The sequence below is a fragment of the Petaurus breviceps genome, unplaced genomic scaffold (assembly GCF_028583685.1).
Source record: "Petaurus breviceps papuanus isolate PSGF00001 unplaced genomic scaffold, PetGlider_PUasm1.0 90602, whole genome shotgun sequence".
Classification (NCBI taxonomy): Eukaryota; Metazoa; Chordata; class Mammalia; order Diprotodontia; family Petauridae; genus Petaurus; species Petaurus breviceps.
In genome coordinates, this window is record NW_027187283.1 from 3,571,848 (window position 1) to 3,716,026 (window position 144,179).

The following is a 144,179-nucleotide window of genomic DNA, read 5'->3' on the forward strand; positions in this document are numbered from 1 at the left end:
GCACAGACTACCAGACATGGCAAGGAGTCCTTTGGAGGAATAGAGTGGGAAACAGCAACAGAAATAGTCACTTACTACTGAAGACTTGTGTGTCTCATGACCTTCTTATCACCTACAGTGTCTTTCATTTACCTAAACACAACAAACCTTCAGGGATTCACCCTCACAACATACATTGGTATTTAATAGTCTACGTCAACTTAAGGATGTGATAGTGAAAAAGACAATATGTGGTGCAGAGTGCTGGACTGATCATAGATTTATCCTCTCCAAGCTAAATATTCATATTCTACAAAAACATCAGCTCCAAGACAACAAGACAAGATGACTAACAGAAGATTTAATGTCAACAGATTACATCACTTCTCTAAGAGAGAACAGGTCTTGGAAGGAAAGCTGAGCTAACATGCAGTAACAGTGAAGCAGAAAAGGAGCAGACAGATTTCAGAAATTTGGTGTACAGCCCTACATTTACTCATGTGTGTAAGAACACTCACAAATATCAAGACATGTTTGACAAAAATCATGGAGAAATTCAGAAGCTGCCAAATGAAAAATGAGGATTTACTGGCAGTATAGTTCATCTATCTCTAAGAAGGTAACATTTAGCTCAATCAAAAGTAAAGTACTAGCAAAGCTTAGAGAGATACAGTAAGCTCAGTAAGAATGCAGATAAAATTCAGTTTTACACTGATAGTAACAATCCAAAGCACTTTCATGATACATTGAAGGCTCTTTGTGGGGCAAAGGCATATATATATATGTATATAGTGCATTTCAACTAAGTGCTGATGGATTTACATTGATTAGTGATAAAGATATGATTCTAGAAAGATGGACTAAACCCTTCCATAATGTTGTCAATAGATCATCCTCAATCAGTGCTGAAGCCATTGACCATTTAACTCAGGTTAAAGTCAATCCCTCCCTAATCAAATTTCCAGCAGAAGAGGTTTTGAACGTCATTAGTCTCCTATCCTGTGACAAAGCACCTGATGCTGATTCTATTCCAGCTAAGGTTTACAAGATGAGGGTTCCATCGCTCATACAAAAACTGACAAAATATTTCCAGATTATATGGCAAGAAGAAGTTATCCATTGTCCATGTCTATAAACGTAAAAGAAATAGATTGTTCTGTGACAGTCAAAGGGGTATCTCTCTCAGTCCTTATTGACAATATTCTTGTCAATGACCTCCTTAATAGACTTATCCTTCACCTGGAAGATGGTCATCTACTCAAGAGCCAGTGTGGCTTCAGAAAGGACTGAGGAACAGATGATATGGTGTTTGTTGCCCGGCAATTCTAGGAGAAATTCCAGAAACAGAACAGAAGTCTGTCTACAATGTTCACCAATCTGATCAAGGCCTTTAATAATGTGGCCTAATAGAAAATTATGTCAAAATTTAGTTGCTCAAACAAGTTCATTACTATTGCACATAAATTTCATGATAATATACTTTCCTGGGTTCTCCATAATGGATGATGTTTTTTCACTTTCCCAATCACTAGTGGAGTGAAACAAGACTGTGTGCTTCCTCCTGAGCTTTTGTTAAATTAAATTGAATATTTATTTGCAGTTTGCATCATTCATTTTCACAAGCTTTTTAGTTAAAAATTTTCTCCCCACGTTCCCCAAAACTGTGATGCCACTGTATACTCCCTTCCCCAATCTGCTCTCTCCTATATCCTTCCTCATCCCTCCTCCAACTTTCCAGTAGGGCAAGATGGATCTCTATACCCCAGTGCCTATATATCTTATTTCCCAGTTTGATATAAACAATTATAAATATGTATATATGTATATTAAACATTTGATTTTAAAACTTTGAATTCCAGATTCTTTCCCTTCCTCCCTCATCACCCACTCTTACTGGGAAGATAGGCAGTTCAATATAGGTTGTACATGTGTAGCTAAGCAAAACATTTCATAGAGGATATATTGTGAAAGACTGACTATATTTCCCTCCATCCTATCCTGCCCCCCAGTTGTTCTATTCTCAACTTTGACTCTGTACCTTTTCAATAGTGTGTGCTTCTAAATTCCACCTCTCACCAAATTGCCCTCCCCTCCATCATTTCCCCTTTCATCGCCTTCCCCCCTACTCTCCAGTAGTGTGTATGTTATAATCTCCCTAAGCCAAATTCAGTTGACCCATTTCCTTTTGCCTTCCTGTTCTTCCCCTCCATTGTAACAGTTTTCCCTTACCTCTTCTTCATGAGATAATTTACCCCATTTTGTCTCTCCCCATCTCCTCTCATTATATTCCTCTCTCACCTCTCAATTTCACCTTTTGAGTATCATCCCTTCCTATTCAATTGGTCCTGTGCCCTCTATCTATGTATACTTGTACATATATATATATATATATATATATATATATATATATATATATATGTAATCTTCATTTTTATTCCCTTCAAATATTCTCATACAGAGAAAAGTTTCTTAAGTTCCAATTATCATTTTTCCATGTAGGAATGTAAATAGTTCAACTTTGATAAGTTCCTTATGATTTCTTTTCCCTGTTTACCTTCTCATGCTTCTCTTGTTTCTTGTATCTGAATGTCAAATTTTTTATTCAACTCAGGTTTTTTCATGAAGAATTCTTGAAAGTTTTCTATTCCATTGAATGACCATATTTTCCCCTGAAGCATTATACTCAGTTTTGCTGGGTAAGTGATTCTTGGTTTTAATCCCAGGTCTTTTGACCTCCAGAATATCATATTCCAAGCCCTTTGATTGCCAGGTTCTGTGTTACTCTGATTGTGTTTCCACACTATTCAAATTGTTTCTTCTTGGCTGCTTGTAATATTTTCTCCTTATAGGGGAACTCCAGAACCTAGCTATAATATTACTAGGAGTTTTCTTTCTGGGATCTTTTTGAAGAGGTGATAAGTGGATTCTTTCAATCTCTATTTTGCCCTCTGGTTCTAAAATATCAGTGTAATTTTCCTTGAGAATTTCTTGAAGGATGAATTCTGGGTTCTTTTTTTTGATCATGGCTTTCAAGTATTCCAATAATTTTTAAATTATCTCTTCTGGATCCATTTTTCAGGCCAGTGGTTTTTCACATGATATATTTCACATTTCCTTCTATTTTTTTCATTTATTTGGATCTGTTTCATAGTATCTTGATTTCTCATAAAGTCACTAGCTTCCATTTGCTACAGTCTAATTGTGAAGGAATTATTCTCTTCAATGAGATTTTGAAATTCTTTTTCCATCAGGCAAATTTGGCTTTTTAAGGCACTTTTCTCTTCAGTGGCTTTTTGAGACTCTTTTGCCATTTGAGTTACTCTGTTTTTAAGGTGTTATTTTCTTCAGTCAGGTTGATGACTCTCTTTTCATGATTTTCTCGCATCTTTCTCCTTTCTCTTCCCAATTTTTCCTCCACTTCTCTTATTTGGTTTTCAAAATTCTTCTTAAGCTCCTTTATGGCTTATAACCAGTTCACATTTTTCTTGGAAGCTTTTGGTGCAGGAGTTCTGATTATGTTGTTTTCAAGCCATTCCAAGCTTTGATACTTTTTGTCCCCAAAAAATGAATACAAAGTTGGATTGCTGTGCTTGCTTTGATTCCTTTGCTTGCTCATGTTCCCACTCAATTCCTTGACTTTTGAGCTTTTTGCCACAGTAGAACTCTGCTTCCAAAGAGGAGAACTCTGTCTCAAATCACTAGGGTTTTCTCAGCTGCTGGAGCTATTAGTTGGCTGCCCTTTCTGAAGCCTTCACATGCTCTGGCTCACTCTTCACACACCCCAGGACCTCTACCCTTTACAACAATTCAGATCCAAGCAGGTTAAAGCAAGAGCAATTTTCCCTCAGAATGGCTGCTTCATCCCCCTACAATCTGCAGGCCAGGAGCTCTAAAGAAACCTTGCAGTTGCGGCCACTGTGCCTCAGCTGCTTCTCCCTCTGGGGACAGAGACCAGGCTCAACTCTCATATTCCCTGTTCCCAAAGTCTATACTGACCTGTCACTTTGTCTTTGGCATTTGTGGGTTGATACTTCTGGAAACCACAACAGCTGCTGTTGATTCAGTCCCCTCCTGTGCTTTTTAAAATTATATTTTCAGCTATTTTACCAAATATCTTCAATGAGAATGAACATGAATAGTGTTAAGGTCAGCTACTACACTGATGATACATTATTCCCCTTGAAAAAGCTAAAAAACCAAGACAAAAATTGAAGGAGAGTAGGTGCATCATTTTTTTTGGAGATTATCATGCACTCAATGTAGCTTCTGAAGCTAAGGTGCAACAATGTATGGATCAATTCCCTGCTGCTTGTGTCAATTTTGGCATAACAATTAACACCAAGAAAACATAGGTTCTCCGCCAGATATTCATGCATGGAACCATCTGTTACAGCAAGTGGAGAAGTTTTGAATACTGTGAAGAAGTTCACTTTGGTTGGCAGTATACTTTCCAGGGATGAACATATTGATAATTAGGTTGACACAGAGCTAGCTCAGTATTTGGAAGGTGCTGAAGGAAAGTCTGGGAGAGAAAAGGTATTAAGCTGACTACCAAACTGAAGATCTACAGAGACACTGTGCTGAATTCATTGCTGTATGCCTATGTGCCATGCCAGGAAAATGAATTGCTTCCATTTGAATTATATTGGGAAGATTCTGAAGATCACCTGGCAGAATAAGGTACCAAATACTGAATTCCTTTCTCAAACTAAATTGCTAAGCATTCATACTCTACAGTGGAGATCGAAACTCCAATGGACTGGCCACATTGTTTGAATGCCAAATGTACGCTTGCCTAAAAGACCATAATACGGATTACTCACACAAGGCAAGTACTCACATGGTTTTTAGAAGAAGCAAGACAGGGGGATGGAGTCAAGATGGCAGAGTAAAATCAGGACCTCCTCACTACTCCGGCTTCCACCTTCCCCAATCCATGTAAAAGACCTAAACAAACTTTAGAGCTTCAGAACGCACAAAATTACACAGAGAAGCTAAGCTCCCAATGAGGACAGCCTGGCAGGCCAGCAGGAATTGATCAGCACAGCAGTCTGGGAACCAAGCCCAGCCCCACACTGAGGCTCTAGCCCCAGGGCAGCTCTGACCAGATGCCAGCCTGAGGAACTCCAGATCAACATCAGCTGCAGCCGTTTCCAGATTTATCAACACATAGATTTGAAGGACAAAGTGAGAGGTCAGTGCAGTCTGGATTTTGGGACCCAGTAAGTGGGGGTGCATGGCTTTTGCCCTTGGGGCGAGAAGCCACTGAGATGCCACCAGAGCCAGCCAGCACCATGTGGCAGCTTCAGCTCCTGGCCTGCAGAGAGTAGGGGGACCAAGCATCAGTCTGAGGGATAATCGCTCTTGCTTTAACCTGCTTGGATCTGCATTGCAGTCTACGGTGGAGGTAGGTCCTGGAGTGTGTGACCAGCTTTCCAGAGGATGTGGAGACCTCAGAGAGGGCACCCATTGAATACCTCCAGCAGCTAAGAAAACTCCAGTGTTTGGAACGAAATCTCCCCTGTCTGGTGGCAGAGTCCTACTGTGGCAAAAATCCCAGGGGTCAAGCTACTCAGGGGCAACATGACCAGGAAAGGAAACAAAGCAGACAGAAGATTCCAACATGAGACTCCTATTTTGGGGACAAAAAGGAGGAAAGCATTCAACAGGAGGAAGACAGTGAAGTCAGAACTCCTACACCAAAAGCTTCAAAGGAAAATAAAAAAAGCTGGTTACAGGCCATAGAGGACTTTAAGAAGCAGATAAGAGAAGTGGAGGAAAAATTGGGAAGTGAAATGAGAACAATTCAAGAAAATTATGAAATGAGATTCAACAGCCTGACTGAGGGAAATAACACCTTAAAGAGAAGGCTAACTCAAATGGCAAAAGAGGCTCCAAAAGGCAATGAGGAGAAGAGTGCCTTAAAAAGCCAAATTTGCCAAATGGAAAAAGAATCTCAAAAGCTCACTGAGGAGAATCATTGCTTCAGAATTAGATTGGAGCAAATGGAAGCTAATGACTTTATGAGAAATCAAGATGCTTTTAAACAGATCCAAAAAAATGAAAGAATGGAAGGAAATGTGAAACATCTCATGGGAAAAACCAATGACATGGAAAATAGATCCAGGAGAGGTAATTTAAAAATTATTTCACTACCTGAAAGCCATGATCAAAGTAATAACCTAGAAATCATCCTCCAGGAAGTTCTCAAAGAAAACTGCCCTGATGTTTTAAAACCAGAGGGCAAAATAGAGGTTGAAAGAATCCACCAATCACCTCCTCACAAAGATCCCAAAAAGAAAACTTCTAGGAATATTATAGCCAGGTTCTGGAATTTCCAGATTAAGGAGAGTATATTACAAGCAGCCAGGAAGAAACAATTTGAATATTGTGGAAACACATTTGCTGGCAGCTTCTAAACTGAGGGATCAAAGGGCTTGGAATATGATATTCTGGAGATCAAAGGAGCTGAGAAAACCAAGAGTCACCTACCCAGCAAAACTGAGTATCATGTTTCAGGGGAAAATATGGGTATTCAGTGGAATAGAGGACTATCAAGCACTATTGATTTAAAAAGCAGAGTTGAATGGAAAATTTGACATTAGATACAAGAAGCAAGAGAATCATGAGAAGGTAAACAGGGAAAAGGAATAATAAGGAACTTATCAAAGTTGAACTATTAACATTCCTACATGGAAAAACAATTATTGTAGCTTATGAAAATTTTCTCTGTAGTTGAAGGGAATAGAAATATGTGTGTGTGTCTATATATATGTATATATATATGAGGGTATATGGGCATATGAATTCATATGTGAATGTGTGTATGTATGTTTACAGGTATACATAGATAGAGGCCACAGGACCAATTTAACAGGAAGGGATGATACTTAAAAGGTGAAATTAACAGGTGAGAGAGGAATATAATGAGAGGAGATGGGGAGAGACAGAATGGAGTAAACTATCTCATAAAGAAGAAGCAAGGGAAAATGTTTCCTATGGAGGGGAAGAATAGGAAGGCAAAAGGGAATGTGTAAACCTTACTCCCATTGAATTTGGCTTGAGGAGGGAATGAAATACACACTAAATAAGTTATTTCACCCTCCAGGAGAGTAGGGGGGAAGGAGATAAGAGGGGGGATGATGGAAGGGAGGGCAGGCTGGGGGTGAGAGAAGTTGGAAGCACCCACTTTTGAAAAGGGATGGGATCAAAGTAGAGAATAGAACAAATGGGAGGTGGGATAGGAGGGAGGGAAATATAGTCAGTCTTTGACAATATATCTACTATGCTATTTTATTGCATTAGCCACACATGTACGGCCTATATTGAACTGCTTTTCTTCCCACTAAGAGTGCATGACTGTGATAGTAATGGCAATTAAAGATTCCCCTGTATTGGCTTGGTTTTCAAATTGATTGTGTTAAAACCCAGAGTTTGTTAATCCCACCTGTGGGATGGGCTTGTTGATGTGAAAAGAAAGTCCTGAACTGGGAGGAGCTAGTGATGTAGATTTGGAGAGACACTAGAGAGAGGCGGAAGATCTTTTTGGAAGCAGCACCTCGTGGAGAGAGAGAGACTAAGAGAATTGCTGGTGGCCACTTTGAATTGCCCTGGACTTTTGGGACCTGCCCCTGAGCTGCCAAGGACTGAGGAGACATGGCTGTTTTGCTGGTACTTTGTCTGTCTGTTTTGATGTTATTTTGCCAGATTTGTCCACTGGTGAAAGACTGTCCTGTTGAAGAAGTCCTGGAACCTGGTATTTGGTTAAGAAGCCCTGAGACTGCCCTGCAGACAGAGAGTGAATACTGTCCACTGGTGAGGGACAGTGCTGTTGTTGCAGAGGTCTGGAGACTGTTCTGCAGACAGAATGAATACTGTCCACTGATGAAGGACAGTGCTGTTGTTGCAGGGGTCTGGAGACTGTCCTGCAGACAGAGTGAATACTGTCCACTGGTGAAGGACAGTGCTGTTGTTGCAGGGGTCTGGGAGCCTTTCTGTTGGTTCAGAAGCCCTGAAGAAGGATTTTCTTGTTGTATGTTTACAGAAATCCTGGGAGAGGGCTTTGCTAATGTGTTCAGGGGTTCTAGGACTGTTCTACAGACAGAGGATAAATTCATGAAGGGATTGGCAATGTATCTTATGGCCTTGCTAAGCCTTGTCTCCCCAGGAACTAAGATTGCTGAGAACTTGCCTTGTGTCAAGATGCAGAAAAGACCTCCATTTGGGTATTAAGTGCTGTGTTTAAACTTGATGTAACTCTGGGGTAGATTCAATTGTGATCCAGGGGTGGGGAACTTTTGACCTTATGTTTGGAAACTAATCTCCATTTGAGAAGAGGGGCTTTGTGGTGGACTTAATTAAGATATAGCCTAGGGGTGGAGAAGTATTTAGAACAGAGACTTTGTAATTGATTGAATGATTGGAAGGTCCTGGGGTGGGGTAGTACTTGGAGATTATTTAATCACACTTAGTAAATGCTGTATTTTGAGAAAAAATTAAAGTATATTAAATTTAAAAAGAATAAGAAGCAAGACAAAGACACTATGAAGATCTCTTTAAAGAATTTTGGAATTGATTACATGACATGGGAGACACTGGCACAGGACTGCCTAGTATGGCATGCTCTCATCAAAGAAAGCAGTGCATTGTATGAGCAAAGCAGCATTGAAGCAGCTCAAAATAAATGTGAAACGCACAAATTTAGAGCATCCACCCCAAATGTTCACATGGATTATTTGTGTCTGACCTGTGCTAGAGAATTCCAAACTTATTTTCACCTGATCACCTATATTCAGATACATTATAATTTAACTCTCACATGGTTATGTCATTTTATTGTCTTGGTGAATGAAGGACCAGAACAACCACAATTTCATTTTTTCTATATTTAGATATAGGATTGTGGGGCAGAGAGAGAGAGAGAGAGAGAGAAAGACAGACAGACAGACAGAGACAGAGACAGATAGACAGAGACAGAGAGAGAGAGAGAGAGACAGAGAGACAGAGAGAGAAATAGAGAGAGAGACAGAGAGAGACACAGAGAGAAATAATTTGCTGTAATAGCAAGTGTTGGGAATTATAGGAAATGATTATTGAAATTGAAAGTACATGAAAAAAGACATCTGGAAGATACACACACTTACACTTTAAAGCTCTATTCATTTTAGATATTGATGATTAAATCATAATTTTAAAATTTAGATAAATTGGAAAAGTACTGTTATTATGTAAAAATTCTATTTGTCCACCCACATTACATAGATGACTATGCTTTGCAAAGAGGCAAACACTGAGCTTGGAGGTACAAATGTGTTTTTGCCTCAAGGCTGAGACACTGTATAACCTATGATAAGTCCATTAAACTGTCTGGGACTCAGTTTCAACTAAAAAAGATAACATGATCATAATACTTAATGGTGAGTGGGTTCTTACTGATTACCTAATCCTCCCCAGCCTCTCATTTTAATGACAAGGACTTCAGACAAGAGGCTAAATGTGTTGTACAAACACTTATAGCTTGATAACTCAAAAGGTGAATAAAACTCATATGCTCAAGAGGTAGGATTGGGGCTCAGTTTTTTCTAGTTTCAAATCCAATGATCTTTCCATTACACTAGGCTATGTTACGATGATTTTCCTTGGTGACCTCATATGGTTGTTTTCAGGAAAACATTTTGCAAATTATAAAGTTACAGAAGTGGGAAAAATTCCAGTTTTGGCTTGGAGTTGTTTCCCTATTAGCTGAGATGATTTCTCCCCTAATTTGTGCTGATACAGTTTTCTGGACTTATTTCCCTCATTATGAAGGATATGCATTTGGGAATTAAATTTCTAATACTATATATGCATATAGTCTCTGATCATGTAAAAAAATTAATATAGTCAGCCTCTATGAAAGAGGTCACAAATCTGATCTCATTATAAGTGGCCTTAAACCAATCCAGTTAACCATCTATGTGCAAAGTTCTCACAGGATTAAATGCAATCCACTTGATATGCACCACATTGAATGTGCTGTTCATAAACAAATTCCATTAAAATGTTCATAAAAAAAGAGAAAAAAATAATAAAATGTTCATGAAACCTCAAGCAATATCTAGAGTCAGAAACCAGGGTGTAGGATAATAAGTAAAATATAATAGATTGAAAATGAATAGTACAAACACTGCTCTCACATGTTTCCACATGCCTCTCCCTGGTTTTATTAGAAATGGTGCTGGCCCATTTAAGGACTGTTTGGGTTCTAAGAAGAAAGCAGTGATAAAATCAATGTGGCATTTTACTGAAACACATGTAAGCCAACTCTTTCAAACAGGCAAAATAAGCCTTTGTTATCTTCTCATAGAGTTCTGGCTGACAGATCTTATGCCAGTTGGAATTTATGCAGAATTGTTACAGGCAAATCAGTCAAATTGAAGTTTCAGTGGAGATAACCATTTCAAATTCCATTTGAGGCTCAAAAAGAGTTAAGTAAACAATACTATATAAATGGCTAACTTCATTTTTGGAATAATTTTCAACATACAATTATCCTTTTTTGGCTTTATTTTCAGTTAGAAATGCTCTTTCAGTTTCTTATTTCAATTTGTTTACTCATCAATCCATGAGTTAATAGCCAGTACCTTAGTAACTGTAACAAATGTGCTAATTTATTAATCACATACATATATTTATCTTTATATAGAAAAAAGGATTAGCGTTTTAGTATTAAAATTGCATTGCTCAGAGGTGGAGCCAAGAGGACAGAGTAAAAACAGAGACTTGCTTGAGCTTACCCTCAAACACTCCCAAAAACCTATAAAAAATGACTAAAATTCTAGTTACAAAACCCACAAAATGACAGGATGAAGCTAATCTCCAGCCCAAGACAACCTGGAAGGTCGACAGGAAGTGTATATCATACCTGACTTGTAGCAAAGCACAGTCTAGTGTAGGACACACCAACACAGAAAGGCCAGAGCAGGCTTCAGGGGACTGAATCAGTGGCAGCTGTGGTGGTATCCAGGCTTCTCAACCCACAAACACCAAAGACAGCATAAAATGTCAGTGGGGAATTTCTGTGGGACCTGAGTGAAAAAAGAGAACAGTCCAGCTAGGGTCTGGCCCAGGGGTGGTTGCATCAGCAAAGGCAGTGGCACTGGCAGCAGCAACTGCTTCTGCAGCTCTGGGTACATAGATGGGGGGATCGAATGGCTGATACAACACCCTTGAAGCCTGGCACAGTACACCACCCACCCCCATGCTCACCTGCACTTGAAGCAGAGTCCTACCTTGACATAGAGTTTAGAAAGTCAAGTATTTGGCTGGGAAGATGAGCAAACAGCATAGGAAAAACTCACAGATAATGGAATAGGGATTGAAACTTGGTAGAAAAATTAGAGCTCCACATGTAGATCAAGGAATCATCTGTATAGAGATGATAATTAAACCAGAGGGGACTGAGATCACAGAATGCTATGTAGATTAAGAAAAGAAGAAGGCATAAGAGAAAACAGAACATTCATAAGTAACTTATTTTGTCTTCATTATAAAGTCTCAACATACCATTGTACCATGTATTGATATTTTTTTCATATTAATTGATATTTGGACCGTTTGATCCAGCTACTCTCTAATTGATGAATTATGTGTTAAAAGCCAGTTTCTATGTAAATAGATAGAAAGATAAGTATATTTCAATATTATTGCTTTCATTTTTAATCCTATGTACTTTATTTTATACATTTAAAGATCTTATTTGGAGGTTTTCATAAATGTTGACAGATTGTAAAAGGGGTTTCTGACATACAAAATAAGAAGATCTGCTGTAGATGGTGATTAGGTTTGTATAACACACAGAAATCTTTTAAGATGAATTTAGGTCCACTATTAATTATACCATCTCAATTACTTAACTTAAGTACTTAAGCAGCATCAAACTCTATGAGTAATTGCATCGCACTTGCTACTCATTGGAGGTACATTAGGAAAAAGATCAAAATAAATAATCCTGCAGAGGAGAAAAGACAATATTCTATATTTGTATACCTGCAAAAACTCTAAAAAAAGTCCTCATCTACATCCTTATTTCTATAAAAGATAATAGGGTGGGTGGTGGTAGAGAGTCTCTAAAATACGATAACTTTTTGCCTGTTGAAAGACACAAGCCAATTGTAATGCTAGAACTAGGAGACTGGGCTTCCATTAATATGTTATGGAATATTTTAATGTATCCCATTTTTATTTAGGTATAAAGGAGAAATTGTTTTATCCCAAAGGTAGCAGATGTTCTCCAATACTCCAACAGAATGGTGGCCACAGTGATAGTGATACTACCTTTTCCCATTTATATAATAACCTATTCTTGCCAATTTTTTGTGACTTGTTCATGGCTTCATAAATTGTCCAGAGAGGGTCTGCTAAATGTTTTAGGGTCTCTTTCTCAAATTCTCTTCAAAGCTGAGTGTCTGTCAGTTATTGCTGATGCTCATTACATGACCAATATACATTATTTTTTAGTCATTAATTCCTTTAGCCCAGTGTTTCATGTAATTCTTAGTAGTTTGCAATTTTTCTTTTGGTGGGAGAGAAAAGTTTGTTTCTATCCTTTGGCCATTTTTGTTTTATGAAATGGGCCTTATCATCATATGTTTCCACTTACTTTCCAAAATATCTCAGATTTCAGTTAATAGAGATATTTAATATAAAGGTTTTCTTTTTGTTTTTGCCCCCAATTGAATCTTTCTCATTCTAGCAGTGTCAATTGCATTCATGCCAAAGCATTTTAATTTTAAGTTGTCAAAATAATATGTTTTGAATTGTATAACCTCACTTATACCCTATGTGATTAAGAACTTTATCTGTCTATAGTTATGTGAGGTACTGCTTTCCATTCTTTTAATTTTGTTTAGAATGATGTGACTTTTATATTTAGATTAAATTTCCTTTAGGAATTTTCTGTAGTGCACATTGTCAGACGTTGACCTAAACCTATTTCCTGCCAAACTCTCATGTTTATATTTTTAGCAACATAATTAACTTTTTTTCTCTTGATCAAAACATAGTGAATGCTGGATTAATCGGAGGCCATGTTTCAATATGTTCATTTTAATAGAGCAATATTCCAAACTTTTACAGAGCTCTGTAAAAGGAATCATTTTTGAACTCATTTTTTTTCATTTTTTTCCACCATAACATAAATGGACCCAAGTTATAGGTATTTAGATTGGTTTTCTCCGGAGTTTAAAAACAACAGTTAAAATGCCAAAGGAGGGAACATTACTAACCCTTGACTTTACCTCAGTTTTTAAGTTCCACACATTTCATTTGTGCTGTTTAGATTGCTTTTGAATGATTCAGAATTCACCATTAGACCAAAGATTATATTCATAAGATGCCATATAGTACTATATGGCTTTAAAACACACAATGTACCATTAGGACATTCTAGAATTTTCTGAATTTGGCTCATGTGTATGATTTGCAAAAGAGCAAAAATACACATTAGTACTTTTCTTATTCATAGCTGTGAACTTCTCTTTCCATTTTTATTCTTTTAGAGCAAAGCTTTTTAAATGCACACTTCAGCATTTAGTGTGAAGTATGGTGGGACATGGAGCTTTGTTTACAAGTTCAGCACAAATTAACCTTTATTTTTAGTTTGGCTCAAAATAGATGACTGAGTCCAAGAAGCTGTATAGAAAAACAAAGGAAGGCTGACTGATTGCTGGCTGATTAAAGGCTTTTCTCTCACCACACCATGTGTGAGCCTGTCATTCCTGGGAGATAGCCAGTACTGAAACATTTTTAGGACTAGGCTATATGACAAGATGGTATTTAATAGAACCTGTGAGAAAAATGGAGTTCAGTTAAGAATAACGTTTAATATAACACTATCTATATCTCTTAATATGCCTTTTCCAAGATATCATTGGGAAAGCAGGTAAAGAAAGGCATATTTGTTATTCTTGTTTTGGTTTTTTTTGTTTTTTAAAGCAATTGGGATTATGTAACTTGCTCAAGATTACACAGCCAGGTGTTTCTGGGTGGGTGCTAAGTGTCTGAGCCCGGATGTGATCCCCAGGTCATCCCGACACTGGGGCCAGTGCTCTTACTTGCTGTGCTACCTGGCTGCCCCTATTCTTGTTCTTATAAAGCCATTTAGCCATGATTTATAATATGAAAAACTATAGTTAGCTCTATTTGTTCAAAGAACTAAATCTTAGGGGATATATAGAAAAGAGTAGAAGTCCTCATCATTAGCTAAAGAAAAAAACTTCAGAAAATTACTGATCTCTCAGGTCTCATCAGGCTCTAAATCCTATGAGTGTATGACCTGTTTTAAAATTCTTCAGTGTTTTTCTCAGCACCCTTTGCTCATTTGAGCAGGGATGCATTCCCATAAGTAGTGTAAAGTTAAGTCCACTATAGACAATGATTATGAGTTTTTCTCTAAGATTTTTTGTGGGGGTCATGATTTTTCTATTAATCTTTAATTCATTTGCATCTATCTGCCAGCTACTTACACAGTACCCATCTTCCAGCAGGCTATAAGAATTCACTAACCAAGTAGAAGTTTGGGGGTGAAGATGAAGGAACAAAACATCTCCTTCTTCATGTACAATCAGAGTCCTAAATCACAACTGAATTCTCTGAATCTTTTAGGGTTGTGGAGGTTCTGCCAAGTCAAAGTTTGATTTCACATACCTTGTACATGCCCATCATTCTTGGATCAGTATCCATTTAAAATATTTTCAAGTAAATTTTAAAAGCACCAGAGACTTTAGATATAAATATTTAATCTTAACTACATTTGTATTTTTTGTAGTGGGAAAAAATATTAGCTCTTGGACACATAAGTAATGTATTATTAACTTATAATACAAAAACGAGTCCTTTGAAAACTAATGTCAGCTCTTTCTCTAAGTCTTTACCTCTGTGTAAGAATGTAGTAGCCTGGGGTGGCTAAGAGGTGCAGTCAATAGAGCACCTGACCCTAGAGTCAGGAGGACCTGAGTTTAAATTTGGTATCAGATACTTAATACCAGCCTCTTGACCTTGGGCAAGTCACTTAACCCCAATTGCCCTACTTTTCACACCCCCCCCCCAAAAAAAGAAAAAAAATAGTGTAGCCTACTAATGAGTAATGCATGCAGACTTTTAAGGTGATGTCTAGGAATGGAAGGACTGTAGGCATAGATAGTCTCCCATCAACTTGTTTGAACTATGCCAGAAAATAAATTTGGGCAGCCTTTGTGGAATGTGTGATTTAGGGTGGGGAACCTAAGGAAATGCCTAATTTTACCTGCCATTGACCTTTACTTAAAAGATGGTTCTCTAATGATTATTGCCATCTTAAGCAGGAAAGAATATGTTGATTTTTTTTTCTTGTATAGTTTTTGCCTAGTAATATGATTTAAGGACAAATTTTCCCACCCTGACATTGCATTAGAGCCACTTACATCAATCAGTCCATTTGTAATTCACATTGTTCCCCAATTTTGGTGTAGATTTGTATCTGTATACGTAATTAATTTTATCTGAAATATCTCTCACTAGGCTCTGAAAGCAAGGAACACATGGGTGTTGAAAGGAATTCAAGCATGAAATATATATACTCATGACATTAACACATAAAGACAGAAACATAGTGACAGCTTAGAGTATCTCCCCATTTCTGAAACACCAGGCTATGCAGCCTTCTATTGTGCTAACTAATTTAATAGACATGAACTCAATCTGTATCATGTTACAGTATCTGAGGCCAACAGCCAAAAGAAAAAGTGATCTAGAGGCTTAGGTAGGTGAAGAATAAAATAGATTGTGGTATGTGGATCATGAAAACCAGCAAAGACTAACCCTCCACTGGGAGAGGGACAGTGGACCTTAAGCTAGGAGTACTTGTTTGAGATTTAATTGGTATGAATGATTTCACTGTTGCAAAGTCTAATTCTCACAGTGTATAGAGACTGGAGGTTTTTATTAAACAAAAGATTATACTATTCTAGAGGGAAAAAAAAATAGGAAAAGAGCTTACATTTCAAGTTAAAGGCAACCTTGAGGGCAAAACCCTAAAGGCAAGATAATTACTTGGGGTTTTTTGTTTGTTTTGGTTGGTTTGTTTTTTAAATGCTAGGAAGCAATTGAAAACTTGCCTTTTATATGCTTAACTTTGGCCTAGAAGTTTAAATAATTCACACAAACTGAGTAAGAGTGTCTCTGAGGTTGGGGGGGTCATGGTGAACAAATGAGTGACATCTCCTAATTGATAGGTCTATTCAAGGCATGCCGGGTTAGGTGATATAGTCACTTATCACAAGTGTAAAGTAGTGAGAGAAAACCAGTCCCAAGAAAAAGATTGGGAAAAGACCGTAACTTCACAAACTCCATCTCATTAATAAAGTTTTGTAACATTTCCCAAAAATCTAAATAAGTCAGTGATATTCTTTTACCTTTAAATCTAATGCAAGTTTAGTAGTCTACATGTGTCCTGATACCTTTCTTAGGCTATTTATTAACATAGACTACAGAATAGAGTGCATTTAGCAGATATATGAACATTTTTACTGAATATTTGGTCAAGTTATGTTTGTGTCAGGTGATGCATCGTAAAGTAGAAAGAGCACTGACTTTGGAATCAATAAACTTGCACTCAAATGCTTCTTCTGTGTCTCATGTATTGTGTGACTTGGGTAATGTATTTATTCTCTCTGAGCCTTAACCTCTTAATCTAAAATTAGGACTTCAAACTATTAAAACTCTAAGGTCACTTTCAGATATACCATGATAACCCTATGATGCAAGAAGAGCTAAATTGAGAAAGAAATAAGCAGTAATGAAATTAAAATAAAATTACCTCTCATGTTGATTTTAATGCCAATAAATTTGAGTAGATAATAATTTAGAGTGACCATTTTGCAGAACTACTCTCTTGTCCTGTGTGCTTTTTTTCTCTATATATACTATTTCACTTGGGGTCTCAACACCTTCCATGGTTTCAATTATTATCTGTGTGTTGATGATTCTAAGATCTACTTACTTATCTAGCCCTAAACTCTAGTCTAACTTCCATATTCTTATCTCCAATTGCCTACTAGTCATCTCAAACTAGCTGTCCCATAGGCATCTTAAACTCAACATACCCAAAAAAGAACACCTGCTACTGTCAAGGATGTCACCACCACATTCATAGTCACTCAATTTCACAACCTAGATGTTTTCTCAATTCTCTCTGTCTCTGTGGCTCTCTCTTTTCCCTCTATCCAATCTGTTTCCAAATCTTATTGAGTTTATCTTTTTAACATTCCTTCTATACATTTCCTTCTCTTATCTGACACTTGTGCAGGACCTCATCATCTCATACTTGGATTATTGCAATAGCCTTCTGGTTAGTCTAATTAATCAAGTCTCTCCCCAACCTGACCATTTTCTATTCAGCTAGGAAATAAATATTCCTAAAGATTTTCCTTCCTCACTACTTCCTAAATTTGATCATGTCATTCTTCCCTCACTTCATTCAATAAATTCCAGTTCCCTCTCAATCTCCAGGATTAATTAAAACATTTTTTTTGTTTAAAGTCCCTCAAAATGCGTTCCCCTCTTACCTTTATAGTCTTCTTATAATTACTCCTCCTAATGTACTCTATGATGCAATGATACTGGCCTACTTTTGTTACTGTTCCACATAAAAGTCACTTTATCTCTGGACTGTGGAAATTTTCACTGGCTTTCCACCATGCCTGAAATTCTCTTCCTCTTCATCTCTGCCTCCTGGCTTCATCCATGTCCTAGCTAAAAGTTCATCTTCTACAATAATTTCTTCAATCTTTGTTAAAACTAGTGTTTTCCCTTGACTGATCAGCTCCAATTTATTTTGTATATATTTTGTTTGTCCAGACTTGTTTGTGTGTTGTTTCTCTCATTCAGATAACATCTTTTTCTTTTTTTCTTTTCCTGTTGTCTCCATTACTTAGCACAGTTTTTTTGCAAATAGCTGGCACTACCTAAATGCTTTTTTACTGACCTACCTACTTAATCTCTGTTATAGATAAGATGGTAAAAGTAATTGACCACATTTTCTGAATTCAAAAAGACAATCATATGCTGTTGCTTATAATTCCTTGTTAGTAAAGATATTTCTTCAGTTATCATCACAAATGATGAATTTGTTTTTTTCATTATGACTTCTTAAATTACAATCTTTCAAAATATTACAACACATGGTCAGAATGCCCCATTCATTATTTTTCTGCTCCTCCTGTCATGGTCAGAGTTGTGTGAACTGTCAGTTTTGATAGAATTCAATTAGGCCTTCTCTTTAGTCAAAGGTAGCTTTATTAATGCATGTGGGCCTGAGAATTAGCAAGGAGCTAAACAAAGGCATTGATTTAGGAAAAGTACCAGACTTATATAGACAGAAAGTTACACAGCCTATAGGATGATGATGTAATTTTAGGGTTTCTAAGGGGGTTGGAGATTTAGGGTCTGGATAAGTACAAACAAAGTGAAGAGGGTGGTTGCTTGCCAGATAAGGAAAGATTGTCCTGACACAGGATGGGGAAGATGAATGACATAGGTTGGGGAAGATGAATGACACAGGATGGGGAAATGAATGACACAGGATGGGGAACACAGGATAAGGGGGGACAAAAGCAATTCTTTTGGTACAAGTTGCATGGTATTTTGAGATAAGGGGAAGGGGCAATAAGGAAGCCTCAAGTTACAGGATGGGCTAAGAATAAGCCTCAAACCCCTTCAGGGGTTTGGAAAAGTAACCCTTACTATTAACCCTTAGGACACCTTTGTATCCATACCACTCCCACAGTAAAATCCTTAATTTAACAATTTTTAGACTATAAGGGAAACTTCTCTTATAAAGCCTAGAAATATACCTAAATTTAAAATTGAAATCAAAACCAATGAATTGCCATTCTGGAGACCTTAATTTAGTTGCATGGCAAATTGCTTTATACAGAAACAAGTAAATTTTTTCTTACACAGTTTACACTCGAATAGCATTTGTTTTATCTCAAATAATATTCCAAGCACCTTTACAATTATTTTATTTCCATAAAATCCCTAGGATGTGGATTCCACCACCACCAGCATCCCTTATTGAAACTAAGGTAAATAAAACTTTCTTGGGGTAATAGAGTGAATCAGTTTCTAAATACTAAATATCAATATGTACCTTTTTGATCATATTACTATGCATTTCTAAGTTCTAATACCCTTTGCCCTCTAAAAGGAAATATTATCAAGAAATTTATATATTTTCTTAATATTTTGGTTCCCATTGATATTCACATTTTCCTGGGAAAGTTTAAAAGCAGTTTGAAATCACCTGTTATAATCAGGTCATTTTAAAATATGCTGTGCCAATATTCTAACTGTTTCTTTTGGTTCTGGTAATAATTACAAATCACAGTAATCTATATCTTTACCATAATCAATGGCCATGTTTAAATTCAAATTCAATAAGCATCCAATTTCAGCCTTTCCACTTAAAGCAAAAACTCCCTTCTTGAAGCAAAAATAACCCTTCAAATATGAAAATTCCTTAAGACTAATTTGGTGTGCTTTTCACTTTAAAAAAATTTCACATACATCCAAATTAACATAAATAAACATATCCTTAGATGAAATAGACTTGAAAAATCACAACTCTTATCTATTCTCCAGGATTCTCATCTGTGAAATAACAATCCACCAACACAGCACAGCAACTTTTGTACCAAGTTCATAAGAACTTATAAGTTACTTAACAGCTTCTTAATAACATTTAAATAAACTATTAACTTTCCAAGATTTCAAATGAGTGATATGCTATCATAGTAAACATCAGTAACATTATTGCATTTATACCCAAATGTAATAGTTTCACATATTTTTATATCATTCCTTCAAAAGTAAATTTATATAAAACAAAATTCAATTTGAAAATTGCTTTAACACTAACTCCTAAATTTTACAATAATATTTGTCTATATGTCTCTTTTTTTTAAGTCCAATATTCCTGCTTCCTTAAAAAAAATACCTAAAATCTTGTCTCCTCTACAAAACTCCAATCAAAATGGCCCCAGGCATTAATTTCTCACTCCTATTCTTTTGAGACATTTGCAAAAAGTTTTAATCGGATAGATAAAGTGTTTAGCCCACAGGGAAAAGACCTACCATGATGTAGCCAACTCCCCTTCCAAACAGAAACCTTGGGAGCATAAGAATCAATTGTACTAATATCTTTACATTCAATAAAACTCTGCTATAGATGAAGCCTGAAAAGTGGATAGACATAATCCCTTCTAACTTTAACTCGGTCTGTTGGTTATCAAATTAGGCTATACAATTTCCAGTCTCTGAGCAAGAACACTTTTCAAAATCTTCATAGGATGGGGGAGGGAATGGCTAAAGAGTACATGGGCCTGAGGGTCCCATGGCTTGCTATGAATCCACCCCATCTTTTTCATGCAGACCACCCTCCTTTATACTTCAAATAATCATTCCTCAATTTTGTTCTGCTTTCCTTCACTTTAAAAACTAGAGGGAGCCACATTTCTTCCTTACTTTCACTGCCCCTCCTTTTCTGAGATGCTTACAAAATGTTCCCATCTACAAAGATTTACATTCTATCATTTGCCTGGTGTAAATCTCCATTCAAACAACCCCAGAAATAGATATTCTTTCCTTACCTCTCTCTCCTTATCAATGGTTTTTTGGTGAAATCTACTCATGAAAGATCCTCAGACTCAAACCCCTTAACTCTCTTCCCATGATAGTGGCTATGTGCTGAAAACTTCCAGAATCTGAATTCATTAAAACTCATTTAAATTAGCCTTCATAACAATTTATCCAAAGTCTTTCCTCATTTTTATCCTTAGATTTTGAAAATAACACCTTCAAATTTTAGGTTTCTCATTTATTTAACAAGAGATTACATATAAAACATGCAGAGAAACAACAGAGATCCAAACACAAAACAAGTCCTGCTCCTTGGTGCCTTTCTCTTTATACTTTGGTAATTAGTTCCAATTGCTTAATCTTACCCCTAGTCTGCTATATTCCAGAACATCTGAAAAGGGGCTATGTTGCTGACTACCCACTTTTCACTAGGACTTCCCCATTTTTCACCAGTTCTTGCCTGTTAAGGCTCACCATATCTTGCTAAGTGGTAGAGGCTCACTAGTTCTTGTTCTCTTTCAAGAACTCACCTATCTTGCCCACTTAGGGGAGGGGAGGCTGGCTTCATCTTGTTGATGGCTCACTAGTCCTCGCTTTCTGTAGAAAGCTCATTGATCTTGCCTTCTTGGCTCATTAAATTCAGTCTTGTTTCCCCTCTCCAGTCACCCAGAGACTCACTAGTTCTTGCCCCTGTTATAGGGCCCACCAATCTTGTCTTACCTGGGTCTGTGTGCACAGGATTTACATTACTGACTCAAATTCTTCAGCAGGTGGTTGTTTGTCATGCCCTTTCCAAAATTTTTACTTTCATGTAGCTGTCCTTCTTCAGGTCCATTCCTTAAAAGGGAAAGGAAACTCCCAGACTTTTCCCCAGACCGCTGGCAAATGGGGGGCGGGGTGGGGTGCCTTTCCTAGGACTGACTGGGAGACCATTCCCCAAATAAGGGGGATCCTGGATGAGCCTCCCAAATCTGTGTGGGACAGAGACCACTTCCAAAAAACCAATACAAAGACTTTGATACCTGAAAGCAGAAATGAATTTATTGCATTCTCCTGAGAAAAGGTCCCCCCCTCCTCTCTCTAATGGTGCTGGCCAGGAAAGTACAAATTGATTCCAGAAAGCAAGGTCCTTTTATACACTATTGTGAGCCCCTTCTTCCCCTTATCCCATTGAATGGTCTTCAGGGGCCACAGTCTATTCACTTGAATCTTCCACAGCAGAAAAAAACAAAGGCAGTTACATAAGTTTGCCCAAAGACAAGAAAAGGCAGGAAGTTAGGTTGCGTTGCACAGCGTGGTTTAACAAGGTAAGGGTGTAAACTATGTTACATTAATGAAAAAACTATTAACCCTTTTGAGGAAGCTTCACTTCTGAGAAATCATCTCTCACACAGGTTTTTTTTTCTGAAATCTCCCTATACATCATTCCTTATAGCACAAAATTATTCCATTACATTCATATGCCACTACTTGTTCAGTCATTTCCCAACTGATGGAAATCCTCTCAATTTCCAGTTCTTTGCCAAAACAAAAAGAGCTGCTATGAATATTTTTGTACATGTTTGTCCTTTCCCTTTTTTTATGATCTCTTTGGGATATAGTCCTGGTAGTGATAGTGCTGGGTCACAGCTTTATAGCCTTTTGGGCATAGTTCCAAATGTCTCTCCAGAATGGTTAGATCAGTTCACAAGTCTATCAACAATGCATCAATGTTCCAATTTTCCCACCTTCTCTCCAACATTTATCATTTTCTTTTTTTGTCATATTAGCCAGTTTCATAGGTATGAGGTGGTACCTCAGAGTTGTGTTAATTTGTATTTCTCTAATAATAGTGATTTAGAGAAGTTTTTCATCTGACTTTAAATAGTTTCAATTTCTTCCTCTTAAAATGGTTTGTTCATATCATTTGACCATTTATCAATTGGAGAATGACATCATACTACTTCTTGATACACATCTTCCATGCACACAATTATATAGCACTTATATAAGCAACTTATAGTTACCGCAACTAGACACTTCAACTGTAAACTCTCTGGTTGTGCACTGGCATTCCCTCTGCCCCCAATGCAGAATGATCTGCCCATCAAATGCACCCCTTGATGTGCCTATCTTCTTTCACAAATGTTACTTTACCTTTCTGTAGGAGACTTTTCTTCAGAAACTTTATCTGATAGTGCCTTCTCACAAATTAGCTTCTATCTACTCTCTCTCTCATTGATACATAGTTATTTGCATTTTGTAAACTCCATTAGAATGTGCACTCCTTGAGGGCCATGACTCTTTTTTTTTTTGCTTCTTTGTATCCCCAGAATTTAGAAAGATTGCTTGTATACATCAAGTGCATAAGAAATGCTTGTTAATTCACTGACAGAGTTGAAATTCAATAGAAATTTAGACAATTTTACAATTTAATTTAATGGAAGAGAAGAAAACTTCTTAATCATTTGAAAAATATTCCAACTTTCAACTCTATTCTCACTATTTAAATTTCACAGAATTTTAAAACATTTGGCTGAATCCTCTACCTTGGAAGGCCAGCTTGCCTGTCCAGCCATCCTTTCCTCAAACCGACAGCTGGTCCCTTTCTCCTTTTGTGAATTAGCAAGACTGGGAAAAGCTCTTCTGAGCCTATTGCTTCTACTCAATATTCAACAAAGCATATTCTATGGTGTTTTACAGCCAATACAAGGTATAGTGCCAGTTGAGTTTCAACCATTGAACTTAACTAGCTGTGATGGGGCAAAATTGAGAAAGATAAATGAGAAGTTACTAAGGGTAGCTTTATACATCTGTACTAAATCCAATTGAAAAAATGGAGGATATGTGGTTGATTCAGTGAAAATGATTGGTGTTTCTTTTTATGATGCCAAAAAACTATTTTGACTTGTTCTTTTAGAATTAATGATCATTCAAGTGAGTAAAATTGCTTAAATTTAATTTTACTTAGATACAGACTCCATGTTTCATACTTTGCTTCCTTCTTCCATCTTTGTACAAATTCATTTTCTGAAAAGGGGGGTATTATTTGCCATTTTATTATTTTGTATATATGGAAATTGTCATTTACTTGTCACTTAAGAGAGACTCTAAAATTTAAAATAGGTACAATGAAAATTTGACAGAAAGACTATGTTTTCTGTATCAAGTAGAAAATTATTTCTTAACCATTTTGTGTGTGTGTGTATGTGTGTGTGTCAGGCATCCTTTTAGTAACATATCTGGCAAAGCCAATGGACCCTTTTTAGTATTAATATTTTTAAGTGCTTAGAATACATAGAATTATAGAGAAAATCAAAATTGAAATATAATTATTAAAATATTCATGAGTTACAGGGTGAGCATTTCTATAGAAAAGGAATCTTCTAAGACTATGAAATAACATATAAAATTAAAGAGTAAGAAAGGTAAAAAAAAAAAAAAAGGAATCTTGCATCGTCCCCCATTCCAAATTAAGCAGAAACGTGTCAGTCTATGTGACAGAGAAATTGTGTAATAAATGAAAATAAATAGGTGGTAGTATGGGTGGCTAAGTGTGCTACAAAAGGAAATGTGCTGTAGTCTAAAGAAGTATCAAATCTGGCACTAGACACCCTGAACTTGAGTCTTATCTCCATTCCTACCATGTGCATTGCCACAGACAAAACCAGTGATGACAATGAAACTCCATTTTCTTTCTTTTTTTTTTTTTTTGTATAATGGTAAACCATCTAGATGTTTCCTAGGACTTGCTGTAGGACATGTTCTTTCTAAACCTTGAAGTGTGATATGAATGTTAGTTGATATTAGTGCATTTGTCTGAACGTTAATTTCCTGATCTGTAAAATGGGGATAATGGTATTTAAACTACACACTTAATAATATTTCTGTAAGGCAAACATTGTCAATTGTAAAGTGAATAAAAAAATGATTTTTTTTCAAACTCTTACTCAAGACTGGTAAATTTCTGAACCATTAATTCAGTATTTTCTTCTAATCAATCTCACCAAAAATTATAGTCTAGTTAGACAAAGCCCTATGTTTCCTTTTAGGGAAAAAAATGTAGAAGTTACGCCATTCCCAGGAAAATGAGAAAGATGTTTAAAAATCATTGGTCACATTCACCAACCCTCCTCAACTTTGGAAATTAAAAATAAATGAATTACTAATAAAGACTTCACAATCTTGCCATTAGAGATTAGAGGAAATAAATAGTATAAACATATATAACTTGAGGAACCTTTATTGAGCAAAATAGAATCCCTTGTGAAGTAGTAATATTGTAACTGAACTAAATAGTGCTAAAGGGTCATTGAATAGAGTGAAAGAAGTGTTGGAATTATATTGTAAATGTTAGCAAATTTCTGGGCAGTGTCAATGCTTGAATTTCTGGGGTGAGGAAAAAAGAAACAAAAGATAGTAGCTATGTGACTGCATTTTTGACCTACAAGGACACTTGTACTGAATATGTGTGAAATCTGGAGAGATTGTGTTATTTGTTGTGATACTGTTAACTCTGCCCATCAGCTCAATCTGTTATTTATTCCCCTTCACTGGCCAGTGCTGCAGAGGAAGTAACTAGAAAGAATGTCTTTAGAAACATGAATATGCTTGAACTTAAATTGGAAGATAAAAAAGGGAGTAAACTAAGAGATTTAAACAGGGGCAAACTGGGAGGGATGCTGTAATGAGTGAGTGAAAAAGATAATTTGTTTCTGTAGTCACTTTGAATGAAGTAGAAAGGAAATATAGAGGAAAAGAGCTGCATTAATCAAGATAAGCTATGACCAAGCACAGAATAGCCTTAGCTGTGGGGATAATAAGAGAATGACAAATTGTAAAGTGGTGAAGACTCTGATGTGTAATGTTACAGAGGAAGAAAGCCAAAACATTATATCTGACTTGTTCTGTTGCTGTGTGAATTATGGTGACTAGGAACTTTTTCCTTCATTAAAATAATATTTTTAAAATTATTTTCTTCATTTTCATTGAATTTGATGATGTTGTTCTTGTTTTAAATTATAATTTTGTTACTTGCTTGATTTGGAGTCAGGAATATTTGAATTTAAATCTGGCTTACTAGCTACATACTCCTGGGCAAGGCTGTTAGCCTGGGTTTGTGTCATTTTCCTCATCTGTAAAATGGGAGAAATAACTGTATTTATACCTTACAGTTGTTATAAAGATCACATGAGATAATAATCATAAAGCACTCAATACAATGCCTGGCACATTGTGGGAACTATGTAAATTTCAGCTATTATTATTAATTTTATTATGGCTTGAAGAATTTTAAGTGATTTGTTAGCACAAAGACATAAAATCTATACATCCCTATAAGAAATCAGTAAACAAATATTTATTAAGCACTTACTTTGGACTAGGCACTGTATTAAAATATAAGGATAGAAAGAAAGACTCCTACTTTCTAGGAACTCATTCTAATGAAAACACAACACAGTAATACCCAAACTCTCTTGAAATATACCAGAGAAAAAGAAAGTAATTTCTGAAGCTATTAATAGTGGCAGTGAGGGATGGGAAAATAAATAAGAAGTTTTTTAAAAAGTGGCATTTGATCTGACTTTTGATGGGAATTGAATCACCAAGGCAACATTAATAGCACCTACAGCAACTATGCATAGCTGACATCAGTTCTGAATTACAAAATATAATAGACTCTCCATGTAGAAGCAAAACATTTATTCATAAACACAAAGCTGAATTCCAGCACCAGAAAGTCAAATTCCTACTCCAGAAAACCAGATCCATTATAGCATCCAAGAAGTTAAAATACCTTATCACTGCAGGAAGCAACACCATCCCAAAACCTTCCTACAAACACTCACAATACTAGCTGTCTGCTTGCCTGTGTCCTCTCTCTCCCTCTGCCCTAACTGCCCTGACTCATTTCTTGTTTCATCCCTTTAGCAAACTCCTTCCACCACAGACTCCATGTGATTGCATTCAGTCTATTAAGGGGCAGAGAAGATTTTCAAATCCCCATTACCATTACAAGAACTAAGGGAACCAAGAGGCAGAAGTAAAGAGGAGGAACATTAACGTCAAGTAGGACTGCCAGTAAGAAAGTACTGAGTCCAGAAATGGAGTGTTTTGTGTAAAGTGGAGTAAAAAGGGGAGTGTTTCTAGATCATAGCATGCATAAAAGGGAGGAGAGTATATGAAACCAAAAAGATAGTTTTTTCCAGAAGACATTTTTTTTTATATTTGACATTGAGGTGATAGGAAGTCACTGAAGTTTATTGGGTGGGGAAGGGGAACAATGTCAGACTTGCACTCTGGGAAATCACTTTGTTGCTGAGTGTGGTGAGGCAGGGAGATGAACTATAAGTCTATTGTAACAACACAACTATGAAGTGATAAAAGTGATAGCTATGTGAGTGAACAGAAGTAGCATTTCTGAGGGGTGTAAAGGGAGAAATTACAAGACCCGGCAACTAACTGGCTATAGAGAATTAGCAGTAGAGAGGAGTTGAGGATAATGGCTAGCTAAAAATCATAGGTGAATGGTAAGATGGAGAAACACTTGACAGTGATAGTGAAGTCTGGGAGAGTAGAATATTTGAGAGAAAATATTAGTTCTGGTTTGGAAATGTTTAGTTTGAAATGCCTATAAGAATTCCAGTTTTAGATGTCTAAAAGATAACTCATGATGGGAGACTAGAGCTCACTCAGGAAAGAAATTGGGCTCAGATATATATAGCTGGCAATCATCCTGGTAGGGTTGATAATTAAGCTGGAGACTCATGAGACAATCAAATAAAGTAAAATAGTTGGTAGAAGACAACATGGCTCAGGACAAACCCACTGAGGATAACACAATCAGTGGATATAACCTAGATGGATGAAGATCTCAGAAAGGAGATTGAGAAGGTTTGTCTCAATTGTCAGACAATTGGGGGGGGGCAAGGAGAAAGTTGAGTTACAATAACATATAGAAGAGACTATATCCAGGTGACAAAAGTGATTGACTACGTTAATGTTGGACAAAAAAAGAATAAAGATTGAAAAAAGGCTTTTAGATTTGGCAAGTAAGTGATCATCAGTAACTTCAAAGAGTTTTAGTTTTATGGGGCTCAAAGCAAAATTGCTTTGGGTTTATAAGAGAGTGAGAAGTGTGTTAATGGAAGCACCAAATGAAGAGGCTTTCTCAAGCAGTTTAGTTGAGAAGGGAAAGGAAGATATTGAATAATAGTAAGCAGGGATGGCAGGATTAAGTGAGAGGGTTATTTGTTGTTGCTTTGATTTATTTTTAGGATGGAAGAGACGTGAGTATGTTTTTAGATAAGTGGGCAGAGCAGGGAAGGAGCCAATAGAAAAGGAGAAATTGAAGATTCGAGATTAAGGATGATGGTCAACTGGAGAAAATGGGATTGAATTGGATTGAGAATATACAGAGAGGGATTTTCCTTGGGAAGAGTAAAGGCCACCTCTTTATGTGAAGCAGAAGTGAAAGTTGATGTAATAAGGGAAGATGCCTAAGAAATCTGATAAGCAGCATGGTGGGAAAAAAGAGCTGTTGAAGATCATACAAGTGAGAAGAGGACCTGTATGTACAAAAATATTTATAGTGCTTCCTTTTGTGGTGGCAAAGAATTATATATCAAGGGAATGTCCATCAATTGGGGAATGACTAAACAAGTTGTGGTATATGAATGGAATGGAATTGCTATAAGAAATGATGAGCAGATGAAACTCCTAACAACCTGGAGAGACTTATATAACTTAATTATGAGTCAGGAGAACAGAACCATCAGAACTTTGTACAATTCACACCCATCATAACTAACTTTATCAATTTTAATTTATTTATTTATGTTTACTTTAAAACATTCAGTTCCACAATCTCTTAAGTTTCAAATTTTCTCCCCCTTCCTTTCCTCTCCCCTTTCCCCGATTTCAGCATGTAATCAAATACAGGTTCTACAAATACCTTCATGTTGAAAATTAGTCATGTTGTAAAAGATTATAACCAATGGGCTGAAAAACGAGAAAGAAGGGATAAAACAAAACAAAACACAAAGGCAGAGAGCAAATAGTTTGCTTCAATCTACAGACTCTGTAGTCCTCTCTCTGGATATGGATATCTCTTTCCATCATGAGTCTTTTGGAGTTGTTTTCTAACCTTGTATTGCTGAGAGGAGTCCAGTGTATCAAAGTTAGTTGTCCCACACACACATTATGTATCTGTAATTGTACAAAATTCTCCTGGTTCTACTCTCCTCACTCAACATCAGTTTATATGTCTCTCCAAGTTATTATGAAGTCTGCCTGCTACTCATTTCTTATAGCAGAATAGTATTCCATTATATTCATATAACACAACTTGTTTAGTCATTCCCCAATTGAAGGGCATCCCCTTGATATCCAGTTCTTTGATACCACAAATAGAGCTGCTATAAATATTTTTGAACATATGGTTCCTTTTCCCACTTCTGTGATTTCTTTGGGATACAACCTCAGAAGTGGTATTGCTGGGTCAAAGGGCATACACTTTTATTTTATGGCCCTTTGGACGTAGTTCCAAATCATTTTCCAGAATGGTTGGATTAGTTCACAACTCCACCAACAATGCATTAGTCTTCCAATTTTTCCACATCCTCTCCAGAATGTATCATTTTCCTGTTTTGTGATCTTAGACAATCTGTTCAGTGAGACGTGATAACTCAGAGTTGTTTTGATTTGCATTTCTCCAATCAATAGTGATTTGGAGAATTTTTTCATATGCTTATAAATATCTTTAATTTCTCACTCTACAAACTGTGTGACAACTAACTTTGATAGACTGGGCTGCTCTCAGCAATGCAAGGTTAGAAGACAACTCCAAAAGACTCATGATGGAAATGGATATCCACATCCAGAGAAGGAACTACAGAATCTGAATGAAGATTGAAGCAAACTACTTGCTCTGTCTTTTGTGTTTTGTTTCGTTTCAATCCTTCTTTCTCATTGTTCATTCCATTGGTTATAATTCTTCTGTACAACTTGACTAATGTTTAATGTGAAGGTATTTGTAGAACTGATATATGATTGCATGCCACTGTGGTGGGGAAGGAGGAGAAAGAGGGGAATACAATTTGGAACTCAAGGAATTGTGGAACTGAATGTTGTAAATTAAAAGTAAAGAAGTAAAAAAAAAAGAAAAGGGAGCTCTTGGAAAAGAAGTTCCATGTTTTAATAGACATGTTAATTTCCTCAGTTGATTACATACATTTTCACCTTGTACTCATGTCTTCAAATTGTGAGGCACCAGTAGAAATTAATCTTTGAATATGAGAGGATGAGAGTAGGGTGAATTATCATTGCAGAGGACAGAAAAAGTTTTGTTGTGCCAAGAGAAGGGCCAGTCTATTCCCCCAGAGAATCTAAAAAGGGCCATCCTTTTTCTCTTTCAAGGGACAGTAACCCTAGGAAAAGAAAGCATCATAGAGTGATTGAACCCTAGAAGTGTGTGCTCAGAATGACTGAATTTGGTAGTCTAATGATGAAAAACAGGATGAAGCAGTAAACTAAGTTATTATGGACCCCTTCTCCCCAGAAGTACCAAGGTAGCACAGTGTAAAGAGTCTGGAAGACCTTAATTCAAATCTGATTTCAGACACATTATCTATGTTCCTCTTTCTCTGTTCCTTCCTTCCTTTTTTCCTTCCTTCCTTTCTTCTTTCCTCTCTCCCTCTACTTCTTTCTTAATTTATATTAACATCTGCCTTTTAAAATCACTAGCTCCTTTTTTTCAAATTCAGTTTAAGTACCATATCTTACATGAATGCATTCCTGATCCCAAGAGTTATTAGTCCTTTGCTTTCCTCCCCCAATCTACTTTGCATTTACTTTGTATATGTTTGTTTGTTAACATATTGTTCCCTAGCAGGAGAAGAATATAATGTGATTGAGGTCAACTATTTTGTTTTTGTATCCCATATTCCTAGCACCAAGAACAGTGCCTGCCAAAAGTAGACCCTTGATAAATGCTTACTTAATTGTATTATTGAATTGGTACATCTTAGAGTACATAGAAATTCTTGTGTTCCCTGTGAAGATATCACCTGACCTGACACATTATTCATTGATTTCTCAGCATTAATATATTGATTTCTCTGAATAACTTGAAATGATTAATTTGTGGGTTTTCTTTCATGAAAAAAAACCTACAGAGTACAGGAGATTTTTACTTACATGGCTTGATAAACCACTTATTTGACCTTGAGTAGTCTTAAACTAACAAGGTAAGAAATATTTAAACTTTGTTCTGAAAAGTGATCTGAGACAAATATTGAGAAATGTTATAATCCATATGGCTCTCCAATTTCTCACTACAGAAATCCAAGATACTTAGAAAAGTCATTTTTTATTGGATTTGGAAAATTCACAAAGTATTTGAAGTCTATTTTTCTTCCTTCCTTTCAGAAATCACCCAAACATTCAAAGTTCTCTCATTCACCACATAATTTTTTGCTCTGACTAAAATATCTGACTGAAATCTTATTGACTAATGGGCTATTGAAAGAAAAGGTTAGTCTGATTCATTTTCCAAGAGAAAAGATCAAAATTCATTACATTATTTTAATGACTAATGCCGTATCCTAATGTTACAGAAGTACAGGTACAGAATAAATAATTTGTTTGACAGCATGCCTGTAGGTACTCTCTTAAAGGCTACAGAAAAGCAATGTTTCCAGGTTGACAAAAAGAACACACAGCATGACTCACACATCTATGTCAATGCATTTTTTCCCTTTCTGAAAAACATTTTAAGAAACAACACAAAAACTGGTGCTGAGAATTTTCCTGAAGAATGACCTCATACATTACTTTCCATTGAAAAGGAAGGTAGGAATAGGAAAGTAGGGGATATTAGCATTCCACATATTGTTCAACAATCAAATAGGTGTTAGAAAAGTTTGATTGAAAATATGAGACAGGAGGTCAAGTGGTGCAAGTATAAGACAGCAAGGATGAGCTTACTGCATCTTCTGAATGTACCAACTGTGTTAGTGTTTTAAACAGGATTTGCATTTTTATTATCACAGTGTGCCAAATTTCACAATGAGTTTGGCAAATATACTGATTTTTGATAGATGGCCATTTATTCAAAGAAATAGAAGACACCTGCTCTAATGCTAGTTCTGTGATTCTTTAAATTTGTATTTGCATTTCTGATCAAATTGTTTCCTTTCAAATGTTTACTAATCGTTAAGAGGAAGATTATAGAAGCAAAGTCAAACCTCATCCACTATTCTACAATGCAACCCATTCTATTTGATTTAATGGTGCAAAGAGCTATCAATAATATATTATGTACAGTACACTTAGCTCAGCACTAGACAAGATACAAAATTAAGATAAGATATCATCTCTGACCTCAAAAAGCTTTTAGTCTAATAGATTGTGATAGGTTTTGACACAGAATGTAGTAGGTTTTGATTCACACTCTGATAATTACAAACTGAAATGCAAACTAATGCAAGAAAACTGCCTTTGAAAAGTACAAAACTAAGTGATATGTGGGTTGAGAGTGCAAAAATTTGTGACTGATTAGGGAAGGTGTAAAGATAGAATGGTGATGAGCAAGTATCAGATTGGGGATTGTAACAGAGGTTCAGTGACTCTCTAGAGTTAGGGCTCTTTTCTGGACCTTCCTGCCTCCTTAAAATAAGTATGCATCATCCTTCTTGTGATCAATTTTACTGTACTATGTGGAATCTCTCAAAGCAATGATATATGCAAGAAGTCGAATCTGATCTCCCTAAATATATTTATTAATACCTTTAAAAACTATTCCCACTGAAAGTGGTTCAGTGAAAGCTGGCTCCCAGGCTATTACATTGTAAGTACAAACCTTGTGGTATTGCCTCAGAGTATAGAACTGGGGCCACTGCGTGGATAGAGTGGAAGGCCTAGAGTCAGGAAGACTTGAATGCAAAGCTACTTTCTAGTACTTATTAACTGTGTAACAAAGGGCAAGTCACTTAACTTCTGCCATTCTCAGTTTCTTTATCTGCATTTTGAGGATAATAACAGCAGTTACCTCAGAGTTGTTGGCAGATAAATAGCACTATATAAAATTCAGCTATTGTTATGACTGGAGGCCCTTGATCCATCATTCTCAGTTTATTCTCCATAACATTATGAACCAATATAATTCAATAAGGGTATAATCTCTGCCTATATGAATATGCCAAATGATTTAATATTTTATAAGCTTAAGGAATTTGATGTGCTATTCCTAACTCAGCACAGGATTTAATATAGATGCTTCTTTGTCAAATATTGTACCTTGGCAAGAGGATTCAGAGAGAGCTAGGTGCAGAAATATCATACTTCTATTTTAAAAGCACTTTACCTTATAGTTGCTTCTCAAGAATACATGTTTTCCAGAACCATGATTATTACCAATCAATCAATCAGCAAATCTTTATAGATCAACATCTGTGGGGCAAATCACTGTCATAGTTTAGAGGCATAATGGACTCCAAAGGCAAAGAATAGATATATGTCTAAAGTTGGAGGAAAAACATTGTTTCCAGATATTCTCTGAGTTAATTTAAGAGCATCAGAAATCAGTTCCAGGACTGTTATTTGTTGTTTTGCAATTTCAAAACTATTTAGTAATGGTGAAGAGGCACCATGAGCAGAGTGTGAAGTGCTTAGTAATTCCTGAGTCTTACAAGGGGAAAAAATAAACAGTTCAGAGTTAGAATATTTAGAAAATAGCATGTGAAAAAGAAAAAAAAACATAAGGTAAGCTCTGGACAGTTTCTGAGCTTCTCATCCCTGTCTATCTGAGTGTTATTTCCATCATTATATCCCACTTTATTTAGCCTATATCAACATGTTAAGCAATCAAGAGGGGTTTTAAAGCACAATCTATCTCTTACATATCTGAATCATATTGTCTGAGCTCTTCCATTTCTCTCTCAGCAAGATATTCGCCACCACAGAGAGCAACAAAATGACTGTGGGAACATGGCATTTATGGCCATAAATGAAAACACTAATTCTGAGCAAGGCAAGAAGAAAAAAAAATTAAATGGCTATATAAGAATTAAAACAACAACAACAATATATGACAATAATAAAAGCACATATTCAAAGGAAAGAACAGTGAAAATAAAAGCAATTTGGAGTCAGAATGCCTGGGTTCAAATTGAGGTTCTCTTATGCTTCAGATACTTTGCCTTAGCAAAGACATTCCCTTCTTTCAGGTTGCTCTTACATCCCTATCTGTGCAACAAAGAGGTTATATTAATGATGTCTAAAGATATTTCTAGTTCAAATAGCAATGATGTAGTTGCAAATAAATGGCATAATAAATGTATTGCTCAAAAGAGAGAGAGAGATCATTATGAATAGACTGAAATAGTCTTAGAAACATTGATAATTAAACGGGAAATGAATATAGTAAAATTTTCATGAATGAAGAAAAGACACAAAGGCACTCTAGGTAGATGGAGGCATGAGCAAAGGTAAGAATATAAAAAAAAGTTCATCTCATGTACTAAGGAAAGTTCTTTAGTTGCAGTAGAGGATCTCTGTAAAACAGCAGCAAGAGGTAAGGCTATTAAAATAAGTAGGGGTTACTTTGTGAATGGCCTTGAGTGTCTTAAGCTTAGAAAGGCTTAGAAGTTTGGACATTACTCATAAAAAACCTATATAACATTGGGAGTAAACAAAGGCTATTGAGGAGGGAAAAGCATTATGAAAATGATATTTTAGGAATATTAAGATATATTAGAATATGAACTAGAGAAGGAAGAAATTGGGGGAAGCAAGGTCAGATAGAAGTGAGAGTAGATGAGACTGAACATGAAAATTATTTAAACTATGGTGAAACATTGGAAATCTAAAATAAGTAATAGGCAGGAGATACATTATGAAAATAATTTAGTGATAGCCTAAATTGGTTTAATCAAAATATATTGATGCAAATGAAGTTTTTTATCTTTATCTCCAAACTTGTATTTTCTATTCTCTTTATTTTGCTATTGATCATACTTCATTTGCCATTAGTATTTAGTTGGTTTTGAAGTTTGTTATATCTTTACCTTCACATAGGATTTGTCTTAATATATTTGGTTACAAGATTGTGTATCTAATTGTCCATTAAAACAGCTATATTCATTTAATGTTAATTTTTCCTCAATGAGAATTTCTCTATTGTTTTCAATTATTCTGCTAATAATTCTTTGTTGTTGTTGCAAAAGTGCTTCTTCATTTTTAACTTTAAAATTTAGCTTTTGAATTTACTTAACCTTTTTTTACATATATAGTACTTTGTAATGGGAATGTAAATTTAAAGATCTTCCCTGCCCCTAGGCTAAAGTGCACCTGGAGCCTGGGATGGGAGGCTTGTTTTTCTGTAGATACTTCTTGATTGGTCAATAAGTTTGTTACATTCTCTGAGCCAGGAGAAGGCTATATAAGCCCTGATGTGTAGCTTTGTTTTGGGGCTCACTTTGAGAAGTGTTCTGTGATTTGATCTGGATTCTGGGAAGCCATTGTCCAGAGTGCCCCCCCCCCCCAATTTCATTATAATTTATTTTTGGCCATGCTCTTCATTTCATTTTGTCTTTTCAAGTTTGAATGCTTGGCTCTTATTGCATTTACACCATTCTTTTAATGTTGTTGATTTTTTGTTTGTTTGCCTTTTGGAGGGCAATTGGGGTTAAGTAACTTGCCTAAGGTTACATGGCTATTTTATTTTTGTGTGGGTGTTAAGTGTCTTAGGCCTGAAGGAACTGAACTCTGTCCTCCTGACTCCAGGGCCAGGGCTTTACTCACTGCGCCACCTAGCTGCCCCATTGATTTCTTATATATGATTTTTAACATTTCTTTTTTGTTTTGTTTGTTTCAGAATTGTTCATCTTTATTTCATTTTTTTGAGACATTATCCCTTTTTGCTTTCATTTTCCCCTAATTTGATAATTCTGTATTTTTAAAAATTCTGCTTTGACAAGGCTATAAAAAAAACCTCTTCATTCCTAATTTCTTCTTTGATAGACATTATACATCTTTTGAATCATGAGTAATTTCTGATGGGATAAATTCAGTTTTGTTTTAGTCTGGCGGGGGTGGAGGGAGGTAAGATGCAACCAACTATTGTGACATTGCACCTGATTCCTTCTTCTTGTCTCCTAACTTTTCCTCACATGTCAAGGAAGAATTAGCATCTCTTCTTTTCTATTAAGCCAGAAGAAGAATTTTCCAGAGAAGCCACTACAACCTTAGATATATGCTATCCTATGGCTATATCGACTCAAAAGGCAGCATATTTCTTTGTTATACTCCTTCACATGACTGGGCAGAATTAACTTCTAATACTTCTCTTGTGTGATCACAGTTTATGGAAGTGTTTGAGCAGTCATTTTCTCATATCTCTACTGCAGAATTGGTCTTAAACCAGCCTTTGAATTCATTCATGTCCTGTCCTAGTGTTTTCCAATTCCTGGCAGATTAATATTAAGCTTTGGGATTATATAGTGAGAGATTCCTGAGAATTCTTGGGAATTGCTGAAATATTATCATTCTGTATTTTTATATAATTTTTGTTTTCAAATAATGAATGGTCATAATAATAATGTATATTTTTTCTTTGAAATGGCTATGCTTAAATTTTCATGTGTTTTCTTTTAAAATATATAACAATAATCCCTGGTTTATTATAAACTAATATATCATGAAAGTTATTTAAAACATAACTAAAAGTGAATTAATTGATTAAATTTATATACATTTAAAATACTTCCCAAATTATGAATATTATTTACTCATTTTTATGGATAGCTTAAAATTTTCATAGGCTAAAATGTAAAAATGTTAAGTTTAATAATATTCATAGTGAATTGAAGCTTGTAGGAAATTTTCAAACACTGGAAAATAGTGCTAAACATTATTGAGTAGTATACAACAATGAGATTGCCAAACAATGAACAACAATACAAAAAATAACAGTGTGAAAAATTGAATTACCAAATATAAGGACTTATTTTGCTCCCAAAATTTGCTATTTCTTAGAACACACTCATAGGATTTGTGTAAATTATACTATAATTGTAAACTTGATAATTATTTTATTTGAAAGAATGACCCATGTTTAGAGGCAGACAAGTCTAAAACCACAAATTTATAACATGACAAGTTAGAAGTAAGATTGATGATATTGTGACTTTTTTGTGTGTGTATTCCTATCCTGGGGAAATGTCAGCTCTAGCTTCCAAATCAGTGAGTTAGCTTTTTCTGCTCTTGCTTTCAACTTCATGTCAGTGGATTCCTTCCAAACAATGATACCTTTATGTTGATTGCTAGTCTTTAATTCCTGCAGCAAAACTCCACAACTTTTTTTTTGTTCAGTTTCTTGACTGATTTTTCTTGGGATTCAGCATTCTCAAAAGTCTCTTTCCAAGAGAGTTTGATATAGAATTTCCTTGTGAAAATATTATCTGCATTGGAATGTAGAGGTTTGTGGGGTGGACTGATAAGTGATTTCTCTTAATATTAGAGATATTCAAAGCTAATTCAAATCTATTTTATTTTTTCAGGAAGTATAGCATTTTTATGAATTTTGTTGTTATTAATTATTATTTGTCAAATAATTTCTTTTAAAGATGGTTTGGAGAGTTGGGATATTGAAGAAAAAGTGACTAACCTGTCAATTTCCTAATAAAGTGAAGAAACTTATAAACATATTTTGTACTTCAAGTTCTTTCTCTTATAAAAGCCATCTACTTTGGTATTGCAGAAAAGAATGAAGAAAATTGGCCTTTGTGAACATATAGCTTGAATGAATCTTCTGATGCAGAAGATAGGAATCTATGCATTTATAGGCATTTTAAGTTTCTTTCACTTAGTCAATGAAAGCATGTATCAAATGATCTATAAAATGGAATATAATGGCACCTAATTTCAAGGTTATTGTGAAGATGAAGTAAGACAATATTTTAAAAGTACTTTTCCATGTTTAAAGTGCTATATAAATGCTAATTATTATTAATATTAAGATTATTACTAATGTCTGGGGAGTGAAAACTTGAAAACTTCTCACAATGGATCTTATAAATTATTGTCAGCTCTGACTGTCTACTACACCTTTCCCCTTCCCCCTCCATTAATGCTGTAAATCAACAACAAGCCCTTTCAGGAGACTTTCTGATTGCCTCTGTGAGCCCCTCCTCCTGACCAGTGGGAGTCAGGGACAGGCTGAGCTCACTCCACCTCCCCCCCACCCTTGCTTTTGGATCCTTACCCCTTTCTCTTACTGTCAATCATTATCCTTGTTCTTTGTAAGCCTGTTTCCCAGCCACTGAAAGATAGTGGCAGTCTTCCCTGTGACTTGCCATTGGGGAAGACTGAGGCCTCCCCTCAGCCAATGGGAGAGGGTCCTGGGAAGGGAGTTTGACTGTGTTAGGGTATACGTTCTTGTTCTGCCTTTTGTAACATGTCACTTCCTCATGATCAGTCACACGGAAGACTGCCCTCTTCTCCCAGGGAAGAGAATCAATTCCTGTTCTTATCCTAAGAGATCTCTATGTTTTTGATTAAATTTTGGATGAGGTTTTTCATCACAAACACTAATAACACTTTGTGAAGAGCATCATGATAGATACTGGAGTAGATAAATAGTTTTGGTGGGATGCATGGAATCAGGGAATTTGATATCTAATTTAGGATAAGAAACCAACACAGGTAACTAGAGTGAACAATACTATTTTTATAACATTAGAAAGTAGCAAAATGAAGTGCTTCCTGAGGTCTGAGGATTTTACAAAACTTCTTTACACTAGCAGTGTGAGGTAGGCAATAAAGATATCAATATCCTTATTTTTCAAACTAACTTATAAGAGAAGGAAAAGTAATGGAAGGCATTAGAATAGGCAAGGAGGAAACAAAACTATGCAAAACTTTGCAGATTATATGATGACATACTTAGAGAATCGTAGAGAATTAACTTTAAATCAAGTTGAAATACTTAGCAAATCCAGCAAATTTGCAGGATATAAAATAAACCCACATAAATCATCAGAATTGTTAATACCAATAAAATCTGTCAGGAAGAGATAGAAAGAGGAATTCCATGTAAAATACATGTATACAATATAAAGTCCTTGGGAATCTACCTGCCAAGGCAAAGCCAGGAATTATATGAAACAGTTTCAAAACACTTCCCACAAATGAAGTCAGACTGAAACAATTGAAGAAATATCAATTACTCCATGGTTAGGTTGAGCCATATATGAATAGACAGTTTACAGTAGAAAAATAAATCAAAGCTATTAATAGGCACATGAAAAGTGTTCTAAATCTCTATTGATTAGAAAAATATAAATTAAAACAACTCTGAGATACCACCTAACACCTATCAGATTAGTCAATATGACAGAAGAGAATGTGGGGGGTGCAGTAGATAAAGCACTAGCCCTGGAATAATCAAGACCTAAGACCTGAGTTCAAATTGAGCCCCATACACTCTATGAGTCTGGGCAAGTCACTTAGCCCTCTTTGCCTCACTTTTTATATCAATAAAATGATATAGAAAAGAAAAAAAGATAAACCATTCCTCTATTATTGCCAAAGAAAATCCAAAATGGAGTCACAAGGTTTGGTATATATTTGAAAATGGCTAAACAACAACAATATGGTGAAAAGGCAAATGACAGAAGTTGGAATGAATGAAGAAAAATTGAGATACTAATATACTGTTGGGGGAGTTGTGAACTGATCCAATTATTGGAGTGTAATTTTGAACTATGTCCAAAGAGCAATACTACTATGCATGCCCTTTGGCCAAGAAATATCACTATTTGATCTTTATCCCAAAGAGATTTCTAAAAAAGATGAAAGGACTTATACATGCAAAAATGTTTATGGTATATTTTTGTATATTTGTGATGTTAAAGAATTGGACAATGAAAGGATGCCCATCAGTTGAACCAAATGTAGTATATGACTGTGATAGAATATTATTGTGTTATTAGAAATGACATGCAGGATGATGTCAGAAAAACCTGAAAAGATGTAAGTGAATTGATTTAAAGTGAAGTAAGTAGAACCAGGAGACCATAGTATTAGCAATATTGTTAAAGCATAGTATTAGCAATATTGTAAAGTGATCAACTGTGGATGATTTAAGTATTCTTAGCAATACAAATATCCAAGACTATTCCAAAGAACTGATGATAAAAAATATTATCCACTTCTAGAGAAATGTGCAGATCAAAACATATTTTTTAAACTATACTTTTCTTGCTTTTTTTTTTTTGGTCTTTTTTTTAAGGAGCTGTTTTTTTCATTGTAAAATTTTTCTAATTTTGCAATTTTGATTTTAAAATAATTATTCATTTTATCTTCTACCTCTCTAATTGGGTTTTCAAAGTCCTTCTTGATCTCTTCTAATTATGCTTTCTGTGCTTGAGACCAGTTCATATTCCTTGTTGAGGCTTCCCCTGCCGGTGTCGGGTCAATGCTGTCTCCTTCTGAATTTGCTTCCTCCCATTCAAAAAATAAAATTCTAGAAACTTTGTCTTTGTAATCTGTTTTTAACCCATTTTAAGGCAGGGCCTTAGTCATGCCCTTCCTCTAGGATGCCCAAGCATTCACTATTTTAAAATTTTTCTCTGGGGCAATAATTTCTGTCTGTGTTTTCAGGGTCGGGGTTGGGAGAGGGGAATTGGAGCAGCTGGAGATCACTCTTCCATCCTGGTCCCTGGAAGTTCAGATAGGTGCTTTTTAAAACTTCAGTTTGTGAGTTGGTAGTCCCAGGAGTATCTGTTGTCACTTCCATAGGTCATGCATTTGTCTCTTACCCAGCTCTGACATATCTCAGTCCTGGGCTGATAGGCCTGGGAATGGCCCTTGTGGCTGGTCGAACAACTTGCTGCCATACTGGGCCACCTGGTCTGGTTTTTTTTTTTGCCACATGACTAATATAGACATATTTTTAAAATGTATTTTGCTTATAATCTATCTCAAATTCCTTGCCTTCTCAAATTGGGGAGATGAGAGGGAAGGAGGGAAAGAATTTGGAAATCAAATTAAAAAAAATAATATTAAAATTGTTGTCATGTGTAATTAAAAATACAATAGGAAAAAAGAAGAAAATGAAATTACTCAATTTTGAAGTGGTAAAGTCTATTGCCTAGGGTCACTCATATAAAAATCAGGCTTGGGGCTCAATTCATGTCTTCTGTCTTTAAAATCTTTTGGGGTAGGGAATTTGTTTTGTTTTCTTAGTATGATGCTGTCTCAGGAAACAAATCTAGTTCTAGAGCTGAAAAGGACCTTGGAAGTCATTTGCTTCAACTTTGTCATTATACAGATGAGGGAAAAGAGAATATCAGCCTAAGTAATTATATCATAAATCAAAGAGATAAAATAAAAGGGATGTGAAGCCAAATTCTCTGATGCTCTGATTGTGAGCCTGTTACTCTTACAGTAGGAAGGAGCAAACCTATCTATTAATATTCCTGAGATTATAATCTTGGAAAATATAAGATCATATTATCCCTGAAGAATAACCTTACTATTATTGGAACCATGTGAGTTTTAATCAATTATTCATTCTTTGTGATTCTGTTTATCATCTGTAAAAGGAAACAGTGGAAACAGATTATTTCAAATTCTATTCCAGAAGAACAGCCTATGATTTATGATTAAAGTGATAGTTGGATAGCTAGATAGATGGTACAATTTCACCATTATGTAAACAATGATTTAAGTCTAATAAGACCTTTGTTACTTATTTCCCAATTTGTTCTCACTCAACTAATATAGACATATACTTGCATATAGTATATACTTAGTAAATGTTTTTTTTTTAATTTGATTAATGTTACAACAGAATTATCACTATTATGTGTTAATAAGGATTGAAATTTGTGAAATTGCTACCTTTTGAAGGATTAGAGAATCATTCTATAGATTCTATTTTTAACAAATTAGATCTAATTAACAATGCAAACTTTAAAAAAGAAGTAATTGAAGGGTAAATATACTTCAATATATGGAGAAATAAGGGAAACATCATAAGGATGAAATGGCTCTACCAAGGCCATACAACTAATAAGTTACACCTGGGGAATAAAACACAGCTTGGATTCAAAACTGTTATGTGATTTGCTTAAGGATACACAACTAGGTATTGACAAAGTCCAAACTTCCTCACTCCACATTCAGTTCTCTTTCCATTGTATCATGCTAACTCCAATCAATGAAAAGTTAACTTTCCTCACATTTCAAACTTAGTTTTTTTTTTTCAAATTCTGTTCATTATCATAGGGCCCAAGTAATGTTATATATCAATCAGAGTACAAAAATCTTTCAAGTACTTGATAATATTCTTTTTAAAGTTAACTATAACTTATGTAATAGAACCATATATACTATATATCAACATTATTTTTGGAAAATGAGATTTCAACATATCTAATTGTAGATAGTTCTATCCATGACCTTAGATTTAGTTAGGATTTTTTCTACTTTCTCATTTCTTTTTGTATAAAATGTTGTTTATCATGTTCTTATCATTTCTTAACCCAAAATGCTCACTGCAAAAATATATGTATAGATACTGCCCTAGAGGGATTTCTATTAAAAGAGAAAGAAATCATATGGGACCCAACTCTGTGCTCTATGTATCTGTAAGCATAAGAAGTGTAGTCCTTGGCAGGTGTTTTGTGAGGTAAGTGAAGGATATCTGTCCCACTCAACACAGGGTCAGAGCAGCACAGTTATGTTCCCATGCTTTTTTTGACATCTAAGTACATCTGTTTCTAGAAACTTAGGAGTATACACAGCAACACAAAAAAACACTTAAAGAGTGGTTATTTCCTATTTAATGTGTGTGTTTGTGTGTATGCAAAAGAATAAAAGATATGCTGACTACCTCAAAGTGGGGTATCAAGGATGGTAAGGAATCTCAAGATTATTTTTTATATGCAAACTGGGGTAGCATTCTTGATGTTTCTAAGGGGTGGCCTGACTTGAACTTACAGAGGTACCAAATACAAGGATTCTGAAAGGAAATTGTCATTGGGTTAACCCTTACATTCTTCCACTGCTCTATCACACACACACACACACACACACACACACACACACATGCAAAATAATTAAATTTTTAAAAGTATATAGATTAGTAAAAAAAGTAGAGAAATTCTGAACATTCTTTATTAAATATAGTTAACAATTAAGAATAGAATAAAATCAATCCATAGCCTCTAATCTCCTTAAGTATCTCCATGACCTCTAGGAAAATGAGGTCACAGGTTAAAATACTTAATGGGTTAAATTCTGCTATCCAAAATGTTAATGTAATTCCCAGAGATAGTATCACATTCAGGTCACTCCAGGCTACATGATTCAGAAGTTTCCATTTTGAGGAAGGAAATGAGAAATATCTTTCAATTGCTTATTTAAAGGTGTTTTTTAGCAAGTAGGGGCAGGTGAAGAGAAGGGCTTTAAAGGAAAGATTAAGTATACCCATATAAACAGGCTATCACAGGTAAATTGGGTTTATACTCTTCCCTTTTTTGCCCATATAGTTAAACCAGATGTAATTTTACCCTGTTAATTTACACAATGATAATAATAACTAATATTTAAGTAGTATTTAAAGATTTATATGAATATTTAATGTTATACTAATAATTAAATTAAAATTAACAAAATATTAATATTCATATTCTCCAATTCATTTTTCTATATGCTTTAAATTAATCATTTCATTGTACCCTCATAATAGCCCCATGACATTTTAATGCAAATATTATTGCTCTAGATGGCCCTTTTCTCCCCTCTTCACATGCTTTTTAAAGGTGAGAAAGAAGACTTATGACCATACAAATAATAAAAAGCAGAGCAAGAATCAGAACTAAAATCTTTTAATTCCAAATTTAGGGCAATAGGGCATCCTGGATCCTTCATCCTCCAGGAAGCTCCAGGTTCTTGTTGTCTAATCTCAGCATTTCAGTTTCTCTGACTTCCTAGAAGTTTTTAGCAAAATTCCTACATGCAAAATGCCTTTTCTAGTCTTCTTTTTCACAATTTTTCCTGTGTATAGCACATTTTTGAATATTTATTTGCATGCTGTCTTTCTCATTAGACTGAGACCCTTGATAGAAAGACTATTCTTTTTAACCTTTAACCTTTCTTTGTATCTACATCACTTGATACAATGACCAATACATCATAGGTCCTTAAAAAAATGCTAGTTGATTAAGTGATTGAAATATTACCAGATTAATCCTGAAGTAAGCTCCTGATAAGAAAAGGAGGCCTTTGCATACTTGCCATTTTATACTAAGAAAGTGATTACAGTAAAATAATAGCCATTGTGAAACATTGATTCCCAACAGATTGAAGAATATAAAACATTATCATCAAAATCAAGATTTAATTCTGGTTCTTTTGGCCAGGATTGAATAAAGAAGAGTTGAGGCTCTGGGGTAATAGTCACAAGGGAACATTTATTATTTTTTAAATTACCTGTCCTAATTTCTGATGAATGAAGGTGCCAGTCCAGCCTGCTCTTTGGTTCTTGGAATGATGGCTCCATACTCTGGGGGTAATCTGGCTCCTTGGACAGATTTTGGACTATGGGGAACTTGAAATTTCCATGTCAAAATGACCACAAATAACATTGCATAAGGTCAATGCAATATAAGATCTTTCCTGTCCATTAGTAGACCTCACATGGAACTCTGACACAGAGCCAAAAGTTTTGTATTGCTTGGAAGGAGAGGTGTGAGCAGAGAGAGACTCTGTTTGAGAGAGAAGGAGAACTTGCTTGCGGGGAGGCTTGGTGGAGAGAACACTTGCAATGTTGGTACATCCTGGATTGGTGATGAGTACCTTACTAAACTTTGCGTTTTGGTACCCACATAGCAATGTCCCAAATAAATATTTTGATTTTGTCTTGGAGGAGGAGGGTTTGTTATATTTAGTGTACAAATCCTAGGAATATGTAGGCATATTCATAGCAGCTACTATGGGTATCATATTGTTAACACACATAGGTAGACTATTCAATCATTTTAACTTGCCTTGGGGAAATGTTTGAAGTTGACAAGATACTAGAAGGCATAATAGAATTAAACAGGCTTGAATTCTGTAGTGTAAGGAGAAGGATAATGTAGTTCCATTGAACTGAATTAGCAACTTAGGTAAAATTGTCATTTGACCTATTTATGAGCAATTGATTTGTTTAGATCTGTCTTTATTTGTGTGAATAGTGTTTTGAAATTGTGTTCATAGAGTTCTTGAATTTGTATTGGCAGATAGTTTCAAGTCTTTCATATAGGCTGCAGTTATTTAAAAAAAATTATCTTTCTCTTCCTGTTGTGTTTTATTGGTAGTATAGAGGAATGTGGATGATTTCTATGGGTTAATTTTGTATCCCACAACTTTGTCAAATTTGCTAATTATTTTTCCTAATTTTTAGTTGATTCTCTAGGGCTTCTAAGTATATTATCATATCAACTGAAAAGAGTGATAATCTTGTTTCCTCATTAACTATTTTTATTCCTTTCATTTCTTTTCTTGTCTTACTGAGCTAGCTAGCATTTCTAGTATTCTATTGAATAATTTTGGTGATAATGAGAATCCTTACTTCCATTATCATGTTGGGAAGGTTTATAGCTTATTTCCATTACAGATAATGCTTGCTCTTGGTGTTAGAATGATTCCTGGGCTTTCTATTGTTTTTAATAGGAATATGTTTTGTGTTTTGTCAAAGGTTTTTTCTACATTTATTTATATAATCATGATTTTTGCTCTTTTGTTTTTGATATTGTCATTTATGCTGATAGTTTTTCTAATATCAAGCCAACCCTACATTCCTGGTATAAACTCAACCTGTTCATAGTTTATGATCTTTGTGATATATTGTTGTAATCTGCTTATTAGTGTTTTATTTAAATTTTTCATACTGATATTCATTAAGGAATTTTCTCTACAGTTTTCTTATTCTATTGTTGTACTCCCTGGTTTACATAAAATACATTTGGTAGAAGTTCTGCTTTTCCTACTTTTCAAATAATTTATGTACTATTAGGATTGATTGTTTCTTAAATGTTCATTTGTATATCCTGGTCATGTGGAATTTTTCTTAGAGAGCTTATTGTGGGATTGTTCAATTTATTTTTCTAAGATGGTTTATTTAAGTGTTCTATTTATTCTTCTGTTAATGTGAACAGTTTATAATTTGTAAATATTCATCAATAAAATTTATTTTGTCAGTTTTACTTGCATATAATTTGGCAAAATAAGTACAACTAATTGCTTTAATTTTATCTTCATTAATGGTACAGTAATTATTTTCCTTTTTGATACTAGAAATTTTCTTTTTTCCTCTAAAAATCAAATTAACTAATAATTTGTAATTTTATTTTTTTAATAAGGCCAGCTTTGGATTTTACTTCATTTTTAAAAACTTTACTTTTATTTTTATTAATTCTTTGATTTTTAGGATCAACATTTTAGTGTTTAATTGGAGATTTTCAATTTGTTCTTTTTCTAACCTTTTCTGTAGTTGCTGGACCAATTTATTCATCTGTTCTTCCTTTCATTTGATAATATATGCATTTAGAAATATAAAATTTCTCTAACTACTGTTTTGGCTGTTTTCTACAAATTTTGGAATGTTTTCTCACTATTGTCATTCTATTTAATAAAAATAGTGGGCATTTTTTCTATGATTTTTTTTTACACATTCATATTTTAGGTTTTGGTTATTTAGTTTCCAATTAATTATTAATGTATTTCTTCAAGGGCTCTTTATTGAATGTAATTTCATTGCATTATTATTTTAAAAGGATGACTTTGATATTTATGCTTTTTTTTAATTTGGTTCTGACATTTTTATGCTCTAGTACATTTTGTGATGGTGCCATTTATAGATTAGAAAAAAAAAAACTGTGCTCCTCTCTATTCCCATTCAGTTTTCTCTGGAGGCCTATTATATCGAACTTTCTAAGTTTCTATTCATCTTCTTAACTTCTTTCTTATTTATTTTATGGTTAACTTTATCTAGCTCTGAGAGAGAATATTGAGGTCCCCCACCAGTATAGCTTTATTTTTTTTATTTACTTCTGTAATTCATTTAACTTTTCCTTTAAGAATTTGGCTGCTATGCCATTTGGTGCATACATGTTAAATATTGCTATTACTTCATTGTCTATGGTAGATTTTAACAAGATAAGATTTCTTAGGTTTTTCTTTGTTTGTTTTATTTACCTCTATTTTTTCTTCTTTTTTTCTGAGATCACAAATCTTTCTTTCTGTCCTCCTAAGTTCTTTTGGGGAAGAAGAATGTTTCATTCTGATACTCTGTTGGCTCTGCCACTCCAGAGTTAAATTTGAAGAGTGGTTTTAAAGTTATTTGGCAGCCAACATTGAGAGAGCTCAGCTGAATGCTTTTTCTACTCTGCCCCAGGAACTGAAAAGTCTTTTATTGTACTGCAAGTTGCTTGAATGCTTAGACAAAAGGAAATCAATACACTGGGCACTGATGTCTCTATACTATAAGGTGCAGTACCAGGATGTACAGATATCTCCTTAATGGCAACTTTTTGTGCTTTACACTGTGAGGCACACCTGGGTCAGAAATCACAGAATTCTACCACTGATATCTTTTTAGGCAGCTAAGTGGCAAGGTGATAGAGTGCTGGCCCTGAAGTTAGGAATGCTCATCTTCTGAGTTCAAATCTGGATAGAGGCACTTACTAGATGTGTGATCCTAGCCAAATCACTTAATGCTATTGGACTCAGTTCCTTATCTGTAAAATGAACTAGCAAAGGGAATGGTAAACTGCTCTAATATCTTTAGAAATAAAACCTCAAAGGGCATCATGAAGTTGAATACAACTAAAAAAGACTGAATTACTGTCTACTTCCATTATTTGTATGTCTAACCTTAAAAAAATTTATTCATTGTTTCTGACATTCATGTTCTCTAGATAACCGTAGAACAATAGAATTTTGATATAGGCTAAACTTCACTATTAAGAGTCTGGAGTTACGTGAAAATTAAAAATGAACAAGTTCAGCTTTCTTTTCAATTGGAATAACCATTTCTATGTCTTCTTTGTCTTGTACTGGTATTTACATATTTTTCTTTTACTAATACAACTTATCTCACAGATGGAAAAATGAATGTAGAGGGCCTTAAAATGTGTTCTCTGTATGCTTAACATTTTTCATTTAGCTAATACCCAAACTTTATGTACAAAAGTTTCCCCTGGATAGACTAGTTTCTGCTAAAAGCTGTGCACTAAACTTGCATAAAAAGTATGTATAAAAACAGTATATTTTAGCTGAATAATAGATCTGATTACTTTGTAATCTTATCTTTTTGTTTTACCTGCTGTTGCTTTTCACTCTTCCAGGTAGCTGATTCATATTCAAAGAACAATCTGCATCTTCTGTGTTTTACAAACTCTCCATGAGTCTCTTCAGTTTATCCCCTTAACTTAATCCCCAAACACAAATCAATAGGTTAACACAAATTTTATCTTGCAATTAAGAAGCAAATTATTTTTTTTAATTTCTTATGCAATTGCTCTATGAGTATCTATTAAAAATTTCACATTTTTCTCAGGAGTTTGTTTCTCTTCCAAATTTGCCAAAAAATCAACAGGTTCTGATTGAAATTTTTTTTTCAACAAAATTTCCTATGGTGTGATATAGTGTGGGAGGGTTATTTTTTTTTTAAAAAACCAAGTAATTTCACTCAAATTTTCTTCAGGTTCCCTACTAAATTTGATTCAAATTTTATTGACTTTTAATTTTTTTCTTATTTATTTAAATTTTAATTTATTGGATAAAAAAAAGCATTCCCACAACATAGTATAATAGTAATAATAAAAAGTTGTGTGTGAAACTGTAAGTCTATTATGTACAACTTGCTATTCCATTCAATTGTATAATAGCTATGTAAATTTATTTTTTCCTTCCCTTTTTCCATCACAGATAGCTACCCTTTGACACATATATGTAAAGTAATTCTATACATCTCTTTATGAATAAATTTAAATAAAATCTATGAATAAATGAGTCAATGAGAATACATAGTGATATAGATCCTTCTATACAAAGTTTGTGTGCTGTAAACTATTGTTGCACTTACTAGTCCCAGTTTAAATATTCCAGGAATATATTTAAATGGCTTGTAATAACTGTCTTTTTTTTTCCCCTTAGCACCAATTGAATTCAATTCAAGTGTAAATAAAGGCTTATGAAACTTGTTCTATTACAATATGAATCTTTAGTTCACAAATTCACCAGACTTTTCCCTGCTGACATTACTTTGATCAGTATTTAAAATCTTGGTCCTTTGCTTCTTTTATACCTTTTCACTTTTGGTATATATATATAATTTTAGGTGAAAGGAGTCTGTCTCAAACCCAAACTCAAATTAAAGGCTTCTATTACAAATAGTTCCATCTTTTTATGCAAACTTTTACTCTTACAGAACAGTACAAAGAAACACAATTTGGACCAGTATTAGTACATTGAAAATTTTTGGTATTTAGCAGCTTGTATGCTGTAGTTTCAAGACGACTTCTAGAGACCATTTATAGTTCCCTCTCATTCTTTAGATTTGATTTTCTTTTATCTCGAATCACTGCTCTGCCTACTTTAGAGCACATAGAGCAGCATCTCCCTTTGGGGAGACCTTGTAAACTATTTCAGAGTCATATAGATTCAGCATTGATCTCTATCTCCATTCTGCTACATTTCGTTTGATGGCTGGCATGTGTCAAGGATTTTTTTCTGTCATCACTTTGCACTCTACTTCATAGGGAAACATATTGCCACTGTGCACAGCTTGTCAAGTATTGCCTAGTTCCAAAACAGAAACTTTAAGTGATGGTTCACATAGTCGCATTCACTTGTATCGAGTTCTCTGTTAGTGTATCAAGAGACTTGCCTTTTTCATGGGTCCATTTTCAGTATTTTATGAGTGTTTCCCATAGGAGTACATTGTATTAAGAGCCATGGGAGATGTAAATTGATTAGCACGTAGCACCATCCGATAAGGAGCTTAAAATGTAGCTGGAGAGGCAAGACACATAAAAAGTAACTTCATGGGTTAAATGACAATACCAGGGAACCAAGAGAGCATACAAAGCATTGACCTTAAAAGTCATTTAGTCTAGCCTCTTCCTTTTACAGATGAGTAAACAAGATCACGAGACAGAAAATGGCAAATGAATGATAATGCTGATAAATGTAACAGCTTCAGAAGAAACAGAAATCACTGTAGGTTGAAGTACTCAGAAAAAATTGAAACAAATCGCTTACTCTCCTTAGTGCTTGATGTAAGTTCTCTTCTGAGAAAGTAGCAGTGGTGTCAGTATGAAAAATGTAAGCTGCTGTGCAATCAACAAACCTCAGCTTAGGTGTTACAGTTAGTTTCTGTTTAAGGATTTCAAATGCTTCTTGGTATGTTGAATACTATCTGTCTTTCTAGGAGTGTCCTCTGTGATTGTTATTTCATCTGAATCTCCTACTAGAAGTATATGCAGAGATTTAGTAATAGAACACGTGTGAACAAACTGTTTCTAATAACCTGAATACCTAAGGGAGCTGTAGAATTCTCTAGCTGTTTTGAATCTTGGATTTGCTACCTTTTGCCCTCCCCACATCCTCTTCCTTTTCCATTAGTATTCTAATATCTGGGTCTATGACATCTCCTGCTATATTTTCCTGATGTTGACTATCTTTTTACTGGGTCTCTGCTAATTAATTGCTTGTCTTTCCTTTGCCCATGTTGGAAAACCTTGTCTTTGACTATTCTCAATCCTTGGCTTAATGAATTCATATCCTTTCCTATAAAATCATGGTTCTATAGCTGGAAGTCATCTAGCGTAACTCCCTTACTTTATAGATAGGAAAATCAGGTATAGATGGTGAATCTTTAGCACTTACTAAAGACTACATCAATATTGAGTGTCAGAGGTGTGCTTTGAACATAGGTCTTTTGTTTCCCAAATTAATTTCCTCTTCACTGTACCGTGTTGCTTTAATTAAATAGATCATCCTCTATATTTATTTAATGGACTCATGCCCCTCCCTAGAAAACTTGCATCCTAGATATTGTTCACATATTTAGATAAATAATATCTGATTCACCTTGTGAGCATCCTTTAAGTTCTGGTCTTCGCATTCATTGGCATGACTCATACTGTTCCTGTAGCCCTATTTATACCATTTTATAATTTGTATAAGTCTTGAATTTAGTGATTAAGGTGTTATAACAGTTTTGATACCATATTTTCATGGGATCTCAACATGAAAAATGTGTCTAATAGGTAAATACTTTTTCTTTCAATACAGTAAAATCTTTAATAAGTAAACTTAAAAGTTGTTTTAAAAGAAACAATCTATTATTACTACTCCATAGTTAGAGATCACACATAATAGTACATGTAGGTGACATAATATAATAGAAAAAGCATAAACATATGCAAAGGTCCTAAACTGTCATGATTCAGATTCAGGAATCTTATAGTTAAATTGTGGTTTACTTAACTTATCAGTAAATGTGCATTTCTGAGTTTGTTTTCTTACATTTAAAATATTGATAAATAGTGATCATCATTTGTCCTAATATTATCAACCAAGTTTTCAGTATTATCTTGAGAATCTACATAATATTAACACATTCAGATCAAAGCACAGACATACACAAACACACACACGGCACTCATTAAATCAATTATTCAGATATTTTAAGAATAATTATGCACAATGTCCCAAATAGCAGCATGATTCTAGAAAGAAAATAGGTGTTACCGTCTATTTAGGAGATACTTGAAATTCTATATTCCTCCTGATAATAATAGCACATTATAACTTACCAAATATTTTCCTTTTAATTATACAGTAAAAACATTCATACATTACTATATTCTTATTGGATTAAAAAATTTATTTAGAGAGATAACAGGGTCACAGCTAGTAAGGGGAATGGCTTGGTCTTAAACCTTAGTCTTCTTATTCCCTTAACAAACATCATTCCTATTACAGTATGATGCACCTTTAAGTCATACACACAAGCACATGCATGCACACAAATGCATACATATGAACACACACATTCACATAAACACATATATATCCACACATGCATGGTATAATCTTATGCAACCTACCTAGAACATGTAATGATTTCTATAGGAAATTTCTTTAAAAGTTTCTAATCTTATTTTCATATTATTCATTGAGAGTCAATATTCCATTCCCTTTTTGTCAGTAGTAGCAAATATCATACATGCCCTTCGATGGGAAATCTATTAGTAGAACTGGACTTCTAGTGAGAGTTAATAGGTGAGGAAGGGAAGAATAGGAACTCCAAAGTGTGGTGGTTAAGAACCTTAGGTTTCTGGGTTCTCTAGACTCAGTCTGATATGACACTGTCAAGCTCTTGATAACCTAAGGGAATAGGAAGCAGATGAGAGCCCTAAAAGTTTATTGGTCCCTTGCTAGGATTTAGGCATAAGAAAAAGGTTCTTTGGCAAATATATGATCATAGGAGATTTTAAAATCTAAGAGCCAAAAGGCAGCATTAGAGGAACAAAACAAATAGTTACTTGTAGGAATAAAAATACAAATAACAAGATTAGAAACTAATTGCAAGCAGCTTTATAATGAGTTCTGATGATATTTTGACTTGACTTATTAGTCATGTCATAATAGTTAAAAGTAGTATGAAGATCCCTAGGTCTCTCCAGGATTTGTTTTCCTAAATTTTGGTTGATTTTCTATTGTTAAATTTATCTCATATTGAATGATTGCTTTCTTGTTTAATAATAATAGTTTTAGAAAAGCTAGATACAGATGAGAGAATCACAGAATCTTGGGTCTAAAAGGAATCATAGATATCATCCCCTTTATCTTGTGGATGAGAAAACATTTGTTTTACTTTTGCAATTTATTTGAAGAGACTTTTTTATTGTTTTGCTTTTACTGTACAACAAAGTACCATTGCAAATGGTGGCAGTCACTTGAGTAAACTACAAAAAAAAGATTGGAGATAAATGTAGTTTTCAGAAGATGTGCCTTGCTAATTCAATCCACACTCAGTGATGTAAATATTGTACCTATTTTCATTTTGACACTTGTTTCTTACAGCATGTAACTTTCCCATTGTTTGGGCATGAATTCATCAATTCATCTCAGGCACTTTCAGGCTGTGTCCTTAGAAGAGACCCTAAAACACTGTGGAACCAGGTACAGGGGGTAGCAGTGATTTTTTTGTTCTTTTCTGAAAGGGTGGTGGAAAATATTAAGTGAGGACACAAGAAAGGTAGCCTGAGGAAGAGAGCATGGATACTGAGCCAACAGAGATATTATTGGGTCACTGGGAGATGAAGTGCTAGAGAAGATGACTCAATTTGTCAAAATGTTTCAACAACACTTAAAGAAAATTACAGTTGGTGTTTGTCTGTTTTCCTGTGTAGGACATTGCCTATACAGAAAACACCTTGATAAACTACTGAGGAGAGCAGCCTATCAAGAAGCCCTGGTATTTGAGAGCAAATCTTTCTTTCAAATGCATAAGTGAATTAAACAAGGGTCTTTCTCAACCCTGCAGCTTTTAAAGTCAGAAATCTTTTTGAAAAACAAAAATGCTAATTTCACACTTACCTGGATAGTTGAGTTTGTGGTCCAGACAGATTGTGAAGGACAACATGAGAAGCTACTAGAATTAAAGGAAAACATTGTAGGAAAGGGGAGTTTGTTAGATAATCCCATGGCCTACTGATTACTTGTACCAAGGCATTAAAAACACAGTAACTAGAAAAATTAAAGCATAATTATTTAAACATACTTATACTAAATCTATTTTTTCCCATTGCCTGCATGGATATTATCAGAAAGATTCAGAATATATATGCATGTGTATATATATATATATATATATATATATATATATATAATTTTTGATTAGACAATTGTGAAGTATAAAATCTTTGTGGAGCAAAAGAAGAATCACTGGCCCTAGAGTTAGAAGGTCCTGCATTCAATTACATGACCTTTGTTCCCTAGGGCAACTCTCTTAAACTCCTGGAGCCTCAACTTCCTCATACAAATTATTTTTATTGTTTTGTCTTGTCAGTGTGCTAGGTGTTTCATTGTCCTTTGTGGTGAGATTGTTGAGAACATTCTGTCTCCCCCTCCTCTCTCTCTCTCTCTCTCTCTCTCTCTCTCTCTCTCCCTCTCTCTCCCTCTCTCTCCCTCCTCTCTGTCCCTCTGTCTGTCTCTCCCTCTCCCTCTGTCTCTGTCTCTCTTTCTCTGTCTCTCTGTCTTGTCTCTCATCTCTCTCTCTGTCTCTCTCAATCTCTCCCTCCAAAATACATGCAGATTTACTCACACACTGACACACTCTCATATACATACATCATGGCTGATTAAGGATAAACTTTAAAATTATATCACACTTTCAATTTTTTCTTCAAAGAAAATATATTCACTGTTAATAATGCTGAAGATATCCAGTGGGGAAGTGTGTGTGTGTGTGTGTGTGTGTGTGTGTGTGTGTGTGTGTAAATAAGCTACAGGGTTTATAAACAAGAACAATAAAAAAACATTTAATCTTTTTCATATGCAGAAGAATTTGGTAATTTAACTAAATGTGCCATAATTAAAAATGAAAAAGAGACATATGCACAATAATCATGGGAAAATATTCATTAGAATTACTTTAACATTTTAAAAAAATGTGAATCTGGAAAGTATGAGGGTTTTTCACCAAGGTTGTGAAAATGGCAGGCAAGTGACATTAAACTTGGATAATGGGAAATTTTTATAGAGATCACGATATTTTTCATTTCCTTTTGACACCTGAAGGACAAAAACCCAATCAATATGGTATGTCCTTGGATATTAGTCATAAAGGATATGTTGTAGAGTAAGGAAAATGAAATCTTCAGCTTAAAGACAAAGCATGAAAGAGCTAATCACTTTTTTTAATCTTCCCACTGAATGTGGAAAGACAGCTGCAGGATTCAGCTAAAATATCAAATGCCAATAAACTTTTAAAAAAATGATCTCAACAAAATTACATGGGGAGGAGATTATTTTTTTTGTTCTCCTGAAATCAATTTTTTAAGTGCTTACTTCATTTGTTTCACTTATTTGGAAGGAAACAATAGACAAAAATTGATTATCAATTGCTTTATAATTTTAATTAGTTAGGGAATTGATAGCTGCATGTGGATTGATTTTTACTATTCTAAAACAGCATTTGATAATCTGAACTATTATTTAGTAATAAATTGTAACACATTTACTTTGAGTAAAATAAAGTTAATATTAATATGAATATGGTATCAAAATTTGCCAAATCATGATTGCTATTTAGAGCTATCAGACAATAACAAATTGGACTACTTTCTTTTATTCTAACACTAATATGTCTGAAATGCTCATGCTTGGAATAGAAAGTATGTGAAGATTCATCTGTGTGACAGTTCCTATACTTTGTTTTCCATATAGATGCCAAAGTGATTTCCTGAAGTGCTTTTTCCTGATTATTACCCTTGCACCCCTCCTGCTTCCCCTCAGTAAAATTCAATCCCTCCATGTTACCTCTAGAATCAAATGTAAATGCCTCTTTTTAGCATTTAAATCTTTTCACAATCTGGTTCCTTCCTATTTTTCCAGTATTTTTATGTTACTCTTCTATATACATTTTAGTTACATATGTATACTTATTATTTAATCTGGCTGTTGGAATGTCAAGTCTTCAAAGGCAGGAACTCTTTAATTTTTGCCTTTGTATCTCCAGGATCTAGTACAGTGTTTGTCACTTTGTGTTCAATCATGGACAGTCTTGTGACGCCATTTGTGGTTCTTGGCAATGATGCAGAAGTATATTTCTTTCTCAAGCTCTTTTTATAGATGAGGAAAATGAGGCAAACAGGGTTAAGTGATTTGGCCAGGATCACACATTTAGTGTCTGCAGCCAAATTTGTACTCAGGAAGATGACTCTCCCTAACTTCAGGCCTGGTACTCTATTGTGCCACCTTGCTACCTCAAAGTATATACCCTATACTACCTTGTAGGCACTTAGCAAATGTTTGTTGATTCTTAATGTTGAATTCCAAATAATAATATGTGAAAAACCATAACTAAATATGTCTAAAATTATATATTATTTCTTAGACATTTGCTAATATAAGAGAAAATGAGATTCTCTTTAGTAAAACAGAGTTCAAATGGAACTTTCTAAAGAAAGCATTAAAACTGCTTAAACAGTACTAAATAATTTTAAATTATATACAAACAGGACGCCTATGAGCAGGAAAATTTTGACATGACTGGATTTTATGTGTAACTGTGGTTTTTATGGCCATGGATTTTTTGTTGGTGAGAAATGTCTTGTAATTATATGTAGACCATCCTTCATGGCCTTCATAGATGCTTCTAGGTGGCATAGTGGATACAGTAATCGGGTGTCAGGAAGATAGCGGTTTGTTTCCTGCTTCACTAGCTTTGTGACCCTACTTCAAAGCGTTGGGTGAAGCTCAAATGAGATATGCTAAGTTCTTGGCCAATCTTAAGGCAAACCAAACAAAGGCTAGCTAACTAGACCAAGATGAGAGAAAACAAAGGGCTTGCATTTATATGGTATTCAATTACCTTTTAATATACTAAATCAGGGCCCCTAACAATGTATTTTAGAAGTAATTTTAGAGTTGCACTAGCTTGAGTTGACTGAATAGGATTGGGTGCTGCAGCTGGCCTTCATTGAAGGGAAATAGACAGTCATTGTAATTGATGCACACTCAAGTCACTGGCTTCTTCAGTGATTCCTACAAGGTTACTTAAGGCTGACTTAAGGGAATGAATAAGGGAAGCAGGAGAGGAAGAGGTGACTCTCTCTGTATATTCAGAGAATAATCATTACTAAGTATACACAGATGGGTCAAGTCAATTCAATTTATCTGGCATTAGTAACATGTGACCCTGATTTCTTAAACAGAGAAGAATAAATATAATTTAGTATTTTCTTATTAATTCAATCACCATTTTGTAATATAAATTGTTCCATTTTTAAACAATCTAACTATTGAGATTTGTAGGGCTATTCTCAGTAAAAATAAATAACAACAATACTGTTGATAATGATCAATACTTTTAATATTATGTTAAGGTTTATAGAGCCCTCTTTTCACAACAGTCATATGTATTTCCATTTTACAGATAAGGAAACTGAAAGTTTAAAGAAGTGAAATGACATTCCTACAGTCACAGAGATATAAAATTTTAGAATCTAGAGTAAAATCCAGGATTTTAATTTTAACTCCAGTCTTCTTTCCAGCATATCCTAAAGCATATCATAGAACAATGCTTTGCAAGTAATTTTTAGACTTTTAGAAAACATTCTTAAATCCTTTTCTTACTTTCATTCAGATCTTTGGTTCAATATCTACTTGTCCATAGTTATATCCTTCTTTTTCCTTTCTTCTTTTCTTTTTCCACACATAAAGTTCTGGTTTTATTGATGTGGTTTGTTTTTACATTACAAGTATTTACAGATGATTCCCACTTCTTGAGAAATTTCTTGTAACAAAGGAAAGTAATTATATAAAACAAATACTGTATCTTCATCTGTAAAATTACACATCTGTAACATCCCTAACATTTCTCTTTTTAGTTAACACAAATCTATTTTCTCTACTTCCTACTCAAACCCCCATAAACACTAGACAGATTTTTTTCTAAAAATGTGCACAATCAATCAAAACAAATTCTCCCAATGACTTACATATATGCCTACATACACATATATATGTATTTGTGTGTGAGAATAATGTACATTTATGTGTCAGGCCTTTGAAATCATGAATGGTTATTTTATTGATTATATGTCTCAGTTTTTAAAACTGTTGACTTTCACAGTGTTGAGGTCATAAAGATTGTTCTTCTGATTCTATTAATTTTGTTCTTCCCCTTTATCTCTTTCTTACCTTGTCAATATACAGCATTTACCTCTCAGAAATTGACTTTGAATAGGTCTTAGAGATACCTTGATCATTTTAAATGGACCACCTGGCATATAGAAGACATTTGATAAATGTGTGAATTGATTAACTCAAAACATCACACAAATTTTAGTTATTTTGATTACTCCTGTGCCTTTTAATTTTCAATATTCAACATAGTTGAAGTTGTTGGATGAGTAAGTTTCTCATATGTGAGGTTGCTCTGAATATTGAGTAAAAGCTGTTCAATATGAGTAAGTTACAGACATACATACATAATTTTAATTTAGTATTTTCTCTATGACAGTTGAATTGACACTTCAAAATAAAATTCATATAAAACTTGCTGGAAATAACAATCTACCCTGGCTGAGTAGTGGAATGAGGCTATAATGTCATGTCACTGATGCCAAGTTCTAACTGATTTAAAAGCTAAAATTTTACAAATCCCTAACAGTGGAAACAAATGTTATGTTACACCATATCTGAAACTCATGTACCTCTGTGTCATTCCTCTATTTTTAGACTCAGGGTGCTGTAAAAAGATGGAATTTTAAAATAAGGCATGTCAGCATGTAACCTTTTTTTTTGGTCAGTTACTATTAAACAGTGAGATTAAGTTAGAAGTACTATCATCTTAATTGCCAGATTCTGCTGTACTGGTTTTAATACTACCTAAATAGATTAGAAATCCTGGATTGCAAATGTGAAGGATTCTCTGGTATAGTCTCTGATACTGAATGCAGCAGCCACAGAGGAATTGAACTGGTGAGGGTTATAAAATAAATAGAAAAAGATTTGATTTCAGAAGAGTAGTATCACTTCACTAGCATCTGGATTTTTTCCAGGTGTAATTTATTCCCTTGATTTAAAATGAGCAGTTGAAGTGGCTGATATGTCTTTGACTTGAATCCTTCAGATTGGTAGGGTGTAATGCTGAAATTCAAAGGATAGTTAGACAGTACTTTGTTTCTTTTTGGTTAATAAGTTGATCACTTCCTCCCAAGGCATAATTATGGGGTCAGGCAGTCAGGAACATTTACTGAATCCTTAATCTCCAAACCCACTGTGGAAGCACACTAAATAAAGAGAAAATAACATCCTTGTTGTTAAGGAACTAACAATATGCAATTGGAAGACAAGATTCACAGATGTGCAAATAGACACAACAGTGCTTTAAAGAAACCATGGACACAAATGAATATAGTAAAAAGTGTATATTTAAATATGCATGGATGAATAAGGATTAGAGCTGAGTGGCTAGAAGAGGGATTAGAGCTGAGTATCACAGAGAAAGACATTAGAGATTGATTGAGGATATGCTTCTTTTTTTTTTTTCTAATGAGCCATGATTGACATCACTGTGTCTTTACAAACTATTGTAATTGATCTGTGGTCTATACTCCGACTTAGCCTATGAATCTGTTTGGTTCCCTCATTTGAAAATTGTTTCAGTGTCTCTGAAAACCTGTTACCTGGATACAAGACAAGCCTCGATTAAATGGTTTTGAAGCAGCAACCAAAGTATTATCCATTGTTGGTGACCTTAGAGAACAGGAAGAAAGTCAATTGAGTATTGATCAGTTACACAAATCAATACATTTTCCTGGCCTCAAAAGAGGTGCAGGTAAAATATGTCATATACTGAAGCTACAACACAAGCCTTTATAAATACTGTAGAAAAATTAGGAATTTAATAGCAGTACTACAGCTAAAATTTCATGTTTAATTTGTTCCATTAGTATAAAAATAGGTACATGACCTTCTCTTTTAAATAGCATATTGTACTTTCAATTTAAAAAGAAAAATACATTGAACAAAGTCCTTGTTATCATGTGGAATGACTATTAATGAGTGGACACACCCTTTGAAATAACATGTCACTAATGATTCAAATACCAAAATTTTAAGTTGTGAAACTTTGGTTTTCAACTAGAATTTGGGATAGACTATTCATAAAGAAGAGGAAACTGTCTGATATATTTAGCAATACTTGTTTTGACTGATCTGACACCTCAATGATGTGAGTAATGCCTTCAATGATTCAATCCCTGGCCATCCATAACTCCTCATCTTCTGTAATTCTTGTTCACATGTTCCTATAAATCTTCTAAAGGAGATTTATTGACTCCTCTCAGTCTCCTGCTAGACTTTTTAACATTTTTATGAGTACTAATATATTAATAAAACTATCCATCTCTTATCATTTGATTTTATTAGACTGATGGACAGAATTGGGAAGAACTGGATTCAAATTCTGCCTCATATGCTTATTTGTGACTTTGGCCAAGATTCTCTACTTCTTTGACTCTCAGTTTCTCCATATGCAAAATTACTTCCAACTCTAAAGATATAACCTTAAAACCTTATGATATTATGAAATCTTCCCCTTTTGTAATTGTACATTTCCTTGATGATTTATTTTACACCTCTTCTTAAGTGTACGTCATTGCTATTAATATCCCAAAGACTACTTATGTGCACCACATATCTTTCTTGTGCCCTTTAGACATCTTGCTGGTTGTATTCCTCAAAAGAGTATGGTTCTTCATAATTCACATCATTCATAATGTAGGAGAATATTGATGACTGAATGAAGTAAGTTCTTACTATGTGAAAAGCACTATACTAAATGTTGGGAATGCAAAGAGAAAATTAAGACAGTCTCTGCTCCTAAGGAACTTACACTGTAATGGGAGAGAGAAACCACACAGAACATACTAATGGAAGAGATAAAACACAGGGAAGATTTCAGCTGCAAGTCAGATAAAAGGTCCCATGATCTTTAGGTTACAGTAGTAAGAACAGATATTTATGCCTCTTCTTTAATACCATTTTCATTGATAAAATCATCATTTAATCATTTTGAACCAGTTGACCTTCAAAGACTTTGGTGACAAATTTAATTTGTGGCATTTCAATAGATGTGTCTATAGAACCTTTAGGTACACCTATAGATTCCATCTTTCTAGGGATTGCTTCTTAAATTTATACAACATAGTAGTTTTGTGTCAGGAAGCAGATTGGATTTATTTAAAAAGTTACAAATTCCCCAAATGATGCATGGTCAAAGACATGATTAAACAGTTCTTAAAAGAATTGTAAAGTACTTGTTATCACATGAAGAATGTTCCAAATCACTAAAATATAAGAAAAATGATACTGTGCTAATTAAAAAACATGACAAAAATAATGATAATCAATGTTGGTAGGATGTGAGATAATAAAGTCACTAGTACATTTTTGGTGGAGCTATGAAATGTACAACCATTTAGAAAACAATATGCCATTGTACTTAAAAAGTGACTAAAATTTCCATACCCTTTGAACCAAACACTCCTTTAATGGGCTTCTACTGGAAGGAAGCCTAGAACAAAAAGAAAACCCCCTTATATATTGAAATATTTACAGTAGCTGTTTTTGTTTTGTTTTTGTTTGTGACAGCAAAGAATTGGAAATGAAGTAGATGTTCATTAATTTGGGCATCACTAAATACATTTTGGTTCATGATTGTAACAGAATATCACTTTATAAGAAATTATTTATGCAATAAATAAAATGAAACATGCAAAGGGTTACATGAACTGATGCAGAGCAAAATAAATACAGCCAGGAAAATAATATATAGCATGACCAAAACAATAAAAATAGAAAGAACAAATATATATATAAAACCAAAAGTGAACTAAAAAAATATAAATTTAGCAGAATTTAAATGAAGTGTGAAAACATGAAAGAAAATTCTAAACCTACTCCATGGGAAAGGTGGAAGGATAACAGGTATTGCACATCGTACACTTTTTCAGATTGTTTCAATTAATTGATCAGTTTTGCTGCAATTTTTAAATTTTTCTTTCTTTTTTATGCTCCTAAAATGTTATTTGTTATATGGAATGAATCTCTGGGATACAGAGCATTTTAGGGAAAATGGAAAACTATAATATATAAAAACCAGAAAACATCAGTAAAAACTTTCTTAATAAAAAGAAAATGCTAAAAATACCCTACAGTCAGTTCATCTTCCTCTTTTCCTCCCACTCAACTCTGCACCCATTATCCATTTGCAATGCTTGTTCTGGGCAAATATTTATTCATGGAAAAACTCAGAGGATTGTCTATCTCTCCTTGTGGGGCTACATAGCATGGAGGAAGGAGTTCTTTACATGCTACTAGAGGACTGGGTTGCTAGCTGTGTGACCATTTGTCAGTTATTTAACCTCAAAGGAGTAGAGGATCATTTAAGGTATGTTGCAGTTCTAACTTTATGATTTTGTCATGATTCTATACACCTAATCATATGAGCAAGAACTTTTCTTCTTAAACATGAATAATTATGGTGATTACTTTTGAGAAGCTATGAGACCTACAGTGAAATTTTTAGCACCATACCATCTACCAATAACATTTAGACAGCTTCCCTATTGATTTGATGGGATATGATTTGGTTTTATTTTTTAAGACTGAGTTCACATATCTTCCATTGCTGAAAGTTCAGGGGCCACTTGCAGGCCTAATTCCTCTCTGATAAGCATGGAAAATTTTATCTTATCCATTTCCAAATTGGATTGGTTAGCCCATCAACTTATGCAATATAGTTGCCTCTCCTGCAAGATTCAATTTGTTAATTCTGGAATTATTATGCACACTTTATCAGCTCAGTCACTGAAAGAGTCTTGTGCTCAAGAGACTCAACCATTTCATCCTCCTAGTATGAGTGATTAGAGGCATACATCATTATGCCCAGTGAACTTAACCATTTATAAGGAATCACACTGCATTTTGAACTCTATAAAATACAGCTGTCATGACAGGGGTAAACCCATTTGTCAAACACATACCTGCCTGTTTCATTTCTTAATGAATGTTAATCCGTATGCTCCTTGAAAAAAAGGTATCTTTGGGGCTCCATCTTTCAAAGAATCAGATAAAATCATGACATGAGCAGGGAAAGAGCCTTTTTGAGTAGAGATTTTTAAATCCATGTTTTCCTTTAAATTCTATTTTTTTTCACAATTTACAAATAGACATAGTATGATCCCATACTCTATACCTTAAGTTAATTGTGTGATTTATGAATATGTTGTGTTTCTAGGAAAAAATCTACAAAAATCTGACTGTTCTCTTGTTTTCATCAAGAATAGCTCCTTGCTAAATGGAAAGTTTGGTCATAAATTTTGAATTAGAAGGGGCTTTAAAGATTATCTAGTCCAAACCCTAATTTTTAGAGATGAGAAGTCCAGAGATATGGAGTGACTTCTCTAAGAAAAGGTAATAACTTTTATTTCTTCACTATCTTTTAGATTCAAAATCTTATTTTAATGTTAGTTTGAAACTTGTAGTAAATTCTTCTCACATTTATCCTTTCTTAATATTTGTGTTGATTTGGTCTTTGCTCTAATGAGTTTGTTACTTGACCACATAGAGACAGCTAATTTAGAAGAGACTTCCACATCAGAAATTAGAATTAGTCATTTATTCTTTTAAAATACTAGCTTAATTGTCTGTCGTATTATGTCTAGTGCTTTCCTGATAATCATTCCTAATAAATCAAGTCAAAATATCAAGAACCTCCCATGTACCATGGATTCTAAGGGTTATGAATATTCTAGGCAGATGGATAGCACAGTAATGATAATGCACCTGGAGTTAGGAAGATGAATTTAAGTCTTGCCTTAGACACTTACCAGTTATGGGACCCTAGGCAAGTCACTTAACTTCATTTGTCTCAGTGTCCTCAACTGTAAAATATCATTAATAACATTTGACATTCAACTTTTTCATAATCGGGCTTTTTAAATATTCCCTTCAATATATTCTACAATACAATATACTTACATTTCTTATAATGTGACATTCTATTTCCCATCTCTGTGTCTTTGAAATGATTTTACCTCATGCCTGGAATAATATTCCACCTTATTCTCACCTCATAAGTTCCCTGGCTTCCTTTAGGATTCTCTCAAAACCCCACTTTCCCAAAAGACCTTTCCCAGGTGCCAGTTTTCCCTTTTTTTTTTTTAAAGCAATCGAGCTTAAGTAACTTGCTCAAGGTTACATGTCCAGTTATTTCTGGGTGTGGTGCTAAGTATCAGAGCCCGGATTTGATCCCAAGTCATCCTGAATCTGGGGCCAGTGCTCTTACTCACTGTGCTACCTGGCCACCCCTAAAATACTTATATATCTAAGGTAATATCAAGTTCCCTAGTTAAAACATATGTGAACTGGAATGTCACCGATAAATCTGGTATTAGTCAAGTATATAATCTACCTCTAGGATATAGGGTATTATCAAAAGTGGAAAATGCCTTTGGAAAGGTGAACTATTCAGGGTGGTTTAAGTTGATAGGTAAAAGAGTTCTACAGGTAGTCTACTTAATTAATTCAACAATGAAAGCAAGTACATTTATACTACATAAAGTGCCTTGTTACTACATAACGCAACTTAAATCATACTACAATGAAAAAAAATTAACAGTGCAGATCACAATTGATTCATGCCATCTCATCTCAGACTACTACTGTACATGTTCTATGAATATTACAAAGGAGATTCTCTTGAAATTGCTTGTATAGCAAAGGAGCAACTTCCATACATTATCTCTCAAATTTTTCACATCAATGACTCACTTTTTCCAGTCACAAATTCCTCTGATGCCATCATCTCATATCCATATGGCATTTTAAGGAAAATATTTTTTAATGATTCTTTGTTTTAGAAAGATGCTAGAAATTATTAAAAATGCACTCAGTTTTGCAAGTGCAATCCAGCACACACTCCTTCTGTACAATAAGGTATGTAGTTTATTGCCCATGCAATGTTTGTCCAAGAAACATGTAATGGTGAATATATGTATTTTTATTCATCCAACTATATGTTTAGATAATATAGTTTATATAGTTTAGATCATATATTTTAGATAATAAACTTACTGCTTCCACTTAGTTTTGCAAATGTACATAGGTTAAAACCTTTTAGTGGAATACAAATAAAACATGACTCTAAACAAACTTTAGAGCTACAAAACCCACAAAGTGAGAGAGAGGAATTAACCTCCCACTGAAGAGAGCCTGGCAGGATGCCAGGAAGGGTCCAGAAAAGCAGGCTGGGAAATGAGCTCAGCCCCATGGGAGTCAGGTTTAACCTCAGGGCAGCCTGACAAGCCATCGGTAGAGAGACTTCAGGAGAGTGGACCACCAGCAGCTGCGGCAGTTTCCAGAATTATCAACCCATAAATGCCAAAGACAAAGTGAGACATCAGTGGATTTTGGAAACAGGGAGTTTGGGAGTGTGGTCTGGCCTCTACCCCTGGAGTGAGAAGTGGCTGAGGCATTGTGGCCACAGCTGTGGCTGCTTCAGCTCCTGGCCTGCAGATTGTAGGAGGACCCAGGGACCAGTCTGAGGGGAGATCGCTCTTGCTTTAACCTGCTTGGATCTGGATCCCTGTCCTGGATGGAGGCACTGTGGTGCGTGACCAGTATGCCAGAGCCAGTGGAAGCTTCTGAGAGGGCACCCATCTAATAGCTCTGGAAGCTGAGAAAACCCCAGGAATATAGGACAAAACTCTCCTCTCTGAAAGCAGAGTTCTACCGTGGCAAAAAGCTCAAAAGTCAACTGGTCAAGTCGCAACATGAGCAAGCAGGGGAAGCAAAGCAAGCACAGCAGTACAACTTTGGATTTCTTTTTTGGGACAAAAAGGATCAAGGCATGGAGCAGGAGGAAGACAAAGACAGAATTCCTGCACCAAAAGCTTCCAAGAAAATATGAACTGGTTATAGGCCATAGAGGAACTTAAGAAGGATTTTGAAAACCAAGTAAGAGATGTGGAGGAAAAATTGGGAAGAAAAATGAGAATGATGCAAGAAAATCATGAAAAGAGAGTCAACAACCTGAACTGAAGAAAATAACACCTTAAAAAATAGACTAACTCAAATGGCAAAAGAGGCTCAAAAAGCCAATGAGGAGAAGAATGCCTTAAAAAGCTAAATTTTCCAGATGGAAAAAGAATCTCAAAAGCTCACTGAAGAGAATCATTGCTTCAGAATTAGTTTGGAGCAAATGGAAGCTAGCGACTTTATGAGAAATCAAGATACTATTAAACAGATCCAAACAAATGAAAACTATAGAAGGCAATGTGAAATATCTCATTGGGAAAACCACTGACCTGGAAAAAGGACCCAGGAGAGATAATTTAAAAATTATTGGACTACCTGAAAGCCATGATCAAAAAAAGAACCTAGAAATCATCCTTCAAGAAATTCTCAAGGAAAATTGTCCTGATGTGTTAGAACCAGAGGGCAAAATGGATCTTGAAAGAATCCACCAATCACCCTGTGAAAAAGAAAACTCCTAGGAATATTATAGCCAGGTTCTGGAGTTCCCAGATAAAGGAGAAAATATTATAAACAATCAGGAAGAAGCAATTTGAAAATTGTGGAAACAAAATCAGGATAACACAGGATCTGGAAGCTTGTACACTGAGGGACTGAAGGTCTTGGAATATGATAAATATTCCAGAGATCAATTGAGTTGAGATTAAAACCAAGAATCACCTATTAGGCAAAACTGAGTATCATGTTTCAGGGGAAAATATAGTCAGTCAGTGGAATAGAAGACTTTGAAGCATTCTTGATGAAAAAAACAGAGTTGAATAGAAAATTTGACATTCAGATACAAGAAGGAAGAGAAACATGAGAAGGTAAACAGGGAAAAGAAACCATAAGTAACTTATCAAAGTTGAATTATTTATATTCCTACATGGAAAAATGATAATTGTAACTGAAGAAACTTTTCTCAGTATGAGAATAAGGGAATATAAATCTCTCTCTATACATATATTTATGTATATATACATATATTTCTATATAGGAGAGTATATGGTCATATGCATATATATGTGAGTGTGTGTATATATGTGTAAAGGTATACATAGCCAGAGTTCACAAGACCAATTGAATAGGAAGGGATGATACTTAAAAGGTGAAATTGAGAGGTGAGAGAGTAATATAATGAGAAGAGATGGGGAGAGACAGAATGGGGTACATTATCTCATATAGAAGAGGCAAGGGAAATCTGTTACAATGGAGGGGAAGAACAGGAAGGCAAAAGGGAATGAGTCAACCTTACTCTAATTGAATTTGACTTAGAGAAAGAATGACATACACTCATGTCATTGGGGAGGAGAGTTTGGGGGGAGGTAATTTGGAAGCACACACTTTTGAAAAGGGTCAGGGTCAAAGTAGAGAATATAACTAGTGTGGGGAGGGAGAGAATGAAGGGAAATATAGTAAGTCTTCCACAATATATCCACTATGGAAAGGTTTTCCATGCCTACACATTTGCAACCTATATTGAATTGCTTAACTTGCCATTAAGGGTGGGTGAGGAGGGAGGAAGGGAAAGAATCTGGAATTCAAAGTTTTAAAATCAAATGTTTAAAAATATATATATAATTTTTTTTCATGCAACTGGGAAATAAAATATACAGGCACTGGGGTAGAGAGATCCATCTTGCCCTACTGGAAAATCATATGGGGAATGGGGGAGGATGTAAGAGAGAGCAGATTGGGGGAGGGAGTATTCAGGGGGATCACTGTTTTGGGGTGGTGGGTAGGGGAAAGATGTGGAGAAAGTTTGTAACTCAAAATCTTGTGGAAATGAATGTTGTAAACTAAAATAACTATAGAATTTAAGGTACTTGAAGGAAAGAACTATCTTGTTGCTTATAGAAGCACCAATACTTTGCATACTGCCTAAAACATAGTAAGCATTTAATAAATAATTTTTCATACAAAAAAAATCTTTTGTGTGATTAAGGAACTCATTTTGGAAGTTCTGTGGTGTTCCAGGATTTCATGAAATTGGTATAATGTTATATGAAAATAAGAGTAGAAAGAACTTCATTTATAGGGAATACCTCTTCCATTAGAAGTGAATTGCTAAATAAATATCAGGTAAAGATCTAAGTAAGTTAGTAGATTATATTTTACTGACATAATAATGATAATAGTAATAATAACAAACTTAGCAATAATAAACAACTAGAATTTATATAATCCTTTTAGGTTTTCAAAGCATTTTACAATTATCTCATGCTATCCTCAAAATAACCCTGGAAAGTAGACGCTATAATTATACCTGTTACAGAGAGGAAACTGAGGCTTAGAGAAGTTAAGTGGATTGCCCCTGGTCATATAGCTACTAGGTGTCTGAAATACTTTTAACTAACTGAGAGTGTATGAGGGAAAGCCACAGCAGAAGGTAAATCAAAAAAGTAAACATGAAAGGACTTTGAGGGGATACAATGGAATATAAGGTTCTTATTTGAATTTAGTGAAAGGTTAACTGGGAAATGTTGAATTCTAAACCTACTTAGGGCAATGACCAACACTGGTTAAGTTATTTAGTTAATTTCTGTGTGTCTTAAACAACTAAGTTTTATTTAGCAAATATAGATAACTCCTGATATGGTTTAGTGTAGGGAGTTGCCACACTGGGAGACTTGACCAAATCACAGATGCTTTTAATTCAGTAATTTTGTGGCTTTATAATTTAGGAGAGACTGCCCTTTGTAGTTCAGGCTCATTTTATGAAGACAAGGAATAAAAGCTCACACTTACTTTAGAATTTAGTTCCACTTTACCCAGAAATTAATCTGTCAAGGTGCCAAAAAAACCAAACAAAACAAAATCCACAGATATTTAAATGCCATGCATCTCTGGGGACATCTCTGCAACCCTGACAGAAGCAGCTTTTTAGAGTAGAAGGTCACTCTACAGAAGGACTGAACAATCACTGACCCAGGCTTAAGACAAGCTTAATTTAGAGTGCAGGTATGGCTTTAATCTATTGAACTCATCAGTGAGAGAACTACCTGAAGAATTCTTGGGGAAAAGGAGATAACTTCTTACCTACTGTATTAATTACCAAAAGGAGTTTTGCCTTTGAGAAAAATGTCTTGCCTATTAACCTGATAGGGAGCCCTCAGGAAATATCCTTACAGTAGAAGAGATGATGAGGACAATGAAGATGATAATTATGATAATTAACAATTGTATGATGCTTAAGATTCTTAAAAGTGATTTACACAATATGACACTCACTCGAATATCACAATAATATTGTGAAGTACATAGAATAACTAAAATCTGGTATAATAACTAAGACCCTGATTGTAACTTCCCTAGTAGAATTTTTCTAAGGGATTAACTACAAAATGTTGAATTTTGGGAGTGGGAGGTGGATTAAAGACTCTTTGAGCATTTATTACTCAAAGAACCCTTAAAAGTCAATTTCAACCCCCTTTGCAAATCATTAAACTGAGATCCAAGGAAGTAAAATGACCTGACTATTGTCACACAATTAAATAATGAAAGATCTGGGACTTGAATCAGGTCTTTTGACTCCAAGCCCAATATTCATCTATTATTCCATGTATGCCTTCTGTCTTTGTAAGTATAAAAGTGTCTAAAATTATGAATATCAACCCTCCAAATTTGTTCCAGGAGCAGTTAGAATATTAGCCCCCTGCCAGGCTACCTACGTTGATGAAAATATTTTAAGAAAGGAAAAAAGGCTATTGTAAGATTAAAGGATTAATTTGGATTTCATAAGAAAGTTTAAAAGAAAATAGGAGGAAATAAGGGACTGAAAAATGAAACCCACAGGTGACAAACTGGAAATGTGAATGCCCACTAACCTAATGTTGTATGTGATTTCTGTATTTTGAAATTATAGATGTTCTAAATATTTACTGCAAAATGACAGAAATATGTCAATTCACTAAAGTAAACATTCTTTTCATAGATGAAGACTGCACACATATATACAGCTATCTCAAGGTTTTCACGAGTTCGTTGTTGTTGTTATTCAGTCAGTTGTGTCTGCTTCTTTGTGACCTCATTTAGGATTTTCTTGGGAAAGATACTAGAGTTGTTTGCCATTTTTTTTCTCCAGCTCATTTTACAGATGAGGAAACTGAGGTAAACAGGGTTAAGTGACTTGCCCAGGTTCATACAGCTAATACTTTTCTGTGGCCAGATTTGAACTCAGGAGGATGAGTCTTTCTGACTCCAGGTCCAGCATTCTATTCACTCTGCCACCTGGCTGCCCTCATGAGTTCATAAGATCATAGATTTAGAAAGGTATCTAAAAAGTTATCTCCTTCAACCTTCTGATTTTTCAGACCATAGTTCAACGCTGAATGTCAATCTTTTTGATGATGTAATTCTAATGTAGTTAGGCTACTTCTGAAAGATTTATTAATACCTCAAGTCTTCTCAGTTTTGCCTTTCGGAATTTGGTCTCCATTAACAAAAATCCAGGCTAGATTTCATTTAAATAGAAATGCATTAGTATAGCACAAATAATTTTTATTATCTGTTGCTAAAAACTGAAAGCTAGAATGATGAAAATTAGGGAGGGAATATTATGTTTCAAATCATATTATGAATAATCCATGTACATATTTAATATAAAAGCATTTCTGAGTTTACCAGTTGCAGCATATTGTTAGCTAGAGGAAACATAAAGGATCATGTGGCTTTTTAATGTTAGTAACTTTAAAAATAAGACATCAATGTTAGTCATCAACTTAGTTCTTAGAATGTGAATATATTAAAAATGCATGAAGAAGTTCTGCCTTGTTCTAAAATTGCTTTGTACCCTAATGAAAAATAGGATGATGGATATGGGAGAAGAGTTATTTTTAAATGTGCAGGTATCTCAAGGAGTCTGTAGTCTTTGATCATTTTTAGAAGAATCATTCTAGTTTTGCTAAAGATGCTAAGTAGCACTTAGTTGCAAATACTTTACATTCTTGGGAATAACTGTCTTTACATTGCAAATTAATGACATTTGATGCACTTATTCTCTATGTTGCCTATAGGAGTCAGTTCTTCTAGGAAGTATTTAGGAATATGATATTTATGTATTTGTTAGCTAAAAATACCAAAATAAGGAAAATGATTTTCTAAACATAATCCTTCATGCCACCACCCCCTCTTTTCTCCCAATATCATCTTTTACTGACATCTGAAAATTAATTTATTTTTATCAATTATAAGTTTTTGTGTTGTTCAGTCATGTCTGATTCTTCAGGACCCCTATTTGGGTTTTCTTGTCAAAGATACTAGTGTGGCTTGCCATTTCCTTCTCCATTTTTTTTTACAAATGAGGAAACTGAGGCAAACAGGTTTAAGTGATTTGCCCAGGGTCACATACCTAGTAAATGTCTGAGGCTGTATTTGAATTCAGGACTTTCTGACTCCATGTCCAATATTCTATTCACTATGTCACCTAGCTGCCTCCATTATGCCTTTAGTCTATTACTATTTATTAAAAGCATTTGCCAAATTGGTGAAAACTTTCTTCATTTCCATTTTACTTATTTACATAGGACAAAATTAAATAAAGGTTAAAAAGAGTGGGAAATATTTAGGACTAATATTACCTTAAAATACACACAGAGACATATGCATACAGATGCATTAGATTCTATATGTTCCTTATGCTTCTTCCTGTTCATTATAGAAACACTTCCTGTTTTTTGCACTTCGCACACTCATAGGATCTTAGAATTTGAAATAGAAGGGACTTCGGGGGGTAATCCAGTGAAAATAATTAACTTCCAAATGGATAAACTGAGCAATAAAGGAGGACAATTCTTACCAAAGTTACACAGTAAATGGAAGCATGAAATTTGAACCCAGATCCTCTACTTTCAGATACATTGCTTTTTCTGTTTAATATTACAATGCCTTATTCTGAGGATTTTCCCAATTTGACTACATACGTGATAAATTGTGGCTTCTTTGAGAGCTATATATAACGCCTTCATTAATGTGTAATTTTAAAGTTTGCACAGTGTTTTCTGTCCCTACAACACAGTGTGTTATTGTCCCTACAAGAGGAAATTGACCTTTAGTAAGGTTAAATGACTCTACTAGTTGAACTCAGTACCAAAAGAGGGATGGAATTGAAGTTTTTTTTTTTTCCATTTAAAGTCCAATGCTCTTTCTGTTATGTCAGATTTTGCCTCTCAGCATATTGACTGAGCTAAGTATTGTGTGCTCTTCACAATAGCCAGAAAGCTGAAATTTCTTTTCCCTAATGATACACTTTCAGGGAATGCTTTAATGAAATTCTTTGTCAGGCTGATGCAGTTCATCTCTGAAGAAAATATAGTTAATGCTCACATACTCTGGTTTATTAATTCCCTTTTATGGTAGAATCACTGATACACTGAGAAAGAAGTCAAATTATGGAATAAGGTCAGCCTTCCATGCTAGGCTGTAATTCGGTGCATATGTAGCATGAATATAGGAAGTTATTGTTGAAGAAAAAAGTACTGAGTCATTATTTGCTATTTTAGTATCCTTTAGTATGGATCACAATCTTATGTCCATGAAACTTTGATATATATCTTAAGATATGGATATTGACAGAGTATGACTTTAAATATTCATTTATTCAAAATATTCAAAATCATTGTTGTTCAGTCATTTAGTCATGTCCAACTTTTCATGACTTCATGAACCATAGCACCCCAGACCAATAACATCCATGGAATTTTCTTGGCAAAGATACTGGAGTAGTTTGCCATTTCTTTCTCCAGTGGATTACCTTCTGTCAGAACTTGTCTTTCTTACCTGTCCATCTTGGGTAACCCTACACAGCATAGCTCATAGTTTCATTAAACTATACAATCCCCAGGGCCACTATAAGGCAGTGATCCAGGAGGGGTTGTTAATTGATTAGCATGGTTCAGTTAGCACACTTGTGCTGTAATTTTGAGGCAGTGTTGGAGACAAGAGGACTAATACTTCATTTTGTGAAAGAGAGAGAGACATGAAGAAAACAAATATAAAAAAGGTCAGGAAGTAAAACCTGTAAGCCACAATAAGCTGTCATCATACATACATAAACACAAATATTCATAAACTCCAGAAACATTCAGTGAAAGTATAATTGAAAGACAGAGTATTCCTCAATAGAATAAATGTTTCTTTGGTCTAACTACCTTCATTCTTTTCTTTTCTTTTTTTTTTGGAGGGAGAATGGCAGGGTAATTGAGATTAAGTGACTTGCCCAAGGTCACATGGCTAGTAAGTGTTAAGTGTCTAAGGCCAGATTTGAACTCAGGTCCTCCTGACTCCATGGCCAGTGCTGTATTCACTCTGCAATTCTTTCTTTAGGACATAATCCTAAATTTAAATCAGTAGTCAATTTCCCTATCAGAGAACAGGCCAAGGGTATTCATCCTACTTTTGGGGTTGTTGGGTGGATAGAGCTGGTTGCTAGACATTTAACAACACATGGATAGGGGCAGCCAGGTAGCACAGTGAATAAGAGCACTGGCCCCAGAGTTGGGATGACCTGGGATCAAATCTGGGCTCAGACACTTTGCACCCACCCCAAAACACCTGGCCATATAATCTTGAGCAAGTTACTTAACCCCAATTGCCTAAAAAAAAAGCATAGCTAATTATTGATCTATTCTTCTAAGACACCTGATATATTACCTAATATGTAGTATAGATGGAAAACACAACAAAATAAATAAGGTCCTCAAAGAGCTCAAATGAGTTGCTGAAAATTACATACATAGTAAAATAACAGAAACAGATTTTTAACTGACTGCTACTTGCCAACTGTGTAACTTTGGGGAAATTATAATTGGTAATCTATCCTTTTTATATTAAAAATAAATATTATATGCTTCTCTCACCAGAATAGAAAACTACTGACACAAAGCACAACTATAGGGGGAAAATGCAAATTGGAATCTTTAAAGACTGATAGAATTAGAAACTGGGGTGACTAATCAAACAAAAACATTTATTAAGTACTTAATATGTTTTAGGGATTTTGCTATGTATTACGCATAAAAAGAAAAGTTAGATCAACACATACAATGCCTGTTCTTAAGAATCTTACATTCTATGAGCAGTAATAACATACATGTGTAAGAATAGGCAAAATAAATATATGTGAAAGTAATGCAAAATAAATATAATAATTAAATGCAATGTAGTTAGGGAAAGAGGGCACTGAAAGATAATCATGATGATATTAAGATGGCATCAAGATGGTACTTGAACTAGACCCTGAAGGAAGTTAGAGGTATCAAAAGGCAGAGTTTAGAAAGGAATGCATTACAAGTCTAGGAGAAAATCAGTCAAATGCACAAAGAATGAAGGTGGAGTTGTATGGGTGAGGAAGACAGCTAAATGGGTGGAACAATAGAATCTTAACAAGAGAGTACTCCAGAGTGAGCTAGAAAGATAGTTTAAACTCAAGTTGTAAAGGGATTTAAAAATCAAACATAACAGTTAATATTTTGTACTATAGGCAAGAGAGAAAAAGGCAAATAGAAAAAAAAAATAAGAGGGGGTGGCTAGGTGACACAGTGAATAGAGAACCTGCCCTGGAGTCAGGAGGACCTGAGTTCAAATCCGGCCTCAGACAACACAAAAAGTAGCCATGTGACCTTGGGCAAGTAATAACCCCAATTGCCTTCCAAAAAGCAAAAAAAAAAAAAAAAGAAGAAAATAAGAAGAAGTAAAAAAAGAGACAAAAGAGAATATGGTGGAAGATATTTTACAGTTAGTGAACATTACATGAATAATAAATATGCAAAGCAGACTGATAAAATAAGTAAAGAAGAAAGAGAACTAAGAGAGAAGTACCAGGAAAGAAAAGAAAAAAAAAAAAACTTAAGAGACGAGAGAGTATCTATGAAGAAAAGTTGGCTAACAGTGTCAGATGTGCAGAGAGGCTAAGAAGAATGAGGATCAAGTGTCAATATATATTGACTATATTTTAGTATATGTGAAGTAAAATCTAGGCATCTGGTCCCATATGTAGAATCAGGTGACCAACTTTAAAACAATCATAAAATTTATAGGGCATCATAAAATGATGATGTATAAGGTTAGGGATGCTTGAGACCCCAAAATACCAACATGCCAGGTCCCGCCAAATGAATTTGATTCAAGTCTTCTCTCAGTGAAAGAAAAGCAAAGTTTATTAAAAGTTTGCTTGTATTGGACACAGAGTAAGTCTGTGCTGGAAAATTCTATGGTGCTTTCACACTACATGGAAGCAAGATAGGATCTTATATACAAAAGGGTTTTGGGAATAATCTAGGGAAGGTCTAGAGGAGGAGTTTGGGGAGGGTCTTCAGGAAAAGTTAATGAGGTAAATGAATGATTAAGGGTGGGAAGTTGCTGGAGGCTACCTGGAGACTACAGACAATGGTGGACTAGCCCAGTTCAAAGGTAGATTGATATTTTAATTTTTTTTTTAAGCAATCAGGTTTAAGTAAATTGCTCAAGGTTACACAGCCAGGTATTTCTGGGTGGGTGCTAAGTGTCTGAGCCCAGGATTCAATCTCCAGGTCATCCCAACACTGGAGCAGGTGATCTTACTCTTTGTGCTACCTGGCCACCCCAAAGCAACTTCTCTTTTTTTTTTTCCTTTCGGAGAGCAATTTGGGGTTAAGTAACTTGCCCAAGGTTACATAGCTAGTATTTTTGTGTGGGTATTAAGTGTCTCAGGCCAAACTCAAACTGAACTCGGGTCCTCCTGACTCCAGGGCCAGCACTTTACTCAATGCTCCACCTAGATGCCCCAGTAGATTGATATTTTGATAGGCTCAAGGGTGGGAAGCAGATAGGCAATGGAAGGTTAGTAACAGAGGTTTGGGCCCAGTGACAATGTAAGGTTTATGGCCTCATGCAAATGCCTCATCAAATGGGATGATTTAATAAGAGTTCAAGGGGAGGTTCCCAGAGCCTGCACCTCATCATTCCCCCCTCAAACAAATAGGGCCCAAATTCCTTTGGAGTAAAGAGTGAAGGTCTCAGCTTCAGAAAGTGCTTCCTGCTGGCAAGGGGTATAGAGCTGTCCCTGATTCTATGGGTCCTTTTCAAGGGGGTCAGACTTCATATTCAAGGGGTCAGACTCAGAAACATGGATGATGCTAGGTCCAGTTGAAGAGGTTACCCATAAAGAGGGTTAGGGTTGCTCTGGAGACCCTAAAACACAAACATGCTGGGTTCTGCCAAATGAATGTGACTCAAGTCTTCTCAGCCAAAGAAAAGGAAAGTTTATTAAAAGTTCACTTGTATTAGACACAGAGTTAAGTCTCTGTCAGGTCATTCTATGGCACTCTCACATACATGGAGACAAGACACGGTCTTATATACAGAAGCTTGTTGGAGGAATCTATGGGTGGTCTAGAGGGGGAGATTGGGGAGGGTCAATGAGTGATTAAGGGTGGGAAGTTGCTGGAGGCTACCTGAAGACTACAGACAATGGTAAGCTAGGCCAGTTCAAGGGTGGATTGATATTTTGATTGGCTCAAGGGTGGGAAGTCTAGTAACAGAGTTTTGGGCTCAGCCACAATGTAAGGCTTATGACCTTATGCAAATGCCTCATCAGATGAGATAATTTAATCAGAGTTCAAGGTGGGGTTCCCAGAGCCTGTACCCCAAGGACTCAAGGAGAGCTTGAGGGGGCTCCCAGAGCCCATATCTCATCACAGTGGGCTGGAGAACTTGGACGTTGTCAGAAATTTGCATAGCCTTAGTGGTCATCCAGAGGTTGATGGCTTGAACCCTGGAGGAGACAAACCTGGCAAGGTGGTTAAGCAAAGGATGACCAAACAGGCACAAAAAAAGAAAAAGTATAGAAAAAGGACAATTTCCCTGATATAAAGGACAAATTTACTGATTGGAATTAAAGTTAACTAGATCAAAACTCTTTCAGATAACTCTTTCCTTTCCAAATTGCTCCATGGATATATAGCACATGGAAAGCAACAGCCACAGAGTCTAATAGTTTACAAAAACAGGTAACAACACCTGAAGCCTGTCCTCTCCTTTCATCATTATAGAGAGTGAAAGGTTTTTCCTAGATCAGGTAGGGCTAATGCTGGTGTGGTGGTCAATTTAGCCTTCAGAGTCTCACAAGTTTTAGTCTGATCGGGACCCCACTCTAGAGGGAGTGAGTCAGGGCTCTGAGTAGAGGCAAAGAGAGACTTAGCAATAAGGCTGAAATTTAGTATCCATAGACTACAAAACCCAGCTATACCTAGAAAAGTTGTTTTTTTAGTGGCTGGAATAGGTATAGACAAGATTTTCCTCTTCCTCTCAGAGGTAAGGAGTGAGAGTTAGGAGTTAGTTCATGGCCCAGATACTTTACAGACTGGCAAGCTATTTGGACTTTATCCAAAGAGACCCTATAGCCTCCACTACCCAAGAGATTAAGGGCTTCTGCAACAGCAGCCAAAGATGTCTCCCACATGTGGCTACAAATAAGGATTTCACCCACATACTGGTTTACGCTACTACCAATTAATTTCATATCCCTTTAAATCCCTTCCCAAAACCTGTGGCCAAATAAATGTGGACTATCATAAAACCCTTGGGGCAAGACTGTCTATGTTAGTTGACATTGACTTGTTTCCCCAGGAAGTATGCATTCAAATGCAAAAAAAAATATTGTGAGTCTGTGTAGAGGCATCTTTGAGATCTAGGGTGGAAAGCCATTGTGTATCCCCAGGGATCTGAGTAATTATTGTATATGGATTGGGGACTATGGGGTGTATAGAGGTGACAGCTTTGTTACAACCCTGAGATCTTGAACAATGCAGTATTCTCCATTAGCCTTTTTGACAGGAAGAATTGAGGTGTTACATGGAGATTGGCAAGGGACAAGGATTTTATATTTTAGGAATTTTTCAATTAATGGTTGTAGTCCTTCCCAGGCTTCTGACTTAATTGGATATGGATGGTAATGGGGGAACACATTAGGATCTTGGAGGGAAACAGTAATTGGGGTGGCATGAATAGCTCTTCCAGGAATTCCCTGATACCAAACAATTGGCTCAACTGTCTGCCATACTTCTCTGGGAGCATGGGGGGGGGGGGCTCATGAACAGAGGGCAAAGGGAGATGAGAGGTTTAATTAGAGAAAATTGACTCCCCAATTCCACCATCAGGTCCCTTCCCAACAAGGGGGAAGGGCAAGAGGAGATATTAAGGAAGGAGTGTTCAACAGATCCTCAAATAGACAGAGGAGTGGGTATGTCTCATGACATCCCTTAGTTTTGCCTTTGATGACCATCACCTGACAGGTCAAGGGTTGAGTAGGGCCAGAGTAACTAATTAAAATGGAGAATGTAACTCCCATATCAATCAGAAATCGAGTAACCTTACCTTCAACCTCGATGCTTGCCCAGGGCTCAGCAAAGGAAACAGGGAAGGTGGGAGCACTGCCAAGCTCCAGGCTTCCCCATCATTCCATGTCTTGAGAAGACTGGAGGATAGGGTACTGGGAGGTGGCTCTATCACTTTTACCTCATTGGCCATCCTTTCTCCAATGTCCCTCCTGGTCAGATGGGCACAGTTCTAGAGGTCTTGGTTCCTGGGGCTCCCTCTGGGGGGTGCCCTGGAGGGGCACTCCTTGGACCAGTGACCCTCCTTGTGGCATCAAAAGCAGGTTTCCCCCTGCCAAGTGACTGGGATTCCTCCAAGGGTGCCCCTGGAGGGGCTTTTCCTGGCCATGGCAGCAGCCAAGAATTGAGCATGTTCTCTGTCTCTGGTTGGTTCCCTGTGTTCTTTCTCCTCTGCTGCAGCCATGTCTGTGTTATTAAAGACTCCAAAGGCCATTTCCAGTAATTGGGCCTGAGGTGTTTGGGGTGCCATTGCCAATTTCTGAAGTTTCCTCCTAATATCTGCGGTAGACTGGTTAATGAAATACATGTTAAGGATCACTTCCCCTTCTATAGAGTCAGGATTTATATTTATATATATACCTTTTAATGGCTTCTACAATTCTATATAGGAAAAGGGCGGGATTTTCTTTATTTGTCTGAGTAATTTCCCTAACTTTCTGATAATTTGCTTGCTTTTGATATGCAGTTTTTAGGTCTTCAAACAGGCAAGGTACCATATGGTGTCTCTTCTCCCTATATCTTCCTGGATTTGATAATCCCATTTGGGTCACTAATGGGCACAGCAGCTATTCCTTGGGGGTATTTTCTGCAGTCATTGCTAGCCAGATGATACCCAAATTGTTGGGCTTTTTTCCAGATGCTCCTCTTTTCCTCAATGTAACAACAGGTAGAGAAGAGGATATACAATTCATCCAAGAAAGCTAGTAGGGATACATCTGGCAAGCCTTCAGTAAACTTTGTTGGGTTTTCAGAGAACTTGCCCCATATTTCTTTAATTTGATTGAGATCTGAAATGGAGAATGGGAAGTGCATTGTAGTTGTCTTACCAGATGAGAGAACCACTTTGCTTAGGGGAAAAAACACTGAAGGCTGTGTGGGGACAGTGGCTTGGGAAGGGAGATTTGTAAGTCTCACTTCCTGTGAGGAGGTTCTGGCTGAACTCGATCAGACTGCAAGACTAGGGGATCCAACTGGCAAAGGGGAAGATCAGCGGGTACCTGAGGAGGGGAGGGAGTCAGAAGAGGAGATACCTCTATAACTGCTTTGGGGGTAGGACCAGAGGCCTGAGTGTGTATTGCCTCAGGGGGAGGGTCCACAGAGGGAGGCACCTCAGCAAGACCAATGGTTGGCACTTGAGCAGTGGTCACTGACGGGGGAGGCACCAGGTGGGGAGATACAGGGGAGAAGATATCAATGGTGTAGGAGGCAGGAAATGAAGGGTCTTGGGCTAGAGGGAAAGGGAAGGGAAGCCAAGTGGAAAAGGTTGGGGAACAGGAAGAGGCTGGGGGAGCTGCCTCAGTAAGATGGGTTCCTGGGACCTGAGCAGGAGTTTCTGAGGTGGGAGGAGCTAGGGCTGAAGCCATAGGAAGGGGATCATTTAATTGGGGATCATTTAATTGGTCCTCATTGCCCCTTTGTGGAGGGGCTCTAGCTTCAAGCATCTCACAATATTTCCTGAAAACCTTGTTCTGAGAAAGTTCAACGAAAGCCATTAATTAGGCAACTTTATTCCATCTTCCTTCTCTGTGACACTGTAATTCAAACTGCAAGAGAGTGTTATCTTTTAAAGTCCCCAAAACAGGCCACGATTCATGGCCCTTTAGGTGATACTGAGACAAAAAAGTGTTCCAAAAAAAATGCCAACTTTTCCTTTTTAAGTTCTCCAGAGAAACTACATTTTTCCCAATGTTGTAAAAGACAACCCAAAGGTGAACTTTTGGGAGCTACAGTTGTAAGACCTGGAAGTCCCTTCCTCCATAAAGGAAGGTTTGGTAGGAAGCCTCAAAAAAACTAACAAAACAAAAACACGCAAAAAAGTACCTGAAATTTTCACAGTTCCCTAACACCAAGAGAATTGAAAGAATCTGGCTTACACTTCCAGATGGTGCGTCTGTCCTTGTCCTTCATTCTTTAGAAGCTGCGCTCATGTCCATGTTCTCCAACATAACCAAACGGGACTGAGAACCTCAGAGTGTCAGGCTGAGTATGAGACAGCTTCCTAGCTGTCTGACCTAATGGGACCTGAGAGGTCAGGCCCAAAAACACCACACACAAAGACACACACACACACACAAAAGGAAAAAAAAAGGAGGCTTATGTATCTTCCAGGCCTGGCTGGAGAAGAGCTTGAGATTAGCAGTGTTTCCCAGTCTCAGGGAATCATAAAAATGAAGAGGTTAACGGTTCTAGAGATATATATATATATATACATACATGTATACATATATACATACACACATATGTGTATATGTATATGTGTATACAAACATACATATATGCATAAATCTATTAATTATAAACCACCTACTCTCAAATCTAAATAATTGAAATTTTATTATAAGGAATATACACTATTAAACTTGACATTTTAAATCTAATCACATTATGCATTTGTAGTACATCAAGCAATGCTTATTTATGTGACAACACCAACTACCCAGTATACATTTGAAAACAAGAGGAATAAAGCCTCTGAATTTACCAAAATAGATGTCAAAACAATCTAGGCAGTAAAATATATGCAGTTTACTAAACAAAAATAATCAAGTTATCATTCTATTGATACACTGTTTATGGAATCTAAAAATCTTAGTCATATGGTGCCTCAGATTGAAAGGAAAAAATGACCCTTTTTAAATACTTCTATATATCTTGGCACTATGTAGATTGACATTTCCCTGTGCTTCTTCATCTAGTGAAATTCTCTTCCAGAGATATTTTGTAAGGACTGATCCAGAGAAATAGAGGATTTCTTCTAAGGTTGTTGTGGTAAATTCATTCTGAGAGAAACTTGACGCAAAGCTTTTCCCTTCCCAGATAAACAGATACTCTAACATTAACAGAACAGTTGACCTTTATCAAATTCTGTATCTAAAGAATAGAAAATATCTTTCAGATTAAAAAAAAAGATACTTGAAAGACAGCTATTATAAAACAGCTTGTTGTTCTTAAGTGATTTAGTCATGTCTGACTTGTCATGACCTCATGGACCATACTTTCTATGGGATTTCTTGGTAAAGTTTAAGAGACAGCAAAGATACTGAAGTATCTTTAAAGGAGAGAAAGGTTAAGTAACTTGCATAGAGTCACAGAGCTTATAAGTGTATGAGGCCAGATTTGAACTCAGGATTTCCTGACTCCAGGTCCAGGGATCAGGAAATGGATTTGAACAATTTGCAGTTGAACACAGATTTTCAAAGGTTCATGAATTTATTAATCAAGATCTACTGGACCAAATGATGATGTTCTACATCAATTAAACTCTGCCTTGACTTGAGGCCCTCAAGAGCCAAGACTAGGGATAGAATACTATCAGATTAAAGAAATGGCAATTCAAGTGTGAAACAAAGTATCTAAATCACAAAGATAGACAACAAGTGTCTGTAAGGTAGGAGATATGCTATAGTCTGGGACCCTTTCAGTTGATATCCAATTTAGAATGTATATTTTATATTTGAAATAAATGTATCACATTTACCCTAGTTTTTATCTCAAAGTAATAGAAATAAAAATGATAATGTGGATGTTGATGATAAAAGAAGAGGAGGAGAAAGAGAAGAGAAGGTAAAGTAAGAAGGAGTTAGTATTTATATATTGCTTTAAAGATAACAAAAAGCTTTACAAATATCATTTCATTTGATTTTTATGACAACCATGAAAGGTGGTATTATTATCCTCATTTTATAGGAAGACTAGTTAGACAGGGGTTGTGATATTATCAGGGCCTCAAAGTTAGTAAGTGTATGAGGAAGGATTTGGACAGTGATTCCTGACTCTTTTCAGGGCTCCATCTACTAACTTGATAAATCCAATCTTGTGGGGGAAGCAATCCTCTCACAGGTCACTCTACCACTATATTCAAAATCTTAATTGTATGTGTTTCTCCTTTAAAATGACCAATGTAGAAAATAAACTGTGTGATATTTGGGGAAAAATCTTTACTACCAAAGTCAAATTTAAGATTTTGAGGCAACAAACTAAAAAAATAGCTATTTCTATCATAGATCTGTGCTGACAATAGAAATTCAAAGCAGTTCACTCAGCAGTTTAAACTATGTAAGTACTCCTGTGTTGTTGTTTTTTGATACTTTTAACCTTACCATCAACTATGTTTTTAAACTGGTGATTTTGTGTAGATTTATTGAGATAAAAATTCTAAACAGTGAGCTCAATCACTCTTCTTAGACAACTCTGCAAAGAATCATCCTCAATCCACTTTGATTCTGTGTACCACTTCCAGAAATATCATACTGCAATGTCTATACTATGGTGATTTCTCTGCTCTTCAAACAGGCACAATACTTGTACCTGAGGATGGGGAAGTCTCAGATGGCTTTGTGGACTTCTATTGCCCAGTATACTTCATTTCAGGTGAGAATTATTCAATTGTGGTCGGCTTCTGCCATGGCTGCCTAGAAGACCCTATCAAAGGCCTTCCACATGGTTAACTGGAATTTTTGTTTTCATTAGTTATACAAATTTTGTTGAAATATTCATTCTGTGAAACATATGCTAATAAATGACCCCACTAGTTTTCTTGTCATTTTGGTCAGCTTCATATCTCTAGGTAGCAGTGAAATATAGCTAAATATATGTATATGTATAATTCTATATGTAATACATAATGTCATTGTATGTGATTTTTTGGAGGTATGGACACTCCCACCAAGGAACTTTCTTGTTCCCTTAATAAGCCTTCCAACTCAGTCCAAGACATACTCATGTTTCTGATTTCCAGGTCCATAATCTTCCTTCTTACATTTGTCTATGACTAGTATATAGCATATCTCAATTTTTAGTCTGCCTACCAGGACCACACAAAATAGAATCACCTTCCTATGGCAAATCAGCTTCAGTACATTGGGCAGCTAGAACTTTGAAAACTGAAACCTGGAATAATATTTCCAATGCTACATTTTCTACTATGAAGACCAGATTTTGACCATATATACATAAGCTATACTTCAATATGCACTCCTAGTGTGGCTCAAAAATAGATCAAGAAGCCACATTCATATGACTCATTTGGTGAGCTCTATTGCCTAGTAGTTAGTGTTTCCCTAGCTACTATTGATTTAAATTTTCTTCTTCAGTCTCTTGCTAATATAGGCTCAAATTGAGCTAACCTTACACTGTATCCCTACCAGAAACTTTCTCTGTTACCAGTAGGGGAAAAACTGAGGCAAACACAAAACAAAAGACATCCTGACCTTATGGAGACAACAGAGCTTCTAATAGAATAGAAAATATAAAGATTTTAAGAGACAAAAATCAAGATAATTCATAATTTTTTGTTGTAAAGTTGTAAAATGCTTCCATCAGTTTGATTTCAACACAGCTTTCAGGCATGTAAGGTTTTTTTTAGAAGGATAATGCTGTTGTTTAATCATTTCAGTCATGGCTGACCCCATTGGGGGTTTTCTTGGCAAAAATACTGCATCATTTGCCATTTCATTCTCCTATAGTTCTAGTTAATATTTTATTTTTTCCCCAATTACATGTCAAAACAATTTTTGATATTCTCTCCTGTCCTCCTTCCCTTTCTGCCTTCCTCCTGGAGAAGGCAAACAATTTGATACAGGTTATACAAGTGCAGCCATCCAGAACACGTTTCCATATTATATGATGTGTATGTGTGGAGGAAAAAAAGACCACAGAAAAGAAAAATAAAGTTGTTTTTTTTAAGTATGTTTCAACATGCATTCAGACTATCAGTTCTTTCTCTGAAATTGGATAACATTTTAAACCATAAGTATTTAGGAACTGTCTTGAAGAAATATATTATTGAGAATAGCTAAGTCATTCATAGTTGATCATTATGTAATAATATGGTTACTGTGTACAATGTTCTCCTGGTTCTGCTCATTTCATTTTGTATCAGTTCATATAAATCCTGTTTTTTTCTGATTCATTATGCTCATTCTTAACTTTTTTTCTTTAATAGCACTTTATGTTTTCCAATTACAAATAAAGACAGTTTTCAACATTCATTTTTGACTCTTATTTCATAATTTTCTTGCATCGTTCTCATTTCTCTTCCCAATTTTTCCTCTACTTCTCTTATTTGCTTGTTAAGGTACTCTATGGCCTGTAACCCACTCGTATTTTTCTTTAAAGCTTTTGGTGCAGGAGTTTTGACTTCACTGTAGTCCTCATGTTACTGCTTTGATCCTTTTTGTCACAAAAATAAGAGTGTAAAGTTGGGTTGCTCTGTTTATTTTGCTTCCTTTGCCTGTTCATGTTGCCACTCAATCACTGGACCCCTGGGCTTTTTGGCACAGTAGGACTCTGCCACCAGACAGGGGAACTTCATCCCAAATGCTGGGATTTTCTCAGCTGCCGAAGGTATTAGTTGGGTACCCTCTCTGAAGTCTCCACGTGCTCAGGCAAGCTGCTCACACACCCCAGGACCACAATCCAGATCCAAGAAGGTTAAAGCAAGAATGAATACCCCTCAGACTGGTTGCTTGGTTCCCCTACACTCTGCAGGCCAGGAGCTAAAGCAGTCACATGGGGGTGGCTGTACTGCTGTGGTGCCTCAGCAACTTCTCTCCCTAGAGACAAAGGCTTACAGTACTCCCAGCTAATGGATCCCAAATTCCACACCGCACCGACCTCTCACTTTGTCCTTAGCATCTATGTGTTGATAATTCTGGAAACCGCTCACAGCTGCTGGTGATCTGGAGTCCCTCCAGCCAAGGGCTTGTCAGGCTCGCCCTGGCTAAAACCTCTGGCTCCCCAGGGCTGGGCTCGGCTCCCAGAGTACTGCCCTGGCAGCTTGCTGCTGGCCTGCTGGGTTGTCCTTCATGGGAGGTTAGCTTGTCTATATCATTTTGTGGGTTCTCTGGTTCCAAAGTTTGTTCAGAGACCCCTTTTACATGAATTGGTGGAGGTGGAAGCTGAAGCCCTGTGGAAGTCTTGTTTCTACTCTGCCATCTTGACTCCGCCTCCTCAACATTCATTTTTATAAGATTTTGAGTTCAAATTTTTTTTTCCCCTACCTTCCCCAAGAGGGCATGGAATCTGATATAGGCTATACCTGTGCAACCATATTAGACATGTTTCCACAGTAGTTGTGTTGTGAACGAAGAATTAGAACAAAAGGGAAGAAAAAAAACATGAGAAAGACTTTTTAAAAGAGAGAATACTGAGGTTCAATGTACATTCAGGCTCCATAGCTTTTCTCTGGATGTGGATAACATATTCCATCTTGAGTCTTTTTGGGTTTTTTGTTTTGTTTTTCTTTTAATTTAGCATTTTATTTTTCCTCAGTTACATATAAAAACAATTTTTAACATTTGTTTTTTTTTTTTAATTTTGAGTTCTAAATTCTCTCTCTTTTTTCCTCTCCTTCAGCCTTGCTTAGAAGACAAGCAAATCTAGATAGGTTTTACATATATAGTCATGCAAACATATTCATAGTAGATATGTTGTGAAAGAAAACAAAAAAGAAAAAGCCCTAAAGAATAAAGTAAATAAAAAAAATACTTCAATTTGTAGTCAGGCACTATCAGTTCTTTCTCTGTGGATGGATAACATTTCTTATAATAATACCATAAGAGTTGTTTTGGAATTTTGTATTGCTGAGAGTAAGCAAGTCATTCACAGCTGATCATCTTAAAATATGGCTTTTACTTTATACATAATGCATTTCACTTTACATCAGCCCATGCAAGTATTTCCAGGTTTTTATGAGAACATCCTGCTCATTGTTTCTTATACTACATTAGTATTCCATCATAATCACATGCTAAAACTTGTTTAGTAATTTCCTAATTGATGGGCATCCCCTCAGTTTCTAATTCTTTGCCATAAGAAAAGAGCTGCTATAAGTATCCCACATTTGCCACATTTGTCATTTTACTTTTCTGTTTTATTAGCCAATTTAATAGGTAAGAGGGAGTATCTCAATTGCTTCCATTTCAATTTCTACACTAAATTGTGAGTTGGATTATTTTTTCATTTGCCTGTAGATAGCTTTGATTACTTCATCTAAAAAGGAATCATATTTTTTGATCATTTATCAATGGGGGAATGGCTCTTATTTTTATAAATTTGACTGAGTTCTCTATATGTTTCATAAATGAGGCCTGTCAGAGAAACTTGCTTCAAAAATTATTTTAAACTTACTATTCATAATTGTATTTCCCTCCATTCTATCCCCCCTCTTTATTCTATTCTCTCTCTTCTTTCTCACTGTCGCTCCTTAAAAGTGTTATGTTTCTGACTACATCCTCCACCAATGTGTTCTCTCATATATCAGCCCTCTACCTTCTCTTATCCCCTTCCCCTCCTACTTTCCTGTAGGGTAAATTAGGTAAATTTCTTTGCCTACTTATGGGTTTATATTATTCCCTCTTTCAGCCAGTTCTGAGGAGAATAAGGTTCACTCACTCCTCCTCATCTCCTTACTTTCCCCCTATATTGTAAAAGCTTTCTTTTGCCTCTTTTGTGGGAGATAATTTACCCATTCTACCTCTTCCTTTCTCTTTCAGTACATTCTAACCACAGTTTTTTAAAGATTCCATCCCTTCATATTCAATCCACACCTCTACCCTCTGTCTATATATACTCTTCCTAACTAACCTAATGATAAGAAAGGTCTTATGAGTTACAAATATTATCTTCCCGTGTAAGAATGTAAACAGTTTGAACTTAAGTCCCTTATGATTTCCCTTTCCTGTTTACCTTTTCATGTTTCTCTTAGGTATTATATTCAAAATTCAAATTTTCCTTTCGTCTCTGCTCTTTTCATTAATAATACATGAAAGTTGTCTATCATACTGAATGTCCATCCCTCCTCCTCCCCAAAGAATTATACTCATTGTTGCTGAGTTGGTGATTCTTGGTTATAATCCTAGTGTCTTTGCCTTCTAGAATATCATATTCCAAGTCCTCTGATCCTTTCATGTAGAAGCTGGTAAATCTTGAATAATCCTGACAGTGAATCCATGGTACTTCAGTTGGTTGTTTCTAATTGCTGGCAATATTTTCTCAACCTGGGAACTCTGGAATTTGGCTTTACTATTCCTCTCAGTATTCATTTTGGGATCTCTTTCAGGAGGTGATTGGTAGATTCTTTCAATTTATATTTTACCGTATAGTTCTAGAATATCAGAACAGTTTTCCTTAATTTCTAGAAAGATAATATCTAGGGTCAGCTAGGTTGCACAGGGAAAAGGGCACTGGCCCTGGAGTCAGGAGGACCTGAGTTCAAAGCTGACATCAGACACTTGACACACTTACTTGCTGTGTAACCTTCGACAAGTCACTTAACCCCAATTGCCTTGCCTTCCCCTCTCAAAAAAAGGGGGATAAAGTCTAGGCTCTTTTTTTTTTTGCTCATGGCTTTTTGGTAGCCCAATAATTTTTCAATTATCTCTCCTAGATCTATATTTTCTTCAGGTGAATTATTTTTCCAATGAGATATTTCACCTTGTCTTCTATTTTTTTTTCCTTCTTTTGGTTTCTTTTTATTGTTTCTTGATTTCTCGTAGAGTCATTGGCTTCCATTTGTTGCATCCTAATTTTTAAGATATTATTTTCTTCAATGAGTTGTTGGGTCTTCTTTTCAAATTGGCCAGTTCTGCTTTTTAAGGCATTCTTCTCCTCTTTGGTTTTTTGGACCTTTCTTACCATTTGTACTGGTCTTTTTTTTAAGGTTTTATCTTCTTCAGAATTTTTTGTTTCTGAGTGTAGTCTCACTTTTCATGATTTTTCTTTTTGCATCACTCTCATTTTACTTTCCAAATTGTACTTGTAAATCCAAAATTTACTTTCCAAACTTCTAAAAATCATATTAGCCCATCTGATAAGTGTGAGGTAGTACCTCAGAATTGTTTTAATTGTCATTTCTCTGATCAATGACGATTTAGAGCATTTTTCATATGATCATCAATAGCTTTATTTTTTTTTCATCTAAAAACTTCCTATTCAGATCCTTCAACCATTTATCATTTGGGGAATGACATGCATTCTTATTATTTTGACTCACTTTTCTAAATATATTTTGGAAATGTAGCCTTTTTCAGAGTTATTGGCTATAAAAATTGTTTCCCCGCTTTCTGTTTCCCTTTTAATTTTGGTTTCATTGGCTTTGTTTATGCAAAAAAACTTTTTAAAAAATTATCCATATTAAAAATTATCCATATTGCATTTCATAATATTCTCTGTCACCTGAAAGGTCATATATTCTTCCCTTCTCAAAGCTCTGACAGGTAAACTATTCCTTGCTCTTCTATTTTGCTTATAGTATCACTATCACTCTTCATGTCTAAGTCATATACCCATTTTGATCTTATCTTTGTATATCATATAAGATGTTGGTTTATGCCTAGTTTCTACAATGCTTTTTTCCAGTTTTCACAGCAGTTTTTGCCACATAATGAATTCTTTTTTTATTAGTTTGAGGTATTTTATATTATTTTCTTTTTTTATTCTTTTGATTTTGCTTTACTGATTCATGATATCTTGTAGAGTCATTATCTTTCACTTAGCCAATTCTAATTTTTAAGGAATTGTTTTTCTCACTTAGTTTTTGTATCTCCTTTTGTATTTGACCATTTTTAAGTTGTTGCTTACTTGAGTTGATTTTTGTCCTTCCTTTTCCAAGCTATCAACTCTCTCTCACATATGTTTCATTGCTTTTACCTATTTTTCTTCTACCTTTCTTATTTGACTTTTAAAATCCTTCTTGAACTCCTCCAAGAACTCTTTTGGGGCTTGAGAACATTTAATAACTTGCTTTGGGTTTTCAGATGTCGCTATCTTGACAATGTTGTCCTCTTCTCAGTTTGTGTTTTGTTCTTCCCTATCACAATAAAAGCTCTCTATGGTCAAGGTTCTTTTTTACTTGTTGCTCATGTTGTTTACTAATTTCCTGGTTTTTGAATTTGAATTCTCCTGCTTGAGCACAGGGGGCACCATTGTAAGCTTCTTGTGCTAGGGGCCAGGAGCCTGTTCATTAGCTTTGTACCCTGGGATGTCAGATGTTGGCAGCTGGTGGCTGCAGGGGTCTGGCAGCTTACCTGGTGCTGAGCTAAGGTCCTTGTGTAGTTTCTGTCATGTGGTGAGGCCAGGTGAGGTTTTCCTGTGTTTTCCAAGTGTTACATTGAAGCCCATAAAGGTATGGTCATTATAGTGTGCCTGTTTGCTCAAGGCTTCACTGTTTCACATGGTGCTTCTCCATCCTGGAGTCTGCCATTTACCCTACTTATGTTAAGGCATCTGGGGGTCCTGGTGTTGGCATTTGCCTGCTCTTCCACCCTGGGCTTAGGATCTCACACTGATTTGCTGAGGTGGAGCCTACCACCAGCTTTCTGTGTCACCTTCCATCCTGGACTGCTCCCCTTTTTCCTTAATTGTGATCAACTTTTTTTGCCAATCCCTCCTGGACCAAAAGACTGCTCCACCCCATCTTTCTGCTGGCTCTACTTTTCTAGGATGTTTGCTGGGCACTATTTTATAGGTGTTTGGGGATAAGAATTGGAGAGGCACTGTGATCTAATCCTTGCTCTGCTATCTTATCTCCCACATGTCAGAATCCCTGTTCATCCTTATAATACGATAGTAAGCCATCACAATCATTTTGCACAACTTTCTAAGCCATTGCCCAAATGATAGTTATCCTCTCAATTTCTGATTCTTTCGCAAATGTGTTTTTCTATGTAAAGGCTCTTTTTCTTCTTTTTAAAAATCTGTTTGGGATATAGGCCTCATAGTGGAATTGCCAGTTCAGAGGGTTTTATATCCCTATCAGAATAGTTCCAAATTGCTCTATAGAAGGGTTGAATCAGTTCACAACTCTAGCAACAGTGCATTAGTGTATTCATTTTCCCATATGTCCCCCAACAATTTTTCCTGTAATATTAGTCAGTCTGAAAGGTGTGAGGTAAAGCAAAAAGTTGTTTTAATTTGCATTTTTCTAATCAATACTAATTTATAGCATTTTTTTCTTATGACTATCAAATTTTTGGTTACTTCTTGACTGTTCATATACTTTGACCATTTATAAATTGAAGAATAGCTCTTATTTTTTTTCTAAATTTCACTCAGTTCTCTGTATAGTTGAGAAATGAGGCCTTCACCCAAGAAGCTAGCTGTAACTTTTTTTTACAATTATGATTATTAACTGTGCATTTCCCCTCATCCTAGTTCTTACTATGTTTATCCTACTCTCTCTCTCCTTTCACCCTATCCAACCTCAAAAGTGTTTTGCTTATGACTACCACCTCCCTGAATCTGACTTCCTTCTATCACCACCCCACTCCCCTTTATCCCTTATTCTTTTATTTTCCTATAGGGTAAGATAGATTTTTATATCCAACTGAGTGTGCCTGTTTTTTCCCTCTTTAAGCCAATTCCAATGAAAGTAAGGTTCAGGCATTGCCTTCCACCTCCCTTATCTTCCCCTCCACTGTAAAAACTCTTTCTTGCCTCTTTTTTTGTGAGATAATTTATTGTATTTTTCCTCTCCCTTTCCCATTCTTCCAGGGCATTACTCTTTTTCATCCCTTAATTTTATTTTTATAGATATCATCTCATCTTATTCAACTCATACACATGACCTCTATCTTTTTATACTTTTTTCTTATTGCCCTAATAAAAAGAAAATTCTTGAGTTACATGTATAATCTTCTCATATAGGAATGTACACTGTCCAACCTCATTGAATTCCCTATGATTTCTCTATTGTATCTACCTTTTTATGATTCTCTTGAGTTTTGTATTTGAAAGTCAAATTTTCTATTCATTTCTGGTCATTTCATCAGGAATGCTTGAAAGTTCTCTATTTCATTGAATAATCTGTTTTTTTTCCAACTGAAGAATTATACTTGTTTTTTCTGGGTAGGTGATTTTTGGTTGTAATCCTAGTTTCTTTGCCCTTTAGAGTATCATCTAAGCCTTTGATCCTTTAATATAGAAACTGCAAGTTCTTGTGTTAGGCTGATGGTGGCTCCAGGATATTTAAAGTGTTTCATTTCAACTTCTTGCAATATTTTCTCCTTGACCTGTTTGCTCTGGAATTTGGCTATAAAATTCCTGGAAGTTTTCATTTGCTGATCTCCTTCAGGAGGTGATTGGTGAATTCTTTAAATGTCTGATTTACCCCCTGCTTCTAGAATATTGGGGCAGTTTTCCTTGATAATGTCATGAAAGTTGAAGTGTTGCTTCTTGTGCTTTCCTTTGTGCTCTCTCATATGCTCTCTTTCATTATCACTTTCAAGGAGTTGAGTAGCTCTTAAATTTTGTCTCATTGATTTATTTTCTAAGTCAGTTCTTTTTTCCAAAGAGATATCTCATATTTTCTTTGGATTTTGTTTGATTTTTTTTTGATATTTCACAAAGTCATTACCTTTTACTTGTTCAGTTCTAATTTTAATGCATTATTTTCTTCATTGAGATTCTCTAACACCTTTTTAAAATTTGGACAGTTCTTTTTAAAGAGTTCTAAATAACTGTTTAAAAAAAGATATTTTCCCATTTATCTAACTCTGCTTTTTTAAGGAGTTCTTTTCAGTGAATTTTTGTGCTGCTTTTATCATTTGGTCTGTTCTCTTTTTATTTTTTTTTTTTAATTTTTGGAGGGCAATTTGGGTTAAGTGATTTGCCCAAGGTCACATGGCTAGTTTTTGTGTCAAGTGTCTGAGGCCAGATTTGAAATCAAGTCCTCCTGACTCCAGGGCTGATGCTCTATTGACTGCACCACCTAGCCACCCCTAAATTAGTCTATTTTTTAAGGTTTTATTTTCTTCATTATTTTTTGCCTCTTTTGCCAAGGTATTGACTCTTTTTTCATAATTTTCTTGCATTTCTCTTATTTTTTCCCATTTTTTCCTCTACTTCTCTTATTTGATTTTCACAATCATTTTTGAGCTATTCAAGGAATCTTTTTTGGGGGCCTGATACTAATTCATCTTTTTCTTTGAGGCTTTAGATGTAGCAGTTTTTATTTTCTTGTCTTTTTCTGAGTTTGTGTTTTGATCTTCATTGTCAACACAGTAACTTTTTATGATCAGGTTATTTTTGCTGTTATTTGCTATTTTTCTCAGGCTATTTTTTGACTTTTACCTTTATATTTCAACGTTTGTTTCTGATGGCACTGTCCCAAGCTTTAGGAATTTTCAGCTTGCAAGCTGTCTTCAGAGAAAGTTTTTTTTTTCCCCTTAGTGGGATTTGTAAATTTTCAGTGATTTTAAGATGTTATGGCCGAAGGAAAGATTTCTCTTTACAGCCCACTGCTGTAGATTCAGTTTCCCCAAAGGCTAGCTGTTGGCTTGTTGAGGTGAAACCTGTGGTACACTGTGATCAACTCTTCGATCAGTGGGACAGAGCTTTCCTGTAGACATTACTATTGGTCTTAGGCTAGAATATTGTTTTATCTTGTGCCATTGTGTGTTCTTCTGCTCCAGTATTTGTTTTAAGGCATCACTTAAAGTTGTTTGGAGGGGGATTTAGGACAGCTTAGGTGGGTCCCTGCCATTTATCTGCTATCTTGGGTCTTCACCCACCCCCTTAATTTTAGAAATCAAATGGTGCAAATAGGTATCCTAAATATTAAATACAACTATAAAATAATTCTGATGAGTGACAACAAGAAATAATTTTAGCCATGTTTTTGGCAATTTTTCTCCTTATATTCACAAAGAAATTCCTAGATTAATATATATCTTGAGTCCTATTTTGCAAATCCAATCTCAGTTTCAAATTTTTTTTTTCCTTTTTAGGAAAATCTTGTTCTTGACCCAGTAACTTTTCATTTACATTGGCTCTTTGATCTGCTTCTTCCCCCCAGAAATTTTCCCTCAGATAAGGCATTCCATAGTACTTGGCACCCCTTTAAAATAATAAAAAAATGTTGTATAGAGGCAAATTATTTTATACACAGGTGTCAATTCAAATAGAAATGGGTTCCTGTAGGTTGCATATTGACTTAGGGAAAACACAAGTTAGAATTTATAATGTTACTATATTTTTGCTTATTTTGTTAAAAATTTCTCCATTGCTTTTTAATCTGATTCAAGAATTTTACTGGCTATAACATCTTTGGTTTCATATAAGTAAACTCATTTTTAAAATAAGGGATTCTCCTAAGTGCTATTACCTGAGATAGATAATTACTGATCATTAGACATCTTTAAGTGGATCTTGAATTGCCACTTTTGGAGAAAAGGTTCTGTTTAGGTATAGGGAGAATTGATTAGATGACTCCTGTTATCCCATCTAGCCCTTTGATAATATAAAGTAGGAATTGATATATTTTGAGAGAAATTTTACACACACACACACACACACACACACATATATATATATGTATATGAGTTTTGGTGCTAAAATGGCAATGTTTAATTATTTAGGCGGGTCAATTATATTTAAAGAACTCATTCTCTTAAAATACTAGATAAATGAAGTCATTATAACTTATTTTTCTTCATATCTGAAGCAGGGCATTAGGGAATGAGGCATCAAATATTAGTATTAAAATGTATTTAGTGATGCAAAAAATTCCACTGAGCTTATATATTTTTGGAGGGCAATTGGGCTTAAGTGACTTGCCCAAGGTCACATGGTTAAGTGTCTTTGGCTGGATTTGAACTCAGGTCCTCCTGACTCCAGGGCTGGTGCTCTATTCACTGTGCCACCTAGCCACGCCCCCCACCTCCACTGAGCTCATATTAAGAGCTGACATCTTGACTAAGTCATTATCCATTTATATAAAAAATGTTATGTATACTGCATATGAGAAAACAGTTTTTTTTTAATGTAGCTTGCTATCTAAAATAGTTAAAGAAATGAGCCAGGGGAATTGATTTTGTCTTTGTAAACATATGTTATGTATAATACCTATGTATCATAAGACTCAAAGACCCAAAGAAAGCACCTCAGCACTTCAATGCACCCTCTGTGGAAGATTTATGGTACATCTTAGATAAGGAACACACAAGATGAGAAGAGATGGCCAAATTTCTATATGGGCCAGTAGAGGGAATAATCATGTCATTGAGAGAATGGATCTATAGGCTTATCTAGGCTTTTATAATAAATAATGAAATTATTTATCACTAAAAAGGGAAAAATTATGTTCCAACACCAGTCTTCCCTTCAATTTGGAAGTATTATTCAAACATGGAACATAATGTTTTAAGTGTCATTCATTCATCCAACAATTTATTTGCTGGTCAATCAAAACACTCAGCTCAGTTTATAAATATAGAGTGTTTTTATCTCTGTCATCTCAGTATCCATTTTTTCCTCTAGAAAATTAAGAAGTTAGACCAGATAATCTCTACAGTTAAACTAACATGCTATAACTCTAATTATGTTAATTGTGTCTATATTAATAGAAATAATTAGTGTGGATGTGGATAGTATATTAAGGAAGATTCCAAGAAAAGTTGAGAGAGGAGCATTTAAAGTCCTTTGCCATCTGGCTCCAGAATACCTTGTCACACTCACTATACATTATTCCCTTTAGCACATTCTCCAGTCCAGCAAAATTCTTTTTCATGCTTTTCCTCATATTTATATTCTGTTTTCTATATTCATGTCTTTGCATAGACTTTTTAACCCAATCCCTTGCTGGTATGTCTCCTACTTTATCCTTTAGGTAGACTTGGTTATTTTGGGGTGCAATGATAAATATTACTTATCTCTCACTGACTTAAAACCTCCTCTTTACTCTTGAAATTACTTAATCTTGATTTTTTTTTCTTCTCTTTAGGCCAGATGTATAACCCAACTATCAATTTCTATCCCTTGTTTTCCTTTCAAATACTTATACATGTCTGCTTCTGTCTTAAATTCATTGTAGGAAATTATTTTGGATATACTATCTTTGCTGGTGGCAAATCAAACTTCAATAACATCTTTAAACACTCCCTTTAATTATTTCCAAGTAATTTTTTTAAGGTAGGTTTATGATGAAGAGTGTCCTTGAATGTCAATTTTTCTCAAAATTCTTATTTCTGTCCTCTCTTCCCTTCAGCTCCCCCTCCCCCACCCCAAACTATTTTAGTACTAACAACTGTTTAGTCATGGAATTCCAAAGCTTTTTCCATGTCTCCAGAAATTCAAATTCATACATACCTGCACAAATACTTACTTTCTTAATTCTTTCCATATCACAGTGGAAAAAGTGAAAAGAAAGACCAAAAAGTCATTCAAACAAACATGTATACATAAGTAAAATAAATTCCTACATTGTTCATGACTCTCCCCACCCCAGGCCCCTAAAAAGAAAGGATAGCTCATTCTTTGTTTATTTTATGATCTCTCTTTCATAAAATAAGTAGTATTCTTTAATACTGATTTTCTAGAAGAGGAACACCTTATGTTAGCCCATTTATCTAATTTCCCAAAGTCACATAGGGAGTCAGCAGCAGAATTAGAATTTGAAGCCAGATGTTTTCACTTTAAATCCAGTACTCTCTATGCAATACCATGATTAATAGGTTTGTGTGTGAAGATAGCCTTTTGGTCACATGTTGTTAGCCATTATGATGACATAACATAGAGATGACTTGTCAAATTTCTCAGCATAGAGATAGAATGAAACACAAACAGACCTGCAGGAGAGGAAACCATGGTTACATTCAGTCTGCTGAATTTTGACTTCTCTTTTGGGGGAGGTAATTATGGAGTAAAGATGTCAGATTAAAATACCTTAAATAAAGCACTAACTACATTCCTCCCCTCATTATTTTGAAGAAAGGGATAATAAAAAGATTTTTAGATTTTCAATTCTTTTGATGTCTGTTTTCATTTATCCATAATCCCTAGACCTAAAAAGGTTTATTTTATGCTACCACTCACTACCCCCAGTTTGCTAAGCAATTTAAGATTTTATGCATCATAATAAGTGGGCCTTGGATAGCTGTTCATCAGGAAAATGCATTTTGTTCAAAGATGATATAATCCTTTCCTTTGACAAAACAAAACAAAAACTTTTCTTTTCAAAAACACACTACTTATATTGCTTTGACTATTAGGCCATGGTGTACATTATTGTAATCATTAATATTTCTCTCTGAAATAGCCTTTAACCCCACACATTGATATGGGCCTAGAGAATTGTAGGTAGCTGTCAAAATAGAATGGAAATTTGGAAATGATATTGGTGACACCTATATCTTCAAAAGGAATTGTTCAGTCTTCAGAGTAATCAATTATGAATGAGAATCAGAACGGTAGGGGTAGGTCATGGCAATGAATGGCAGGTCTAGGCATACAGTGATTGGAGGCAGAGGCATTGACCCTAGAACTAACTGCTGGATATTATTCAATATCATTTGTAAGTATCATCTCTTAAGGTGGTACAAATAATAGACTATTGAACTTTTTAAAATTATCAATTTGGAAAGCAGAGCCAAGATGGTGGAGTAAAAGCAGGCACTCACCTGAGGTCACCCATAATTTCCTTCAGTTACCTCAAAAAGTGAATCTGAATGCATTTTAGAGTGTCAGAATATACTAGAAGACAGAGTGTGACAGATGTCCAGCCTAGTTGAACAACACAGAAAATTATCAGGAAAGAAGATGGTCATTCAATGAAATAAGGGACATCCAGACTTTCCTGAAGAAAAACAAAACAAAACAAAACTAGAGCCCAATGGAGAATTTGTTCTTCAAATAAAAGACTCAAGAGAGACATAAGAAGATAAACAGGGAAAAATAAACACACACAAACACACAGAACACAACGTGTTAATCAATAAGAGCACACTGTTTACATCCCTATATGGGAGGATGAAACCTGTTAATCTTGAGAATTGTACAATTATTATGACATTTGAAATGGAGGTAGATAGATAGATAGATAGATAGATAGATAGATAGATAGATAGATAGATAGATAGATAGATAGATAGATAGAAAGTGTGGGTATACATTAGTTGATGTGATGATAAAAAAGCCTAACCAAGGGATGCAAAGGTATTGCACTGGAAGAAGAGGAAGCCAAAAAGGCTAAATTATATCACATGAAGAGGCAATAAAATCTATTATGATAGAAGGAAAGAAGGAAGGGAGATGAGTATTTCATGGGCTTTACACTCATTGGTTTTGGCTGAAGGAGGGAATAACATACTCCATTAAGTATAGGAATTTAATGTGAATAGACAGAAAAACTTATTATAGTAGAGGGAAAGAAGGGAGGGAGATTTACTGTTTGAGATTTGTTCTCATTGAATTTGATTCAAGGAGAGAATAACATAAGCTAAATATAGAAATATAACCTTCTCTTCTGGCAGTAGGAGGAGAAAGGGGAAAGAAAAGCTGGGGGGAAGTTAGAAGGAGGGGAAGAAGTAGTAAGGGGAAAAGGTAGGAAAGAGATGGGGGTTGATAGGGAGGGAATATTGAGGAAAGTAGTGGTCAAAAGGAAAACTCTTTTGAGGAGGGGAAGAGAGAAACAAAAATATAAACAGTATGGTAATAGGATGGAGGGTAGAAGTGAAAGGCTGGAGTGGAATATACACACACACATGCACACACACATATATGTATATATGTATTCTATTTCAGCTAAAGGGAAAAAAAAGCAGGGGTAGCAATCCTAATCTGACAAAGCAAAAACAAAAATAGATCTAATTAAAAGAGAAAAGGAAGGAAACTATATTCTGCTAAAAGGTACCATTGACAATGAAGTAATATCACTTCTAAAATATATATGCACTATGTATTATAGCAGCTAGATTTTTAGAGGAGAAATTAAGAGAAAGAAATGGACAGCAAAACTATCCTAGTAGGGGACCTCAACCTCCCCCTCTCTGAACTTGATAAATTTAACCTCAAAATAAACAAGAAAAAAGTTAAGGAGGTGAATAGAATTTTAGAGAAGATAGATATGACAGATCTCTGGAGAAAATTGAATGGGGACAAAAAGGAATATACCATATTCTCAGTGGTACACAGCACATACACAAAAATTGACCATCTGCTGGGTTATTAAAACCTCACAATCCAGTGCAGACAGGCAGAAATATTAAATGCATTGTTTCCAGATTATGATGCAATAAAAATTACATGTAATAAGTAGTGATGGAAAAATATATTAAAAGCAAATTGTAAATGAAATAATCTTTTCCTAAAGAATTAGTGGGTCAAACAGAAAATCATAGAAACAATCAGTAGCTTCATTCAAGGGAATGACAATAATGGGAAAACATACCAAGACTTGGGGGATGCAGAGAAACCAGTTCTTAGGGGAAGTTTCATATCTCTGAATGCTTTCAGGAATAAAATAGAGAAAAAAATTCCAATACTTTATAGATTATTAGAGGAAATTTGAGGAGTCCTACCAAATAATTTTTATGATATAAATATGATACTAATACCTAAATTTGGAAGAGCCAAAACAGAGGAAAAAACTTAGAGACCAATTTCTGTAATGAATATAGATTTAAATTTTTAAATAAAATATTAGCAAAAAGATTATAACAAATTATCATGAGAATAATACACTTTGATCAGGTAGGATTTATTCCAGGAATGCAAGAATGGTTCTATATTAAGAAAACTATCAGTATAACCTATCATATCAACAACAAAAATACTAGAAACCATGTGACTATATAAATAGATGCAGAAAAAGCTTTTGACAAAATACAATCCCTGTTCCCATTAAAAACCACTAGGAAGCAAAGTGATAAATGGAGTCTTCCTTAAAATAAGTAGAATCTACCTAAAACCAACAACAAGTATTATATGTGATGGGTATAAGTTAGAAGCATTTCCAATAAGACCAGGGGTGAAACAAGGATGTCCACTACCACCCCTAATTTTTTTTTTTGCTTTTTGGAGGTCAATTGGGGTTAAATGACTTGCCCAAGGTCACATGGCTAGTTTTTGTGTTAAGTGTCTGAGGCCAGATTTGAACTCAGGTCCTCCTGACTCCAGGGCCACTGCTCTACTCTCTGTGCCACCTAGCCACACCAACTGTCACCCCTCTTATTCAATTTGTTACTAGAAATGTTAACAGTAGCAATAAGAGAAGAAAAAAAATGAAGGAATTAGAATAGTTGAAGAAGAGGCTAAGCTATGACTCTTTACAAATGATATGATTATATACTTAGAGAATCCTAGAGAATCAAGTAAAAAGCTACTTTTTAAGTTTAATTATACTATATAAATTATTTTTAATTTAATTATATTATATAAATTATTTTTAATTTAATTATACTATATAAATTATACTATATCATTATATAAATATACTGAGGTATTAAATAAATTTAGCAAAGTTCCAGGATATAAAATAAACCCACATAAACACTCAGCATTCCTATATATTTCTAAATAAACACAACAACCAGAGATAGAAAGAGAAATCCCATTTAAAGTTACTGTAGACATTATAACATATTTGGCAGTCTGCCTGTCAAAACAAACCAAGGAGCTATACGAACACAATTACAAAACACCTTTCACATAAATAACATCAGATGTAAATAATTGGAGAAACATCAGTTGCTTGTGTCTGGGTAGAGTTAATATAATGAAAAGAGCAATTTTACTAAATTAATGTACCTATTTAGTGCCATAAAAACAAACTACCAAAAATTACTTTACAGAAGTAATTCTTTTTTGTTCTTCATCTGGAAGAACAAAAGGTCCAGAATATCAAGGGAATTAATGAAAAGAAATCCTTGGGATTTTAAAATGCTTTATAAAGCAGCAGTCATCAAAACCACTTGTTACTGAAAGAGAAATAGAGTGGTGGATCAGTGGAATAGATTAGTAACACAAGACACAGTAATCAATGACTATGCTAAAGTACTGTTTGATAACCCAAAGACTCATATGCTGGGATAAGAACTCACTATGTGACAAAAATTTCTGGGAAAACTGGAAAGTGGTATTACAGAAACTGGTAAAAGACCAATATCTTGGACAATATATCAACATAAAGTCTGAATAGGTTCATGATTTAGATATAATCATTGACACTATAAGCAGTCTGTGAGAACATGGAATAGTTTACATGCCAGATTTATGAAGAAGGGTAGAATTTATGACCAAACAAGAGATAGAAAGTATTATGAAATGCAAAATGGATAATTTTGATTACATTAAATTGAAAAGTTTATATACAAATAAAGCCAATGTAACCAATATTAAGAGGGAAGTTAAAAATTTGGAAAGAATTTTTACGATCAGTGTCTCTGAAGAAGGTCTCATTTCTAAAATATACAGAGAACTGAGTCAAATTTATAAGAATATGAACCATCCCCCAATTGATAACTAGTCAAAAGTTATGAACAGGCAATTTTCAGAAGAATAAATCAAAGATATTTAGAAGCATTTGAAAAAAATGCTCTAAATCACTATTGATTAGAGAAATGCAAATCAAAACACATCTCACTGGTAAGATTGGCTAACATGACAAAACAGGAAAATGACAAATGCTGGAGAAGACATGAGAAAATTGGAACACTAATGCATTGTTGGCAGAGTTGTGAACTGATGTAACCATTCTGGATAGCAATATGGAACTATATCCAAAGGGCTATAATAAGTGCATACTCTTTGACCCAGCAATATTACTTTTAGGTATGTGTCACAAAGAGATCATACATGTGGTAGGAGGACCAGTGTGTACAAAAATATTTCTAGCAGGTCTTCCTGGGGTGGCAAAGAATTGGAAATTAAAGATATGACCTTCAATTGGGAGAGGGCTAAACGAGTTGTGGTATATGAATGATGTAATGGAATACTATTGTGCGAAGTGAGGGGCAGACAGACTTCATAATAGCCTGGAGATTCTTAAATAAACTGATGTTGAGGGGAGCTGAACCAGTAGAACATTGTACACAATTACAGATACATCATATCTATGATGACTAAATTTGATATACTGCGCTTCTCTCAGCAACACAAGGTTATAAGGCAATTCCAAAGGACTCATGATGGGAAATGTGTCCACATCCATATAAAGAACTACAGAGTCTGAATGTAGATTGAAGCAAACTACTTGCTCTCTATCTTTTAGTTTAGCTTTTTTTTCTTCCTCAGTGTTTATTCAATTGGTTATAATTCTTCTTTACAAGTTGATTAATGTTTAATGTGAAGGTATATGTAGAACCTATATCAGATTTCATGGCAACATTGCGGAAAGGGGGAGCATAAAGGAAGGGGTATTGGTGGAAAAAATTTCAGACTTAAAAACTTGTGGATTTCAATGCTGTGAACTAAAAGTAAATAAATTTAAAAAATTATCTATTTGAGGGCTAGTGGAATCAAGATGGTGGAGTAGAACCAGGACCTCCGTGGGGCTCCGGCTTCCACATTCCCCAATCCATGTAAAAGGGGACTCTAAACAAACTTTGGACCTGCAGAACCCACAAAATGACACAGAGAAGCTAACCTCCAGCTGAGGACAGCCTGGCAGGCCAGCAGGAATCAGCCAGTGCAACCAGAGCTCTGGGAGCCAAGCCCAGCCCCACTCTGAGGCTTTAGCACCGGGGTGGGCCTGACCAGCCACAGGCTGGAGGCACTCCAGATCAATAGAAGCTGTGGCTGTTTCCAGAGTTATCAACACATAGATGTGAAGGACAAAGTGAGAGGTCAGTGCAGTCTGGACTTTGGGGCCCAATAAGTGGGAGTGCGTGGCTTTTGCCCCCAGGGTGAGAAGCCACTGAGATGCCAGCACAGCCAGCCAGTGCCACGTGGCAGCTTCAGCTCTTGGCTGAGAAAACCCCAGTGTTTGGGACGAAAGCTCCCCTGTCTGATGGCAGAGTCCTATTGTGTCAAAAAAAACCATCGGTCAAGTGACTGATGGACAAAAGGACCAGGCAAAGGAAACAAAGCAGACAGAAGATTCCAACATTAGACTCCTATTTGGGGGACTATATATATATATATATGTATATATGTGTGTGTGTATATGTATATATATGTGCATGTGTATATGTATATATATGAGGGTATAAGAATACTTATGTGAATGTGTGTATATATGTTTACAAGTATATATAGATAGAGGGCACAGGACCAATTTTACAGGAAGGGATGATACTAAAAATGTGAAATTAAGGGGTGAGAGAGGAATATAATGATAGGAGATGGGGAGAGACAGAATGGGGTAAACTATCTCATATAGAAGAGGCAAGGGAAAATGGTTACAACAGAGGGGAAGAATAGGAAGGCAAAAGGGAATGGATCAACCTTATTCCCATTGAATTTGGCTTAAGGAGGAAAGGAAATACACACTAAATAGGGTATCTCACCCTACAGGAGAGTAGGGGAGAAGGGGATGAGAGGGGGGATGATGGAAGGGAGGGCAGGCTTGGGGGGGAGGGAAGTTGGAAGCACCCACTTTTGAAAAGGGATGAGATCAAAGTAGAGAATACAACAAGTGGGAGGTGGGATAGGAGGGAGGGAAATATAGTCAATCTTTTATAATATACCTACTATGTTATTGTTTTGCATTAGCCACACATGTACAACCTATACTGAACTGCTTATCTTCCCAGTAAGGGTGGGTGACAAGGGAGGAAGGGAATGAATCCTGAATTCCAAGTTTCAAAATCAAATGTTTAAATATATGTATGTATGCGTATATATATATATATATACACACTATTATTAATACTATTTTACATGTAATTGGGAAATAAGATATACAGGCACTGGGGCATAGAGATCCCCCGGAAAAGTTGAAAGCGGTATGGGAGAAATATGGAAGAGAGCAGATCGGAGGGGGGGATATCCTGTGGGACTGCTATTTTGGGATGGTGGGTAGGGGAAAAACGGGGAGAAAATTTGTAACTCAAAATCTAGCAAAAATGAATGATGTAAATCAGAAGGTAATAAATCATTTGAAAAAAAAAATTATCTATTTGAAAAATATTGCCTGAAAGAGTGAAATACAAAGAACCTTGAAAAATAACCATTCTTCAGAAAGCAAGGATAAAAATAAGCTAGAAAAGGGAGAATAAAAGCTGAAAAATGACTGAAAATTAAGAAAAGGATAGATAGAAAAGGGGCATTTTCAAAGTTAAAACAGTCAGATAACAGGCAGAATTCCCTTCTCGTCTATGCCCCTTAAATGAATGTAATAATGATTTCTTTGGATTCTTTTATTTTTAGACCATATGGATGGATTTTTTGCTAACAGAGCCTCCAGTTATCCTTGCTATGATGAGTTTTCAAAATAACTCAATTTCACCTCAAAGTGAGGGAAAAAAAGAACCTTTGGGTTCCAATGGTAGCTAATGAAGGTCAGGCATGCAATATAGGCCTGCCATTAAAGATAGAATTAAATGATAATGTCTATTTAAAAAATCCTTAGAGAAGGAAAATCTACACACACACACACACACACATACACACACACACACACACACTCACACACACTCACAGACACACACACACACCCTCAAGGGAATGATGAAAGGGAAAGAGTAGAATGTTGACCACCATGGAGTTGGAGAAACTGAGTTATTAACCTGTACCTCTGAAGACAATCAATCAGCATTTATTTTGAATCTAATTTGGTAGGTTACTTAAGCTTTCTATGTTTCATTTTCTTCAGGTTTAAAATGTCTGAGTATGGGCTACATATCCTCAAAATCCCAAACCTAGATCAATCATTCTATGATTTTTTATGTCATTAAATATTAACATATTCTTATGGAACTGAGATTATATATTTCCTTCCCTAAGGTTTAGTAAGTGTAAGAGAACTTTGTTTGAAAAATTCTTCATTAATCTGTCACCTTTACAGATAACTTTAGATAATTTATGGGAAACTCTTTGTCTTTCTCTTAATATCTTGACAATGCAAATTATTACTTTAACTCATCCTGTGACTTTGAAACTTCATATGAACTGCATTACATAGAATGAATGAGAGGAAATGTGTAGATAACATTGTTCAACATCTTTTAAAACATCATACATCAAATCTACTTTCACTTACATAACCTTTACTACTCATAATTATTTCAATGCTCTCGTTATGTTAGACAGAAACTGATGGTGTTTTCATACATCATGGAATAGGAAATGGTGCCTCAAAAATAAATACATTTTAGTATTTATTAAACATATTTATGTTCATATTAGAATCTGCATCATCAATTAGTAGTGTTCATTATATTAAAGCCAGACAAATTAATTAAATACTGATTAATGAAAATAGGAACAGTTTCAAAGTATTAAAAAAAGTCTCATTAATAAAAGTTTATTTACTCATTGACTGGTGTTGAGAGGACTAAAGAACTTTGTTAAAATGTCTGGTATTATTGTTTTTGTCTTACTGTTTATTAGACTGTAACAAATCAAGGAGCATATAGCAAGTATTCCCTTCATTCCACTTACTATGCTAGGCCCTTTGCAGATAAATAATAAAGTAATTCAGCTTTTCCCCCACAAGCAATATGCATTCTTTTGGAAATGGGATAGAAAAAAAATATAATACATTAATAGATTAGAAATGGTAGAGTCAGAGCATAATTAGAAAGTGATGTTGGGATATTGTTGCTTTTGAGTCATTTCAGGTGTGTCTGATACTTTGTGATCCCATTTGGGGTTTTCTAGGCAAAGATACTGGAATAATCTTATGTTTCCTCCTCCAGCTCATGTCATAGATGAGGAGACTGAGGCAAAGAGGATTCCCAGGGTCACACAGCTAGTATCTGAGATCAGAGTGGAACTCAAGAAGATGACTTTTCCTGATTCCAAGCCCAGTGGTCTACTTTACTACCTAGTTGTCCCAAAGAGAGGGGAGAATAATGAAGGGCAAATTATGAGAAATTAGGGAAAAATTTCTTGAAGACAAAGTTATTTTAGATAAACCTTGAAGGTCAATAGGAACTCTAAGAGGCAGAGATAAAGAAGGAGAGCATTTTTGGTAAGAAGAATCAAATGAGAGAAGTTCCATATATAGGTAACATTAAGGAGAACTGTTTGACTAGAAAATGGAATGTGTGAGGGGAATCAAGGTAAAAATCAGTTGGAGCTAGATTGTAAAAAGCATTAAATTAAAAATAGATTTTGAAGTTTATCCTAGAGGTAATGGGAACCACTGCAGTTTATTGAGCATGATAGTGACAAGGTCTAATCTCAGTTTTAGGAAAATCAATGTGGCAGCTATCTGAAGGATATTTTGGAGAGAGAAGAAACTGCAGACACAGAGACAAATTAGGATGTTATTGCAAATTCCAGTCAAGAGATGAATGAGAATGATTAAGGTTAAGCTACTTAACCATTGTTGAATGGGTGAAATAAGAAGCCATTATAATAAGGAACATTCCCCCTCTTTCCTCCAATAAATATTTTCCAAGTATGATTTGAACTTCTTTTGAATCATAAAACATATAGGTAATGTACATTTATACTTTTTAAAAAATACTTTGAAATGATTACTGTCTTCATTAATCATTTGTCTTGATATGATATAATATACTTTACTAATTGATGGAGAGCACTCTAATCTGAACATAAGAAATGTTTTTTTTCAAAATCATTTTTGAACCAGCAAAATGCATTTTAAAAATCACACTTTCCTACCTCAGAACCACCTTGTATGGTAAAGGCATTAAGACAAGCATTGTTCCCAGTTCTTCTTCTTGCAGCTCTAAAAAGAAAAGTACCAAATTTTGATGGGCCTTCCCAACGTGAATGAGTGCCAGAATTATTTAGCATAGGTCTTGAGCTTCTTGATGGTCTCTTCTTCTAAGTCTGCATTTACCTCTCTCAAAGAACTAAACTTCTTTGATTATAATATCTATCATTTCTATGACAATCACATTCAAATGGGTATCAGTCATTTTAGCCCTTTACCCATTCCTCTATGCTGAATATCTCTCCAGTTAATAAGGCATTTCAATTTTGATGTACTGTGCATATTATTGCTTTCATTTCAACATGACCTAAAAATACATTTTTATGATTAAATATAACTTCCCCAATACATACCACAAAGCAATATTTTTTTCCAATTCTATGCTTCTCAAATAACTTTTTTTTCTCAGATCAAAAATTTTATGCAAAATATGATAATGTTTAACCTATTAGATTAAATTGCTCTCCTCCCATGGCGTCTGAGCAAGTATAACAAAGTGCAAGGAAACAGGGGCTTTGTTCCAGAGCACAAAAATTTAGAGACCCTACAAGCATTTTTCCATTGGATAGAAACAAGTGGGCTTGACATTTATTTAGCAAGAATGATTTGATAAAAGGAAGTTACCAGATAATGCTTTCTGAACCCAAGAGAATGGCATATGACTATCATTTTTTTTCTTTTCTTTAAAAAAATACATTTTTGCTAGTGTTTACAACTTTACTGGTGTCAAATGTATGATATCATGGCTTAGAACCCCTCTTTACACAAATGGCTATGAAATCATACATATAATTAGTTTGAATAGTCTGCAATATGTAACCAGTGAGGTCTGAAAAAAGGTAAAGAAAGTCATCAATGAGCTATATAATGAAAAACAAACAAACAAAAAGATATGCTGATCTTATATTGAGACGAGTTTGTACCAGGTAGAGAGCTCCAATGATAGGGCAAAAGTGATTAAGACTTCCAAAGTTTTGTTTTCCTATAACTAAATTTTGGGAGTACTTGTATGATAGTTACAAAGAATCGGTAAGAATATGCCATGATCTGCATTATTGGCAAGGTGTTCCTATTGATGAAATGACAGTTACATTTAAGTGTTTCAGATTTTAGATAAATAGAGGTATTCTTAATAGTAAGCTTAATTTCAGAGGAGCTGATTCAGAATGAAAATATTAAGTAGATTTTAAGTGAGTTACTGTGTAATATAAAAACTGAAAGTAATAAAATAAGAAAGGGAATTTAATTTCCTTGACATAAACTTTACAATTCCAAGCAATCTACTAAGTATAATATTGAGAAACAGTTAACGGTTTTTTTATTTCCTTAAATTTTTTTTTTTGCTTTTTTGGGGAGAGGGGGCAATTTGGGATTAGGTGACTCGCCCAAGGTCACATGGATAGTTTTTGTGTTAAGTGTCTGAGTTCAGATTTGAACTCAGCTCCTCTGGACTCTAGGGCAACTGCTCTATTTACTGTGCCACCTAGCTACCCCAGTTAATAATTTTTTTAGAGGTGAGGAAAGACAATGTATTCTAAAGGCCAGAAAAATTAAAGCATATTTGGTCACATTATGTTTGAAAAATAATTTTAAAAAGAATAGCAGAGTTGAGATCACAAAATATGATTTCAAATAATACTGCCAAAGATCCACTAGTACAGAAAAATCTGTTCAGGCAGTGAAGAAGAAGAGAATTAGGACCAAACAAAAATAACCTTGATCAGTTAGAATTGGCAGGTAAAAGATAAGGTTGGCCAAAAATCAGAATGAGATAATACTAGCAAGAAGTGTGAAAGGCAATAAAATACTTTTATAAATATGCCATAGGGAAAAATGATTGATAAAAGTGAGAACTGCCAATAAATGTGATTGGGCATGGCATTAACAGTAACATTGAAAAGGCTGAAATACTGAACTTACATCTTAAACTTTCCTTTTACAAGAAAAGAGTTCCCAGGAGGTATATGGCCTTGTGTGTCTCCAATCTATGTTATCATTTTGTTAATACATCTAAAAGCTTTTTATTTCTTTTTCTGCCTTTGCTTCCCTTTTCAAATCTGGGCAAAATAACTTCTATCATTGACATCCCAAAAAATAACAATTTGGCAGAAACTAAAGATATGTCTATATGACAGTATTAAAGAAAACAAACTGAGAGATATGTTTTTACTTTTATGATAAAAAGCTATAAAAATTTAAAAAATGACTTTTTGCTCTATTTCTTTTCTTTTTATAGTCATATCAATCAATCAATCAATCAATCAATCAATAAGGATTTAATAAGAACCAACTGTGTGCCAGACACTGTGCTGCTAAGTGCTGGGGAATACAAAAGGAAGCAAAAAGCAATCAAGGAGCTCCCTTAAGGAACTCACTATTTAATGGGGGAAGAAACATGCAGACAAATATGTACAGGATGAAAATGAAATAATTAAGAGTGGGAATGCAGTAGAATTAAGAAGGGAAATAATTCTTGTAGTTTGGATAGTGGTGTTCCTGTTGTTTGGCCTTTATTCTCAGAGAAGACCATGACATCAGGAAGGTGATGCCATGATTTACTCATGAATTGATTTAAGTGAGGGAGGGCTGTGCAAATTCATCAGTTGGGATTTAAATGAAGCTAGGGAAGCCAGTAGTTAGAGGTGAGGAGGGAGAGCTTTCTAGGCATGGGGTGGAAGTAGGATAATCCATGAGAAAATGCCCAGAGCTGAGGGATAGAGTGTAAGTGGAACAACAAGATGGCCAATATCACTAGATCAAAGAGTGTGTGGTCGTGAGACAGGTACTTCTGGACCAAATTTGTATTATGACTTCAGTGCCAGACAATTTGTATGTTTCAGAGTTACTAATCCCATTCTTTGTGGAAAGTTTTGACTAATATATGATTTCGTGTCTCTGCTTAGATTTCTTAGTAAGCAAGGTAAAAAAAAAAAGCAGAGGATGTGGTAGGAGAGACTACCAATATTCTGGCCTCTGGTCCATAATTTGATAATATTTCAGTAACCAAGGAGCTTTGTAGAAATATAAGCTATTAATGCTAAAAATTTCTAACCATTTTAAAATAGGTGCCAAGTAGATCTTATAATTAGCAGATGAAAAAATAAGAAAACATGAAGCTTAAGTGCCTTTTCTAAAGTTATATAATGAATATTAGCTAAATTAAATGTATAGAACATATAAATTATGTCTAAAATTTAAAGTTACATGTACCTTCCATGCATATCTTCTATGACTCTGTCCTGAGCCCTCTTCTCTCTCTCTCTCTTTCTAAATCCTTCATTTGGTGATCTCAGATGCTCCCATGAATACACATATTAATTCTATGCATAAAGCAACTAAACCTCTGATGTTCCAGACACTTAAAAACCTGTCACACCTACAACTTTTCAGTGTTCCTACAACATACAATCCTTCCCCTCCTCCGAAATGTACTCTGCCATCCAGAAACACTGCCACCCTTGCTGTTTTGGGAACAAAATAATCTATCTCCCAACTCTAGTCACTTTCATTGACTTTCCCCAATGAATGAAATGGCTCTAACATCATTTCTGTTATCTGACTTTCTTCAATTACCTAGTAATATCCCACATTCTACAGGAAGCCTTTCCCAATGCCTTTTATTTCTAGTACCTCCCCTCCAATTATTACCATTTCTCCTGTTTATAACTTGATTATGCATAGTCATTTGCATTGCAAACTACATTTTTGTCTCCTACATAGACCTTAAGAACAGAGACTGTCATTTATCTATATATTTTCCTGTATCCTCAGACATACCCTGGATACAATATAACTCAAAATTGTAATATGTAGAAAGAAATTTTTTAGCTTTTCCTTCAACTCACCTTCTCCAAACCTGACTCACCCTCAACTCTGTTGAGGGAACCACTATTTACCCAGTTACTGAAATTCCTAACCATAGGGTCATCCTAGACTCTACTCTTTCCCTTACTCATCTCATCATTTTCTAAGACTTTGCCCTTTCACAATCTGGCTCCTTCCAATCTTTCTAACCTTGTTTCAACTACATCCACATATAAATGTTGTATTGCAGTCAAACTAAACTACTATCTATTATCCAAACTTGACATCTTATCTTCTACCTCCCTCCAGTCAAAATAAGCCATATCCATGCCTGAATACACTTCCTCTCTGTCAATTCATTTCAGAATTCCTGTAAGGCACAGATAAGGTGCCACTTCCTTCATAGAGTATAATAGACGTTTGGCACATGACAAGACCACCTGAGATGGTTCCTCTCTACATGGAAAGGCTAGGAGACTGATTGTAGGAGAATTGGGATGAAGTGTGGGGGAAGTGCATGTGTGGACATTTTGTAACTGGTTCAAATTTGTTTTCCATGTGATTGGGGGAAGCCTTTTATCAATAATCAATAAACATTTATTAAGGAAATATTTTACACAAAGTACCATGCTAAGTGTTGAGTATGTAAATTAAAAAAAAGACAATGTCTTACCTCAAGGAGCTTAGACTTTAATGGTGGAAAACAAAACACCAAAGGTAACTGGACAAGGGTTGAAAGAGGAAAAGGCCCCTGGAGTCAGGAGGACCCAAGTTTGGTTCCGGCCTCAGACAGTTAACACCCACACAAAAACTAGCCATGTGACCTTGGGCAAGTTACTTAACCCCAACTGCCCTCCAAAAGGTAAAAAAAAAAAAGAAGAAGAAAAGGTACTTGTGGCATGGTAGAGAAGTCAGTGAGAAAAGGCTCAATTTAGAGCAGCTAGGGGAGAAATAAGATGCTTGAACTGAGCTTTTTCCTCAAAAGGAGGTTTCAAGTTCATTCCCCACCTTATAATCAGAGGTAGAGGGAAATGATGAAGTAGAGTACAAAGGGTGATGAGATCTTACAGGATAATGAGGTTATTGGAACAATAAACTTCTTTGTGCATGGAGGAGAAATCAGTCGTAGAAGTTCCAAAGCAGTGCAGCCAGATAAGAAATGAGATGGGCTCTCTCCTTAAGTGAATGTTTGAAGTTCATGGCTCCATACTCCAATCAGACATCCAGAGGGGGTGATGGGGAGGGGTACTCTGCTTATTGGCTTACATAGCCAGAACTGTCAGCATCTTCAAAACGGTTGGAGTCAAATTCATTGATCACTTTTGGAGGCATTTGTGCCTGGAGGCATGACTCCTTTACACATGACTTCAAGTGAGAGAAACCTGTTATAGGGGGAAAGTCAGTTGAGTTTCCTCCTTCTGAGGTCACATGGCTATGAGAAGTTGGTCTAGATTCTTATTCTTTTTCATTCTTTTCTATCCCAAAAAGGGACATGTATTTGCCATCCTAGCATCAGTGACCTGAGGAACAGTAAACAGAAGACTTTGGACATGAATTTAGTAGAAGGAATGCTACAGAGCTAAATTTCAAACTGAATCTCCATTCCCCAGACTGAGTTGGTAGAGGGGAGATTATGTTCTTGAGGTGTTGAGGGAATGTTTGTACATTGCTTCCAGCTATATTTCTGAAGTACAATTTCCTTGCTAAATCTAGTTAAAGTAGTAAATGACTGTACTAATCTAATGTTTAATAAATTGAAAGATCCAGGCTTTGGCAGGTTAAGAACTCACCATCTGACAAAAATGGCTGAAAAAAAACTGGAAAGCAGCTAGAAGAAACTAGACATAGAACATCTCACATCATATTCCATGGTAATGTCAAAATGGATAAATTATTTTGACATAAGGAGTGATATCATAAGTAAATTAGGAAAAAATGGGAAAATGTACTGGTCAGGTCTATGGATAATAGAAGACTATGTTCAAACATGAAAGAAAAGATTACAGGAGTAAAATAGATAATTTTGATTACATGAAATTAAAAAGCTTTTACACAAACAAACTTAATGCAGTCAATTAGAAGGAACACCAGAAATGGGGGAAAATTTTAGCAACTTCCTCTAATAAAGGCCTCATTCTTCAAACAGGGAACTCAATCAAATTTATAAAAATGACGGCCATTTCTCAGTTGCAAATTGTCAAATGATATGAATAGACAATTTTTAGAAGAAGTCAACAGAGGTATGAAGTCACATTAAAAAATACTCTAAATCACTATTGATTAGAGAAATGCAAATTAAAGATTTAAGATAGGATCTCACACCTATCAGTTTGGCTAACACAACAGAAAAGGGAAATAACAAATGTGGGAGGGGATGTAGAAAAATTGGTGCACTAATACAAAGTTAGTGGAGTTGGGAAAACAACCAACCATTGTGGAGAATAATTTGGAACTCTGCTTGAAGGGCTACAAAATATGTGTATTTCCTTTGATCCACAAACAAAATTATTTGGTCTGTATCTCTAAGAGATTAAAAAAAAAGGAAAAGGTCTTATTTGTTAAAAAAATATTCATAGCTGATCTTTTTGTGGTAGCAAGGAAATGGAAATTGAGTGATTCCCATCAGTTAGGGAATGACTAAATGAGTTTTGTAGTATGATTTTGATGGAATACTATTGTGCTATAAGAAATAAGGAGTAGGATGGTTTCAGAAAAACATGGAAAGACCTATGTGAACTCATGCAAAGTGAATCGTGCAGAACAAGGAGAACATTTTACACTGTAGCAGCAACGTGATAATAATGATCAACTGTGAGCGACTTAGACACACTAATCAAGACAATAATCTAAGATAATTTGAAAGGACCAGAGGGGAAAAATGCTATTTTCCCCCAGAGAGAGCTAATGAACTCTGAATGCAGGTTGTAGTATATCTTTAGTTAATTTTTTTTGTTTAATTTTTGTCTCTATTTTCTTTTGCAATATGGCTGATATCAAAATGTTTGCACGATTTACATGTATGATCAATATCAAGAAGTGTTCATCTGTTAGTCCTGGAGAGTGTCAAATTGATAATCCTGAATGCATAAGTGATCAATCAGTAATTGTACCTTTAGTAGTTTAAGAAAAGTTCATAAGGCCTAGATTTCTGAGGCAATGATGAATTCCTTGAAAATTTCCCAGAAAAAATAGATCTTATTTTCGTAGTAGATCATTTACATTTTATCCTTCTGCATTTTTTTCTTTGTTATCAATTCCACAATTCCTTGACACTTTTACTATGCTTATTTCTTGATGCCTAGAAAAGAAAAAAAAGATAGATTCTTTTTTTCCTTGTGAAACCATCACTGCTGGAATCCAAGTTACCTGAGCAAAGGAAATAGAAGTGAAGTAAGTAAAACCCTGATAGCTTTCTCCCATCTGTAATGTAGATAATAGAATATGATCTCCTGGAAATTGCTCACCATTCCAGAGAGAGACATGAATTGAATTGTCTTCCCAATGAGAACAGTTTATTCTATGCTGGAGGCGCAATTATGAAAAGCCTGTCTTCAGCACAGGTGGCCTGCTCTGATCTTTCCCTCTTCTTATGACTTATGTCATCCCAGGTTATGTTTTTTCACAGTTTCATAAAGGCATTTCCATCTTTCTCATGATAGAAGAAGCTCATTATGTGAAATATACTCCCAAAGCCAATTTCTGCTGTTCCCAATCCTGCTTTCCACATTTGCTAAACATACAAACAAATCTCACTTAAAACAACAACAGCAAGCCAGAGACATTTAAGATGTTGAGAATTTGACTTTACTTATATCATTAAAGGATAATATTTTAATCATCCTAATTTTGATAAAGTATAAAGTGATTCCAGGTTTTATGTTAATTCCCTAAATAAGCAATATTTACATCATAAAAAGTGTATTTTCTCCCCAAACTTTAAGACTGAAATGAAATAGATATGCTGAAATGTTACACATAGAATAGTTGTTTTATTTTTTTAGTGTTCCAATCAGATAACAAGGTGGAGTGCTTAAAATCTGTATATAACCTCTAACCCTCTCAAAAACTTAACACAAATGTCAAACCACAAAACATTCTCTAAATATCAGGACATTTATTAGCCTTCTTCACCTAACTAAATCTTGACACCTTTAAGGTTCTTTCATTACAACTCACCCAAAATAAATATACCTCAGGACTTTCTGTCAAAATAGAAGACTCTGCTAAATGAACATGTACACACTCTGTACCTCACACTGTGAGAGTGTTCTTATGCCCTTTGTAAAGATACTAGTTTCATTTGTAGTCTCTGTTCACAGTACAGTACATTATGTGCTGTTATTTTCCTCTTATTGATGGAAGTAAAAGGTCACTTTGCTAACGTTGCTGTGGGTGCTTCTGTATCAATGAGTTTTTTTGTTGTTGTTGAAAGGAAGACATTCATGGGATGAGAAATTGGGTGTCCAGTAGTATTTCAGAACTAGATAATGAAGATTGATAAGCAAAGGACACATTCAAGGTCTGCACTATTCATTGATAGAGTAGGTGTCATTTTAAAGGATTTAAGAGAGATACTGAGACTCAAAAATATTTTACACCAAATGCAACCCTTTATTTTGATAAATGTGTGTGGAATTCTTCATTGTTTGAATCAGTCACTGACTTTGGGAAAGTCATTTAACCCCTCTGACCTTCTGTTCCTTTTACTTTTGTAAAATGATGCTCTCTATACTTATGCTCCTATGCCCCCAATCTCACTCTGCTGTCCTTGAGTGCAGCAACTAGCCTTACTGGAAGAAATATTAGAATATTATTTTATATAATGGTAGGACAGTGTGTGTGTGTGTGTGTGTGTGTGTGTGTGTGTGTGAAACTTAATTGATTAACAGAGGGCAGGCAGTCAATTGCTATTTCTCTACCATAAGTTATACTAATTAGGTAAGTAAACAAATAGGTAAATAAATAAGTGAATGAATTAATGATGTTTCTATATTTTACTTGCATATTAAAAATTACAACCCTAATACACTAACTGACATAGTCTGTGATTGCTGAATTGAATAGAATAACTATAGTATGAGGGGATAACAAAAGAAATGAGGGACATATGAGTCAAAAACTATGCCAAAATTTATAAGAATTTTAAGATATTTGAAATTCTTAGTGCTGTCGTTGTCATTGTCATACTAGGTTATTATTGTTAATTTAATATTCTGAATAGTGCATTGCATTTAGTACTTGCTTTTGCAACATTTTCATTTAATTTCTCCCACTTCAATCTTTTGCTCCTTTATTATCCTTGATAAGTCTCAAATATAATTACAAACTTTTTTTCCCCTTATTATTGTTTGCTTCACCTATTTGAGGAAGCTATTCAAGGCATGTTTCCTTATAAAAAGCAAAATTCAAATTAGAGAATTGCTTTTAAAAAATCAGAGGAAATGATGTAAATGGAAACATGTTTACAAATAAGTACAGGCTATATGCATAGCTAATTATATATGGCACACATCTCTTCTTGTTTGTTATGATAGGTATAACATCTGTATTTTCTTCTAGAAAAGCATCTGAGTCTGGATGCAGTATAAACAATATATTTTTTATAGCCATTTAGTAAGAAATGCATGCCCTTCTCAGTTTTTTTCCATTTACTCTTGTATTCATCCCTCTTCTCTATTCTTGCTATCTTCAATCCTCTCTTACTCTCTTTTTCTATTTACTATTTTATTATATCCCAGGTACACTTAAATAGAATTTTTAACATTTGTTTTAAAAAGTTTGAGTTCCGATTTTTTTTCCCTTCCTTCCTCCTCCCCTGCCACCATTGAGAAAGCAAGCAATTTGATAAAGGTTATACATGTATAGTCATGTAAAACATATGTAGTATGATTGTGAAAGAAAACATGGACAAAAAAACCCCAAGAAAATAAAGTAAAATAAATAAATATATCAATCTGTATTCAGACACCATCAGTTCTTTCTCTGGGGATGGATAGTATTGTTCATCTTAAGTTCTTCAGAGTTGTCTTGGATTGTTTTATTGCTGAGAATAGCCACTTCTGATGAGAGTAAAGTTCACTACCTCACTTTTAAGTTATCTCTCCTGGATCTATTTTCCACATCAGTTGTTTCTTCAGTAAGATATTTCACATTGTCTTCTATTTTTTTATTCTTTTGATTTTGCTTTTTTGTTTCTTGATTTCTCATGAAGTCATTAGGTCCAATGTGCTCCATTCTAATTTTTAGGAAATTTTTTTTTCTTCACAGAGCTTTAGGACCTCCTGGAAAATTCTGCTTTTTAAGGCATTCTTATCATCATTGGCTTTTTGGGCAACTTTTATCTTTTGGCATAGTCTGTTTTTTCCAAGGTGTTATTTTCTTCAGCATTTTTTAGTGTCTCCTTTATCAAGCTCTTAACTAGTTTTACATGATTTTCTCACATCACTCTCATTTTTCTTCCCAATTTTTCCTCTTCTTCTTATTTGATTTTCAAAATCCTTTTTTGAGTTCTTCCATGGCCTAAGACCAATTCATGTTTTTCTTTGAGGCTTTGCATGTAGGATCTTTATCTTTGTTTTTTTTCTGAGTACGCATTTTGATTTTCGTTGTCACCGTGGTAACTTTCTACAATCAGAGCTTTTTTCTTCTCTCCCCCTCCCACACTTTTTGCTCATTTCCCCAGCTTATTACATTTTTAATTCTTTCTTAAAGTAGAGCTTTGCTTTCAAGGTAGAAGACACAGTGTCCTAAGCTCCACAGGGGTTTTGTGCAGCTGTTTTCAGAGACACTTCTAGGGACCTGTACATTTTCCATTCTTTCAAGTTTCTACATGTTATTCAGTGCAACTGAATTTAATGATTGAGGATTTTGTTACAAATATCACATCATTGCCCTATAGCTATAGAAGGAGAAATAAGAGATTGAGGCCTGTCTGCACTGACCTCAGTACATCTGCTATAAGATTTTTAAAAAACTCTAAGTTATTTAATTGCTTCAATTTCATGTGATTTAATGTTTATTTATGACTGTGTTTATCCTCTCATTAGAGGTAGATTTTGTATGTTTCATTTTTCAAGGTGATACACATTCACTTGTTTGTTTGTTCACTTCTGTGTGTGAGAAGAGAAAGTAGAAGAGTCGAATTATTTAACTAAGAGTTCTATTAGGTTGAGATTTGATTAATTTAAGTTTTTCTTTGTATAATGTCTATGTAGTATAGGTAGTAATTAATTGTAATGCATTTAGTCCCCCCCCTTTTTTTTTTGCTTTTTGGAAGAGGGAAGATATTGCAATTGTGGTTAAGTGACTTGCCAAAGCTCACATGGCTAGAAAATCTTAAGTGTCTGAGGTCAGATTTGAACTCAGGTCCTCTTGACTCTAGGACCAGTGATCTATTCATTGTGCTACCTAGCTGCCCCAAGCCCACTTAAAAAATCTTTTTAAAAGTTGCATAAAAAGGTGAAAAAATTCATGTTTAAATAAAATCCACCAACGTATTCAAATTGCTAACGTGAACAAACATTCATACACTCTCACTTTATCCACAATATAAAAGTGTTCAACTCACTTTTTCCCACTGAATGTATGTAGTATTCATATGAAAGGATTAAAATAACTAGATATTTTAGGGAATTTGTAATTAGGGAAAAAAAAAACAATCCTATCTTCATGCCAATAAAGAGGACACATGAAAAAGTCTAAATATAAGCTTACTGTTTCCATTCTTTTTCTTCTACTTATGACAATTTTTTTAGAGAAGGTAGTAATGTTTCCATATCCCTTCCCCCTCCATTTCACTCCATCTCTCTTTGAAGCAGCATAGTAATTATTTTCTACACTGACTTCACACTAGCAATAAAATTTCGCTTTTCTTTTTGACTTAAAAATATGCTTGTACCAGGTAATCAAAGGCACTTGCTGATAGCTGTGTAGTCTGTTTATAAAAATATTCACAATTCTTTTGTGCAATAAAAAATGATGAACGGGAACATTTCAGAAAAACCTGGAAAGACTTACATTAACTGATGCCAAGTAAAGTGAATAGAACCAGGAGAACAATGTAGTCAGTAACAACAACATTGCACAGTGATCAACTATGATAGACTTAGGTCTTATCAGCAAGACAATAAGACAAGAAAAGACAATTCCTAAGGACTTATGATGGAAAATGCTATTCATATCCAGAGAGAGAACTATGGAGTCTGAATGCAGATCAAAGCATAATATATTCACTTTTTTTTGTTCTTTCTTTCTCATGATTTTTCTCTTTTGTTCTGATTTTTATTTCACAACATGACTAATGGGAAAACATGACTTATATGATTGTGTGTGTATATATAAACTATATCAGATTGCCATCTTGAGGAAGGGAAGGAGGGAGGTGAAAAAATCATACTCAAAATCTCATAAAAGTGAATGTTGAAAATTTTTTTCACATGTAATTGGCAAAAAATTAAAATATCTTAATGAGTGGAAAAAATTAAAAAATACATTTTAACAGCAAATAAAAGGAAATAAAGCCATTCACAATGTATGCTCAAATTGAGCCTTAAATTATGGCAATTGTGCCATGATTTCATTGTATTAACCCAAATGTGCAGGTACATAACAAAATAAAAATAGCATGAGGAAGTTGGGCTCTGTAGTCTGTTGTCTCAAATATTTTGTCAAGAGAAATTTAGTATGAGTTAGAACTAATGACTCTCCTGAACTTTAAGTGATACCCATAATGAGAGACCTGGGCAGCAGAAGACCTGGATTCTAGTACTTATTCAGCTAATAACCATGAAATCTAAAGCAAGTCATTAAAAAAATACATTTTATGTTCCACAGTCATAAAAGGGTGAGTGTGGGGAAAGATGATTAACATCTGTCTTACTATCAATCCCATAACACTTATAGTAGGAGACAAAGAGGTAATAGACATGAAAGTGTTATTAAAATGCCAAATGAGTGAATCTTTAAGGTATTCCAGATGCTTTTTATCACTCCCTGTCTCACAGTTTCCCATCAAAAAATTATCAGATGAACCATATGGTACAGAAAAGGACTCCCTCTACTAAGACAAAGCTAGCAGATTAGAAGATCCTCAGTTAGTTGTCAGTCAGTGAAGAAGTATTTAATAAGGGATAACTATGTGTAGCCAGGCAATATGCTATATATATGTGTATATGTATACATATATATATATATATACATATATATATATATGATAGGATACAAAGAATAGCAAAACAGAGACCTTGCTCTCAAAAAACTCACATTCTAATGAGAAAGGTAATATATGAATAACTTTAAATCCAAGATGTACAATGTAAATGAAAGGTCATTTTATAAAGAAGAGATTAGCAGCATGGGGGATTTTGAAAGACCTCTCTTAGAAGATGAGATTTGAACTGTTTCTTTAAGTGAATTTAGGTGTCAGATTTGAGGAGGTAGAACATTATAGGCACAGAAGACAGGCTGTACAAATACAGTCTGGAGATATGAATGTTAAAAAAATTCATAGAATTAGAATTGACCTTAGATTTCAGTTAATACAACTCCCTTGGTTTACAGATGAGAAAACAGAAGCTCATAGACATAAATGCTTTGCCTAAAGTCACAGAAGGTAGTAAGTGACATAGATGGTATTTTAATCCAAGTTGTCCAGCTACAAATCTTGTGCTCTTTCCCTTGTATCATAGGTGTCTCTAACTTTGTCTAAGCTCTATGCAATCCATATTGTTTATTCTCATCACTTTTGCTTATTTGTTTTTTCCTATCAAAAGATTTCTCCCTTCCTTTCTTCCTAACAAAAAGCTATTCCTCTTTTGAAACCTATCTCAAGTCTCATCTCCCCTGCAGAGCTGTGCCAGATCATCTTAACTCATACTGATCTCTTTACTCTGAAATCATGTAGCATTTGGTTTGGAACTGCCTCACTATACCTCCAACAGGGACAATGTTTTGACTACTTATCAGCACTTGGTGAATTGGGGAGAGGTAGCTTCTGGTGCAGTTTGTAAGCAAGCTAACAGATATTGATGGAAAATTTAGCATCACTAGTTCAGTCCATATCTCATACATAGATGAAAATAACCATGTTGCATTAGCAATATGTATAGCTCTTTATTCTCTTTCCTGGGTTTCTATTTCTAGACTATGGACATTCAAGAATAATTGTTAACTTTATCGGTTTAATGTGTTAATCACTGGATATTCAGTCTTCTTTTCCTAGTATGTGCCCTAAACAATTCATTGAATCAAAATGTAAAGTAAAAACAATTAATGAAATAAATAAATCAAGCTAGAAGGTACCTTAGAGGCTATTCCATATGTGAATAAAAATTCCTAATACAATGTACCCTAAAAGTAGTGATACATCCTTTACATGAAGATTTCTACTGAGAGAAAATGAAAGCCTTGACTTCTGAGGTAGCTGTAATTCCAATCATTCAAGTTTGACAAAATTCTAATCATTAGATAAGGTTTATTTTTAATTATAAAACTATTCTCTCCTTCCCTCTTTAAGTCAAACCCAAATTGGAATCCATAATTTTCATCAGTTACTCCTAGTTCTGTTCTCTAGGACCAAGAATAAAAAGCTTAATATCTTGTCCATTGATGATCTTTCAAATATTGTGATACCCATTGTAGTTGCTCTAAGTTTTCCCCAAAAGGAACCAGCTCACTTCCTGGTTTGCTTTATTTTGGCATTTTTGTACTTATCAATATCCACACTTAAATGGGGAGCTCAGAACTGAATACAATTCACCAGACATAGTCTTATGGAAGCACAGTGTACATTTTCTTGTTCTGGACATTTAACTTCTCTCAGCATAAGATTGAATTAGTTTGGATTACATCCAATCTTGACACATTGAACTTAACTGTATAATTAAACTGCTTATCATCTTTTCCTGTTACTGATACATTTTATGTGCATATAGGTTTTCTTTCAAACTATGTAGACATAATTCCCTACCATTAAGAGTAGGGGGCATTAGATGGGAAGACTTGGGAGAATAAAGACCATTTGGCCAATAAAAAGTCATATGGAGATGAACAGAAGAAGAGAAAAATAATTTTAAAAATTCACATAAGCTTAGTGAATCAGAATAATTTGCATTAATGTATTTCACAGATAAAATTAATGCTATTCATAACGCATCTCCTTTTGGAGTTCATGGAACCAAAATAAACCCACCACAATACAGATGTTATAGAGATAGGGGAAAAATGAAAGTTGATTTTATTATGCTTAAGGCCATGTTTGGGTTTCAAAAAGAAATAACTTGAATGCTGATTAGGGTTCTAGCAAGGGTTCTTAAAGACAAAATTATATTAGAACAAGAGAGAATGAATTGATTTACATATTGTAATCCTGTACATTCTTTTAGGTTAAAAAACATGCTTCCTTTAATGCTATAAAAGCTGAACAAATTTTGTTAAACAGTCAAAAAAACAAGTAGCAAAACTTTGAAAACTTGAGGTCAGAGATGATCTTTCTATTGCTTCCCCATTTCGAGGCACTGTGATGGGCACACTATAGACACTTCATTAATGGATATTGCTTGATTGAAAATACAATTTTAAAACTACTCAATGTAGTAAGTTAGTGTTTATAGTTTTGTATTATATATATTTACAAACATGCTATATTGCATTTTGCATGCTGAAACACATAGGTACATTTGAATATTCTTAAAAGTTGGTGAGAGAACTTATGTAAATTGATATTTGTATATCTGTCCAAAAGATTAATTCAAAATCCTCCAGTCCCATAAATATGCATTTCCATCCTTAAATGTCAGTCCCAGTTTGGGAACATGATGTAGTATCTCTAATTTCTACCCATGATTCAAAATGGTTAAATTCACCAAGCTGTGAATTAGCAGCAAAAAAAAAAAAAAAGTTTCCAGAGGACAAAGTTTCTTACGTGACAAATATAATAAAGAAACACATATGTGCAGTGAAGTTATGAGTCCCTAGAAAAACATTATAATCCTTCCCCATAAGCCAGCATTCTTTTCACACTTGGGGAGCTCTAGGCATCAGACCTTATGAAAATAGCCATTCTACTTTCTCTAAAACCTTCCTACTGAACATCCATCAAAGAGATATTTTCCTTAGGCACTTTGACAAGGTTTGAAATGCTAATTGATCACTTTGCATAACTATCATCCTAGTGTTCACACCCACTCAATCTATGCTTCAGACCTTCTTCCATATTTGGTGAAATTAGCCTCTCAACCTAGGAGGTAGGAAGATTAAGGAGTGGAAACACCCTGTTAGGTTATTTTTTTTCTCCTTCTTTTCATTTGAGGATCCCCAGGAGAAACAAGATTCTTTTCCACTCTTAAAAGTATTATTTTGTGCAAATAGAAAGTTCAGATTATGGTGAGAAGATGGATTTTTTTCTTTATTTTTTCACTTAGTTCAAAGACCTATCATTTTATTTATGTAATTCTCCTTCTACTTACTTATATTACTTAGTAAATGGCCTTTATATATTTCTGTCACTGAAAAAAAATTATGAATTTCTCTTCAAATCTGTGTTGATTCCATTCCAAAATGAACTAGACTGTGCCAAACTCAATAGATTATCACTAGAACCTTATGAAATGACTAGCTTGGTGGGTGCTGCAAAAATTTATACTCCATTGTTAAAGTCCTTTGGAAACTAGAATCACCTTAAAATCATGACTTGGCATTGGAATAGGATTTAAGTGTAGTTCTCTAATAAATTCTCCATATACATAAGGAAAAGGCTACTATGATTGACTAATCAATAATCTTTGAGAAAGACTGTTGGAAAAAATTAAGTAAAATTTAAGAACCATAATTAAACATAATATTTTCACCACAAATATAATTTGAGTGAAATATCTCATTATTAAAATCTAATTCACAATTTTCAAAGTATTAAAAATGTGATAATTTCTATGTCTCATAATTTGGAATTTCATTGTTATTGTTCTTTTTTGGACCCAGATCTTTTGACTCCAAAACAAGAATTCCTTTACATCATATCATCTTTTTGTAGTGAAATACTTTACTTACACATTTTTCAAATTTTAAATCACATTTTGAGGAGTTTTCAGGCAAGAACATGAAAAGCCTCAAATGAAAGAAATAGATTAACCTGTGACCCTTAGACTATGAAGAAATTAATGACTCTTGAAACTTTCTACAAAGCTCCCCTCCTTTTTCCATTTCACCATCTAATATGGTCAGAGCCTTCCTCCATTGTCGGTTCCTTCATCAGGTCTCTGAATCAAGTCATTGTCTGGTATTATGTTGTTGTTGCTCAGTCATTTTGCTGTCCTGTCTGACTCTGTGATGCTATTTGGGGTTTTCTTGGGAAAGATACTGGAGTGGTTTGCCATTTTCTTTTCTAGTTCATTTCAAAGATGAGGAAACTGAGGCAAACAGGGTTAAGTGACTTGCCCAGGGTGTCACACAGTTAGTGTCTGAGGAAGAATTTTAATTCAAGTCTCCTTGATTGCAGGCCCTATTACAGTGTTCTATCCAGTATGCCACCTAGCTGCCCTGCCCTGAATTATATTCCTCTGTATATTTTCTTAATTTCTGTTATATGGAGGAATTGCTACAAAATGGGGACATTAGTGTTCACAGTATAAAAGCAAGCTGAAATTATTTTTTCTATTAGACAAATTCACAAATTTACTGTCCAGATAACTAAGAAAATAGCAGGTGGTTTGGAGCATTTCTGATTGATGATTCAAGATTCCAAGCATATTTGTTCATAGTGTTTTGCAATTCCTAAAAAATAGAGGGAACATTTTATAATGATGAAGATGTTTCTAATCCCTCATATCTGTAATTAGGATTATTTATTTTTGAATTTCATAAATCATTACCTCAATACTTCTTAAACTATATTTTATCTCCTCTTGGTTCCAACAAATCTTTAACCTGAACTCCACTATCCACTATCACTTTTACCATTTCCTTATACTTTAACTTCTGATAACAGATTTATATTACATTCTATATAAGGTGGTTATCCACTAGTAAACTCCATGGGGAAAGTGGTCTTCTTTAAACATCCAGGGATTGAATTTGCAAATTACAGGACAGGAAATTTTGTAATTCACCTTCTCTATGCAACAAGTTGTCTCAATAATAATAATAACAATAATGACAAGACAAATGATCACTCATATTTTGTATATGCATGCATATATATATATGTGTGTGTGTCACATATATGTATCCATTATATATACTCACATGTTATACTTATTGTCACTTGGGAGCAAACCCTAAATCAAAAATAGGTTTTTAGAAAGAATTTTATAAAGTAGCTTGACAGTGAATGCAGAGATCTTCTCCCAAGTAGGTTAACTTTTTTTTTATTGTTTTATATTTTAAAATAATTGTTTAATTATTAGTAACATGTTAGCTAATTTCTTTCAAATCATTAAGTATCCCATTTATAGTACGTGCTAAAAGAAACAAAAAACACCTAGTACAAATTAAGGACTTTGTCACTAAGCTAATTTTCATAAACTCCCTTTCTCTAAATATTTACTTGTTTACCATTTTTCCCACCTCTGGGCTGCTCCAGGCCATTCTCACTTCCCATGGCCCCATCTGTTCCACCTCCTTCTCAGCTGCTATTCAGAATACTGTAAACAACTCAACACCTCTCTGCTGTTCACTTTTGAATGAGCTTTCAGTTTTTCCTTGTCTAAACTTTTCCCTCTGTTTGATGCTGTAAATCTTTCTGTTTTCTGTGAGCTCCCTTTCACTGATTTTGAAATGCCTTTTAAATGATTAATATGCATGCAGGTCACACCAATTGTTTCTAATTCACTCATACAAACGTCCTTCTACTGATGAATGACCCATTCATTTTATCACTTGCATTTTGAAAGGATGCAGACTGATCCTTTCTGAATATTTTGAAATCTTTGCACAAATCAAAATAGATTAAACAAAAGATATCATTTGGTTTTGCTTTGTGAATACCTCAAAATTCACTCATGTAAGAAAGTCATTGTTAGAAGGTAATTTTAGGTACTAAAGTTATAGTACTAAAGTAAAAATGCCAGTAGTCCATGTCCTGCTATTAACAAATGGGAGCAGGTGAGGTAACAGATAACGTCTCTGAAATTCCTTTCCATAATTCTATTGATCAAATTTTAAAAGCATTAATGCACATAGGCTCCTATGCCCAACATTATGGGGGTTGGAACTGTATGTAAATTTTTTAAAGAAATGGAATATAGAATTCTGACTCATAAATCTTTTCATTTTGGTGGAAGTTAATCTATATGGAAAAATGAAGAAATAAGATAGTTAAAAAGTTTACTTTTCTGTTTAATGAGTGAATAATAATTTAAAATTGTAGGTAATAGACTTTTAGTGCTATGTAAGACTAAAGAGAAAATATCTTTAATGAAGTTTATAGAAGCCTAGAAGAATATACACTAGACATAAGTACTCAAAGGGACAATCTCAGCAGTTGGATCCCTCCTTATTTGAGAAACAAAGTTAAGTTCACTTATATCCCACACATTTCATCTCACTAAACCTGTGCAGATCAGTAAATTTTATGTATAGATTATATTCTTTGTTGTTGTTGAGTTATTTTCAGGTTTGTGACTCTTTTGGGGTTTTATTGGCAAGACTCCCTTTCCTTCCTCTCCCCTTCTGTCCCCTCCTGTTCCCTCCCTTTTCCCTAACTAATTACTTTTTTTATAATTAATAATTTGTACATTTTTTGACACAGAGATGCAAGAACTCCTATAAAGTAAGTCCACTGAGAAAGAAAAAAAAAAAACAAATCTGTCTTATCTCTCATTCATGACAGCCCTACAATGTTTCCTATGTTTTGATTCAACCAGACCTATATTTCAAGCTCTCTGATTTCTTCTATACTTTTCTTCAAAGTTTATTTTCAGTAAAGACTTCTATTAACTGTTACTATATTTCTATAAAAATTGTTTCATTGTATTATTTATATGTCTTACATGTCCCTTGAGAGATATGAGTGTTTACTTTAAATAAAATTTGTGTTTCTTTTGAATAAAACTTCTCTCTATATTATCTTCCTTGTTGTAGTAGTATCATACTGAAATATTGATGGATTTTTTGGAGTAATCTATATCCTGCTCTTTCACTCAAGCTATTAATCTTTGAAATTTTATTTCTTTGCCTATTCTCCAAGGTTTTCTATGTTTGTCATCATATCATGGGAAAATTTAGATAATAGTATTGCCACTTTAAATATGTTCATTACATTAATTCATTTTTCTCCTCTTAATGCTTTAGTTAGCATTGCTGTATGATATCAAATTATAATTAAAGCATCATGCTTGTTTCATTTCTGCACTTTTCAGGAAATTTTCCAGTGCTTCTCCATTGCAAAGAATTTTAACTCTGACTTATTGCAAATTTTAAAAGGGCATTTATGAAACTAAGCTTTTACTATTATGTACATATATTTATGTACACATGTATATATGAATTAGTAATGTTTGCTTCTTTTAATTATTTCTTTTTAATTTTTATAATCCCTCTTATTTGTAAATTTTGTTTGTCCTATCTTTTGAATAAATATACTAGTGCTAAAGTGTCTTCTTTTTGTTCTCTCAGTGATCTTCAATAGGATTTGATTTTGTAGTCTTATTTAATCCTTAAAGCATGTAAATAAATATAGGCTTAGTTATTTTTTTTTAACTCAAAATTACCTGTTTATGACTTTTTTTTTTTTTGCTTTTTGGAGGGCAATTGGAGTTAAGTGACTTACCCAAAGCCACACAGCTAGTGTTTGTGGTAAGTGTATAAAGCTGAATTTGAATTCAGGTCTTCCTGACTCCAGGGCTGGTGCTCTATTCACTGTGCCACCTACTCTCCCCCCCCCCATATGCCATTCTTAAATATCTTTTTATTTTTTCCAATTTGCTGACATGAATTGACTTGTTCATTCTTTGTTTTCTTCAGTAGGAACAAAAGAATTTTATCACATTTGTTGAAAATTTTTTTGACAAAAACAAAGATAATAGCATTTTGTATTACTTCAAAGTTTACAAAATGTTTGACAAACACTATTTCATTTTATTTTTATGGCAAACCTGGGTAGAAGGTGTTATTATTATCCCCAATTTACAGATAAGGAAAGAAGGTGGGCCAAATTAAAGTGACTGATCTAGGGTCACACAGGCAATAAATAAATATCAAGCCAGATTTGAACTCAGAAATTGCTCACTTCAAGTTTATATATATATATATATATATATATATATATATATATATATATATATATATACTTCACTAGTTACCTGAAATAGTGTTTAAGCTCATCTTGAAGTTTATTATTTTTATATGATACATTTTGTTATTTATGGTATATCAAACTATACTTTTTCCCTTTTACTTATTATAGAAGAAAAATAATCTTCAATTCATATTATTTTCCCATGGTTTGTGAAGGATTTCTTCCTGAATGACTTCAAATTTGTTTTAATATTAGAATTCTGAATTATAAGTAAGGCACTGATGTCAGTGATCTATGGATCTAGCAATCTCTATTGATCTCTAATTCCTCTGATTCTAGTTCTTGTGAGAAAAGAAATTTGATAGTCAGGATTTTTCATCCTTTTTTCCCCTAAGACAAATTATTTTCATACTTTTTTAGTACAATTTACATTAAAAATCAGATACTTTTTTCTTGGATGTCTTTTAATCTTGTTGACTTTTGATTTTGTTCTGAAATTCTTTTTTCCATCTCCACATTTTTTGAGTTCCTATGTAATTATTTCATTTTCCAACAATCTACTATTGTAGAATGATTACATATTATGTATCACTAATGATCTATTTTCTGTTTTATAGAATTCTTCCAGGAGTGTTCTAATTTGTCTTAATTTCCATACTTAAAGCTTTATTTCCTTCCTTTAAAAATATTATCTTATAATGTAACACATTTTTGTTTAGATCATATTCACTTCAAAACATAAACAACTTTGCTTTACACATACACTTATTAATTCCAGTCTTGTAACATTGAAAAGAATTAAGTAAAACCAAGCAAGCTGGTGACAAGCAACTGATAAGTATGAAACTTATTTCCACAGTTCATTCCCTTTTTAATGGTAAGAGGATATTTTTTATTATTTTTTTCCCTTTGGGGGATACATTTGGTCTTTATGATTATGCAGACTTACAGTGTTCTTTTAATTTTTATTATAGTAATTGCATATATTCTCCTCTTTGTCCAGTTCATATCAGTTTTCATCCACTAAAAGGACCATAGATTTTAATCTGGAAGAGAACATTTTCAGTCACCTAGTCCAAATTCCTCATTTTATAGCTGAGGAATTTGTTGCTTAGATTTGCCCAAGATCACACACATAGAATAAGAATGTAGCTTTGAGTCCTTTGTTCCCAAATATACTAGTTCTACTAAAATTGTATTAATTTGCCTTCATGCAATTCTCAGATATATTTTTTTCTGAACTCCTCATCTATATAATCTTTTACTACATTGAAATAACTATAATTATTTCACTAAACATCTAAACTACTTGGAAAGTTCTTGACATTTATTGCATCCCATTTTTGAAAAAAATTCTTTTCCTCCTAACAGATTTTTTACATATATTTATTTCACTTCATAGTAATTATTTGTAGTGTCAGAATCATTTTTTTATTTATTTGCATCAGTTATCCTTTTTTTTGTCAGTAAAGTTTTATTCTTGATGAATTGTTTTCCATGTCCTTTTTGTTATAAATTGTCCTTTTTTTTTGGCAAATGTTTTGCTATTTTCCTGAAGGGGGAATTTAGATAAGACTTTAATTTTAACTCAGCAAAATTGCTGCAAACACAAAATCTTCATTGCTATTAGTCTTATAAAAAAATATTGATCTTTTATTTTTACATCACCAACATTCCCCAATATGCCTCACCTAACTCTCACAGAAAGCCATCACTTATTTTTTTTAAATCAAATGCTTTATTGAACTCTGCTTTACATCATTCATTTCCACCAGTTTTTGAGTTAAAAATCATCTCCCCATTTTTCCCATACCCACCACCCCAAAATAGTGATCCCACTGGATATCCCCTCATCCAATCTGCTCTCTCCCTTATCTTCTTCCATACCCCCTTTGACTTTACAGTCAAAGTGGATCTCTATGCCTCAGTGCCTATACATTTTATTTCCCAGTTATATGTAAAATAATATTAATAATAGTATATATATATATTTTTAAACATTTGATTTTAAAACTTTGAATTCCAGATTCATTACCTTCCTTCCTTGTCACCCACACTTACTGGGAAGATAAGCAATTCAGTATAGGTTGGACTTGTGTAGCTATGAAAAACATTTCCATAGTGGATATATTGTAAAAGATTGACTATATTTCCCTCCCTCCTATCCCACCTCCCCCTTGTTCTATTCTCTACTTTGATCCTGTCTCTTTTCAAAAGTGGGTGCTTCCAACTTCACTACTCCCCAGCTTGCCCTCCCTTCCATCATCCCCCGTCTCATCCCCTTCCTCCTTACTCTTCTATAGGGTGAGATACCCTATATAGCATGAATGTCATTCCCTCCCTAAGCCAAATTGAAGTAGAATAAGGTTGACCTTATGATCTTCTCATGCTTCTCTTATTTCTTGCATTTGATTGTCAAATTTCCTATTCAACTCTGTTTTGTTTTTTATCAAGAATGCTTGAAAGTGCTCTATTCCAGTGAATGACCATATTTTCCCCTTATACATGATACTCAGTTTTGCTGGGTAGGTGATTCTTGGTTTTAATGGCAGCTCCTCTGGAATATCATATTCCAAGCCCTTCGATCCCTTGGTGTAGAAGCTACCAGATCCTGGGTTGTCCTGATTGTGTTTCCACAATATTCAATTTGCTTCTTCCTGGATGCTTGTAATATTTTCTCCTTGATGTGGTAATTCCAGAACCTGGTTATAATATTCCTAGAATTTTTCTTTTTGAGAACTTCTTCAGGAGGTAATCGGTTGATTCTTCAACCTCTATTTTGCCCTGTGGTTCTAAAACATCAGGTAAGATTTGAAGGATAATTTCTAAGTTCTTTCTTTGATCATGGCTTTCAGGTAGTCCAATGATTTTAAAATTATCTCTCCTATATCTATTTTCCAGGTCAGTGGTTTTTCCAATGAGGTATTTCACATTGCCTTCTATTCTTTCATTTGTTTGGATCTGTTTAATAGTATCATAAAGTCTGTAGATTCCATTTGCTCCAATCTAATTCTGAAGGAATGATTCTCTTCAGTGAGCTTTTGAGATTCTTTTTCCATCTGTTAAATTTGGCTTTTTAAGGCATTTTTTTCCTCATTGCCTTTTTGAGCCTCTTTTGCCATTTGAATTAGTTTATTTTTTAAGGCATTATTTTCTTCAGTCAGGTTGTTGATTCTCATTTCATAATTCTCTTGCATTGTTCTCATTTCTCTTAACAATTTTTCCTCTACTTCTCTTATTTCATTTTCAAAATATTTATTAAGGTCTTCTATGGCCTGTAACCAGCTCGTATTTTTCTTGGAAGCTTTTAGTGCAGGAGTTCTGACTTCACTGTCTTCCTCCTGTTCCATGCTTTTATACTTTTTGTCCCCAAAATGGGATTGTAAAGTTGGATTGCTCTGTTTGTTTTGCTTCTTTTGCCTGTTCATGTTGCCACTCATTTATTTCCCTTTTGGGCTTTTTGCCAGAGTATGTTTCTGCCACCAGATAGAGGAGCTAACTCCCAAATGCTGGGGTTTTCTCAGCTGCTGAAGGCATTAGTTGGGTACCCTCTCTAAAGCCTCCACATGATCTGGCAAGATGGTCACACACACCAGCACCTCCACCCTAGATATCAATCCAGATCCAAACAGGTTGAAGTAAGAACGATTACCCCTTGGACTGGTTGCTTGTTCCCTCTACAATCTGCAGGCCAGAGTTGAAGCAGCTACGTGTGGCTGCAGCTGCAAGGTAACACTCCCAACTAGTGGATCTCAAAGTCCACCCTGCACTGACCTCTCTCTTTGTTTTTAGCATTTATGTGTTGACAATTCCAGAAACTGCCACAGGTGCTGGTGATCTGAAGTCCCTCCTTCTGGGGCCTGGTCAGGCCACCCAGGGGCTAAAACCTCCTGCTCAAGCAGAATTGGGCTTGGCACCCAGAGCGCTATGATGGCTGAGACCTCCTTGCTTGCCATGCTGTTCTCAGTGGGAGGTTAGCTTCTCTCTGTCATTTTGTGGGTTCTGTGGCTCCAAAGTTTCTTCAGAGTCACCTTTTACATGAATTGGGGGAGGTGGAAGCCAGAGACCTGCGGAACTCCTGTTTCTACTCCATCATTTTGATTCCCCCTCCCCCCCCCCAACCATCACTTATGACAAAAAATAAAAACCAATTCAAAAGTAAATTTTGGTGAGAAGAACTTTCATTCACTTGTAAAATGGAGAGTAATTGTGTGACTTGAAAGGAAGTAGAATATATATCTCTGGCCCTCTCCTCATCCTTATCCAAGAGACACCTTCTTTCTTGCTGTAACAGCAAGCACCCTAGCATACCCAGGATGACTGCTAGCACAGATTCTTTGACATGCTTTTGTAAAGGAAAGCAACTCAAAAAGGGTTAACAATCTTACTTCAATCAAACATATTTATCATTTTCTTAGTTCAGGGGGGAAAGTAAGAACCCTGAACTTCAGAAAATACAAACAGAAATTACAAACAGACAAAAAAAATACGGAGAAAATCACACAATTGAACATATCAATACACAGGGCTTCTAACTACCTATTACATACATAGTTACCAGAGGGATTACCACCAACATATGGGGGGGAGTTCAATGCCTGCTCAGAGTCTCATCTGGCCAAATCACACAACACTTCCCATAAGTGAGTCCCAAGGCAATACCTCCCCTCCGAGTATACATATATAGAGTCTTCTCCAGGGTTAGAGGACATCACAACCTTCATGACCTACTGCCTAATTACAAAGTAACAAAAGGTGTGGACCTTCCTGAAAAACAAACCACCCCTACTTAAGCTTCTCTTGTTGGGCTCCAAGTGAGACCCCTTATTAAGGGACAGAGAAGATCTTTGAATTTCCTTAGCATTACACTTGCCAGGAGCATAACTGGAGGTTGAATTCTGAAACTTGACCTCTCTACTCTCATCAGATATAGGGGGTAACAGAACAGAATTATATCTATCTGCTTTCTTAAATATCATTAGTCTGCAGAGATTTTCAGGTTCATGCTAAATTGCTGGTTGTTTTCTATGAATGGGGAAAGAATACCCTAAGCTCTATATCCAGGGCTTGATGCCTTTCCCTCCAAATACCAGTATCACAATGAATTAGGGTGCAAAGAAAGTCATTTATACAAGTCAACAGTAAAAAAGAAATCAGAGACACTATACATAGGAGAGTATATACTAGATAATGCAAAGTAAAGGAATTCTCCCTTTTGAGAGTAAGGATACTCAGTTGAAAAGAGAGAGAGGGTGCTAGAGCTCATCTAAGGGAAAGTTCTCTGAAGTATCTAGTGTAGCAAAATGGGGATAGGGATATGATGGAGAATGCCTATTCCTTTAACGTTGGCTTCTTCCCAGTCTTATTTTCCTTTCAGCAAACTGATGAGGGACTGGCATCTTCCATTTTCTCTCTTTTTTTAAAAAAATATGTTTATTTCTAGTTTTCAACATTCATTTCCACAAGATTGTGAGTTACAATTTTTTCTCTCCCCATCTTTCCCCTACCCCCACCCCAAAATAGCAAGCCTGCTGAACATCCCTTCTCCCAATCTGTTCTCTCTCTTTATCCTCCCCGTTCACCCCCCTAACTTTCTAGTATGGTAAAACGGGCTTCTATACCCTAGTACCTATTTATATTATGTACTAGTTGCATGTAAAAAACAACAACAACAACAACAACAACAATTTTTAAACATTTATTTTTTAAAACTTTGAGTTCCAGATTATTTTTCCCTTTCTTCCCTCCTCACTCATCCCCACTGGGAAGATAAGCAATTCAATATAAATTGTACATGTGAAGTTACGCAAATAATTTCAATAATAGTTATATTTTGAAAGACTAACTGTATTTCCCTCCATCCTATCCCACCCTGCACTTCTTATATTTTCTCCTTTGACCCTATCCCTTTTATAAAATGTTTGCTTCTAACTACCCTCTCCCCAATCTGCCATCCCTTCTATGCTCCCTCCTCTTATCCCCTGCCCCTGTATTTTCCTGTAGGATAAGATACCCATTTGAGTGTGTATGTTATTCCCTCCTTAGGCCAAATTAAATGAGAATCAGGTTGCAGCTTCATGCTCTCCCCCTCCATAGTAACAGTTTCCTCTTGCCTCTTTTATGTTAGATCATTTACCCTAATTTATCTCTCCTTTACTTCTTCTCCCAATACATTCCTCTCTCACCTCTTAATTTTATTTTTTCCATATCATCCCTTCATATTCAACTCATCCTGTGCCCTCTATGTATACATGAACATGCAAATACCCACACTCTCATATATATTTATATACACATACATCCTCCCATACATACCTACACACACACACACACACACATATATATATATATATATATATACACACACATATATACAAACACAAATAGAGTCCCTTCAGCTATCCTCATACTGAGAAAAGTCTTATGAGTTACAATAATAGTTTTTCCATGTAGGAATGTAAATAGTTCAACTTTAATAAGTTCCTTATGATTTCTTTTTCTTGTTTACCTTCTCATGCTTCTCTTGCTTCTTGTATTTGAAAGTCAAATTTTCTGTTCAGCTCTGTTTTTTCCTCAAGAATACTTGACAGTCCTCTATTTCATTGAATGACCATATTTTCCCCTATAAAATTATACTCAGTTTTGCTGGGTAGGTGATTCTTGGTTTTAGTCCTAGCTCCTTTGACCTCCAGAATATCATATTCCAAACCCTTTGATCCCTTAATATAGAAGTTGCTAGGTCTTGTGTTATCCTGATTGTGTTTCCACAATACTCAAATTGTTACTTCCCAACTGCTTGCAGTGTTTTCTCTTTGACCTGGGAACTCTGGAATTTGGCTATAATATTCCTAGGAGTTTTCTTTTGGGGATCTTTTGCAAGAGGAAATCAGTGAATTCTTTCAATTTCTAATTTGCCGTCTGGTTCTAAATTATCTGGGCAATTTTGCTTGATAATTTCTTGAAAGATGGTTTCTAGATTGTTTTTTTTTATCATGGCTTTCAGGTAGACCAATAATTTTTAAACTATCTTTCCTAGATCTATTTTCCAGGACAGTGGTTTTTCCAATGAGATATTTCACATCGCCTTCTATTTTTTCCATTTGTTTCGATCTGTTTTATAGTAATTGATTTCTCATAAAGTCATTAACTTCCAATTTCTCCAATCTAATTTTGAAGGACTTATTCTCTTCAGTAAGTTTTTGAAATTCCTTTTACTTCTGTCAAATTTGACTTTTTAAAGCATTCTTCTCCTCATTGGCTTTTTGGGCCTCTTTTGCCATTTGAATTAAGGTATTATTTTCTTTAGTATATTTTTGGGTCTCCTTCAGCAGGCTGTCGACTTACTTTTTATGATTTTCTTGCATCATTCTCATTTATCTTCCCAATTTTTCCTCCACTTCTCTTATTTGATTTTCAAATCCTTCTTGAGCTCCTCTACAGCTTTCAATTCATATTTTTTCTTGGAGGCTTTTGATGCAGGAGTTCTGACTTTGTTGTCTTCTGCTCCATGTCTTGATCCTTTTTTTCCCCAAAAAAGTATTCTTTTGTTTCTTGTTCATACTGGCAGTCAATTACTTGACTTTTGAGCTCTTTGCCATGGTAGAACTCTGTTTCCAGAATGAAGCTCTAGAGCTATGTCCCAAATTGCTGGGGTTTTTGCAGCTTCTGGAGTTGTTAGGTGGGCACCCTCTCTATAGTCCCCACACACTTTGGTCACTGGTCACACACCCCAGGACCACCACCCAAGACCATGATACAAAGCAAGAGTGATTTCCCTCAGGTTGCTTGTCCCCCTACATCTGCTGGCCAGGAGCTCACGAAGCAGCCATGTCGCAGTGGCTACAGCCAATGAGCCTTCTCTGCTTCTCACTCAGGGCATAGCAGCCAGACCATGCTCCCCGTATTCCAACAAAGTTCCGCCACTGACTTTTTACTTTGTCTTTGGCATTTGTGGATTGAGAAATCTGGAAACAGCTAAAGCTGTTGGTGATTTACTCTAGTGAAGTCTGCTCCAGCCACTGGCCTGGGCTGCCCTGGGGCTAAAACTGCGGGCTCATTTGGGACTGGGTTCAGCTTCCAGTGCATTGTGATGGATCCTTCTTGCTGGCCTATGGGCCTTCTTCAGCAGGAGATCTTTTTTCTCTTTGTCACTTTGTGGGTTCTTTAGCTGTAAAGTTTGTTTAGAGTCATTTTTACATGTATTGGAGGAGGTGGAAGCCAAAGCCCAGAATTCCTGTTTCTACTCCACCATCTTGTCTCCTTCCCCCTCCATTTCCTCTCTTGAGCTTGGAAGCCAGAAACACCTGAAGCAACTACATAGTCTGAAAATATTCAAGAAACCTAAAGAAACTGAAGACACTCTAAGAAGTATTTTTAGAATTTCTTTTGAATGAGTTTACTAAATAGACTATCAAATATTTTGTGTATTTTGCAGAGATTTTGAATAGGATTTTCCTTTCTTATATTTCCTCCTATATTTTGTTACTTCTGTATGGAAATGTCTGTTATATTTGTTAATTTTGTAGCCTAATACTTTACTAAAACTATTAATTATCCGAGTTAATATATTTACAGATTATATTGGATTTTCTATGTGAACTGCCATCTCATAAATGAATAAAGATAACTATCTCATATATATACATATATATACACATTTAATTTATTACTCTTGCCTTATTATTGTTGCTATCATTTCTAAAACGATGTCAAATAGCAACAAGCAAAAGGAGATATTTTTATTTATCCCATTTTTTTTTATGAAATCACTTCTAGGAAATGGAAATTTTCCTATTCCATATAATGCTAACTTTTAATTTTAGACAACTTTAAAAATTATATTAGAAAAAAGCCCTTCAATGTTTATGCTTTGTGGGGCTTTAGCAATAATTTCTATTTCATTTTGTCAGTTTTGTTTAAACTACTGATGTAATTCTTTGAATTTTGTCTTTAAGTGTTGATGCACTTAATTATGCTAATAAGAGTTTCTAACCATCCTTGCAGTACTGCTTATGTACAGCTTAATTAAAATGAATATATACATACTCATACATTCACAGAAACATATATATAATATGTGTATATACATACATGCACATGGATGTATATACATCCCAGAATTTTATTTAAAGATTCTTGAATTGATATGCATGTATTACATTTTTATATAATTTTCTTTTTTTGCTATTAGCCTTCACTAGATAACATGTTAGGACTACATTTTTATTAGAAGTAAAGCTTTCTTATAATAATAATAAATACCATTTAAATAGCCCTTTAACTTTTACAAAACATTTTATATATATAGTGCCTCATTTTAATGCCCGCACAACTCTTGAAGGTAAGTATTATGGTTATCCACATTTTACTGTTGAGGAAACACTATCTGATAAAGGGTAAGTGACTTACCCAAGGTCATAGAGTTAGCAAGTGTGAGAGGCTTGATTTGAATTCAAGTCTTCCTGACTGTATGGCTGACACTCTCTCCACTCTTCCATCTTCGAATTTTTGAGAATAATTTGTTTTGCATATGTATTGCTCTATAAATTTGATAGAATTCTCCCCAAAAATGATATTGTACTTGTCCCCCTAATTAGCCCAACTTGTTCCTTTACAATGAATTCTATTTTCTTTAATGAAATTATGTTGCTTTAATTTTACATTTCATATTTGTTTAATTTTGATAGAAATTTCTTTTCCTAAAACTGTTAAACCTCATCTCTGATAATGTGTCCCCATGTTTGCTAGCTTCCCCTAGAAGTTGCATTCCTTTTGAGATAGGATATTACACTTGGATGTATAATAATCTCTCAAAGAAGGTAGCCTCCAAATTCAGCACCTCCAGCTTCCATCACTTAGACTCAGTTTCCCAACAGAGTAATATATCTCCTCCCACATGGGTGTTTTCTTCAGTAGAAACCCTACTTGCCATTGTTGTCAGACATCCCCCCTTCCAGTTCCTTATAAGCAATTACTTGGCTCAACCATTTCTTCCATTTTCTCATAGGCCCCCATGCTTCACAACATGTACATTTTCCAAGAGATTGTAAGAATTAGCATTTCTTCACTATTCACACATAGACTTGATAGTTGTGCATCATTTCTCTTGTACTTCCCTCCCCCTTCCCTCTCCCACAGTACTCAGCCTCTCACTTCATGAATCTTTCCTGTGGAGGACATTTTCACCTATAAAAGGGGATCTGAGGGTATAATCCAAGGTACCTCTCTTCAGCTCTTCTCTGGTGGAAAAGAAAGAAGGCAGATTTTCATTTGAAAATAAAATCTAATTTAAAAAGAAAAAAATATTCTTTTAGAAAAAGAATGAGGATTAATAAAAAGCCGTAGGTCTTCATTATGCTTCTCTCTTTTGATTCTCCTCCTGTCTAACTTATATTCTCTTGTCAAAGACAGGATGTGAATGCAATATGCAGCCGATTATGTTATCTCTCAGTCTTCCTATATGTCCAGGCCTCCCCTATTATATTACATTTCTTTGATGGCAATATTCACACCATTTCTTCTACATATATCATTATTTATTTTTAATGTATTGTATCCATGCATTGTTTAGGTATTGTAGTCCACTTATGCCCACCCTATTACATTCTATTTATTGGAGCTGGCATCTGGTGCTGACATTTATCCATTTTATATGATAATGTATGTGTGTGTGTGTACATGTATATATAAACACAGTGTAATTTTATCATTACTGTAAGGGAGAATCTATTCATGTGTGTGCATAGTTTCCTAAAACTTTGAATTTAGTCAACCTAAAGAAATAATGTAATTACCAAAAAGATGTGTCAGAGAACCCATTTAAGGTATTTCAAATTTTCATATTAAATTTCCTTCTGCTTCTAACCTCTGTATACTGTAAAGTTCGGGTGCTGACCTTTTTCCCCTGACCTAGGTAAATGATATGTTTGATTGATTAAAGCAAGATTGTTAACTCATTTTGAGTTGCTTTCCTTTAGAAAAGCAAGGAAATGGTCAAAATTTACTTAATTTTTTTTTTTTTACAATATTACTTTGCTGTTGTTACTGTGCACACACGTTTCAAATAGCTAACAAGAAAGGAAATTTGAGATTGTGTTCTGGTATAAGTCTCTCAAAAGTATGTTGAGAACATTTATTCAGAAGTAGTCCCTTGTGCCTAATTGTATCTATCTCAACATTTTATCACTCAGGACTATTTTAAGCCTGACAGATTGTGATCGCAGCTGTGGAAATGCTTGGTCATTGACTAATTCTTTTTTCTTCCCTTTAAGATTTATATAGTTTTTATTTCCCCTAAATATCATGAAAAAATCACAGCTGGTTTTTTATTGAGATTTTTTGTCTGTTTTCAGGATATAAAATGAAATTACATAAATTTTGAATCTATAATCCATTTAAAAATGCCATTATCAAACATTAAAATATTGGTAAACCTCTGTCAAAAGTGTTACCGTTGCTAATAAAGAAAAGAAAAGCAAAAAATATATTCATAACCACATATTAAGGAAAAAAAATCTCTATTATATAAAAGTTTATATTTTATGATTTGGCAATGGACCTCCATAAATGATGAATATATTAACTATCACTGAAAGCTGAATGTTGACTAGCAGGACTATAGAATGAGAAATGCAAGTAGATAAGTAAGGTACTTTCCAGGTTTAAAAAAAATTGTAAGCCTCTAGAAAAAGATGAGAATTATGTTGCAATTCTATGGTTTTCTGAAAACATGTTATTACTCTACTTTTATAGCTAAGCATGAAAAGGACCCACATGAAAAGAAAGGAGGTAACATTATGATATAAAGGATTCCTTCCCTCTCCCCCAAACAGGGCACTAATAGTAGTTGTGGGAACTTTTCTTCAAATTTCTTAAAGAAAAAGTTAGATCTTCATCTAATATAATCTAATTTTCTCAAAGGTACACTGGCAAAGAAAAAAAAAATAAGTATAGGGATACTAACTGGTACAATGGATGTCAGGAAGACCTGAATTAAAATCCAACTTCAGGAATTTACTGGCTGTGTGACCCTGGAAAAGTCAATTTCCTTTTGTTTGCTTCGATTTCCTCTTCTGGAAAAAAAGAGGGTTATAATAGCACCTACCTTGCAGGATTATGGTGAGGATCAAATGAGCTAAGACTTTTTTAGTGTTTAGCAGAGTACCTGACAGAGTAAGCACTATATGAATATTATTATGAGGTTTAAACCAGGCTAGGGTTAAATTAAAATTGGAATGTGCAAGGAATGGCATGAAATTGATAAGGGGAAGATTTGACAGTATAGGATACTTTATAATTATATCATTTGACCATAGCATCAGTATTATAAAGGAAGGAAAGTGATATATATATATATATGTATATATATATATGTATGTATATATATATATATATATATATATATATATATATATATATATATATGGACTCAGAGAAAAGGAGAATTAAAGTATCTGATCCAGAGGTCTTGAAGATGAAGAATGGGATTAGAAAGATTAGAACTGAAAAAGAAGGGAAGGGAAGGAGGTCATGATCAGAAAAAAGATATTTCAAAATTTAAAATGTATGTCTGGGTCAGTAGAAGGGAGAAAGAGAGAAGGAAAGGGAGAGGAGAGGGCAGGAAAAATGAAACTAGGAGATCAGGGAAAAGGAGAAGGAAGTATTTGGAGGCCAGTATGGAAAGAAGGGAATATTCTATGGGATGAAGATATAATCAATAGAACAAGTCATAAATGAGCATGGCATATTCATGGAAGAGTAATGAAACTATTAGGAATAAAGCTGAAGATAAACATTCAGGCAGAGGATTGGGTGAATGGCTCCAGATTATCCATGTGAAATTGGATTTCTACATGTATCTTAAATTCACTATATCCCAAACTAACCTTATAGGCTTCCTCCCCAAACCTTCCCGCTTTCTAAATGTCCCTTTTGATAACAAGGGTGCCACCACCATCACAGCCATCCAGTCTCACAACATAGGCGTCAACCTTCACTTTTCATTCTTACTTATCTTACATATCCAGTCTTTTGGCAAGTACTGTCTTTTCTTCACATCTCTTCTCTCTCCTGAGGCTGCCACCACCCTGGTAAAAATCTTTATTATTTCACACCTGGTCTCTTGCAACAGCCTTTTGGTTGGTATTCCAGTCACAAGTATCTCTCCACTTCAGCCCATCCTCCACTCAATTGCTAAACTAATCTTCCCAACTATGTTCCCTTTTCACTCTATTACTTCATTCAACTTTAGTTGTTCCCTGTTGTCTCAAGGATAAAATAAAATCCTCTGATTTCTAACACCCTTCAAAATCTTACCACTTCCTATATTTCCATTCTTTTAAAATTTTATTCCCTTTCACTTACTCCATGATGCAGCAAACAATGATCTTGTTTTTGATCCTTGTATACATCATTCCATCTCCTGAAATTGTGGTGCCTTTTAATTGACTAAGTGTTTGAACCTAGTCATGCAGATGTGAGCTTCTTGAAGTCACAGACCATTTTTTTTTACTTTTCTTTCAACTACAAAGGTAAGACCAGTTCCTGATACATAGTAAGAACTTAATAAATTCTTATTAACTTGACTTGACCTTGAAGTTACTTTGATGAGTTAGGGAGTAACCATTAAAATTTTTAAAGCATAAGACTGACATGATGAAACAAAGTTTGTAGACTTAATCTTCCCATAAAAATTAGATTTAACTTGCATATATTTTTATTATCTTAGCTGTCTATGTGCATTTTCTCTCCCTGTTAGAATTACTTGAGAATAGGGATTCTTTTGTTTCCCTGTATATTCCCAACAGGTAAGCTAGATTGTCCAGTGGAAGAGCACTGGACCTGAAATAAGGAAGACCTGAGTTTAAAACCAACCTTAGACATTTAATAGCTATGTGACTCTGGGCAGGTTATTTCACCCTTTTTACCTCAGTCTCCTTATTTTTAAAATAAGTTTTTTATTTTAGAAATGGCAAACCATTATAATATCATTACCAAGAAAAGCCCCAAATGGGACCACGCAGTTTTGGTTAAACTGAACAACATCAAATCCTCATCACATAGCATAGTGCCTTACAAAGTAAGCAAATAATAAATGCTTGTTAAATTGAATTGAATGTAATTAATGTGGGGTTTTCCAAAAATCTTGGTACAGTTTAAAGCTTTAATAGAATACATTTTATTGGAAAATATCTTCCTAAACTGTAGAATGCACTTTTTAACTAATGGGGATAGTTGGCTCAAGCTTATAGGCAAAGGATATTGAAGCATGTGTGTAAGAGACATTTATGACGGAGGGGTACCTCCTGGTCTGAGGAGTCATTTTATCAATTCTCCTAGTCTTTGTTGAGACAAAATTCACTTCAGAGTATGACATTAGGAATTTTTTTCCTTTCTTTACCAGATTGGATTAAGTTAAGTGTTTGACCAATGTTGGGTCTCAATGCCAGACTCTTCTCAAGACTTAGCTGGTGTGGCTACTAGTGAATTCCATTACTGACTGTATTTGCCAGACATTCAGTTGTTCTTCTGACCATCTTTAAAGCCCAAAAAGCTAAAATATAATCTATTCTATCTAATACTACTCAATAACATCTAATGAGGAAAAGAATGAACATGAGACAGATAAAAATAAAGAGGCATTGTGAGTATATGAAAATGTTGTAATGGAATAGGGAGCAACCAGAAGCCTTTTCCCCTATTCAGTGGCTTCCTTTTCATTTAGTTTCCTCCAGGGTAAAAAAAAAAAGAGATCATGTCCTAAAATATATATACATGCATACTCAATTGAAACTCAGCAGGCTTTTTTTTTTTTTTACCACACAATAAACCACAGAAAACAGTCAGATATGACCTGCTCTGAAATGGCAAAGGGTAATGTGATGGGTAGTGGAAGAGAGGTGCTTTTAGTACATATACTCACAGCAAAGCTTACTAAATGAATGTGAACCAGGCAGCACATGTTGCACTTGCTAGGTCCTCATCTATTACATCATATAGATAACTTTGAGTCCCCATCAAATTCAAATCTGTGAATGAAATAACATGTTGACTCATTTGCCTCTTGATTCATTTCATACTACTTTTTTCATGAACTATATGGCCCAGCCAAGAGATTCATTTAGTGTTCCTCAAACACTTCTTTATCTCCTGCCTCCATGTATTCATATATCTTCTCATCCCATGGGTGCTTCCCATTCCTATACTCCCCAATACACCTGGAATTCTTTCCTGCCTTAGCTCTATCTCTCAGCATCATAGTCTTCCTTCAAGAATTAACTCAAATATCACCCCTAAAGACTTCTTTGATATATACTTAGTTGTCAGCACTGCTTAAGCAATAAGTCACTGAATTTTAGAATAGAAAATAAATTTCAGCTGTCATTAGGCCCAATAAGAGATCTTCCAACCTTCACTTGAAGAGCCTCAATAAATCCAATTGATAGGTTTTTTTGGCATCAATTCTAATCCCCCCTTCCTCTCACTTCAGTATTCCTTCTGAATCTGTCATCTGAGGGCAGAATAAACTCAATACCTCCTCAAAATACTTCAGACAAGCTATCATACCCTTGCTATATCTTCTCTTCCCCAGGCTCCCACTTCTTTCATCTAGTCATGAAATAAGATGGATTCAAAGCCCTTCACCATCGCAATTGCCCTACTCTAGCTATGGTATATAGAAATGAACACAATATCCCACATGCTATTTGGCCAGAAAAGAGTTCAGTTTTCTTCAGTTTACTTTTTTTTCCTTTAAGAAACAAATAATAATGTCCACTAATATCAAATCGTATGGTATACTCTAGAGACTTGAACATGAGCAAGGGATGGCCAGTAGGAAAAACATTTTTTTTCCAGGTTGATAGGGTCATCAATGATTATCTGATCAGTAGAAACAATGTAATCTCACCCACTTACTTTACTGAAGAGAGGAAGATGAGACACAGAGAACTAAGTTAACGCCAGATCTATAATTGGAACTTGAACTCAGGAATGTTAATTCTAAGTACAATGCTCTCTTTACCCCACAACACTGCTTTAACTAAGCAGCAGGAAACAAAATAATATACATGCATATATACACATGCAATGCATACACAAGGCTAATCAAATTTAAACATTTACAAAGAGATCTGGAATGATATTTAACTCAGTATGTGTATGCTATTGTGAAAGCTAGGTCATAATGTTCAGATATCATTCTACAAAATGAGAAAAAATTGCAATAACTACTGAGTACATAATCTGTATTCAGGAAAAGACACACAAAGGACATTCACTACAAGGTCAGCTGCGTCAAAGAGAGTAGTATATTACCGAAAACTTAAATGTATTAAAGGCTTTGCATATTTTAGGGATGAGAAATGATTTCATTAATTCCCCATTAAAATATAGCAAGCAGAAAGTTCAGTCATTTTCTCCTTTAGTTGTTTCAAAGAGGTTTCAGGGATTTGGGATTCTAGTTATTTCTTATTACTTTCCTTATACAAATGTACACATTTATAAAGTAGTCTTTAAAGAGAGAGGGATTATCATCCTCTCAGTCAAACTGTTTTACCCCCTTACTATCATCTTCAATTTTTTTCTCACTCACTCCACATATTCAAATCAGTTGTTAAATCATAATGTTTACTGCCTTTATAAAATCTCTCCTAAATATTCCCTTTTCTCAAATAAAGAAGTCACAACCTTACTTCAGACTATCATTATTTCATCTGGACTTTTAAAAAATAGTTTTCTAATTGTTTTCTTGCCCTGAATGTTTCTGTACTGCAATCACAGATATCAAAAGTATTTTTCTAAAGTACAATTCTAACCATGTCACTCACCTCCTTGGCAAACTCCATTTCTTCTCTATTATATCCCAGATAAAACATAAAGCCTTTTGTTTAGCACTGAAATATCTTTGTCCCATTTTGCCTTATTTTCTCTCTATTCTGACACTTGACTCCCTTCCATGTCCTCTATGATCTATATATCCTTATTCCTAGATTCTTGGATGTTAGTTTCTAAGACTCAACATAAATTCTACATTTTGCAGAAACCTCTTCTAAAACCTGCTTCAAAATTAACTTCTATCATCTCTCTCTCTCTCTCTCTCTCTCTCTCTCTCTCTCTCTCTGTCTCTCTGTCTCTCTGTCTCTCTCTCTGTATATGTGTGTATATATATATACACATATGTGTGTATGTATTTATTTGTATATACCTCAGGTTTTCTGGTCCATTAGAACTTAATCTCTTTGAGGATAAGGGCTATCCACACCCCAACTTGCTTGTGTATCTGGTACTTATTTCAGGGCCTGGAATATACTAAACACTTGATAAATACTTGTTGATGGAGTGATTGATTAGTCTGTCCAATCTGTCTTCATGACATCCAAAAAAGTCAATAGGAAAAAAAATCAAATAGCTAGGATTTTAAAGTACCTGATTATGTATCTATTTGATGAATTTTGTTTTATATTTATTTCTAAATAGTCTTCTGAATTTATTAAATAAAATATTT